General features: G+C 52.9%; 5 protein-coding genes and 2 long non-coding RNA genes across 12 annotated transcripts in view; 4 read left to right on the forward strand and 3 right to left on the reverse strand.

Annotated features, from left to right (window-relative positions):
* LOC109559800 (eukaryotic translation initiation factor 3 subunit L) overlaps positions 1 to 6,240 on the forward strand; it is a 20,760-nt gene extending 14,520 nt beyond the window's left edge. The window contains exons 11-13 of the mRNA XM_070790384.1: positions 326 to 823; positions 5,101 to 5,181; positions 6,025 to 6,240. Coding sequence (XP_070646485.1) covers positions 326 to 823; positions 5,101 to 5,181; positions 6,025 to 6,063 — 618 coding nt within the window. The 3' untranslated portion in view covers positions 6,064 to 6,240. The remainder of the gene's footprint in view (positions 1 to 325; positions 824 to 5,100; positions 5,182 to 6,024) is intronic.
* Positions 6,241 to 31,670: 25,430 nt separating this feature from the next.
* On the forward strand, positions 31,671 to 59,473 carry MICALL1 (MICAL like 1). 2 transcript variants are annotated; one of them, XM_019961780.2, is made up of 16 exons: positions 31,671 to 32,111; positions 36,286 to 36,334; positions 36,805 to 36,946; positions 41,165 to 41,256; positions 42,318 to 42,460; positions 43,909 to 44,354; positions 46,476 to 46,533; positions 47,222 to 47,583; positions 48,977 to 49,392; positions 52,540 to 52,674; positions 53,226 to 53,352; positions 53,495 to 53,585; positions 53,739 to 53,812; positions 56,246 to 56,360; positions 56,532 to 56,578; positions 57,661 to 59,473. In XM_019961780.2, exons 1-16 carry the CDS (start codon positions 31,966 to 31,968, stop codon positions 57,780 to 57,782), a joined length of 2,565 nt encoding a protein of 854 aa, XP_019817339.2. In that variant the 5' UTR covers positions 31,671 to 31,965; the 3' UTR covers positions 57,783 to 59,473. The 2 variants fall into 2 exon arrangements, with proteins under 2 accessions (XP_019817339.2, XP_019817340.2); XM_019961781.2 differs by having other exon boundaries at positions 41,168 to 41,256.
* Positions 59,474 to 60,368: 895 nt separating this feature from the next.
* On the reverse strand, positions 60,369 to 68,221 carry C5H22orf23 (chromosome 5 C22orf23 homolog). 3 transcript variants are annotated; one of them, XR_002180844.2, is made up of 7 exons: positions 68,031 to 68,220; positions 67,627 to 67,738; positions 66,459 to 66,521; positions 62,832 to 63,014; positions 61,529 to 61,660; positions 61,203 to 61,364; positions 60,369 to 61,054 (listed from the first exon to the last, which is right to left on the reverse strand). XR_002180844.2 is itself a non-coding variant. In XM_019961783.2 (7 exons), the coding sequence occupies exons 2-7, from the start codon at positions 67,727 to 67,729 to the stop codon at positions 60,983 to 60,985; spliced, it is 654 nt and encodes a 217-aa protein (XP_019817342.1). In that variant the 5' UTR covers positions 67,730 to 67,738; positions 68,031 to 68,220; the 3' UTR covers positions 60,369 to 60,982. The 3 variants fall into 3 exon arrangements, 2 of the variants coding, with proteins under 2 accessions (XP_019817342.1, XP_019817343.2); XM_019961783.2 differs by having other exon boundaries at positions 61,203 to 61,303; XM_019961784.2 differs by having other exon boundaries at positions 60,369 to 61,364; positions 68,031 to 68,221.
* A 32-nt stretch (positions 68,222 to 68,253) lies between these two features.
* POLR2F (RNA polymerase II, I and III subunit F) lies at positions 68,254 to 76,556 on the forward strand. Its single transcript, XM_019961785.2, has 5 exons — positions 68,254 to 68,405; positions 68,877 to 68,946; positions 71,705 to 71,835; positions 75,805 to 75,876; positions 76,368 to 76,556. Exons 1-5 carry the CDS (start codon positions 68,386 to 68,388, stop codon positions 76,456 to 76,458), a joined length of 384 nt encoding a protein of 127 aa, XP_019817344.1. The 5' UTR covers positions 68,254 to 68,385; the 3' UTR covers positions 76,459 to 76,556.
* Positions 76,557 to 80,106: 3,550 nt separating this feature from the next.
* Positions 80,107 to 90,992, reverse strand: SOX10 (SRY-box transcription factor 10). Its single transcript, XM_019961782.2, has 4 exons — positions 90,767 to 90,992; positions 89,733 to 90,253; positions 84,596 to 84,864; positions 80,107 to 82,055 (listed from the first exon to the last, which is right to left on the reverse strand). The coding sequence occupies exons 2-4, from the start codon at positions 90,167 to 90,169 to the stop codon at positions 81,352 to 81,354; spliced, it is 1,410 nt and encodes a 469-aa protein (XP_019817341.2). The 5' UTR covers positions 90,170 to 90,253; positions 90,767 to 90,992; the 3' UTR covers positions 80,107 to 81,351.
* Positions 90,993 to 92,400: 1,408 nt separating this feature from the next.
* On the forward strand, positions 92,401 to 113,597 carry LOC139183245 (uncharacterized). Its single transcript, XR_011566836.1, has 3 exons — positions 92,401 to 92,653; positions 110,741 to 110,903; positions 111,667 to 113,597. It is a non-coding gene; the product is annotated as an uncharacterized lncRNA (long non-coding RNA).
* On the reverse strand, positions 94,400 to 105,852 carry LOC139183242 (uncharacterized). 3 transcript variants are annotated; one of them, XR_011566833.1, is made up of 3 exons: positions 105,269 to 105,831; positions 100,141 to 100,252; positions 94,400 to 99,351 (listed from the first exon to the last, which is right to left on the reverse strand). It is a non-coding gene; the product is annotated as an uncharacterized lncRNA (long non-coding RNA). The 3 variants fall into 3 exon arrangements; XR_011566832.1 differs by having other exon boundaries at positions 94,402 to 99,329; positions 105,269 to 105,813; XR_011566834.1 differs by having other exon boundaries at positions 94,408 to 95,362; positions 99,138 to 100,252; positions 105,269 to 105,852.
* Positions 113,598 to 118,774: the final 5,177 nt, after the last annotated feature.

Below are 118,774 nucleotides of genomic sequence, written 5' to 3' on the forward strand. Positions count from 1 at the left end.
AACAATTAAAATATTTTTCAAAAAAAAAAAAGATTTCTAGGTGACTTGATCATAATTGGTGTAGGAGGATTGACCTGCCACTGGTACATAGGGTGGACTGTGAGACAGAGACAGAGGTACCAATAAAGAATCCAGGAGACAGGGAGGACTTGGAACCGGACCGGAAGTTCGTTGGAGCTAGAGGGAGGATTGGGAGAGACATTGGGAAACTCAGCTGCTGGGTGTAAGACAAAGGGAGAAGTCAGGAGGTCTGAACAGAGAGCATTTGGGAGGGTACAGGGTCCTTTTCACGGGACCCTGCAGCAGTCTCTCCCCCCACCCCCAGATCAACAAGCAGAATGAGCAGATGCACGCGCTGCTGGCCATTGCCCTCACCATGTACCCCATGCGTATCGACGAGAGCATTCACCTCCAGCTGCGCGAGAAATACGGGGACAAGATGCTGCGCATGCAGAAAGGTGACCCGCAGGTCTACGAGGAACTTTTCAGCTACTCCTGCCCCAAATTCCTGTCGCCAGTAGTGCCCAACTATGACAACGTGCACCCCAATTACCACAAGGAGCCCTTCCTGCAGCAGCTGAAGGTGTTTTCTGACGAGGTGCAGCAGCAGGCCCAGCTCTCGACCATCCGCAGCTTCCTCAAGCTCTACACCACCATGCCCGTGGCCAAGCTGGCCGGCTTCCTGGACCTCACCGAGCAGGAGTTCCGAATCCAGCTTCTTGTCTTCAAACACAAAATGAAGAACCTGGTGTGGACCAGTGGCATCTCCGCCCTGGATGGAGAATTTCAGTCAGCCTCCGAGGTTGACTTCTACATTGATAAGGTATGGCCGGCCACCCCCCCAGGCTAGGTTCTCAGGATGCTCCCTGTTCTGTGCATCTGGGACATATCATTGAACCAGATCAACAAAGATTTCTGCCCTTGTGCTGGTATTCTAATGTTTAAAAAGTAGGTGGTAAACATCATCCATAAGCAAACCGTGTAATAGTTCAGATGTTGCCCCTTGATGTGGAGTAAGTCAGGTTGGTGGCAGTAGAAGCCGCAGGTTGCAGTATTAAATATGACCAGGATAGACGGTTGGGAAAGTGAACTTGGCAGCTGAGCCTTTGAAGGAGGTGCAGAAATTAGCAAGCAGATACCTGGAGGAAGAGCATTCCAGGCAGAGGGAGCAATTAGAGCAAAAGCCCTGAGGCCAGAGTGAGCCCAGACAGCTGCAGTGCGCTTGGAGTAGGCTGAGAGGAGGCTGTGGTGAGAGATGGGGTGGGAGAAGAAAGGAAGATGGTGCTTTGTAAACTGTTGGAAGTACCTCACTGGATAGGAAGCCATTGTCCTGACTTGTACCACCCTAGCTTGGTGCTAGCTGATTTTGAACTTCTTTTAGGGGAATTACGCGGAACGTGCTCTTTTCTGTCTAACTTCTTTGGCTCAACGTTATATTTGAGAGAAATCACCGTCCAGCAGTGTCATATGCAGCAGCATTTCAGTCATGCCTGTTCTGTGGTGGTCTAACGTCTACTGCAGTTATTGACTGCAGCGTTTCCATTCTTCTGCTGGCGGACATTTGGGTGGTTTTGGCAGTTGAACGGTACACATGTGATTTTATAGAGTGGCTGTCAATTGTCCGTTTAAGGTTTTTTTTTTTAATGATATATATGCTTGTATATGCAAAGAGTCATTTCTGGAAAGATGCACAAGCAATATAGTGCATAAAGAAAGGCAGTTTGAGGAATATTGTTAGTGTTTGTTTTTTAATAGTAATTTATTTGGCTACGGCAGGTCTTAGTTGCAGACTGTGGGACCTTCCTTGCCTCATGCAGGATCTTCTGTTGTGGCTCGAGGGCTGCTTTCTAGCTGTGGTGTGGGGCGCTCTGGAGCACACAGGCTCAGTAGTTGTGGTGTGTGGGCCCAGCTGCTCTGCGGGTCGCGGGATCTTGGTTCCCAGACCAGGAATCAAACCTGTGTGCCCGGCCCTGCAAGGCACATTCTTAACCACTGGACACCAGGGTAGTCCCTCCCTGTTAGAGTTTACCTTCAAGTTGAACATTTTAATGTACTTGTGAGGTTTTTTTTTTCCCCCTAAGTTGTTTTAAGTGAGTTTTTCAGACTTAAAATATTCCGGACTTCTCAAATTGTTCTTTGCATGAAATACCACCTTCCCCCTGTTTGTTTGCACCGTGTACATAATACTCAAAAATGAATGGAACGTTCTTTTTTCCCCTCCTCTTTTCTTTTTGGGCTCATGGTATCTCAGTTCTCCAACCAGGGATTGAACCTGGGTCATGACAGTGAAAACCCAGAATCCTAACCGGTAGGCCACCAGGGAACTCCCAAGGAAACGTTGTATTCAGACATGTTTGGGACCCTCATAAAGACTTAAAGAATCTGTTAAAAGTTAGTGGATCAGTATCTCTCATCTCTTCTGGAATATTCTTAGCCAGTAAGTCTTAGATATTGTTTCTGTTCTCTTCTTCTGGAATTCTTTAATCCATGTTAGACCTCTGTCCATGTTTCTTAAACCTTTCTTCCATCTTTTTGTCTCCTCTCTTCTGGATACGTTTGATTAAGAACATTCTGTACCTGTTCATCTATCTTTCCAGCTCTGTTTCTAGTTTTCTCTGAAAAAAAAAAAAAAATAATGGTGCAGTGTTTCCATATGTGCTTGGTTATTATTATTATTATTTTACTACATATGGTTCATTGCCCTTGAAAAAATATTTGTTGATATTCTTTGAAGCCAAGGATGAACATCTGTTCCTGTGAAGGGGATTTGTTTTTGCCTCCACGAGGTGCCTGGGAATATTCTTGGTCTGGGACCACCGTAGACTGAACTCACCAGACTGAGGTTCCTGGGACCAGCTGCGTGACGAGGCCAGGCGGTAGACTGTCAGAAGAATATGTCTCAGAGAGGAGTCTCTTTTATGCTTCTTCCCCCACCCTTGGCAGGCTTTGCTTGGTGTCAGGAGTGGGATGGCAGTTCACTTCTGGATCACCTGTAGCTGAGGATGCAGCTCTTTAGGATCTCAGCATTACAAGGATGGTCTTCTGTTAGACTGGCCTTCTGCCCAGGTTTTCTAGGATTAACAAATCCCCTCAGTGCAGAAGGGGCTTCTGTGTTTTGCTCGAAGAATGGTTTGTTTTCTCTTAAATGATTCTTCATTCTCTTGTCAGCTCTTTGCTGCTATGAGGCAATTTTTTAAAAAATATCCTACATTTTTGGTCGCTTTCAGAAAGTATAATGTATTTAAGTAGAGTTGATTTCCAGCGTTGTGATGTTGTGCTGATTCCGTTACGCATATGTATATATTGTTCTTCATGTTCTTTTCCATTATGGTTTATCGCGGAATGTTGACTATAGTTCCCTGTGCTGCCCAGTAGGACCTTGTTGTTTATCCATCCTGGATATAATAGTTTATATCTGCTAATTCTAAACTCCCCATCCATCCCTCCCACACCCCCCTCTCCCTTGGCAACCACGAGTCTGTTTTCTGTATCTGTGAATATAACAACTGCTTTTTAGAATTAACTCTTAGACCCGTGTTCCAACAAAAATACACAACACAAAACTTACTTTGAAACTGTCAGATTAAAAAAGTAATCATGTTCAGAAAACGAGTATGTCGTTTGACCCATTCACCTTTGTGGATATTGTGATACTCATCCTTATAAAAGGCAGAAAATCAGCTTGGCACAGCTGAGGCGGGGCTTGAGGGGTGAAAAGGGAAGAAAGTGTGGTGGTCTAAACATACTACTTTTTGCTGGCAGTTTTTAAAGCTAAAATTAATAACAAACTTTACTGGGTAAAATTCCATGATTAATTAGTATATTCCCACGTTGGGCAGCCATCTCATCCTGAAAAGGAATCCCTGTCCATTAGCAGCATCCCCAGTTCTCCTGCCCCCGCAGCCCCTGGCAGATCAGTAATTTGCTTTCTTTCTCTCTCTGGATTGGTCTGTTCTTAATATTGTCTGAAAACTAGAATCATGAAATGTGTGGATTTTTGTGTTTAACTTCTTTTATTGAGCATCTTTTCAAGTTTCATCCAGGTTGTAGCAGGTATCAGTGCTTTATTCCTTTTTATGGCTGAATAGTATCTCACGTTTTGCACACACCACACTGTTTATCCATTCATTAGTTCGTGGGCAGTTGAGCTGTTTTCACATTTTGGTCATTATGGGTAACACTGCTATGAATTTTTGTGAACCTGTTCTCTTGGGTTTATGTACCTAGTTCTAGAATTGCTTGGACAGTTTGGGTAGTTTGCTTTTGGAAACTTACCTTGCTAAACCAGATCCTCTCATTTTAGACTTCATGGCTTTTGGGAGGATTGGTGTTCAGCAGAACTTGGCTATCCCTGCCATGAACGGAATCACCAAAAGTAGAGATGTGTCAGTAGTGAAAGTTTTAAGTTGTGTGGGTTTTGTTTTTTGTTGGTGGTGGTGGTGGGAAATTTTGGGGGTTTTTTGTTTGTGCTTTTTGCCATGCAGCTTGATGGATCTTAGTTCCCAAGTCATGTTTTTAAAAATCAAAACCACCTACCTCCTGCAGTGTTGTATCAGCTACCTAAAATTCTGTTTGAATTTATTCCCAATGCCTGACACTCTTGGGCCATATCAGTCACCTGCTACATTCCTTTTAGTGAGCAGACGAACTAGTCCCAGCCATCTCTGGATTGTCTTCTTCCAAGAGTTAGCAAGTTCATTTTTTTTTCCATTCTTGACTTGAAAAAAATCAAGAGATTCAGGAAGTTCTTGGGTCCTAACCTAGATTATGTAGGAATTTACAAATAAACAGTGCTCAACAAAATATTTTGAGCTAAAAAATCATTTAAAATCTAAACTAATTTGGAACTTAAAAACAGTATATGAGAATAAAATGTTATGTTTTAAATGTTACTATTGCCAACAGATTCATGGTCATTAAAAAGACCAGAAAATAAATGAGTTAACATGAAGAAAGTAAAACTCAGCATCTATAAAGAGCGGCTCCTAGCTGTTAATGCTCCCCCATAGATAGGGGTTTATCTGGCACTTAGCACCACTGGTATCTGCAGAGTCCGTCAGTGACTCCTCCTCACTGCTCCTCTGGTTGCTGTTCCCACAGGACATGATCCACATCGCAGACACCAAGGTCGCCCGGCGCTATGGGGATTTCTTCATTCGGCAGATTCACAAATTTGAAGAGGTGAGAGGTGTGGAGAGTGGTGTGGGGGCTGGAGACAGGAGTTGGGGATGGAATGGGGAGTTTTTTTAAGTGTTTTATTTCTCATTTCTATTTTCAAGAAAGCCTGAAATTGGCCTTTGAAGTTTCTGAGCTAGACTGGCTGGCTCCTTGGGGTCGGGGGGGTGGGGCTGGGCCTGTAGGAGTTGCTGCGTCAGCCTTCTCTGGAGCATCTCTTCCCAAGATCTCTCTCTGCGGGTGGCCGGCTCTTGCCTCCCTCCCTGTTATTTCCTAATATGGGTGGATTCACTGCCTGCTCTTACCCGTCCCTCCCCATCTGGCAGTTAGTTACTCTTCAACTTAGACAGGTCTGGCCAGTCTTTGCAGGCAGATACCCTGAAGCTCTGTTTTGACAGACCTGGTGCATTCCACGTCCTGCCCTCAGAGAGGCCTTGTGGGTCACTCTTTGTGCCCATAGCTAGAGCCACAGCGTCCTGGTGCTTTGAGTCCTCCAGCAGAGGTCACTGCTGTGCTGTGGGCCATGCTGCTGGACTCCTGCAGGACAGTAACACAGTCCTGGCAAGTCTAGCCACCCTGAGGCCCTTGCTTATCTATAAAATGATTAGAGCAGTATAAGGTGTGTGTTCAGTGTGAAAGGCAGATAGAACAAGCTGCATGAACTGTGCAGCACTAAGAGTGTGGGGTGGAGGGCTCACCACTGTGATAATAGACACTGTTAGTAGTGATGCCGTGATAGTAGACACTGTGACGGGTCTACTTGGGAGTGTGGCCTGGTGATCATGCACACCGTAGGAAAAGGTTTGGTGAAAAAGCCAATATCTGACTTTGCTTTTCCTTCCCTTCCAGCTTAACCGAACCCTGAAAAAGATGGGCCAGAGACCCTGAGTATATTCACACTTGACACTACTCAGGAGCTTATTTTGATGTCATTGTAGGGGGTGTTCCTCCACCATGAAGCCTTTACCCAGCTCAGCCATTGGCCAGTCACCTGGGTTGAAGTTTTTTGAATCAAAGACTGAAATGTTTTAAGTAGTTCTTAATAAAGGATCTTCTTTGGAGTCAGATTTGTCTTCTTATTCTTGTTGGGGAGCGTCTGTGAACAAGAATACTATATGTAATTTCCCATGTGTCATGAGATACTACTTCCTGATGCCTTAGTTATTGATGTTTAAATTGAATTACTTAATTCCTGTATTCATAAAGCATAATACAATATACAGGACAGTGCCATATTTAGTATCTTACCTGCATCTCAAAGGAATCCTGTGAGCATTGATGACCTGCCGAAATTTGCATGCATATTTGTGCAAGTGCTGGGTTTTTGGAAGGAACTGCTGAGCACGTACTGCCAGGACTGTGCTGACAAGTCCAGGTACACTGCCTGTGCTGTACAGCTCGGGTTCAGTAGTAGGGGCCCCATTTTGTTGAAGAGGAAACAGACCTGGGGAGTTAAGTGACTTAATCAAGGTCATGCAGTTATATTGTGTTGAGCAAAAAGTTTGGGTTTTTCTATAAGATGGCTCCAAATTCTACTGTGTTATGCTGCTAAGGTCTTGTGATTCTTCACACTGAAAACTTATGTTAAAAAAACCCAACAAACTTGTGCAGTAGGCAGCTTCTCCCACCCTCAGTGAGTTTGGAACTACTGCTTGTCTGCCAGAACCATCACGGCCAGTCACTACGAAGCCGTGTCTGCTTTTCACATTCTTTCCCATCCCTCCTGTAAACGACCATATGGGATCTGCTATCTTGGAGACTTCTTTCAGATGGCATCTTCACCTCAAAACCTAGCAGCCTACACTATTATCAGAGCCGATTTCTAATCTTATCTTTTCCAAGAGTTAAAGCACAGATCATATAGATCTGTGATAGTTGAAAACGTCACTGAAGTTGTCTCAGGTAGCTCACCTAACCTACAACAAAGATCAAATGTTCCTGGACCTGTAGAAATCTTGTATTCAGGGGTAAGCCCTCAGAATGGTCTGTACACCATTTATGCATTATCTCACCCAAACATGTGGAATCCTGATGAGGCTCCTTTGTCCATGGGGATTCTCCAGGCAAGAATACTGGTGGGTTGCCATGCCCTCCAGGGAATCTTCCCAACTCAGGGATCAAACCCAGGTCTCCTGCACTACAGGCAGATTCTTTGCTGTCTGAGCCACCAGGGAAACTCAAGGAAGGAGGCTTAATTAAGTAGTTTGCCCAAGTCAAAGATGGTAGGTAGATGAAGACTGGTCTTTCATTTCCCAAACTTGTGTTTTTATCTTAGAAAGTCCTACCCTAAGACTGGTAGCAAGAAGAGCTTCACTGGTGGCTCAGTGGTAGTCTGCCTGCCAACGCAGGAGACACGGGTTTGATCCTTGGTCCAGGAAGATCCCACATGCCACAGAGCAACTAAGGCCGTGCCCCACAACTACTGAGCCTGTGCTCTAGAGCCCGGGAGCCACAACTGTGGAAGCCCGAGCAACCTAGAGCTTGTGCTCTGCAACAAGAGAGGCTGCTGCAATGAGAAGCCCTGGCATTGCAACTGGAGAACAGCCCCTACTCACCGCGGCTAGAGAAAAGCCTGTGCAGCAACGAAGACCCAGCACCACCAACAATAAATTAATTATAGAGCATCATATCCTTTTTAAAAAAAGACTGGTAGCAAGAGGTTAAATAGCAGTAGCTATACCATCAAGATCTGCAGGGTCTATATATCCCCTCCAAAGCAATTTCCTGGAACTTGGGAGGGGGTGGCTGGTGAGGCTCCCGGCTGCCACCCAGCGACAAGGTGCTGGTGAATTCTGAGGCTAGGCTCTGTGCTCACTGGGTACATGGCTGGTTTCTTCTGAGTTTTCTGGCTATAAGGAGGCTAGAGAACATGGAAGAGCCACTGTTTTGAAGGCATCACACCTGGATTCAAGTCTGAATTGTGTCACTACTGTGCAACCTCTTAGCTGGTAGACTTAGCGGAAAATTAAGCTCTGCCTGCCCTCTGTTGAGACAGCATCTGCCATCTCTCTGTTGAGAGATGAAATGAGGATGATTGGGCTGTGTTGCTCCCTGCTGTGCAGCCCACCTGAGGATCCCTCGAGTCTGCAGCTGGGCAGATCTGGGCCTGTTCCATGGCCTCGGTGTTGGGACAGCAGTAGCTGGAACTGGTCAACTGGCTTCCTTATCTGGGATGTCACCTGTCACCTTGGGGTGGAAGCTCCTGCTCGCAGGTCAGTTCATCACTGCACACCGTTCCTTGCTTGTAAATGAGGATGTTGTGTGTTAGTCGCTCAGTCGTGTCTGACTCTGCAACCCCATGGCCTAGGGTTGTGGCCCACCAGGCTCCTCTGTCCATGGATTCTCCAGGCACGAATACTGGAATGTGTTGCCATTTCCTTCTCCAGGGGATTTTCCTGACCCAGGGATTGAACCTGAGTCTCCTGCATTGCAGGCAGATACTTTACCATCTGAGTCACCAGTGAAGTAAATGAGGATAGACTCTGCTTTAGAGGGGAGTCAGGACTAAATGTGGAGAAGGAAATAGCAACCCACTCCAGTGTTCTTGCCTGGAGAATCCCAGGGACGGTGGAGCCTGGTGGGCTGCGGTCCATGGGGTCACACAGTCGGACACGACTGAAGCGACTTAACAGCAGCAGGACTAAATGAGATGCTGTTATTTCCCCCCACACACACTTAATTCATAAACTCTTCTGTGTCCTTGTTTCCTATTGATATGAATGCTGGTAGTTCATTCGGTAGTTACTGAATGCTGGTCCCCAAAAAGATATGCCCATGTCCTAACCCCTGGAACCTATCAGTGTGATGTTTGGAAAAAGGTCTTCACAGATGTGAGTTAAGTATCTCAAGATGACTTATCCTGGATTATCCAAGTGGCCCTTAATTCCAGTGACATGTGTCCTTAGACTCAGAGACAGGGAGGAAGGGGGCCACAGAAAGGTAGAAATTAGAGAAAGGCAGCCACAAGCTAAGGGACACCTGGAGCTAAAGAGGACCGAGGACAGAATTCAGGTCAGCCCAGTTCGAAAGCCTGTGCTGTCTCTGAGACGCAAAGAAAACCAAAGGCAGGCTCTTTGTTAATTGCAAGAGGGCGAGGAAGCGCTCTCCACTAAAGCTGGTACCTTGATTTTGGATTTTCAGCCTCCAAAACTGGGAGAATACGTTTCTGTTCTAACCACCAACTTTATGGTAATTTGTTACAGCAGCTCTAGGAGTCTAACACAATGCCTGCTGTGTATCAGGCCCGTTGTAGGATTTCATGCACAGAAGATTGGATCCTTTTTCCTACAAGTGAGCCAGCCAGGTGTTGCTAGGCATGAAGGAAAGGAAGTGGGTAAAAAAGCAAAACCCATAAAAGACAAATAATTACTTTGAATTAAAAAGAAAAAAATAAAGTCCCTGTCCTCATCTTAGATTCTAATGGGTGGAGGCAGGTTATAAACCATGCAGAGCATGTTGGATGGTAATGTATCTTACAGAGAAAAATCAAGGATAGAAGTTACTGTTTTGAACTGGATGGTCATCACCCTAATTGGGATCATTTGGGCAGAGACCCAGGGGGCAAGAAGGCAATGTTGGAGATAGAGAAAGTGTTAGGAAGAGAAAACTTGCAAGTCCAAAGGCTCTGAGGCCAGAGCATGTTTTGTATGTTGAGAGAACGTAGTGAGAAGGCCAGTTGGAGCAGAGCTAGCAAGCGGGAGGGAGGAAGAGGTTCTGGGTCATATATACGCCTTGTGGAGACTTATGGCTGTGACTGAGTCCGAGCTGGGAGGCCTTTCTCCACCAGGGAAGTTACATGACTTGTCCAAGTTCCAGGAGCTAGAGAGGACCGAGAACAGAATGCAGGTCAGCCCAGTCCGAAAGCCTGTGCTGTCTCTGAGACGCAAAGAAAACCAAAGGCAGGCTCTTTGTTAATATGTAATAAGTCCAAACATTCAGAGAGCTCTTGGTAGTTTTCCAAACACTTCATCTGTTAGCTTGCTGGCTTCTAACAAGTGGCAGAGTTGGGGTCCAGTGCCAGCCAGGCCTGCTTAGCAGCCCCTCCCCGGGGCCTGTCCATTCTCTGGTTCCCTGGCCTTCTTAAGGAGGGCTCATGCAGTGTCATCTCTCCTGTGCCCACCACCCGTCCTGACACTGGGCAATGGTGGCTCACAGGATACAGACCCACCTGGGCGGCCCTGGCGTTAACTTGTTTTGAATTCACCACCAGAGATGCACGGTTCATGTTGGAGTCTCCTGTCTCCACCACTGAAATTATGCCAGCTCAAGGTGTGCCGTGTCTGACCCAGCCCCTCAGCACTCTTCTTACCAGGAGACAGGCCATTTCAGGAGCCCAAGGTCACACAGAGCCACTGTGTAAGCGCCTGGCTTGGGCTGCTTCCCAGTGTCTTGGCCCACGTCCAGCCGGCAGGCCTAGTGAGGGGGCAGGCACAGCTGAACTCCGCCTGGTACCGCTTGAGGAATGCAGGGCACCAAGCAGCTGCAGTCAGCTAGCAAGACTTTTATTCCAGCTTGTCTGGAGTGGAAGAAGCAGCTTCATAATCCTCCCACGTGTAATGGGAGTGAGGATTTTTGAGTTTGTTTTTAGGTTTAATTGACTCCACCGGGTCTTACTTGTAGCACACACAATCTTTTTGCTGCTGTTGTGGACGTGTGGGATCTAGTTCCCCAACCCGGGATTGAACCCTGGCCCCCTGCATAGGGAGTGTGGAGTCTTAGCCACCAGACCACCAGGGAAGTCCTGATGGTCCAGTTTTATGGTTTTATTAGCTGGGAATGGGGAGCTCTGGGTGGTGCCACTTACCAAACCTTCCTGTGCTGGAAACAGAAAGCAGCCCAGCAAGGTGTGTGGGCTCGGGCTTGGTCAGACCTGGGTTTGAATCCCGACTCCACACACTAGCTGTGTAACCGTGGGCCAAGTTACTTAGCTTCTCAATGCTTTATTTGCTCATCTATAAAACGGGGGGGTAGTAGCATTTCCCTTAATTAAATTGTATGAAGTACTTAGCACAGCACCTGGCCATCATGTGCAATGAACGAATGAAGTCCATTGTTGTTAGCTGGCCATGACCCTGGAATTCAGAGTCATAGATTATATGGATAAGCAAGGCTGTTTCCTGGTGGAGCTCAGACTCAGGGCCTACTGACTCACCCAAGGGCTTTCTCTACTCCCTATTCCTGGATGGACTCAAGGCAAGTCTGTGTCGAGACAGTGTAGAGGCCAGTTCACAGAGAGGCTGAGGTGCTTGTCTAGAGTAGCCCAGCCATAGAAGAGCTCTTGCAGGGTGCTGGCAGGGGAAGGGAAGGAGACGCCCAGTCCTCTGGCTTTTGCAGCTGGGGAGACAGTGGAACCTCCCTTGAGATGCGGGCGGATGGGGCAGCTTGAAACAGGAAGCATGTGCAGGTGGGTAGAGAACTGGGTTCAGACATGTGCTCAAGGCCCTGTGAGACGTTCAGGTGGACATGCCCAGGGCATAAGAAGCTGGGCACTGGCCGTGAACAGCTGGGGCCGGAACCCTGATGGTCAGATCCCAAGGCTGCAGCTGGTTCCTCGCCACACAGACCAGCCTCTGGTGGCCTTGGCTCCCTGTCCACAGCGTGGACTGGACCACAAGCCTGAGATGGGGCTGCTCTTCACGGAATGGCCTTGACCTCGGGTGGATGCTGACCATTTCCTCATCTGCAAAGTCAGTGGGACCGGCTGTTGTCCAAAGGCTGCAGCCCTACAGTTTTAGAATTCTGGGTAAGACTGTGGCATCTAATGGGCCAAGACCTCCCCTGAATACCAGAGAAAAGGGGGCAGCAATGGGCTTTGCAGTAAAGAGAAATAGTTGGATGAATGAACTAATGATGAATACACAAGGATGCGAGTGAATGAGGCTTATCAAACGAAACAATATGAGTGTGTCAGTAAGTGGAGTGCTTTAAATCCTTTCTAGAAGGCAGAGGCATAGGATGAATAAATGCTGAATGTATTCACTCTCTTCAGCAAACGGAGAGTGTGGGTGGGCCTGCGCTGTCTCCTTCTCTGTGTGGCATTTCCGCCCCACCCCCACCTGCCCTGCGCACTGGAGAGGGGCTGGCATAGGCTGTTGCTTGGAGTCAGGAGCCAGGCTTTGGGAGGGCAGAAGGGCATCAGGAAGAAGCTGTGAGGGAGGCAGGGGGCGGCCAATTTGAAGATTCTGTCAACTACAAATTGACACTGGCCAAGATAATTTGCCAGTAACTGAACAAGAACAATAAGGGCATTTGCCGTCTGCCTAGAGGAGATTGAACCCTGTGTTGCTGCAGCTGATGGCTTTCAATACCGCCTGAGGGAGTTCAGGGTGGAGGGAGGCCCTCTGTGTTCCAGGGAATCTGGTGGGACAGGTCTTTAGATAGATATTTTCAGGAACTGATTTCATGATCCCAATCTTTGCATTTCTTCGTATCTATTGTTGTTGTTCAGTCACTAAGTCGTGTCCGACTCTTTGTGACCCCATGGATTGCAGCACGCCAGGCTTCCCTGTTCTTCACCAATTCTCGGAGTTTGCTCAAACTCATGCCCATTGAGTTGGTGATGCCATCCAACCATCTCATCCTCTGTCGTCCCCTTCTCCCCCTGCCTTCAATCTTTCCTAGCATTCGGGTCTTTTCTAATGAATCATCTCTGTGCATCAGGTGGTCAAAGTACTAGAACTTCAGCTTCAGTTTCAGCATCAGTCCTTCCAGTGAATTTTCAGGATTGATTTCCTTTAGGATTGACTGGTTTGATATCCTTGCTGTCCAAGGGACTCTCAAGAGTCTTCTCCAACACCATAGTTCAAAAGCATCAATTTTTCGGCACTCAGCTTTCTTCACAGTCCAACTCTCACATCCATACATGACTACTGGAAAAACCATAGCCTTGATTAGATGGACCTTTGTTGGCAAAGTAATGTCTCTGCTTTTTAATATGCTGTCTAGGTTGGTCATAACTTTCCTTCCAAGGAGTAAGCGTCTTTTAAATTCATGGCTGCAATCACCATCTGCAGTGATTTTGGAGCCCAAGAAAATAAAGTCAGCCACTGTTTCCACTGTTTCCCCATCTATTTGCTATGAAGTGATGGGATCAGATGCCATGATCTTCGTTTTTTGAATGTTGAGCTTTAAGCCAACTTTTTCACTCTCCTCTTTCACTTTCATCAAGAGGCTCTTCAGTTCCTCTTCACTTTCTGCCATAAAGGTGGTATCACCTGCATATCTGAGGTTATTGATATTTCTCCTGGCAATCTTGATTTCAGCTTGTCCTTCATCCAGCCCAGCATTTCTCATGATATACTCTGCATATAAGTTAAATAAGCAGAGTGACAATATACAGCCTTGATGTACTTCTGTCCCAATTTGGAACAAGTCCATTGTTCCATGTCCAGTTCTAACTGTTGCTTTTTGACCTGCATACAGGTTTCTCAGGAGGCAGGTAAGGTGGTCTGCTAGTTCCATTTCTTTAAGAATTTTCCACAGTTTGTTGTGATCCACACAGAAATCACATTTAGAATCAAACTTCTTACCTGCCAGAGACACTCGGAGTGCACAAAGCCTTGTGTGCACCAGGACCCAGGGACCCCACAAGACACTGAGCCAGACCTGTGTTTGAGTGTCTCCTATGGAGACATGGGTCGGCAGGGGCTCTGGCTGCAGCAGACCTGGGAGGCACAGTGTGTGGCATAAGCCCTCTTGGAGGAGGTCATCATCAGCCCCATCATAGAGCTGCTGAGCAGACGACCCACAAACTGCAGAACAATTATACCAAAGAAGCTCTCCCACCGTTGCAAAACTTCTAGGGTCCACAACAGATTCCCCAGCCTGAGGATCAAGCAAAGGGAATGAGAACCTCCAGGGAATTTGACTTTGAAGGCCAGTGGGATTTGATTACAGAATTTCCACAGGACGGGGGAAACAGATTCTTGGAGGGCACAAACAAAACCTTGTGTGCACCAGGACCCAGGAGAAAGGAGCAAGGTCCCCACAAGAGGCTGAGCCAGACTTGCCCGTGAGGGTCCCAGTGTCTCTGGCAGAGGCGTGGGTCAACAGTGGCCTGCCACAGGGTCAGGGGCACTGAATACAACAGTCCTGGGAGCCCCAGTGTGCTGGCTTAAGTCCTTTTGAAGGAGGTCACCATTACCCTGATCATAGTTTGGCCTTAGGGAGGGAACTTCAGGGAGGGAAGACAGCCCCACCCATCAACAGAAAATTGGATAAAGATTTACTGAGCACAGCCCTGCCCACCAGAGCAAGACTCAGTTTGCCCCACAGTCAGTACCTTCATATCTAGAAAAGCACTAAATCCCGGCATGATGATATCAGCTCCTGGTGACTAGCAGAAAACCTCTTGTAAAGTAAGTGCTTGACTGCACTGAACTCCTTTACCAAAACCTTTTATACTGACCTTCCCCTACTGCCTCTTTGGAGCAGTCTCTCAGAGCTATCTGAGGTGCTGTCTCCTGGGATGCAGTCCTCATTTTGCCCCAAATAAAATTTAATTCGCAACTCTCAAGCTGTGCATCTTTTTTGTCAGTTTAGACACTTACGGCGATTGACGAAGTGACCCAGTGGACTTCCCTCTTTCGCCTGAACTCCATGAGGAACCAGAGCTTTGATACCAGCAGTGGTGCGCCCATCCGCCTCCTTGGGGAGTGCAGATGAATTTGGGTAAGTCGGTCCTGGTTCTCGGATCTCCGGTATTGGTTGTGATTGTGGGTTTTATTTGGTGGTGGAGCAGGTTACTTGCCCATTCCCAGTTGAAAGATATGATACTGGGGTAGGGGGGCGATTGAAATAAGCTGGGGCATACCCCACGCACTAGACACTGAGTGGGGCTCAGCTAAAAGATAGCAGGGCAACAATACCCACCCAGTGGAAAGGTACTGGGTGGTCGGGGCTCGACTGAAAGAAATCCAGGAATACCCGGGGCTTGGCTGGAAGATACCGAGGTTGCTCTGTTGTAAGGGACTGAGTGGTCTTGGCTGAGTGGTTAGGTAAGAGCTGATCTGACACTTTCCCTCAATTCTTTGTAGACTTTGTCAGGATAAAAGCGAGGAGATTACATGAGAGCCTTGCTCCAAAGAAAAGGGATGATTCCTCCCAGCCAGTTATGGTTTTCTCAGGTGACTGAGAAATTTACAGGAGTGGTGGAGGCAAAGTCCTTACACAGTGCAGTGGTCCCATAGAGAATGCACGCATGCTAAGTTGCTTAAGTCTTGTCCTACTGTTTGTGACCCCACTAACTATAGCCTGCTAGGCTCCTCTGTCCATGGGATTTTCCAGGAAAGAATACTGGAGTTGGTTGCCATTTCCTTCTCCACCCATAGGGAAGTTAGTTAAATCACTCAGTCGTGTCCGACTCTTTGCGACCCCATGGACTGTAGCCTACCAGGATCCTCAGTTCATGGGATTTTCCAGGCAAGAGTACTGGAGTGGGTTGGCATTTCCTTCTCCAGGGGATCCTCCCAATCCAGGAATCAAACCCAGGTTTCCCTCATTGTAGGCAGACGCTTTACCGTCTGAGCCACCAGGGAAGTCTCACTCATTAATTAAAATACTTGCTTGTCTGGGGTCACAATAAGTATCGGCCATTCAGTGACCTGAGTAGCCATGGTGGTCTTAGATTGCTGGAGGCAGAATCTGAGACACATAAGAGGAGCTGAAATGACTCTGGGGTGACTCCTGGAGGAGTTAAGCTCACAAACAGCACACAGGCCCATCACACAATTTCACTAGTGATTTTTATCCCTGACAGATTCAGCTTAAAATGGGAAGCATCTCAAAAACAGAAACGAGGGGTGTCAGAAAGCCAACCTCTAACTAACACTCTAGCCAGATTCATGTACAGTATGTACGGAGTTCATATTTGCAAGTACTTAGTTAATTGGGGAAATTACACTAAAGAAGATCTTAACAAAAGTGTCCAAATTGGAGTTCTTTTGATATTCCAAAATTGATATTTTTGCATGCACCATTAGATAAAGCCAGGTATAAGATCAAGCAGACTGAATGGAATGCTTACTTTGGTACCTAGAAGTTTCTAAAAGAGGAAGCAATAGGGTAACTTCTTTGCAGGAAGCCAACAAGAAATTGCTTGAAGTGTATCAGAACCAAAAAAGGCTGCTAGCACCGACTCTGCCAGGTTATAGGTCTAGTGGGATTGGGAAGTCACGTTTGACATTTTTGCCATTTGGCTTTTGATTTCTGGACATCTCTCTGCCTTTTGTTTTATTTGGAATGTGACTTCTGGCTGGTGAGATTCTGGTTTGGTTTGAGTGCACAGACATCTGGTACAAACTGCTCAAGTTAAAATGGGAAGCGCTTCTTCTAAGGTTCCACACCACACCTGGGAATCCCTTGCAACAAATTTTTAAATGACTGGTCAACCTATAGCTATGAGCCAATGACAAAGGAAAATGGCCTAAAAATATTAGATCTCTATTGCCACAGGATGGAAAAATGAACTGAAGTTCCCTGATGTCCAGGACTTTTCTCCTATAATCAACAGCTTGGGGCTGATCAAACTAAGACCCCCATTTCCCCAGAGGGACAATACCTGCTGGGTCTAATCTACCCTGGTTATCAGGGCCAATTTGAGCACTCAGTTCAGTTCAGTTCAGTTGCTCAGTCATATCCAACTCTTTGCAACCCCATGAACTACAGCATGCCAGGCCTCCCTGTCCATCACCAACTCCCGGATTTCACCCAAACCCATGTCCATTGAGTTGGTGATGCCATCCAACCATCCATCCTCTGTCGCCTTCTTCTCCTTCTGCCCTCAATCTTTCCCAGCATCAGGGTCTTTTCAAATGAGTCAGCTCTTCACACCAGATGGCCAAAGTATTGGAGTTTCAGCTTCAACATCAGTCCTTCCAATGAATACCCAGGACTGATCTCCTTGCAGTCCAAGGGACTCTCAAGAGTCTTCTCTAACACCATAGTTCAAAAGCATCAATTCTTCGGTGCTCAGCTTTCTTTATAGTCCAACTCTCACATTCATACATGAACACTGGAAAAAACATAGCCTTGACTAGACAGACCTTTGTTGGCAAAGTAATGTCTCTGCTTTTTAATATGCTGTCTAGGTTGGTCATAACTTTCCTTCCAAGGAGTAAGCGTCTTTTAATTGCATGGCTGCAGTCACCATCTGCAGTGATTTTGGAGCCCAGAAAAATGAAGTCTGGCACTGTTTCCACTGTTTCCCCATCTATTTACCATGAAATGATGGGACCAGATGCCATGATCTTAGTTTTCTGAATGTTGAGCTTTAAGCCAACTTTTTCACTCTCCTCTTTCACTTTCATCAAGAGGCTCTTTAGTTCTTCTTCACTTTCTGCCATAATGGTGGTGTCATCTGCATATCTGAGGTTATTGATACTTCTCCTGGCAATCTTGATTCCAGCTTGTGCTTCTTCCAGTCCAGCATTTCTCATCATGTACTTTGCATGTAAGTTAAATAAGCAGGGTGACAATATACAGCCTTGACGTACTCCTTTTCCTATTTGGAACCAGTCTGTTGTTCCATGTACAGTTCTAACGGTTGCTTCCTGACCTGCATACAGGTTTCTCAAGAGGCAGGTCAGGTGGTCTGGTATTCCCATCTCTTTCAGAATTTTCCACCATTTATTGTGATCCACACAGTCAAAGGCTTTGGCATAGTCAATAAAGCAGAAATAGATGTTTTTCTGGAATTCTCTAGCTTTTTTGATGATCCGGTGGATGTTGGGAATTTGATCTCTGGTTCCTCTGCCTTTTCTAAAACCAGCTTGGGGGTACTCTTTCTACCCCCTTCTGATGCCTATGTCAGAAGCTTTCTCTATCTCCTTTTTACTTTAATAAAACTTTATTACACACACACACACACAAAAAAAAAAAATAAATAAAACCAGCTTGAACATCTGGAAGTTCACGTATTGCTGAAGCCTGGCTTGGAGAATTTTAAGCATTACTTTACTAGCGTGTAAGATAAGTGCAATTGTGTGGTAGTTTGAGCATTCTTTGGCATTGCCTTTCTTTGGGATTGGAATGAAAACTGACCTTTTCCAGTCCTGTGGCCACTGCTGAGTTTTCCAAATTTGCTGACATATTGAGTGCAGCACTTTCACAGCATCATCTTTTAGGATTTGAAATAGCTCAACTGGAATTCCATCACCTCCACTAGCTTTGTTCCTAGTGATCCTTCCTAAGGCCCACTTGACTTTGCATTCCAGGATGTCTTGCTCTAGGTGGGTGATCACACTATCGTGATTATCTAGGTCTTGAAGATCTTTTTCGTATAGTTCTTCTGTGTTTTCTTGCCACCTCTTCTTAATATCTTCGGCTTCTGTTAGGTCCATACCATTTCTGTCCTTTATTGAGCCCATCTTTCGTGAAATGTTCCCTTGGTATCTCTAATTTTCTTGAAGAGATCTCTAGTCTTTCCCATTCTATTGTTTTCCTCTATTTCTTTGCATTGATCCCTGAGGAAGGCTTTCTTATCTCTCCTTGCTATTCTGTGGAACTCTGCATTGAGCACTATCTGGTCTAAATTTTGAAAGAACTGATCTCTTTAGAATTCTTGCCCTGTGGGAATAGCTCCTCTTATGCCTTGGCCTTGAGACCAGAGCTCTCTGAATCACTTATTTAGACTATCTCTAATTCCTGAAACTGAAGAGGGGAAAAAAGGGAAAGAAGCCTTTTAAAAAATTTCTTATTCCAACTGTTATTTACAATTAGTGAACTTTATATTGTGAAATCTGATTCATAACTAAGTTAGGAAAGCAAAGCTGAGATCTCTTGTGTCTATTTGAATACATGTATGTCTCGGTATATGTCTTTGTCTTTGGATAATATTGCTGATTGCTGAGATTAGTTTGTAAATGAGCTCTGATCTAATTGGCCTAAAGAAAAGTTGCTGTTCAGTTGCCCAGTCCTGTCTGACTCTGCTTTCCTGCCAAGAAGCAGTTGTCTTCCACGTTCATGGCTGCAGTTGCCATCCGCAGAGATTATGGAGCCCAAGAAGAGGAACTCTGTCATTAGAAAGAAAAGTGCTTACAAATCAAACAATTCTAAATACAAGAGAAATCAACCTAAATGAATTTCAGGTTCACGAGAACTGGGAAATACTCAGTGTTAAACACCTGGTGTTAATCTTTGTGATATAATATAGACAAGTTTAAGAGTTATTAACATTAAGCATAATATTTTCATTGTGCCTAGGTTTAATGTAAGTTAAATATTATTATATCTGTTACAAGTTTGTCAGCAAGGAAAGTAAACTCAAGTGAAGAAATTTTTAAGGAAAGAAAATGTATATGAAGCCTTTAGAAAAACTCTATTAAAAATGGTTATACTTTAGGAATGTCTAAAATAGTCTCTCCAGATTTTGGTAACCTGAATCTCTAGCATTGTGCTAAATGAAGTGATGGAAGTTTATTGAATAGCTAGGTCATTTCCAAATGAAATAAGATTCTGAAACACTGATTACTGAAAACTAATTTCCCCTTAAAGAGAAATGAAAGAGATTTTTGACTATTAACGAATAAGGTTTGGTGCCATCCTGAGATGCTTTCTTTAAGAAAGCAAAGGTTTTTTAGAAATTATCCCTGGTATTTACACCCACCAATCTACAGAATGCTAATATAAAGGTCAGTTCTTCGCTGCTTAAGGAAAAGTAGGATGTGTGTTTTCAGTAAAGAAGGTATGAGGAATGGAATTGCATTTTATGAAGGGAAAAGGAAGTAGGTCTGACTTACAGATGGCTGTTTCAGGATGGGAAAACAAAGTAATGGGTACAGAAAGTAATAAGTTTTGTGGAAAGTGGACCCTGCAAAAAGAGTTTTGTGCATGGTCAGGACTGACTAAATTGAATATAAATTTACTTAAGCTTACTTTTAAATGAATTTAAAACTTGAATTTGGCTTTTCTCTTGTTAAGGGAACACACTTTCTTCAGATGCTGGACTTCTTTTGATAATAGATTTAAGTTTCTTTACCTCTTAAATGATCTATTCTATATTTGCCTTTGAAATCCTTTTTTGTTACTTTGGCTAAGTGAATAAGCTATTGTTTCACAGTGACCTATAATCCCACCTAGACAAGGTCAGTTTTCATTACAATCCCAAAGAAGGGCAATGCCAAAGAATGTTCAAACTGGTGCACAATTGCCCTCATTTCACATGCTAGCAAGGTCATACTCAAAATCTTCCAAGCTAGGCTTCAGCAGTACACGAACTGAGAACTTCCAGATGTTCAAGCTGGATTTAGAAAAGGCAGAGGAACCAGAGATCAAATTGCCAACATCTGTGGGATCATAGAAAAAGCAAGAGAATTCTAGAAAAACATCCACTTCTGCTTCACTGACTACGCTAAAGCTTTCAACTGTGTGAATCTTAAAGCCTTCAACTGTGTGAATCAACAAATTCTTAAAGAGACGGGAATACCAGACCACTTTACTTGCCTTTTGAGAAACCTGTATGTAGGTCAAAAAGCAACAGTTAGAACTGGACATGGAACAGCAGACTGGTTCAAAATTGGGAAAGGAGTATGTCAAGGCTGTAAATTGTCACCCTGCTCATTTAACTTATATGCAGAATGCATTATGCAAAATGCCAGGCTGGATGAAGCACAAGCTGGAATCAAGATTGCCAGGAGAAATATCAATAATCTCAGATACGCAGATAATACTACCCTTATGGCAGAAAGGGAAGAGAAACTAAAAAGCCTCTTGATGAAAGTGAAAGAGGAGAGTGAAAAAACTGACCTAAAACTCAACATTCAAAAAACGAAGATCATGGCATCTGGTCCCATCACTTCATGGCAAATAGATGGGGAAACAATAGAAACTGTGACAGACTTTATTTTCTTGGCCTCCAAAATCACTGCAGATGGTGACTGTACCTATGAAATTAAAAGACACTTGCTCCTTGGAAGGAAAGTTATGACCTAGACAGCATATTAAAAAGCAGAGACATTAGTTTGCCAACAAAAGTCTGTATAGTCAAAGTTTTTCCAGTGGTCATGTATGGATGTGAGAGTTGGACCATAAAGAAGGCTGCGCACCAAAGAATTGATACTTTTGAATCGTGGTGTTGGAGAAGACTCTTGAGAGTCCCTTGGACAGCAAGGAGATCAAACCAGTCAATCCTAGAGGAAATCAACCCTGAAAATTCATTGGAAGGACTGATGCTGAAGCTGAAGCTCCAATACCTTGGCCACTTTATGCGAAGAACCGAATCATTGGAAAAGATCCTAATGCTGGGAAAGATTGAAGGTGGGAGGAGAAGGGGCTGACAGAGGATGAGATGGTTTGACTCCATCACCGATTTGATGGACATGAGTTTGAGTAAGCTCCGGGAATTTGTGATGGACAGGGAAGCCTGGCATGCTGCAGTCCATGGGGTCGCAAAGAGTTGGACTCAACTGAGTGACTGAACTGAACTGAACTGATTTCTTCTGGGTACTAGAACTACCCAAGGCTTGGTGGAGTTATGCCCTCTAAGGCTCTGATTGGATGCCCCCTAGGAAATTTATTTTAGAAGAGAGTTAGGTCCTGTTCTGTGTACTCATGATATTATTAGATGGGATGCTGTCATCTGGCAAATTAACAACATCTGCTCTGACACTGGCCACAAATTTAAGTTTTCTCTTAGGATCACTCAGACTCAGTCAGAGCAATGAACTAAGTCTCAATCAATACTGTAACCTGTCATCTATTAAAAGGAAAAGTTCCACAATTATGGGATGGATCTATATCGTTAACACCAGGCTATGATCATTTAAGTTTAAAAGCTCCTGTATGTTGGGAACAATTAAATCATACTAAGGACGATCAACCTAGTTACATTAGGAAACGAAGCTAGGTGCCTTATGAACTATGCATATTATTACCCTTAGAGACAGTGATTGGTATGGAACTGACTAGGTCAGATGACCAGAGATTCACTGGATTGTATCTAATGGAACTCAGTACATTTGTGGCACTAATTTCTGGCCTTGGCTTCTACTGGGGTGGATAGGAAGGCATAGCCTGGGAATCCCATGAACTCAAGGTTGTATACGCAACAAATTAGAGGCAACTCCAGCCAATCTAACATTAATGTGAGCTTGATGAGTCAAGAGATCTGTATTCTATTGGTATGACCATTTAACAGCTATTTTTGTGCCTTCAATAGGATTAGAGGATATAATTGGCCATATTGAAGTCTTAAAAACTTTCACTCAACAAGCTTTACATGATAGTAACCAGGCTATTAGCTTATTGAACTCTGAGGTCTCTATGGTAAGGAAGGTGGTGCTACAGAAGCACAAGGCCCTTGACACCTTACAACATCTCAGGGAGGTACCTGTGCCATAATTCAAACTGAATGCGGTGTTTTCATACCTGATGAGTCCTCTGATATAACACATTTGATGAACCATATGAAAAATCAGATTTCTGCCTTAAGTGACCCATTCCCTAGTCTTGAAGATCTTTAAAAACAAACAAAAAAACAAAAAAACTGGCTTGGTATGGGAGGCTCATAGCTGAAATATTTACTTATAAGGCCACTAATGTTATTAGCTAAACTGTTTGTATTTTGCCTGATTTACAAGATTATTGTTTCCTGTTTTATCAAGTGTATAACTGAGCCTCCGATGAAAATAATGATAACTAGACAAATGCATAGCTTGATATGTGATCAATGGTAATAGTGTAACTCTGGATATGGGAAGATGCATTGAGAGGGAATACTTTCCTGAACCGTAACTAGAAGACAGGTGGCCAGAGATCTTTGACTATTATGACCTAGTCCAGTAATAACACATTGAGTAGTCCATCAGCAAAATCTTCTCCAGAACTAGGAATGGGCCTTCCCAGCAACGTGGGACAAAATAGTCATGAAATGCCTCCTAAAGTATAGTTGGATTTATGACCATGAGGGGGCCCTATCAACTACAAATTGGCACTGGCCAAGAGAATTTTCCAGCAACTGAACCACAACAAGAGCATTTGCCATCTGCCTCTGCAGAGACTGAACCTTTTGCTGCTGCAAGCTGCTGACCTTCAAGATCCCCTGAGGGAGTTCAGGGTGGAGTGAGACATTTTCAGGTGGACAGATATTTTCAGGAACTGATTTCATGATCCCAATCCTTACATCTCTTCATACCTAGAAAAGCATTAAATCCCTTCATGACGACATCAGCAGAATGGTGACTGGCGGAAAACCCCTTGTGAAACAAGCACTTGATTGCACTGAACTCCACCCTCACCAAAATCTTATATATTGACCTTGCCCCGCTACCTCTTTGGAGCAGACTCTCAGAGCTATCTGAGGTGCTGTCTCCTGGGATGCAGTGCTCATTTTGCCCCAAATAAAACTTAACTCACAACTCTGAAGTTGTATGTTCTTTTTAGTCAAGAATCCAAAGTCTGACCAGCAACTTTCCCGACTTTTCCAGAAGGCGGTGGATTAGGAAAGCAGCAAGTCCGCCCGGTTCCTACGGCTTCACATTCCTGTCAAATCTGCAGCTGAAAAACCCAGCTTTCTGTATTTCCGGCCTCGCCCTTGATTAGGATACCTCCCTGCTGTTCCCACCCCCACTCCTATATCTCTCCCTGGGGCTAGTGGACCTAGAGGGTGGACTTCTCCACTGTCTGGTCAGGCAGGGGGCCCAGCTGAACTTGTCCTGACACTGCCCTCTTAGAAGCCGGGAGATTTCAGGCAGGTTGCTTAACTTCTCTGGGCCTCTGCTTCCTCATCCGTCAATGGAGAGAATAGTTCCCCCCACCTGCCTCCCCGGGAGGCTAAGTCTCAGCACATGGAGCTGGAGCCAACACCCGTGTTGGCTGTTTCTCTCGTCCGTCCCACCTCTGCTGTGTTGCGTCATCTGGAGATGAGGTGTGCTCTCGCTCACATCTGTTCTACTTACAGGAAAAACAAGTTGCTCAGAGCTTCTGCAGAAAAGTCTCACTTTCTGTTTCAGACGGGAAGAGCTGCCTTTCTCACAGTTTGGTGTAGACAGTCAGGTAAGCAGGAGACAAACCGTCCTTTTCTAGTGTCTGACAGCCTTGGCAGGGGATCTGACCTTCTGGCTGACTGAAATCTCTCCAGCCTGATAGCCCCTTCCTTGTCACTCGGTCCTCAGAGGGGAGATGACCTTCCAAGGTCAGGAAGTCTCAGAAACCATTTCCCACCCTGCCTGCTTTTCACTAGCAAAGCTGGCCGGGTTGATTCTGAGGGATAGTTGAGAGGGTTCCAGCACCCATGACCTCTACTGTAACCCCCAGTCACCCCTAAAGAGTCCAAACCTAAACGGGGACTGGCTTTGCAGACCCAACTATAAGTCAGGCCCTCTGATCTCCCACCCCCTCCTTCCTGCCAAATTTCTGTCCCCAAGCCCCACTGCAGAGCCACAGGAGCCCAACTTTTAGGGCCTAGAACATTCCATTTGCATCCAAGCACCAAACTTATTAGCCTTCAGGAAGAACCCCAGTACCAGTCCCGTTTATTGCTGTCAGAAGTGAGTTGGAACAGCTGCTGGGGGCTGTGGACCTGGGGTCCCTGGGAGGGTTCTTGCTCAAAAAGCTCACTGGTACATAGCAGTGAACGAACTTTCAGTGAAAAGAACGTGTGCAGAGGCGAACCTGACACAAGGCAGGCCTCAGTCCACCAGCAGCACATCCTTGTGGTGAAAGTTTTTTTTGAAGTCAGAGCCAGAGTCCTGACCACCTTTTGACAGCTGTGTGGCTTCGAGCAGAATTTACTTCTCAGAGTCTTACCCTCATTGTAAATGGGGATCACGTGACGCTCACAGAGTTGTGAGAAATCAAAGAGGGGATGTACATCAATAAGAAAACATCCCCCCCAACAACACACACACACACACACACACACACACAATGTCTAGCATAAGGTTCGTGCTCAATAAAGATTAGCTATCAATATTCTCAAGGATCTCACAGTCCAATGGGGAGAGACACACATACACAAATAAATGCCACATAACGGGAGCCACTGTTCAAATGCCACGTTCTCCATGCAGCCTTCAAGGATGTACCCTCAACCCCCGGACAGGAGAGGAGAGGCTCCTTGTGGAAGTACTGTGGCGCTTTGTCCATTTCTATATCACCTCCCTTGTCTTGTCGTTCTGTGACTGTTTATTGTGATTATTTACATTCTGTCTCCCACACTGGCCTGCCAGTGTCTCCAGGGTAGGCCTGTGGGAAGTCCTTTCTGATACTGGCAAGGATATCCCCTTTCAGTGCAGTTCAGTCACTCAGTTGTGTCCGACTCTTTGCAACCCTGTGAATCGCAGCACGCCAATTCAAGGGTGGGATTCTGTAAGAAGACCTGGAGTTGTGGCTTCTATCTGGGTCTATCAGGGAAGCCTTCAGGGAGGAGGTGACATCTAGGTTGGACCTTGATGGCTGTGTAGGATTTGGAAAAGCAGCAACAGGCATTTCAGGGGAAGCCAAAAGGGGCGAGGGACAGTGTGGCAGGCTGAGACCTCACAGGCAGTCTGTAACTTGGAGAGCAACGGTCAGGGGGATGGGGTTCAGCCCCAGCCTCTCCTCAATGGCCTCTACCACCTTAGATGAACACCTTCCCTCCTTGGCTCCAGTCTCCTATACTTGGAAGGGCTTTGCTAGATACTCCCTAGGGGTCCTTTCCAGCCTGGATATTTCAGTGGCTGCTTTGACCTGTCTCCCTTCCTGGGACAGACTCAGAAGGCAAAGTATTTCCCGGCTCAGAGAGAACCCTCCCAGTGATGGGCAGTTCTGGTTCTCTCTACTCTGGAAGGTTCAGCTGCAGAGTTGCTTCATTTTGGAGTAAGGATGCAAACTCACTTGCGCAATCCCAGACAGATTTTCCAGAATGTGTCTATGTGGGGAGCAGTAGGGCCTGTGGAGAATGGCTTGGAATAACTGCCTATCCTAGACATTGCTGGGAATCTATGGGACTCGACTCATCCCAGGTTGGCTGGGGCGGGGATGCAGGGTGCTGTCCTGACATGATCAGGGCATGCCTCTGGCCCACTGAGGATGAGGAGAGCTATGAAGCGGCTGCCACTCCTGTCTCCAGAGCTTCCCACATGCCTCTCGCTGCCCCCAGGCCCCGGCTTCCAAGGTCCCACAATGCTCCTATTGTCCGCAGCTCTGCCAGGCTGCCCCCTGGAGAGCAGCTCAGAGCCAAGGGCCTGGGCAGGGAGGGCCCTGATGCCTGGGGTACAGTCTGGACTGGGGTACAGTGTGGTCAGACCCACATGGATCTTGGAGTCAGAGAAGCTTAGAAAAATGAAATCCTGGAATTGGAAGCTCACAGGTGCCGGGGCTCTGGGCTGCCTAGACTGGAGGGATGGCCCAGTTCCTAAAGTCCTGCTCTGTCATCAGTTCACTTTTTCATGATGAAGTTATGCTTGTTCTACCTGACTTACCTGGATTTCTCGTCTTCCAGTGATCTTCTGCGGCCCTGGTGCTGTGTGAACAAATTTCCTCTTGCTCATTTGGGGCTGATTTTATTTTAAAATTCGAGCCCCATTTGTTTCTAGCACCATCAATTAAACTGCAAATAATGTTGTGTTGGTATGGGAAAGTTCTCTTGTTTTTTCAAGTGACTGGTTAAGATTATGACCAGAGCAAGAATCTAAACATTACTCAACAACAAATATTGAATGATTCCACTTATAGGACGTACCTAGAGGAGTTGAAGGCTTCCCTTGTGGCTCAGCTGCTAAAGAATGAGCCTGCAATGTGGGAGACCTGGGTTCGATCTCTGGGTTGGGAGGATCCCCTGGAGAAGGGAAAGGCTACCCACTCCAGTATTCTGGCCTGGAGAATTCCATGGACTGTATAGTCCATGGGGTCACAAAGAGCCGAACATGACTGAGCGACTTCACTTTCATTTTCAGAGGATTTGAGGGCTTCCCTGGTGGCTCAGTGGTAAAGAAGCTGCCTGTCAACGCAGGTGACTCGAGTTCAGTTCCTGGATTGGGAAGATTCCTTAGGAAAGGAAATGAAAACCTACTCCAGTATGCTTGCCTTGGAAATCCCATGGACAGAAGGAGCCTGGCAGACCTGGCGGTCCATGCCATGGGGTTGCAAAAAGAGTCAGACCCGACTTAGCGACTGAACAACAACAAGGAGGAGGTGAATACATAGAAAGTAAATATTGGTCGCCAGGGGCTGGGCAGGGTCTGGGGGAAGGGCAGTGGGAGTCAGTACTAAATGGGTACCAAGTTTTGGGGTGATGAAAATATTCTAAATAAAATAATGATAATGGTTGCACAACTCTGTGAATATACTTAAACTCGCTGAATTGTACAGTTCACAAGAGTGAATTTTATGGTATGCGAATTATATCTCTAAGCTGTCATTTTGAAGTTACGCCTGCTGTTGTTACAAATTCAAACCATAATGACTTGTAAAAAGTGAGTCTACCACACTCCTATCTCACTCCCAGAATGAACCACTGACAGCATTTGGTTAGATTTTTTCCCTTTCTTCTTGATGTTTTAAAATTCCATGTATCTGCATATATAAATATGCAGATACATATACATTTATATACATAAATATATATGATATATATATATATTATATGGGCTTCCCTGGTGGCTCAGTCGGTAAAGAATCCGCCTCCAATGCGGGAGACCTGGGTTCGATCCCTGGGTTGGGAAGATCCCCTGGAGGAGGGCAAGGCAACCCATTCCAGTATTCTTGCCTGGAGAATCCTGGTGGACAAGAGGAGGCTAGTGGGCTAAAGTCCATGGGGTCACAAAGTCTCGGACATGACTGAGTGACTAAGCACAGCACAAGAGGTTCCCCAGAGGCAATGATATTCTTTTCCCCTCAGCTGCTCCAGGTCCCCTCTATGGCCGTTCCTCTCCCCTTCATCTTTCTGAAATTTACCCTGAGATTTGCATGTGAAAATAAATGTAAGCTAGGGGACTTCCCTGGTGATCCTGGTGGCTAAGATTTCAACTTCCCAACGCAGGGGGGCTGAGTTTGATTCCTTGTCAGGGAATTAGATCCCACATGCCACAACCAAGAGTTCATCTGCCACAATTAAAGAGTCCGCACGCCGCTGGGAAGATCCTGAGTGCTGCAACTAAGACCCAGAGCAGCCAAATAAACAAATACATGAAATAAATATATATATATTTTAAATGTAAACTATAGGTCCTGGTCATGCATTCACACAGCCATTCCCATCCGTGCTCAGTCTACATTAGCTCCCTACCCCTTGGGCTTTTTTTCATCCTCCCTTTACACTTCCTCCTTCACAGCCCTCCTGCAAAGCAGGCTGGAAGGAAGAATGGGAAGTAAAAAGCATTGCACCCTATCCCAGACTAGTCAGGGTTCTCCTTAGACGCCTGTTCTTCCTTAGGGCTTCCTTTTCCCTTGAAAAGCATTGCACCCTTTCCCAGACTAGTCAGGGTTCTCCTTAGACGCCTGTTCTTCCTGAGGGCTTCCTTTTCCCTTGCCCCTTATGCTGGACAAAGAGTATTCACTAGTCTGTCTCACTCATCACACCAGTCAGCGCTTCCCTGCCTAGATCCTGCCCGGCACTGTTATTGGGAATTTTTAGAAGAAGTCAAACTACCTGCAGTGACATCTCTCACTGGCTTGCATTTGACTTGCTTTCTTAGGGGGATGGGTATCACTCAGCTCAAATGTCCCCACCACATGGAGGACTTCCCTGGCTGCCCTGACTGTTCCCATGGTTGCTTTATTTTCTTCTAAGCCCCTTTCACCATCTGAAATGATCTTCGCTGATTTACTTGTTCCCTGCCTGGCTGGCCCTCTAGAACGTTAGTTCCATGAGGACAGGGATCCTGATCTGTTAACACCCCACCTCCCCTTGAGCTCCCCAGCCAAGAAGCAGGTGCTTGGTCAAAATCTGTAGGATCCATGTTTGAATATAAAAGCATGCACAAGGTTTGGAAGGCTTGGCTTCAAACTGACAACCGTGACTGCATCATAGGAGGGGACTGGGGTTGAGGGAGTCAGTCAAATAGGAACTCTAGCTTTATTTTGTTTTAAAGTTTTTGATAAGGAGAATGTATTTACTTAATGGATAGTTAAAAAAATAAATACACCAGATGAAGGGCCCAAATCCCTCAGTCCTAATCCTGAAATTGTGGCATGATTTGGGCCCATGACCTGACTTGTGTAACTATCTGTGGCTTCTGACCTCACCTGTAAGCACAGTCCCATCTCTCACCCGAATCCTGGATTGACAGTCTGCATAGCATTTTTACATTCATTATCTCACCTGATTACCCACAACCCTGGGATGCAGGCACGGCAAAGATTATTATGTCAATTTTATAGGGTAAGAAATTGGGGTTCAGAGGGGTGAGTTGTCTGGGCTGTGGTCATGCAGGCCCTTACTTCCTATCATGGTGAGCTGACTCAGATAATGAGTTTATAAACCCTACAAAGGCTAATTAGGACCCAGAGTCTGGGCTGGGTGAGCTATTATCATGGCAATGGGATCAAGGTTAGATCTGAAGCTGTCTTCAGGGACTTGAAGGGAGCCCTTTAGGCCGGTGAGGACAGGATATAATCCCTCCTGGGTTTTAATGAAGAATACTGGTGGTCTTTGAAGGCCAAGGAGGGTGCTGGTATCAGAGTCCTGAGCCCAGGTCTCTGATTTAGTGAGAATACCTGAAACCCTCCTTTCTTAGAGTTGCTTTCCCACAGCGACAGGGCCGGAGGTGGCAGGGAAAGGCTGGTGAGGGGCCAAGAGGGCTGGCCAGGCAGCCTGGCGCACAGCGGCCCTTTCCTAGGTAACCTAAGAGTCTGTGTTCTGGGCAAAGATGGTGGCCTTCCAGTCTTGTTACAGATCTAGGGTGTGAGGTTCCCCCAGGTGGGCCACCTGGGGTGCCCCACCCTGAGTCATAATTGTATTCTGGGCTGGAACTCAGTGAACCTTTGAGGAAGAAAGTGAAAGAAAGTGAAGTTGCTCAGTCATGCCAAACTCTTTGCGACCCCATGGATAGTAGCCTGCACCAAGCTCCTCCGTCCATGGGATTTTCTGGACGGAGTACTGGAGAGGGTTGTCATTTCCTTCTCCAGGGAATCTTCCCAGACCAGGGATCGAACCCAGGTCTCTCACATTGTAGACAGACGCTTTACTGTCTGAGCCACCAGGGAAGTCCTGAGGAGGAAGGATTCCCCAAATCAGTGTCTTTCCTCCATAGTTTACTCAAAAAGTCCAGGAGACAAGCTGGGTAACAAAACGTTTACAATCCATTTTACTGCATTGTTATCAGGCACTGGGTATCAAGTTAGAATTTATGAGTGATGACTAATGGTGAGGCACCTCTTACTCCTCTCAGCCACTGTGTAAAGTAGGAATTACCCCATTTTTAAGATATGGAAGCTAAGGTTCATGGAGACACAAAATCACATGGCTGAGTGAGCAGGAAAAGCCAGGATTCAAGCCCGAGTGGATATGACTCCCAAGCCCATTCTCTCCATTCTTCCCAGGGCTGATGGCTGACAGAAATGATTAGGGCCCTGCTCCTTCCTTTGGGGAGTGGTGAGACAGACTCATCCTGGCTTCAAAGTGATGTCACCGCCACGGCAGCCTAGTGGAAGCTGATTCATCTCTCCTGGAGGTCATTAGAGGCTTCTGGGGAGGGTGGACCCAGGTCTTGATGGGGGAGCAGGAGAATGAGGCTTCAGAGGTTCCAAGGCCAGACACCCAAGGCCCCACCAGACAAGGGCCTGCTTCCCATAGGTCCTTCCCATGGGACCCCAATCCTCCACCACTCCAATCAGGATGCCCCAGTGGGGAGGGGTGAGATCCTGGAGCCTACACAGGGGGCAAGGAAAACTCTGCAGGACCCATTGTGAGGCTCAGAACATCACTGAGTAGACAACGGGACTGACAGTGGTGATGGGGGGTGATGGGTGATGGGTTCGATGCCAGGGTTGGTGATGGGTGGGGTGGGGGGGATGGAGTCTACGCCTCAGGCTCTGGGGAAGAGGGGGAGGTGGTAGAACTACCTCGAAGTCAAGGGTGCTTTGGAGTGGTGAGAACAAAGCTAGTGGTCATCCGGGGGTGCTTTGGGGTCTGCAGAGGAACTGCCTGATTGACTTGAGGTGGGGGGAATGCCTCCTCTCAAACTTCAGGCCAGGGGAATGTGAAGGATTTGCAGATTCTTAGGCCAAAGAGTGGGAAGCACTCAGGATGGGAGAAAGAGTTCCCAGTGGGCAGCGTGGTGGAGGTGGAAGAAGTCATTGTGGGGAAGGGCTAGTTTGCGGTGGGTGATGGGTTCAGGGGCCATCTCAGCTCTTTAAGAGGGGGGACCTACGGTGGGGGGGTGGGTGACCGGGATCTCCAAGGAGAGGGGCGGCGGGGTGCTGGCCTGTGTGTGCGGGAGGGGGGGTCTGGCGGGGGGGTCCGCGTCTGGGGGGCGGAGCCGCCGCTGGGTGGGGCGCCAGGCCACCGCCCCCTCCCCGCTCCCGGGCGGCGGCAGGCGGGACCGAGATCAGGACGCCCGGGGCCGGCCCACAGCGAGGGGAGCGGGCGGCGGTGAGTAGGCGGCGGCGGCCGGCCGGGCCGGGCCACGCGGGCGGCGGCCGCTTGGGCAGGTCCGGGCGGGCAGCCGGCAGCCGAGCCAGGACCCTGCGCCGGGAGCCCGAGCGAGGACTCCCAGGCCGCGGCCCCGCCTCCTCCCCGCCTTAGAGCCCGCCGCCCGCGGGTCGCGCCCCGAGCTCCTAGCGGCGCCGGGGCAGAGCCCAGCTGCAGCCGCAGCCGGAAACCGGCCCGAGCCGAGTCTGCGGGTGAAGTCCCCGGGCCCGAGCCCCGCGCAGCTCATGGCGGGGCCGCGGGGCGCGCTTCTGGCCTGGTGCCGCCGCCAGTGCGAGGGCTACCGCGGCGTGGACATCCGCGACCTTAGCAGCTCCTTCCGGGACGGCCTGGCCTTCTGCGCCATTCTGCACCGGCACCGGCCCGACCTGCTGTGAGTGCCGGGAGGGCGGGCGGCCGGGGCGCAGGGCGGCGCGGGCTCGTTGCTGGGGACCCCCCGCCCCCCTCAGTGACGCGGAGCCGGGGCGGTGGCAGACGCCGCCCCCAGAGGCCGAGACGCCCACCCTTCGGCGGGCCCCCGGCGACTTGCGGGACGCCGAGACCCTCCGATCCAGGGCACCCCTCCCCCACTTGGCCCCTGACCCCGCCCACTGGAACACTGAACCCGCCCCGCGTGCTGGTCCCTCTACCGGAGGCCTGGCCCCGCCCACAGGGCACTGATTTCCGCCAAAGGGACACCGAAGCCCCCCAGGCATTGACTCTTTGAAAAGGCACCCGCGCCCTCCTCCGGGACCCTGGGCCTTTCTTACACTAAACAGGAGCTCTGAGCAGCCCCCTACCCGTTCGGCATTGAGGTTCCCGTTCTCTTTGTGGGGCCCCCTTGCTTTGATTCCCCTGGGCCATCTCTTCTCCAGGGCACTAGCACAGTGCCTGGCACAGAGGAGTCCCTACGTTAGCAGAGGTCAGATGAATGGATGGAAAACCCCTCCCCCCAGGACACAGCCCTGCCTCCCAGGCGTGTGCCTCGTGACCCAGCTGTCCTCCATGGGGCAGGGAGGCTGAATGAGCAACCCCTAAAGGGCTGCTCCAGGGTGTGAAATGGCCCCTTCTTGCCCTCAGTTGCCCAGTTCCCAGGCTCCATTGGAGAAGTTGACTTGGGGTTTCTGCTCCCTCTACCTGGGGCCCTGGAACCTCTTCCACTCATTCATTCATAAAACACTACATGCTTATCTGGCACTTGCTGTTCCTTGTACTTCTGGTCTCATCTGCAAACTGGGGACAAGAGTCATGGTCCTTGCCTGTCTTGCTTACAGCCCCTCGGATGGGGCTTCCCTGGCAGGGTCTGGAACCTTTTGTGTGTCTGTTCCACCTTCAGACCTGTGCTCCCCAAAGACAGCACCTGGGAGGCTTTGATGAAGGAGAGAAGGAAGGGAAGGATGACCTCAAGGTTCGATAGCGCAGGTGCCCTTAGTGTATTCTGTACCACGTGGTACCGTGTCTGCGGGTGGTGGATCAGGCCCTGGGGTGGGCCCTGGAGGAGAGGGTGTGGGTGTAGAAGTGAGATGGAGATGTAGGTGGGCCACTGTCTGCCGTGGGGTATGTGACATGGGGTAAGGGGGCTTAGGAGCCAGGGCTTGAAGATGGAGAAGAAGGGCACCCAGACTGGACCCACAAATTAGAGTGGAGGCCTGCAGGGGTCTTCTGTTTTGGCTGGAGGGCAGGTGGTGAGGCAGGGCCAGTGTGTGAAACGACTCAAGTGTCAAGCTAAGCTACATCATGGACTTGAGCCTGCCAGCCACAGAATGCAGGCTGCTTGGTTTGTGGTCAGCTCCTCCGTGTCCTAGGTGTGGCAAAACTAGTAGATCCCATCGGGCATCAGTTTCCTCACCTGTAAAGTGGGTTTGGCAATAAGACCTAACCTCCCAGGATTGTTGTGAGGATGAACGTTCAGTTAACATTAGTGATTGTAAGTAGTGTTATTAGGCAGGAAGGGATGATGCAAGTGTCTTATTCTTTCACTTATTCCCAGAAGTGTCTGCAGAGTTATACTCTGTGCTGGGCACTGAACCTGGTAATGGAAATAGTTTCCAATCAACCAAGAGACAAACCCTACACAGTCTCCTATGGCCTGTGGGGGTGATAGACATATAAGCAGTGCTGAGAAGTCCACGTGGGAAGTGCTGTGTCAGAGGGCCAGGCTGGGGTGGCCTGGTCACCTCACCTTCAAGGAGATCGCAGGAGCCGGGCCAGGGAAGGGCCTCCCAGGCAGAGAGGATATCCTGAGCAGAGATACAGGCAGCGCTGTTGGAGGCCGTAGCACAGGGCGGGGAAAACCAGGACATGTGGCTGGGCCAGAGTGCTTAGGGCCTCCTGCAGGCCAAGGAGGGTGGGTGGGGCCACAGGGAGGGACGTGGCATTAGTGTGGAGCAGAGGGGGGCTTCCCTCTTGAGAAGAGATCCGGAATCAGGTCCAATCATTCATTTGCAAGGCAGGCCAGCATCTGGGCTGCCAGCCCATTGCACAGGATAAAAACTTGAGGCCCAGGTCCTACGTGAGGCACAGAGAGGACCTCAGTGATGGGTAGGGGAAGATCTCTGTGAGAATAGGGCTGGGGTAGGGGTGCGGACAAGCACTATCTTCTTAAGTGGTTCAGGCTGCTGGAGTGGTGGGCCCAGGCCTCTGCTGGGGGTGGGGGGTGGCTGGCCCATCCGCCCTTTCCCAGTTGAGGCATCTTTAAGCTCCCTTGCGGGCAGGACCAGGTGGGTTTCATTTTTGTGCTCCTCATCTCCCCCATGGCCAAATAGAACTTCCCAGGCCTTTGAAAACTCTCAGGAAATAGGCTTCCCAACCCCAGGTGTTGATTAGGGGCCAAGGTGGGGGAGGGAGAAGAAGCAGAGGAAAAATTGTAGCATCCTGGGGACCTTTACAGTTTTCACGCTGTTGCCATCATGTACGCATTCAGTAGACATTCATGGAGCGCCTACTGAGTACCAGGCAGTGTGGAGAGTGTTGGGTGCATGGGGTGAACAAAAATGTGACCCCAGCCTTGAAGGAACACTGCTGGGGCGACTGCAGTCCAGGGCCCTGACAAGTTGCTTTTGTCTCATTTGGCCTCAGAACAGGCTTTTGTTGGGAGCTGGGGTGGTATCACAACCCTAACCCTCACCCCAAGGTTTAGAGAGGTTGTGTGTAGCTTGCTCAGGGTCACACTCTGAGGCAGTGGCGAAGCAGGGGGAGGAGTTAGGGACCCAGTTGAGGGGAGGAGGAAGCAGCCTGGCCAGAGGTGGAAAATGGAGCTGAAGTGCATACACAGCCCCCTCCGCCTCCCAGCCCACCCGACCCTGGGCCTTGGGACAGCTTGCAAGCGACCCCCTCCTATCTCGGCCCAGGGTTCACGGCACCTTGGACTCTGCCTGTAGGTGAGCAGGAGGACGAGGGCTCTCTTGCATCTGCAAGGCCTGCCTCCACCCATCCCGGTCCTCCCCACCAACCTGGGAGGTGGTACGAGGCTTCCCCCAGTTTGCAGATGGGAACACAAAGGCCGCAAGGACTGTTGACTCGCCCCAGGTCACGAGGCCTGGCCTGGAAGAGCAGGGCCTAGGACCCAGACTTGGGAGGCCGCGCTGGCCGGCTGCGGCCTCTGGGCCCACGTCTCTCAAGCAGTCAGGCTGCAGTTTTCAGCCATAGAAGGACAAGACCCAGGAGGCTGCTGAGCAAGCAGGCTGGGCCTCCTCCACCGGTTTCAGCCGCTCCAGCAGCTGGAGCGGGCAGGTGGGGAGTGGGGATACCCACAGCTAGGGTCCCCTGGCAGGCCCTGCCACTTCTCACCTGTCCCAGCTAAGAAACTGGGACACCCTTCGCTGTTCCCCCACGGAGGGTTCCCCCAGGAGCGGCCCAGCTGGGTCAGCCAGCCATTTAGTGCCGGCAGCTCTGGAGAATATACCATTTCCAGGCTGGTTCAGACTTGTTCTATTCCTGGCCCCATTAAAACAACATTCCTCTTTGGGCTGGGTTAGGGGTTCAGGAAGCTGGGGTGGCTTCTCCAGGTTTGTGGCATGCAGTGGAAGGACGAGAAATGCAGATTCCCACAGTGGCTACCTCTCCCCACAGTGGCTTCCTCTCTCTGGACCTCAGTGTCCCCATCTGTAAAGTGGGGTGAATACCTGCCAAGTAGAGCTGAAGACAAATTGAAGGCAGGCGCTCAGCCCAGTGCCCAGAGTGAGGTCAGCAATCCATGGCTGTCCCTCTCGTGACCAGCCTTGGACTTGGTCTTACTGTTTATGTTTGCCACCGAGTCAGGACATGGCTTCTTGGGGGATAAACTTGAAGCTGGGACTTTTTCAGCCCCACCCCTTCCGCGTGGATTTCCAGCCTCTACCTGGAGGCCTCCTGGGACAATGAGCTCTTCCTCTCTCCCACCTGGCCACCCCTACTCTTTTAGCCTGTGCTTGTTGCCTCAGTTTCCTCCTCGACAGCCCACGGATGCCTCCCCGAACCCTGCTGAAGCCCAGGCTAGTTGGGATAAGGTCACCTCCCCTGGTCACTCTACACCCATGGCCCTGCCCCCTGCTCAGTGCTCCTCCCCCCCGACCCCTTTTCTCTTGCAGAGATTTTGATTCACTTTCCAAGGACAATGTCTTCGAGAATAACCGTTTGGTGAGTCCCCCAGGCAGATAGAAGCCCACGATGAGGCTGTGTGTTGTGCGGGGCAGGGGCGGGGCGGGGGGTGTTTATTGGAGGGCAGGGGTCTTGCGGAACAGGAGCCGATCAAGGGGCTCCTGGAGCAGCTGTCCTGCCCTGGGGCCCTGGCTGCTCTTCTCCCCAGCCCCTGCTCCCTTCTGTCTGGCTTGTGCCTGGAACACCAGCCCTTCCCCACTCCAGGTCACAGTGTGGGGCCAGAGCTGCGGGGAGCCCAGTCACCCCTGCCCTGGCCCCCTCATCCCTTGGAATGAGGCTGGGCCTATGCAGGGTGGCACCCCCTGACCCTGCCTCCTCTTCCTCTTACTGCTGTGGCTGCTTCTGATTCCCACCCTGCCCAACTTCTCCCTCCCCTACACCTGCCCCCATCCCCACCCCTCTCCCCTACCCCAAACCTTCCCTGACCCTGACATCTGCCCCCACCCCAGGCCTTTGAAGTGGCCGAGAAGGAGCTGGGCATCCCTGCCCTCCTGGATCCCAATGACATGGTCTCCATGAGTGTCCCCGATTGCCTCAGCATCATGACCTACGTGTCCCAGTATTACAACCACTTCGCTGGCTCCGGCCCAGGTGAGAGGGTGCCCCAGGTGAGAGGGTACCCTCCTTAGGGGCGGGGCCCTGGGAGTGTATCATCTGTTTTCTGAGCTGAAGACAGGGTGCAGGCAGGCAGCCCATCATTCATTCACCATCATTCATCCACTCACTGAAATATTTATGAGTAAAATAACACTGGGCTGGGCCCCCAGGGATTACAGCTGTGAAGGAGATCACTGCCCTCAAGGAGCTCACAGTCTGGTGGGAGAGACAGACCACAAACAAGTGAGCTAGTCACTGAGCAAAATAATGGCAGAAGAGGGACTTCCCTTGGCGGGCGTGTGGCTAGGACCCCTAGTTTCCACTGCTGGGGGCTTGGGTTCCATCCTGGGTCAGGGAATTAGGATCCTGCAAGCCATGTGGTCTTGGCAAAAAAGTAAAAAGCAAAACAAAACAATAGTGTCAGAGGAGACAAAGCAGGGCAAGTTTATCCGCTGTCTGGGAGTTCACCTCGCTGGCTCCTACCCTCACTTCCTGTTTACAGACACTTCCCTGGGTTTTTTTCTCTCCAGCCAGGCAGTGATCCTGTGGGGCTATTTGGCTTCATCTTTCCCAGCAGTGACCTTCACGGGCTGAGAACTGAGAAGCTGGGGAATTGTGGGAGGTGGGGTAAAGGAATGGGGGTGGGGGATACAAGGGTATTTCTCTGCCCTGAGTCAGGTGGCTACTGAATCTTCTGCATGGAGCGTCCCCATGCAAGAATCTCTCTTAGACCCTAACCTTCCGTGGAGAGGACATGGGCTCAGAGAGGGGAAGCGAGGAGCTCAAGGTCACACAGCTGGAAAACCAAATCCGGGTGTCCTAACTCCTGCACTGTGTCACGGCTGTCATGGGTCCTGTGGGCCCTGCCATGTCATTCCTTCCTCCTGCCTCTGCTCTCCATGTGGACAGTCTTATCCCATCTCTTAAAAAAAAAAGTCAGGGTGTTTTTGGTTTGTTTGGAGTAACACATGCTTACTGTAGAAAATTTGGAACATAGAAAAAAGCGTAACAATTTGAAAATTAAAATACTCTGTTACTCCCCATCTTTCCCATAATGCTAGGGATTAATATTATAATTGAACAAATAACATTCTGTGTATTTGACTAGAAATCAAAATGAAAGTATTTCTCAACTGCTGAGTCTTTGATGAGAGGCAGCCTGGTGCCTTTTACTGTCTGGGTGACAGTGGGTCACGTGGTCACCTCTCAGCTTAGGGTTCCCTTTGCAGTGAGGACAGAATAGCGCCCAGGGGACTTCCCTGGTGATTCAGTGGCTACGCTCCCACAGCTAAGAGTTTGCATGTCACCAGCTAAAGATCCCGTGTACCACAGCTAAAATCCAGGTGCTCAGTCGCTTCAGTCGTGTCCAGTTCTTTGCGACCCCATGAACTGTAGCCTACCAGGCTCCTCTGTCCATGGAATCCTCCAGACACGAATATTGGAATGGGTTGCCATTTCCTCCTCCAGGGAATCTTCCCGATCCAGGGATCAAACTTGCATCTCCTGCGTTGCAGGTAGATTCTTTACCCACTGAGCCACCTGGGACCTGGCACAGACAGATAAGTAAATAATAAATTTAAAAAAGAGGAAAGAACAGCGCCCACCTCACAGGGTTGATGAGAGTAAGTGAGGAAGCGTGAACCTGTGCCTGGCCCTTCTTTAGGACCCAGGGTTACTATTATTATTATTATTTTTATCCACTGGTTAGAGTTTAGCTTGCTCACCTAGAATCACAGTTCAGTCTTTTCTTCTGGAGTGTTCCTGGTGGCCGAACCCCAGTCTCCCTCTACTAAGCTCTTCTTTGGAGGGCCACCTCCTGGGACCCTGTGGGTGGGTGGGTGGGTGGCGAGGACCCTTGGTAATAGTATGCCTCACCAGGCATCCTGGGGGTGAGGTCACTGAGGTGACCCAGTTCCCCCAGCTGTGCCTGGGTGAGAGCACCCTGTGGGCCTGCGGAGATTTCTTGTCACTAAAGGCACAGCTTGTGCTTTCCATGCAAATTGGTCCCTAAATGCAGAACATTTTTATCCCACCTGCTGCTCAACCAGAGGAGGTGCAGGGAGGTGTTCCAGCCCTGGAGGCGAAGCTGGCATTTAGCCTGCACCAGATGGTCGTGTTCTGTACTCTCTGGGCCAGGGAAGGGACTTCAAGGGTAAATTTGCCCAGGCTTGACTGTCTCTGCACTGGGTACCTTGGGAAGCTGGCCGTAGCTGAGATACCACCGTGCCGTGCTGCCTGTTCATCTCATGCCAGAGCTCTGTGGTTGCTGGTGATCTTGGGCACATCAGCTGACCCCTGACCTCCAGGAGCCGCCGTGGAATCTAGAACCAGTGTGTGAGGGAAGGAAGCCCAGTGGCTGAGGGAATCAGAGGAGGGGTACCCCCCACCTGCCCCACCCTAGGGTGACAAGGGCGGTATTATCAGGATGAAGCCCAGTTTCTTAGCCAGGCTCCTGAGGGCCTCTCCCCACTTAGCTTAAGCCACTCATTGCCCCGGGTTGTAGTCACACTGAATTTCCTGTGCTGCTCTGAATATATCACATTCCTTTACTGCTCAAGTCTTTCATCATGGTGATCCTCTGGTCCCTGTCCCCTGCCTCCTGTGCCCTGGCACATTCTTTCCTACTCATCCTCTCATCTCCACATTTTGCCTCCTCCAAGCAGCCTGTCCTGAGGTACTCCAGGTGCTCTTGTAGCTCCATACCGCATGGTGAACGCATAAGACTCTGGTCACAGTATCTCGATTACTCTTCTTTCCCCTGTAGACCATCTCTGTTGAGTCCACAGCTGCCTGACTCCAGCACCTGGCACTTACTCATTCATTTAACAAATATTTCTTTCACTTCTACTGTGTGCCCGGCACCGTGTGAGGTGCTAGGGAGAGAGCTGAGAATGACACAGACTCAGAGCTTGCGGTCTAAAGGATGGGCGAGGGAGAGAGAACAAAGGAGTGAATGTAGTTTCAGATGAGCCGGATAAGGAAACAAAATAAGGTAATGGTATAGAAAGCAATGAGAGGAGGAAGTGGCTATTTTTGGTGAGTAGTCAGGGAGGGCCTCTCTGAGGAGGTGACAGTTGAGCTCAACTTTGAATAAGGAGGAGAAGGAAGTCGTGTGAAGATCTGGAGAGGAATATTCCAGGCAAGGGGGAAGCAAGGGGCCTGTGTGCTCCAGGGGAGTGAGGGGGAAGGAGGAGGTGAGGACGGTAGGGGGTACGGTGGGAGATAGAGTGGGCCGCAAATTTTTGACCATGACTCATGGTGAGCAATGTGTTTCCCATTAGAATCCATGTTGATGTACACATTCTCCCCTTACAATACGAGATACCTGCGGATATTTTCTTCTAATTCATCTTTACAATATGCTGGTTACAGTCCACTCAGTTGATTTCAGGGTCTGTTAATGGATTATGACCCCAGTAAGGAAGTTGGATTTTTTTTTTTTTTGGTTGACAGCTTGCGGGATCTTAGCTCCCCAACCGGGGGTGGATCTTGTGCCCTGTGCAGTGGAAGCACAGAGTCCTAAAGCGCACTGGACCACCAGAAAACTCCCTGGATTTTATTTTTAAGAATTATCATATAGCAGCATTGACTTTGTTTTCTTTTTGTATACAGTTCTCTGAATTTGTGGGCATTATTTTAATCCCTGGGTACAGAGTAGGTGCTCAGTGGAGATTTGCCGAAGTAATGACGGGGCAGTCTTGGAGGAGGCGGGTGGGGTAAGGGCTAGGTTTCTTCCAGCTGGAGGGCATGCAGGCAGGGTTCAGGGCTGCAACTGGCCACCTGGGCAGGGGCAGGGCAGCTCCTCAGGAGCTCCCAGGGAGCCAACCCATCTTCCTGAAGCTTCAGGCTGGCACTGTGTGGTTCCTCCCCTCTCCTTTCCTTCACCCGCTAAGCCTGGTGGGAAGGAAGCCACCTGTCCTTTCACATACTGGGCACCGTTGGTCCTGTGCTGTCCTCATGGCTTACTGTTCACACTGCTCTGGCTGGTGGGATGCACGTCCCACTCTGTGGAGGCTCGGCGAGGTTGGGTACCTTGCCCTCCGCACTTAGCTTGGCAGCAGAGGCGTCCCATGTGTCTGTGTGAAATGGGAGCCTGGTCCCACTGCCTCGGGTGGTTCACCCTCAAGTGGTGGCCGGGGAGCCCAAAGCTCAGGCCAGGTTGGGCCTCCAGAGTCTCCAGCTGCCTCAAGGCCCCCCTCTCTGGTCTCTCAGCAGCCGGTGTCTCATCACCCAGAAAGGGCCTGGTGCTGTCCTCCCCGCCATCCGAGGCATCTACTCCCGCGGACCCAGGAGACAGGGCTCAGGTAGGCAGTTTCTGGGGGCTGGGGAAGTGAGGGTGGGGGCGGGGACAGCTGCCACTGCCGGGTTCAGTGGGTGTTCTCAGGCCCTTTCCCGCTGGCTTTGGAAGTAGAGGTTCATAGGTCAGGGCAGAGGGCAGGGGCAGGAGACGGCAGACCCGGGAGGGGCACAGAGCATCCAGGGCACTGACCCTCCATCATGGGACTGGCAAGACTGACACATACCATACAGCAGAGTCTTCCCTTGATTCTCAGGAGACTGAACTGTCAACCTCCTAACCTGATTCCGCTTACTCCTCCCAACAACCCTGGGAGGCGGGTATTGTGTCTGATGTACCGAGAAGGACACTGAAGCCCCAAGAGGTTTGGCCTCTTGTCCAAGATCTCTCAGCTGGGAAGTGCGGGTCACGCTGTCAGTTCCGACATCTCATGGGGTGATCCCAGACTTTCACATCTGGACAGCACTTCCCAGCATGCAAAGGGCTTTCCCCACCTGCTCCCATCTAGTGCTTGCTGGAGGAGCTCCTAAGGGGCAGGGAGCCTGGCCCAGGGTAGGTGCCCAGTGAGCATGTGCGGGGCTGAGACAGGCGGGGTTATAGAATTCCACTGGGCAGGTGCGGACCCAAGGCCCAGAGATGGAAGCAGCTTGCTCAAGGTCACGGTGCTTAGAAGCTGAGAAACAGATTTAAATCTACTTGGCTCTGGTTGGGGAGACAGAGGCAGTCAAGGTGGGCCTCGGAGGACAGTCATCTGTCAGGGAAGGTTCACCTGCAGGGACAGGAGAAAGGCTCATACAGCCAGAAGCTGCCTTCCTGCAGAGAGAGCCCCAGAAACTGGAAGCCAAGCTTTTTTTGTTTCCATCCTGACTCAGTGAGCTTGAGCAAGTCTTTCCCTTTCTGGGCTTCCTCAGGGGTGAAACATTGACAGTCTCCCACCCTCTGCCCCTCCGGGGCTCTAGTGGAGCGGATAGCACCGTGCACACTCGGGGGACGGCCACCATTAGAGCGGGGAAACAGGGTGTGTTCTTGAAAGGGCTGGCGACCCTAACCGCACCCCATTCCCTGCAGGGTGAGGAGTGCTCCTCGGGCAGCCTGTCGAAGCAGGGCTCCCACCGGACCCCCAGCAGCACGTGCGCTGCCTGCCAGCAGCACGTGCACCTGGTGCAGCGTTACCTGGCCGACGGCAAGCTGTACCACCGGCACTGCTTCCGGTGAGCGGGCGGGGCGGGGGCGCCCCGAGAGTCAGCACCGCGGGCTGCCAGGCCCCTCGCCACGCTCTTCGTGCTGGAGCATCTTTCTTATCGCCATTTTACTGATGAACAAACAAACTGGTGAAGGGAGAACATTATTGGCTCAGTCCCAGAAGTAGAGACAGAAACGGGGCCAGAGCTCTTCGAGACTAAGTACCTGATGCTGATCAAGGTACAGAATAGGCTTTAAAAGCCTGGAGAAAAGAAAGCACTTTTAAAATTTTCATTTTACTTGTAGTTTTCTCTTCTGTTTTATTTTGCTTTTGTGTTTTCTAAAAAGAAAGCAGTTAAAAAAATCATAGTAACAACTTGCTTTGAATGTGTGGTTCCCGGGGGAAGTGACAGTTTAAAGAAACTTGAGTAAGAGGCAGGGAATATATAAATAGCTTGGAGAATGTATGGAAACCGTGTTACAGCTGAATAGTCAATGAAAACCAGTGAACGGGAGTTATAGCATGTATTCAATGAAAACCAGTGAACGGGAGTTATAGCATGTATTCAGTGAAAACCAGTGAACGGGAGTTATAGCATGTATTCAGTGAAAACCAGTGAACGGGAGTTATAGCATGTATTCAGTGAAAACCAGTGAACGGGAGTTATAGCATGTATTCAGTGAAAAACAGTGAACGGGAGTTATAGCATGTATTCAGTGAAAACCAGTGAACGGGAGTTATAGCATGTATTCAATGAAAACCAGTGAACGGGAGTTATAGCATGTATTCAGCTATGGGTGTGTGTGTGTGTGTGTGTGCGTGCCCGTACGTTCAGGTGTAGTGGCTGGACCTGAAACCCAGGCACCTGATTGCAGAACTGAGGTGTCATGAGGGCCAAAATCTTGAGAGAAGGAACCACTGCATTGACGCTGTCATGTCTGGCTGTCAGGACAGTGTTTTAAAATCTTTCTATGGTAACCATCAGTAAGGCACGTTTGACACCGTGACCAGTCGTAGGTACATCCGTGAAATCAAATTTGCGTAAATAGATACACAACCGGAATTAGGTTCATAAAACAAGTGTGATGCACTCTGTTACATGGTACTTTATTCTGTTTCATAGAAAAACAAAACAAATGGTTGGTTGCAAACCACTAAAGTGATTTTTTGAGGCACTAATGAGCGGTGGCTTGCATACTGGATGGAACCTCGAGGGGGGAACCTTTGCTTCCTCTTGCAGCAGAAACTGAAGGCATGTTTCACAACTATGGTGTTGCTTTCACGTGGTTTTATTGTTCTGCTCTGATTCTGACAGTTACCTTTTTCCTTTTCCGCGGGCAAGTTATGAGTACTGAGACAGGATCCGGCTGGCAGCCGGGAGGAGGAGAAGGTACAGCTTTGGCTGCTGGAGAAGGGGTAGCCAGCACCCTGGGCTGGTTATGTTGACCCCCCCGCCACCCCTCTTCTCGCTGGCAGGTGTCGGCGGTGTTCCAGCACCCTGCTCCCCGGAGCTTACAGGAATGGGCCAGAGGAGGGCACCTTCGTGTGTGCAGAGCACTGTGCCAGACTGGGCCCCAGTGGGCGGTCAGGGGCCAGGCCTGGAACCCCGCCACAGCCAAAGCAGCAGCAACTTACAGAAGAAGCCAAGGAGGTGGAGGGCGGCAGCCCCAGCCCTAAGGCGACTGCAGGAGCCGAGGCGGATGTGCCCAAGGCCAGCCCCGAGGGCCGACCCCAGGTCCCCACCAAGCCCCGGGTTCCCGGCAGACCACAGGAGCTGGCCAGCCCCCCGGCCAGCCGCCCCACACCCGCCCCCAGGAAGGCCTCCGAGAGCACAGCCCCGACGCCCCCCACCCCCCGGCCCCGGTCCAGTCTGCAGCAGGAGAACTTGGTGGAGCAGGGAGGCGGCAGCGGCCTGGTGAACGGTGAGCGGGGATCCCGTTGGGGCTGGGTGCTCCCTGCGGTGTGGCTGCTGTTTAAATGTCCCTGTGCCGGGGAGTATCCGTGGGGCCACACTGTCTGTGCCTGTGTGTGATGGATATGCCGGGGGCGGCTGTGGCACTGAGGTTACTAATTCATGCAGCAAGTTGTCACCGAGGCCCCTCTGCACGCTCTGTTCTCCGTGCTGGGGGATGGGACGTAGAACCCCGCCTCCGGCCTGGACCGCCCCCTTCTGTGTGCCCCAGGCGTGTGTTCTTTTGTGTCTGTCTTGTGAGCTTCAGTTTCGGGGCGTGTAGCGAGTGCACACCACAGTGCCTGTGTCCCCAGTGTGTCTGGGACTCTGTGTGTCCACACTCAGGTGACCTCCCCCCATGCCCAGCCTGTGTGTTTGTCTACATCTGGGTGTCTGGCAGGGGCTGCTCAGGGGCTGGGGGGCGGGGGAAGCTGTGTCCCCTGGTCAGGTGTACCCTGGGGTGCTCCCCAGCCTGACCTCCTGCCCTGCAGTAGAGATCTCTGCCTCACCACCCCGCCCCATAGAATCTTCCCACGTGACCTCCCTGGGCTTCATGAGCTCATAGGAACAAGGTTCTTTGCAACCCGAGACATGCTGGGCAACTCTTATCTGTAGAGGCCTGGGGGAGGGAGGCTCCCTGGTTTCCTCCCTCTGGGGCTTGTTCTGTTCCACGCTCATGGAGACTGGTTCCTGAGCTGGGCGTTCAGACCTATTTGTGCCTCGGAGGCGCTGCCGGTCTCAAGGGAAAGACAGACAGACAGACAGACAGACACACACACACACACACACACAAGGATTTCGGTAGAATGTAAGAAGTCTTTTTAGATGGAGGAGCATGGAGAAGGAAATGGCAACCCACTCCAGTACTCTCGCCTGGGAAATCCCATGGGCAGAGGAGCCTGGCAGGCTACAGTCCATGGTGTCGCAAAGAGTCGGACACGACTTAGTGACTAAGCAACAGCAATAATGAGGGGTAGTGGGTGGTGGTATGATCTGATGAAAGGAGATTCAGAGCTGAAACTTGAGGGGAGAAAAGGGGGTGCACAGAAAGAAGCAGTGGGGGGCAAGGAGGACCCTGCCCCATCCCCACACTCAGTGGCACTAGGGCCATGGGAGAAGACACAGCCTGACTTGAGCGGTTGCAGGGAAAACTGTGTCTTCAGGGGACAGTCAGGTTGCTAGCACCAGACTGTGAAGGGAGCATTCAGGATACCAGTGATTTATTTCACTGATGAAGGGTCCAGGGACTAGGAAGGAGTAGGAGACAGGAGTAAGGAATGTCTGGGGCCTGGACGACAGTGCCCAGTGTCAGTGGTTCTGCTCCTTGTTGTACTGGAGGCCCTAGTCAGCTGCAAAACACCAGAATAAAGAATGAGAAAGAAAGAAAACGTTATTTTCAGGTAATAAAATTGTCTAATGAGAAAATATTAAAAGAATCACACAAGTATAAGATGAATGTACTCAATGTCACAGAATTGTGTACTTTATTTAAAAAGTTACATGCGCTGTGGAATCCTGTTCTACTTCATGTTATATTTATTTTACCCTTTTGTTTAACTGTGAGGTTTTTGGTAGACGTTTTTTTTTTTGAGGAAATTGAAGTTGATTCTAAATTGTATTACATGAAGGAATAGAGAGTCAAACATTCCTAAGGGGGGAAAAAAACAGAGGAGCAGAGGCTACTGTGGAATTCACGGAGGACACTGGGGAGTCAGGGGAGGCTTTCGGGAGGAGGTGACCTCGCGCTGAGTTGAGACAGTATTTCCTGTCCACTTTGGAGAAGTGTCAGAGGGGCACTTGGGTTCCCCTTCCTTAACTGAAATACACTCTCCAGGTGTCCTGGCCTTGTGGCTCTGACCTTCTCTACCTGTTACCTCTGGTGTTTTATCTAATCTCCCCGAGCGCTGGGCTGGGGAGGCGCAAGGGTGCAGGGGAAGTTGCCATGGCCACCTGGAGTCCACTACCTGCCGGGTGGGATGGAAGGGCACTCCTAGCTGAGGCAGGCACTGAGGTTGGCTCCCTGACTGTTCCACTCTACCACTTGGCTCACAGCCGCCCATGAAGGCCTGTCTCACTCTCCTCTCCCACCTAGGGAAGCTGCAAGAACCCCCCATCCCCAAGCCCAGAGGGACCCCCAAGCTGTCAGAGAGGTACGCTGGCTCCGAGGGCTTTCAGGGCCCTGGTGGGGTAGGGGGGGTGGGAATACCCCTTGGGGGTCTGGGTCGGCAATAAGGCCATGTGACCCACCAGCGCCCCCTCCCGCAAAGGGGGGGGTGCTCCTCTCTGGTGGGCAGGAGCCTGTGGCCACACCCCCTTCCTGTGTGGCTCCCCCGGGACCCCTCTCCCCGTGGGCGGCAAGGCCTGGTAGCAGGCTGCCTCGGGGGTCCCTTAATCTCCCCAAGCCTGCACTGCGTCTGGAGTGTGGGAGGCCTAGGCCTCCTAGAGTAGTTTTAAGAGTCAGTAGCAGAGTATAGAAAGACCCAGCAAAGCTCCATTGTATGCCAGACTCAGAGCCTCCACCCCCTGGAACCCCATGTCACAGGCGAGGAACCTCGATTTCCAGTTCTTCTTTGGGAGCTGTGCTTTCCCTGAATGGTCCCTGGACAAGAGGGCAGGGGGTGGAGAGAGACAAAGAGAGGCAGAGGGAGGGGAAGAGAGAGGGACCCCCACTCTTTCCATTTGGGCTTTGGGCCCAGACAGGCCCCACCAGGCTGGGGTGGGAGAGGGGAAGGGTGCCGTGTCTGACCCACCCGCTGTGGGATGCACTGTCCGGGGAGAGAAGGACGCTGCCCCTCCTTGCCTGCTCATCGGTTCTACCTCTTCTTGGCCTCCGTCCAGGACGCCAGCCCCCAGGAAAGACCCGCCGTGGATCACACTGGTGCAGGCAGAGCCAAAGAAGAAGCCAGCCCCCCTGCCCCCGAGCAGCAGCCCCGGGCCGCCGCCGGGCCAGGAAGGCAGGCAGGTGGAGAACGGGGGTGTGGACAAAGCAGCCCCACGGGGCCCGGAGCCCAAGCCCTACAACCCCTTTGAGGAAGAGGAGGAAGAGCCCCCTGCTGCACCCAGCCCGGCCCCCGGCCCTGCCCCGACCCCCCCGGAGTCCACACCCAAGTCGCTGCACCCCTGGTATGGCATCACCCCCACGAGCAGCCCCAAGACGAAGAAGCGCCCTGCCCCGCGAGCACCCAGCACGTCCCCCCTCAGTGAGTGCCATTCCTGGGAGCTCCCCGGAGAGCTGGGACCCTGGGGTTGGGCACCTGGGTGAGTGCAGGGCCCGGGAAGGGCAGGGGTGTGGTGGGACACCCCGTCCAGGTCAGGCGCCGTGTGTGCCCTCAGTTAATCAGAGCAAACCCGTGGGGTAGGTAGCGTACTCTGTTTTGCAGGTGAGGAAACTGAGGCACAGAGAGGGTGAGTGACTTGCTCAAAGCCGCACAGCACTTAAGCAGTGGAGGCAGAATTTGAACCCAGGCTCTCAACTCTACTCTCAACCCTTCATAACCCACCTTGTAGGATGGTTGTGAGAATTAAATGTGTTAGCCATTGATGTGCTTATTAACACAGAGTCAGGCTTGGGGAAGGTGCGCGACAGGGTTAGCTCCAGTCCTGCCCGTCCAGTCTCTGCCCTCCAGTTCCAGGCGCCTGAGGCTCTGACCTGGCTGTGGGACTCGGGCGCTAGTGACTCTGAGCGGTTCGTCCCCTGTGTGTGTCCTCAGCCTCCCCGGAAGATGGAGGTGGTGGGCCAGGTCCCGGGCGCTGTGCCTCCCTCCGCCTGGCCCTCCCTCTCACCATCCTGCAGTCTTCTCGGGCCCAGTGCCGGTCCCCTTCCATCACGGCGGGGCTCCAGCTGCCTTGGAGACCTCAGTGGGAGTCCCTCAGACAGTGAGGCCGAGAGCACTCTAGAGATGACAGGAGGCCGGTGCTCAAGTGGTCCAGGCCCCCCCCAACCCCTGCTAGGGCCCTGGGACCCTCCAGCTGAGCCTGGTGGGTTGGCTGATTGGAGGTGGTGGGCAGATGGTGGAGGCAGCCAATGGGATGAGCTCTGAGTCAGACACAGCTGGGTCCAATCCCAGCCTTTCTCTCCAAGTCTGTCCTCTCACCTGGAAAGCACAGATGATACTTTGAAGTGTGGCATCCGTCATCCTTGAGGCTGAAAGTGGCGCAGGGCAGTGCCTGGCCGGGAGCCGCCTGCTCCTCCTCCCCTGTTGCTTTCCCTCCACCTCTGCTCAGTGCGAGGCCTTTTTGCCTTTTCAATTCGGCTTTCTTTGGGTCAGATCAGACGTGGGAGGGGAAGCGGAGGCTGCAGCCACGCTAGAGGAGGAAGCAAGAGCCATAAGGAAACCAGGGCTACAGCTGCACCACGAGGCACAGGCCAGAGCCCAGAGTGTGCGGGATGAATTTGGGTGATCTGCCTGCCAGTGACCTTGGTCCTGTCCCACCTCTGCTATCCTTGAGGCTCCGGCCTGCCTGCCTGGATGTGGAGGACTTGGGTTTCCTGGGCCACCTCTCACTTCACGTCGAGAGCGAAGTGTCAGGTGAGGCCAGAGGGCCTGTCTCTGGCCCCTCGCTCGGCACCCACTTGCGGTTTGGTTTGTGCAGCTCTCCACGCCTCCCGCCTGTCCCGCTCGGAGCCGCCCTCGGCTACCCCGTCGCCAGCCCTCAGCGTAGAGAGCCTGTCGTCCGAGAGCTCCAGCCAGGCCCCCAGTGAGGAGCTCCTGGAACCGCCCGTCGTGCCCAAGAGCTCCTCAGAGCCTGCTGTCCATGCCCCTGGCACCCCTGGGACCTCTGCCAGCCTCTCTGCCAACTCCTCCCTGTCCTCTTCTGGGGAGCTGGTGCAGCCCAGCATGGACCGGACGCCTCAAGCCAGCCCTGGGCTTGCCCCCAATAGCAGGGGCAGCCCGGGTCCCCCGCCAGCCAAGCCCTGCAGTGGCACTGCCCCCACCCCCCTCGTGCTGGTTGGAGACAAGAGCCCTGCACCTTCCCCTGGAACCTCATCCCCGCAGCTGCAGGTGAAGGTGAGTGTCTGCTGTCCTGTCTGGTGGATGTGGGCCTGGTCTCGGGGCAGGAATGTCCAGGGCTGGCCATCGTCGCTGGCCCTGACGTGTGGGGTGACCTTGGCTCTGCCATCTGGCCATTCATCACTCCATGCATTGAGGCACAGCTCCCTCTCAACATCCTTTCATCTGCTGGCCAGACCTCCTGTTCATCTGTTCAGCTGTCCACTGGCCCGACCTTCCGTGTCTTGAGGCATCCAGCTCTAATTTACCTGCCGAGCCCATGCACGTGCCCGTTGGAGACACGCACACCAGCCTCCACTCACCCACACATCCTCTGTCTGCTTTCCATTCACTGAAGCCCTATTTGTGCCAGAACCTGGCACAGCATCATTGAGACCCTGTCCTTGCCCTCCAGGGGCTCACCCTCTGCTCAGGGAGACAGGCCTAGACGATTGTCCATCCACCTGGGGTAGAGAGCACAGAGGGGAGGGGATGATGCTCTTCTTGGGGTGGTGTTCCTTCTCCAGAGACCTCAGTCTCCCCTCCTATAGAACGGGGCTGATGGTGTTCATTGAGTGGCTCCTGTGTGCATGGGCTGGCCTGGGCTCCCGGGGTGATGGCTGTGGTGGTCCTTGTCTGCAGGTGCTCACAGCCAAGTTGGGGGTGGGGTACCGAGACGACTGTGCCTTGTATGGAGTTTGTAGTGGGATGGACTTGTAGAGGAGGGGTCAGCTCTCAACAGGCAGAGGGCCCAGGAAATGGCTTTACTGGGAGCTTCTGCGGTGGCTACTGCGGGGGTACAGACGACCCCTGCTGCCGCTCCCTTCCCAGGCCCCCTCCCAGGCTGGCCCCACACTCTGTCCCCTCTGGGGGCTGCAGTGGGCACCCACCCCAGGCAGCTCGTTTTCCAGATGACCTTTGTGACTGGTGGAGCACCTGTTTCTCAGGGCCCTGCCAAGAACCAGGGGTCACCGGGGGCAGGACATTCCTCTGGGCACCTAGTTTACCAAGAGGTCTCTCTTTGCGCCATCAGGGTCTTTTCTCTCTTTTTTTTTTTTTAATATTTATTAAAGGACCAGAGTCCCTTTGTGCCACCAGGGTCTTTTTTTTTTTTTTTTTTTAATATTTATTTATTTGGCTGTGCCAGGTCTTAGCTGCGACACGTGGGGTCTTTAGTTGCGCCATGCAAACTCTTCGTTGCTTCATGTGGGATCGAGTTCTCTGACCAGAGATTGCGCCTGGGCCCCCCTGCAGAGTCTTAGCCACTGAACCAATAGGGAAGTCCCGGAGCCACCAGGTTCTTTTTTAAAAAACTATTAATTATTTTTGGTTGTATTGGGTCTTTTTTGCCGCGCCCGGGCTTTCTCCAGTTGCAGGCGCGGGGGCTACTCTGTTGCGATGTGCCGGCTTCTCAGTGCGGTGGCTTCTCTTGTGGCCGAGCATAGGCTCTAGGCGCATGGGCTTCAGGTGTTGCAGAACGCGGGCCCGAGAGTGTGGGCTTCGGTAGTTGTGGTGCACAGGCTCGGCTGCTCCGAGGCATGTGGAATCTTCCTGGACCAGGGATCGAACCCGAGTCCCCTGCATTGGTAAACGGATTCTTAACCACTGGACCACCGGGGAAGTCCACCAGCAGGTTCTGATCCTGCACTTTCTCCCGCACTCTGCAGTCCTCTGAGGGCCCGGGGCTCACCCGCCCTGGATGGAGGGTGGCTCCAGGCCGGCTGTAGTCCTGATCTGACCAGCCTGACGGGATAAGTCTGCAGAGGAGCCTGAGCTGTTGGTTTGTGCACCTTTCAAATGTCATTTACCCTTCTTTGGTCTGGGTGACCACCCCCAGCCCAACTGTCACCACCTGCTGTGTGACTTGGACAAGGTCCCGCCTTTTCTCTGGGCCTCCATATGCTCTTAGGGGTCCCAGGGTTCTTTGGTCAGGGGGTGGAGGAGAGAGCTGATTTTGAATCCCCCCATCCCCCCTACAGGCAGCTGCCCATTTCCTGCCCTGGGGTGTGTGAAGGGGTTGGTTTGAAGTTCTGTGGCCGAGAACCTTTGAGGGACTTGGGGCCTTCGGGCTGTCTGACCTTGCTGAGCTGCTCCAGGTTCGATTGTGGAGGGTGAGGGCAGAGCCCCAGGGGGGCTTCCTTCTGGGGTGCCCCATCCCTTACCCTCACCGTAGGACTCGGAGGGAATCTGAGACAGTGAGGGCAGGAGACAAGGCCCTTGGGTGGGTGCTACCCTGTGGGGACCAGACTGTCTCCTCCCAGCCGCACCTGGACTCCTGCGTCAGCTCCCAGAGCAACTTCCAGCCTCAAAGAACTCCCCGTCCCCCACCTGAGCGGCTGGCATAGGTGAGGTGAGCAGCTCTCCCCTCCCCCCTCCTCCCCCAGCTCTTGGAAGGCCAGGTCCGCACTCCTGGGAGCACTCCGTGGCCTCAGGGACGCCTGTTTCTGATGAGCTGGGGGAAGTGGTGGGAAGATGCTGGCACTGCCCTCATGGCAGGCAGGGCCTGTTTCTGTGCTGGGCCTGCCCGCTCTGCTGGCCTCAGAAAGGGACAGAGATCTCCCTGGGGAGGAGCAGTGTAGGATGGGGGCCTTTCCTGGGTAGGGCAGAGGCTGCCTCCCTCTACTGAAAGCGGGATCCCACTTTTGTACTTCCTGGCTGGGCGACCCTGGGCAAGGCGCTGAGCCCCGTAATCCCTGCTGGGAAAGGGGTGTTTGTGAGGCCTGGGTGAGCTACTGTTGCTTCGTCCTGCCCTAAATTGCACGTCCTGACCACTGCCCTCAGCGCCGGAGGGCTGCCTGGCCTGAAACAGACCAAGTCACACTCCAGCTTGGGCCCTTGGGAAGAACATGACCATGGGCCAATTACTTAACCCCTCCAAACTTGAGTTTCCTCACCTGTAAGATGGGCAGACACGACCCACTTTGTGGAGTGGTTGTGGGAATTAGACAGGCATGGAGAAAAGTACCCAGTGTGGCAGCTGCACGTGAGAGGTGCTGGGAAGTGGAAGTCTTTGTTGAATGACGGGGAGCCTCAGAGTGGATGCTGGGAGATTCTGCCTGATTCCCACCCGCCCTGCTTTCCGTGGTCCCACGTGATCAAGCCCCCAGGGTCCTACTGCTCCTTCCTGACTTATTAATATCTTCTGTCATGTTTCCCTGCCTTTAGTCTTCTTGCAAGGAGAATCCTTTTAACCGGAAACCGTCACCTACAGCATCCCCAAGTGTAAAGAAGGCCACCAAGGGCTCAAAGCCAGCGAGACCACCTGCCCCAGGACATGGCTTCCCACTCATCAAACGCAAGGTATCTGCTGGGAGCCCCAGATACCTGTCTGCCTGGGCTCTGGCCCCGTGCCTTGGCGGCCTCAGGCTTCCTGTGGGACCCTGTGACAGGGTGGTCCGTCTGGGCAGCTTCCCTGAGAGGTGGGAGGGGGCGTGCCTGGGAGGCCCAGGTGGGAGATCTGACTTGCAGCCAGGGAGAATTTTGAGCACATCAGCTGCTCTGACCAAAAGCACTGGGTGATCCATTTAAATGGTTACTAATAATAGTGCAAGGATCAAAGCGTTCACATGACATACTTCTACTTAAACAGCTTAAGAGTGTTCTTGGTTTCTCTCTCCTTTGGGTCACTTTCTCATATTATGATGTCCTTTCTGGAGTGGCAGAGGAGGGGAGGAAATTGCCAAGAGAGGCAGAAAGTTGTGTCACCCTCTGGGCATGCCTGATGGCACTGGGATCCAGGGCATGGGGTGTGGGACAGAGCCTGGGAGGCCAGCACTGGCCAGAGGGAGGCTCCTGGTGGCAGACAGGTGGGAGGGCGGGCTGATCGCAGGTGACTGGGCACTGTTGGGCAGGTCCAGTCCGACCAGTACATCCCCGAGGAGGATATCCATGGAGAGATAGACACCATCGAGCGCCAGCTGGATGCCCTGGAACACCGTGGGGTCCTGCTGGAGGAGAAGCTGCGTGGTGGAGTGAACGGTGTGGGGGCTGTGGGGGGCTTGGCAGGGGGTGGGGGGCACTCAGGTGGGGGAAGCCTCTTCCCCAGGGTGGGAGCCTCCATGGCTCCTTCGAGGATGGGGACGATTGCCAGCCCTGGCCTCAGTGAGCACCTGGCTTGCAGAGGGCCGTGAAGATGACATGCTGGTGGACTGGTTCAAGCTCATCCACGAGAAGCACCTGCTGGTTCGGCGGGAGTCCGAGCTCATCTACGTGTGAGTCCTGCCTCCCCTCCGTCCCCGCCTGGCTCTCCTGACCCTGAATCCACAGAGCTCAGGACTGAGAATCTTCGCTTTCTTGCCGCATCAGCTCAGGGCAGGGCAGGCAGCCAGGGCAGAACTAACAGTCACCTTCTTCCCACCTTCCAGCTTCAAGCAGCAGAACCTGGAGCAGCGGCAGGCCGACGTGGAGTACGAGCTCCGGTGCCTTCTCAACAAGCCAGGTGATGGCGGCCACTCCCCGACCCCGGTCACCTGCCCTGGGGCCTGGTGACACGGAGGCGTGGGCTGGGAAGGATGGACAGAGCCCTGATGGGGAGGCCTGGGCAGACTGTGGGAGAGGGCCAGAGGACATGGCGGAAGGTGCTGTCTGGGTCCTAATAGGGGGTTAATAGACTCAAGCCAAGACGGGAGAGGGGACCCGCATGGGGCTGTGACATCTGTGTGTCGGATGACAGGCCTGCAGGGAGCTCTCCAAGGCCAGGAGCAGACTGACCTTTTTTGGCCCCCTCCCCCCCCGAAGGTGTGGGTGGGTAGGTCCTGGGGGTGTAGGGTTGGGGGCGGTCAGCCTCCAGGGCCCTGGGCTGCCTCAATGGGTGAGGGAGAGCGTGTGTCTGTCCTGGGGCAGCTCTGGGCTCATGGCCGTCAGGTCAGAGCGTGGCAGGACTCTGCTGGTGCAGGGAGGGCCAGTGGGAGGGCCCCCTGCACAGCGTGGCTCAGAGCGACTCTGGGAGGGAGGGTGGGGGCGGGGCCGGGCGTGGAGCCCACCGTCCTGTGCGCTGCGGGGACAGGGAGGGTGGGGGAGGGGCCGGGCGTGGAGCCCACCGCCCTGTGCGCTGCGGGGACTTGCCGGTGCCCGTACGATGTGTGTTGGCTGCACATCCCAGGCTTGGCACGCAGTCTCAGTGGCTCCACGTGTGACACAGGAGCAGAGGTGCCCACCTGGGAGGGTGTTCTCAGGACCAGAAGATGGGATGTAGAAATGCACTGCGCCCTCAGAGGGGCTGATGCTTACTACGTGACCAAGTTGGGGTCTGGCCACGACATGGTGTGAAGCACAGATGTGGGCTGAGAGAGACCGCAGGACTCTGGCACGTTCAGAGGCAGGAGCCAGGGCTTTTGACCACTTCCTCTGGCCCAGGTGGTTAGGAATCATTGTTTCCCATTGAACAGATGAGGAAATGGAGAGCCAGAGAGTTTGAGTCTATCCCCTTGGTGGGGGAGCCGGGCTTCTTTCCGAGTCTGACTTGGCCGTGTGCCTGCACACACGCAGTCCCTCCTCCTGGCTGGGATGGTAGCCCTGCTTTCCCATTGACTGGGCAGCTCTGGAGGCTGGATGAGACCCAGAGTCAGGAATGCCCCTGGGGAAGTCACAGAATGTCCCAGCCCTCCACTGCCCTCTGTGAGTCATTCCCAAATCTCCGGAGGCTGGGGCGTGGCCACCATGCCGAGGGAGCCGCAGCGACACCTTGTGGCCAGAGAGGGGCCCGCACCTCTGTTCTCCAGGCCAGCCTGGCCCTGGGCTTTTTGTGTGTGTGTTACTACTGCAGTCCTGTGTGAGACGGCAGTGCATCCTGGGCTTGTCTTCCTGTCCTGGTTGTCGCCTTTGGAGGGTGATACTGGTTTAAAGGCCCCAGGTGGGCTGGAGATCCGTAAGACACTGTAAGGGCTGTAGCTTGGGGATATGGGGCTGCCCGGAAATAGGCACTGGCTCCACCCTTGCAGTGTGACACTGGTCAAGGACTTAGCTTCCCTGAGCCTCAGTTTTCCCCCATGTAGGTTGCAGACATAACTTACCCAGATTTGAGAAACAGCAGAGTAGGTTTTGAACTGGAGTGATGACTCTGAAACCCACATTGTCCCCAGAACTATGCTGCGCCATTGGTCTGTTTTGGCAAGAGGAGGCGGTGTGGGTTTGGGGCATGGCTGAGGGGTGAGGAGGCCTGTAGTGGCAGATGTTGTAGAAGGAAGGTCATATGTGGGGGCATCCGTCCCCCAGAAGTCTGCAGGCTGGGTCAGAGGAATACCAAGGAGCAGGTGGGTCTCTGAGGCTCTTGTTCTATGGGATGGCCTGGGTTCTTGAAATCAGGAGACTGGCGGGGAGGGCAGCAGGTGTCTGAGATATCAGAGACACTTCCTGGCAGGTCTCCCAACCCCCAGGGTCCGTTCTAGTCCACCCTCCTTCCTGGCATTAGATGGATGTCCGAGGATGCCTCTTGGGTCACACTGCTTCTCCTATGTGTTCTCCCTGGGGTTCCCTGATATCTCCCCACTCCAGCCAGCCCGCCATCGGAAACTCTCAGCAGGCCCAGCCTGAATCCTGCCTCCCCCAAGAAACGACTTGGTGAACACTGGTTGCATGAACGCATGAACATAAATGGGAAACTCTTGGGCCTGTGCTGGTCTCTGTTCTCAGAGCCTGTATTGTACTGGTCCTCTTGGAGCCCCCCTGGGAGAGTTTCTTTGGTAGGCAGACTGGTATTCTTTGTCTCTTCTGCAACAACCTCTATTTCTCCAAAAACTGTAATCTCCACTCATCTGGGCTCCTCCTTGTCCTCATGATGTCCAGTGTGGGGCTGGTCTGCAGCCACCTTAGCACTTAGGCGTAGGTTCCTCGCTCCCTGGGCCTCATGTCCCCGGCTTTTCTCCTTGAGCAGAAAAGGACTGGACAGAGGAGGACCGGGGCCGAGAGAAGGTGCTGATGCAAGAGCTCGTGACCCTCATCGAGCAGCGCAACGCCATCGTCAACTGCCTGGATGAGGACCGGCAGAGGTGACTTGGCTGGGGGCGGGGTTCCCGGGGCTTCTTTGGGGATGAAACCTTCACTGCCAACCATCCCAGCTCCCCCTTGCTCAACCTGTGTGGACTCAGAGTCTGGAGGGGCCTGAGAGATTATCTGGCCCTTCCTCCTGTGGGACACTCAGCTTCCCTGTCTCATTTCAGGGAGGAAGAGGAAGATAAGATGTTGGAAGCCATGATCAAGAAGAAAGGTGAGGCCCCTCCTGGGGCTCTGGCCTGTTTGAACTCTTGCAGGGTAGGGGGGAGCCGGTTGAACACAGAGTTGGAAGGGGCACCCATAGGGACAGTGTGTGCAAGCCTTTCTTTTGCCAAGAAGGCCATCTTTGGCCAGGAAGATGGGTGTGGGATGCCACGGTACCAACAAGGAGGGTGGTGGCTTATAGGGCCATTTCCCAGGGCATGTCTGCCTTGAGCTGTGCATTCCTCCTTGAGATCCATAGCTGGTTCAGGAGGGGTCTGTGGGTTCAAAGAGCAGTCACCCCCCCTGCCCCCCCAGCCCTTGGAGAAGATAGTGCCCAGAATTGTTGAGAGAGCACTGGACTGGGAGTCAGGAGGCCTGGGCCTTATCTTGGTTCCCCCAGTGACTCATTTTGCGGCCTTGTGGTTCCGTCTGGGCTCCAGTTAGACTGGATTCTGGTCCCAGCTCTGACACGTCCCAGCTTGGTGGCTTTGTGCCAGCGCTTCACCCCTCCAGGCCTCACTATCCTTGTCTGCAGGATGGGGGTGACAGAGGCACCCACCTCCTGGGTGGGTGCTGAGGATGACTGAGATAACCTGTATAAACCACTTAGCCATGGCCTGGCACCCACAAAGAGCTTGGTTGGTGGTAATCTGTTTCAAACTCACATTTTCCTTGTCCATAATAAGTGAGGGACTGGGCCAGATGATTTCTGCGGTTTCTTCTAGCTCTGACAGTCAGTGTTTGTGTTGTGAGCCACAGAGCTGTAGGGGAATAGAGGCTTTTAGAGATAAAACATCAGCCGTGCTCTAGGGCTCCCCAAATGCCTTCATGAGTGCTCATCTCCCGATCCCTGCCGAAATTCTGGGAAGGGGTGGGGTCCCGTCCTAGAGGTGAAGAACTGGAGACGCAAAAGGATGAAGGGACATGTCCACGGTTTCAGGCGACGTGGTGGTGGTGGTGGTGGGCTGAGACTGTTGGCTGCCACTCCCTGGCCATCACTACCACTCCCTGGCCCGCTCCAGTCGACTGCCCTTTCCCACCCCAATCGACTGCCCTTTCCCGCCCCAATTGACTGCGCTTTCCCTTCTGCAGAGTTCCAGAAGGAGACTGAGCCCGAGGGCAAGAAGAAGGGCAAGTTCAAGACCATGAAGGTGCTGAAGCTGCTAGGAAACAAGCGTGATACCAAGAGCAAGTGCCCCGGAGACAGGAGCTAACGTCGCGGGCTGCCAGCCGGGGATACCACCCTCCACTGGCTGCGCTCTGCGGGGCGGGGGTGGGGCTCCTGTGTCCCTTCAGGATCAGTCGAGAGGAAAGATGACTTAGGGGAGGGAGCCTCTGGGTGATGGCCTCTCCTTCCTCAGGGTCCTCTGGCTGGTCTGGGCCAAAGAGTTTTTCTTCCCTCTCCTCTGAGCCCCCTGCCTGGCTCCCCTGACTCCAGATGCTGTGACTGACCCCAGGAGCGAGCAGAGTCTCATCCCACGAGCCCCTGCCCTTGGTCCTGCTTGGCTCCTGTACCACGTGCAGAGGGGAGCGGAGGGTCTGTCTGCCCATGGGGGTCTGCCCGTGGTGGACCCTCTGGCCTGGGTCTCCTGCCCTCTGGGCAGGTCAGCAAGCCAGGCTCGGCCACACTGGCCCCTTCCCGCTCCCCCCCGTCCTGGGTCTGAGTCCCTGTCGTCCTGTCAGGGCAGGCGGCCTTGCCTCTCTTTCTCCGCGCTCAGGAGCTCTATTTATGAAGTCGCTTAATTAAAGTTGGAGGTAGTTACTGTGTCCTCAAGACCCGAAGGGGCCTGATGGACAGACCCCTCCCTTTGTTCCTTGAAGTCTTAGGAGGTGCATCCCTCACCTCCCCTCATTCCGCAGGAAGTGTCCCTGCCCGAGACAGGGTGCTGGGTGGGTGGGGTGCCTGAGAGCTGAGCCCCCCAAGGGAGGGCCTCGGGGGAGGCGGGCGGGCCCCAGACCAGCAGCAGGCGGGCATGCTGCCTGTAGGTGCTAACCCTGGCCCTTCACCCCACACCGTGGCCCCCGGCCCCTCCTGTAGGCTCTCCCCGCCACCCCAGGGCTGGGGTGCGGCGGACCCGCCCCTGGGTGGTCAGCGCCAGCCTGTCTCCTCACATGCGCCTGTTGTCTGCTCCCTCCCGACTTTGTCGCCTCCAGAAGGACTAATGGCCGCTTACCCCGAGACGGCTGTGGGAGAGGAGGAGCCGATGGGGACCAGCACCTTCGCCCCAGGGGACGTGCCCAGCAGCTCTTGGGGCAAAGCACTGTTGCCATAAGCTATTTCCGGGGTGCCTTTAGGGCCCTTCCCTCGGCACGCCTCTGGGGAAAGATCACACTGTATTAACTTGAGAGGGTTTTCCTCACTGACAATAAACAGAGACCACCTCAGCTGCCAGTGCCTTGCAGCCCTGGGCCACCCTCCCCTTGCCAGGCCTACCTTCTTCCCTGCCTCCGCTGTGCCTCTTGGCTGGCATCTCCGCTGACCCAGGAGGGCGTGGAGGGGCTGTCCACTGCCGGGGGCCCTGGCCCCTCTCTCCCTGCCCCCGGGCAGGACGCCTTCTTCTGCAGGGACCAGTCTCTCCCTCCTTCCCAGAGGGACCAGACGGACGCCTCTGACCGTCTCCTTCCTGATGGGCCTGTTGACCTGCCGCTGGAGTCACCAGCTCCAGCGCCTTTCGGGGGCCAGGCAGGTGACACAGGCAAATCCAGGCTGGATGCGTCCTGCGGGGCGGCCCCGTCAGGCTGCCTTGGTGTCAGGACACCTGGGTGGTGGGGACTGGGGTGAACTGGGGTGGATACACTGCAACCAGAGGGGGAGGTTGTCCCTCACCCAAGTCAACTGTAGCCTGTGGGATGTGGGCCCAGTGGGGCCAGATCTTTGCATTTTTCAAAAGAAACTGGAAATCCAGTGGAGCGTGTGTGTACTTTGTAAAACTGACTTGAACTGAAATCAAGGGTACGTGCTACCATGTCCTTCAAGATAGAGGACGTCTGTCCTCCTCAGGTTGCACCCTGAGCCCTTGGCTTCTTGAGGGAGTGTGGACGCAGGCTTCCCGTGGAATGTTCCGGAGCCCCAGCCCTTGAGCTGGTCCTCTCTGTTTTATTTGTTTGTGGCTGCAGGACCATGTTTATTCTGCAAACCCCAACTGGGGTCATGTGGCCTGAGAGGATTATATGAATCCCTCCAAGTGGGAGGCTTGGTTGAAATTTCTGAAATACTTTGATTTACGGGGATGGGAAAATGACAGGATACTGGAGAGCGTGAGGCCTGTGGTTGTCAGAGTTGTGGGGACTGCTGCGTGCTGTGTGCCAGGCCCGGAACGCAACTCCTGTGGGTGGACATCTCAGCCACCCAGGCCTCACAGGCAAGCTGCTGGAGATGAGGTGGGCGGGCTCAGACGCACGGGCTGGGGGTGGATCTCTGAAGCAGGGCTCCTTCGGTCTGGATCCCTCCCACCCCTTTGGGTTTCTTTCTGTGGGTTGTGGGTTTGGTGGTGGAAAGACTGAAAGCTAACTCTGAATCCCGGGGAGGCCACTTGCTGGTTAAATGCCTCTGGTCGGAGTCTCTGGGTGAGCCCTGGTTTTCACCAGGGATGATGAACCATCGTGGGTGTTTACTGAGGGAGTCAGCCAGGAGTGACACGGCTGCCTAGCACAGCACCCGCCCATGGGCTGCTCCGGGAGCCTTGGTTCCATTTTTACTGGAAAAAAAACAGCTAAAAACCAACTGGGCTTGAAAAATTCTAACTCCTTGAACAAATAAGCCTTATCCCTCTGAAAACAAAATGGTGTGTGTAATGACCTACGGTAAATGTGTTTTATTAGCCAGTTAATCATAGTGGTTAAATATTTGTCCAAGGCTGTAAGAAGTCAAATAAGTAGGTCCTAAGACGGGTAGGAAGAAAGGAATCATATTCATTAATAAGTTCAGAAAACCTAATGTGTGGGACACAGGGACACACAGTGGGCGAGGTGTTGGGAAGAGGCCCTGGTGGACACCCTTAGACACACACCCAAGATGGTTAAGACCTGGACTTGGTTTCACTGTGTGTGCATGTCTCTGTGTGTGTGTGTCTGGACTTGCTTTCACCGTGTGTGTGTGTGTGTGTGTGTGTGTGTGTGACTTTCCCCGAGAAAAGACTGGGAAAGTGTGTGTGTGGGTGTCTGGATCTGTGACTGGTCTCAGAGGCTCAGCTGACCCCAGATCCCTGGGCAGAGCCTGGAGGAGAATCAGCTCATTTTCTGAGATGTGGTCCATTTTCTAGGGTGCTGTGTCCAGGGTACCGTAGGTGGGGGCAATGCTATACAACCATTTCCATGGCTGAAGGGCAGGGTGGGTGGGCTGACCTGGGGGTGGCCCTGCTCGGCAAGGGGGTGGGCTCCCCCACCCTCTGGGGGGTGGGGGGCGGGTGGTAGATTAAGTGGTGGCAAGAGCCTTCCTAAGTTCCTCACTCCTCTTGTGGTCAATGTCTTCCATTTCCTGCAGTTTCTGCAAATGGCATTGGGGAAAGCTGGGTGTCAGCGCGGATGTGAGGCTAGAGTGGGACCCCCGCAACGGCCCCAGTGAACCCTCACTTCAGCTCGCGTCTTGTCCCCCGCACTCACGTCCCGTCCGCCTTCCCTGGAGCTTCTCCTACCTGGGAGATTTCAGTAAGGATGATCCCGCGGTACTGTCGGCCCTGCCCGAGGGCCTCCATGTCAGCCAGGAATTCTTTCCTCTCCTGAATTTCCTTCACCACTGGACAGGGAGAGGGCCATCCGTGTACAGGACAGCAGGGGCCCCCGCGCTCCTGGGAGGGCTGGTGGGGCAGCAGGTTGCCTCTCTTGGGAACGGGAAGCAGTTCTGCGGTCCGTTTCTCACTCGATGGCCCTCAGGGATTCCCCCCTTCCCCTGCTCCCCGGGGCCCTTCCACACACACTCTGCCTTCCCCTCCCCAGCATAACTGGCCCCTCAGGGGCTCACATTCTTCAAAGCGGTCCAGCTTAGGGGCTGGGTCCTCCTGTCGCAGGGGATGGGGCTTTCTTTTCCGTTCCTCCGGCTCCTTCCCGGTGGCAAAGATATTCTGGAGTCTTCGCTTCTCCATCTCCAGATCCCCTGTCGGGCCCAGACGTGGCCTAGTTAAGGTGGGCAGGGCACCCTCAATTCCTGGAGCATGCTTGCTGCAGGGGGCCTGGGAACATGGTAGGGCTTCTGCAAACCTAGCACCTCCTACCCTGGGCCGCTTCTGCACTGGTCAAGTCACAGTAGGCCGGAAGGTGTTGAAAGAACCCAGAAGAGAGCGTCATCAAAATCCACACACTGGGCTTCCCCAGTGCTCAGTGGTAAATGTGGTGGTTTAGTCACTAAGTCCTGTCCGACTCGCGACCCCATGGACTGTAGCCCGCCAGGCTCCTCTGTCCATGGGATTTTCCAGGCAATAGTACTGGAGTGGATTGCCATTTCCTTCTCCAGGGGATCTTCCCAACCCAGGAATCGAACCCAGGTCTCCTGCATTGCAGGCAGATTCTTAAATGCAGGAGCCATGGGGTTCGATTCCTGATCTGGGAAGCTCCCACATGCCACGGAGCAATTAAGCCCATGCACCACAACAACTGAGCCTGTGCTTCAGAGCCTGGGAGCTGCAACTCCTGAAGCCCAGGTGCTCCTCAAGAAAAGCCACCACAATGAGAAGCCTGCCTGCTGCTACTGGAGATTAGCCGCTGCTTGCTCAACTAGAGAAAAGCCAGCACAAAGACCCAGTACAGCCAAAAATAAATAAAATTATCAAAAAAAAAAAAAAAATGCACAGACTGCCTGGGTGCAGAGTAAGGCTAAGGAAACTCAATGACTGTGCAGTATAGCCTGGATGGGGAGGCTGTGTGGAGGGGCCAAGAGTCACGTCAGGTGCCAAGTGGAAAGCAGGGGATGTAATGGCTCTCTGAAACAGGCTGGGGCACAGAGGAACCCGGGGTTCCAGGCACCATATGAGTTAGAGCAACAGCTGTGATACCTGACCTCCAAACATTCATCAGAGGTGGGGGGGGAAACCAGTTAACTGTTAAAGAGAATTCTGGGAAAATGTATAAAAAGGAACCAGCTAACTGTTTTCCCACGCACCCTGAATGCCTCCAAGCTAACACGTGCCGAAGTTCGAGAGCACTGGTATAAATGGCCTGGGAATTTGATTAGCCGCCTACTCAGCACCCTGTGGGCTGTTTGTCTCCCTGCCCCCCTTAACCCCCCTCAGAGAGTAAAAGAGGAGCTGCGGTTGAGGCTCCTTACTCACGGGTGGCTTGAGGCTTGAACTGCTCCCGGCTGTAGGCCCCGTTGGCTTGGCATCTCCAGGCAGGCCGGAGGTGGGACCGGGCTGCCAGGATGGGAGGCAGGTAGATGGCTGAGCTTGGCTGCTTGGAAGGCAAGACTCTCTGGCTGGAAGTTGGGTTGCACTGCAGGGGGAGAGTGTCTCCTCCTGGGGAGGGAAGGGTCAGGGTCAGGGGGCCCACCTAAGTGGTCCCTACCTGTTAAAACAAGTCAAACGGTACGGAAGAGTCTTCCCTTCTCCCCTCCACACCCTCCCCTCTACAGTGAGCCATGGTAGCAATTTGGTGGTCTCAGCCCCTTCTTTTCGATGCTTACCTAAACATGTTCAAAGATATATGGGCATGTGTAAGATTCCTTTTTCAAAGCCTGGATCACACTGCATTCTATTCAGTAATAGACTAACAATCTTCCATGGGGTCGCAGAGTCAGACACAACTGAGCGACTGAACTGAACTGAACTAACAATCTACCATGAACGTCTTTCCAGATCACTCCATTTATCTATAACGTCTTTATTTTTTTGGCCGTGCCATGTGGATCTTAGCTCCCTGACCAGGGATTGAAACTGCGCCCTCGGCAGTGAAAGCTCAGAGTCCTAACCACTGGACTGCCAGGGAATGCCCCCCAACCACTGTTTTGAGTTGGCTCCTGTCTACCTCCCGTACCTTTCCAGCCGTCTCTGTCATCACCCAGCAGGTAGTATTGAGCATGTACCCTATGGCCAGGCCCGGGACTCGGGGGGTAAAGTGGTCAACAAAGCCCTGCCCTCACGGTACTTACATCTGGGGTTTAGATGATGATAACAGCGCTGATGTTGACAGTACAGAAAGGGCCACAGGGTGTGTCAGAGCAGGATTTACGGTTACAAATAGGGTAGCCAGCGAAGGCCTCACGGACACGGTGACATTTGAGAAAAGACCCATAAGTGGTAAGAGGCTAGCCAAGGTGATATTTTAGGGAAGAGCATTCTAGACAGAGGATGGCTCAAGTGAAGGTCCTGAGGTGGGAATGTGCCCAGAGCATCTGAGAACAGACAGCAGACTAGGGTGCCAGGAATGGACTGAGCCAGGGGTGGGGTGGAGTGGGAGTAGAGGTCAGAGGTCAGGGAGGGCAAGAGACAGACTTGGCCTCATAGGCCTCTGGAAAGACTGGCTTTTACTGTGTGTGAGGTGGGAAGCCATCGAGGCTTCTGAGCAGAGGAGTCACCCCTTTAGCTGCCATTGAAAATACAGTGCTGGGAATTTCCTGGTGGTCCCTGCTTCCACTGCAGGGACCACAGGTTCGATCCCTGGACTGGGAACTAAGATCCCTCAAGATGTGCAAGCAAAAAAAAAAAAGATAGAAAATATAGAGTTGGGGGTCAAGGGCTTCCCAGGCGGCGCTACTGGTAAAGAACCTGCCTGCCAGTTCAGGAGACATAAATGATGCGGGTTCGATCCCAGGGAGGAGAGCACAGCTACCCACTCCAGTATTCTTGCCTGGAGAATCCCATGGACAGAGGAGCCTGGCAGGCTACAGTCCATGGTGTCACAAAAAGTCAGACACGATTGAAGCGACTGAGCACGCACGCACGGGGGTCAAGGGCAGAGGTAGTCACAGTCAGGAAATGGTTTGAAGGTCAAGCAGACAGGACTGCTGGTGGGTTGGATGTGAGGTCTAGGAGAAAGGGAAAGGGGACAGGATGACTCTGATGTGTCTGCCCAGAAGAACCAGAAGGATGGAGCTGCCATTGTTTCCCGCTGCCTTTCCTTTCTCGTGCCCTCTATGTAGGGCCAGCCATGGTTTTTCTCTCTCTTCTCTCAAGAGATGCTATGCTTCCTAGAATGTTCCTCTTACTCTGCCTGCTATTTCTACTTGTCCAATGCCAAATGCCACCTTTTCTTTTGGCTCAGTCTCAGCAAATAGTTAGAGCCCAAGCAATCCTGGGAGTTCAGGTGAAGGAGAGGAATTTGTGGCTTGCAAAAGAATTTAAGCCTCAAAGAAGTAGGACTTGGTTAAGAAGAGAGTAGAGAGGGGAATCTGGGAGAAGAAAGTAGACTCAACACCAATGCTTGGAGGCAATATTTTAAAGAGAAAACATCTAAGGAGAAAAAAACTGGCAAACTGGTGACTTGTGTTGACCTAACCACTAATCAAATTAGTTTTTCAATAAATATTGAGCACCTCGGAGTCAAGGACTTCCCTGCTGGCTCAGATGATAAAACGTCTGCCTACAAGGCGGGAGACCCGGGTTCAATACCTGGGTCGGGAAGATCTCCTGAAGAAGGAAATAGCAAGGCAAGATTTTCTTGCCGGGAAAATCCCATGGATGGAGGAGCCTGATAGGCTACAGTCCATGGGGTCGCAAAGAGTCAGACATGACTGAGCAACTGCACTTTCACTAGGAGTCAAGGTACAATGGTGAACAAGGCAGGCTCAATCCTTGGTCTCCTGGTGTTTACTTTTAATGGAATTTCTAGCACATTCTCTTTATGGTCATGTTGGAAGGAAGGAAGGAAGGGTTGGTTGCTCTGTCATGTCTGACTCTATGCGACCCATGGACTATAGCCTGCCAGGATCCTCTGTTCATGGGATTCTCCAGGCAAGAATACTGGAGTGGGTTGCCATTCCCTTCTCCAGAGGATCTGTAAGGGACATCAAATGATTAGTAGATGACTTGAGTTTGGAGATTGAGTTATGTGACTCAGCTGTGTTGTGGTGTTAGGCTCTGGCAGCCTGAATTGTCCTTGTCCACAAAAAGGAAGGAGATCTGATTTCTGAACTGACCTGATGGAGCCTCACTCCCCCAGCCAGTGCTGGGCAGTCAGTATTTGTCTCTCTGACTCTTCCATCCCAGTTTCTGTGGTTGACCAGATGCCTCCTGATAGGCACCTTCTTTCTCGAAAGAAGGCAATAGCTATTGTTAGATTTGAGTGAAACCTGGCAGGCTTGAACCTTCTGGTATCCTCTTAAAGGTAACTTTACAGATCTCTGTTCTGATCCCCTAAAAGCTGATTCAGTTAAATCTCAGAAAGCAAGGCTGTTTTCAAGATCTTAGAGGGCACCTTGTTACCGTGCCCATGAACATTCAGTTTTTTTTCTTTTTTTCATTAAAAATAAATAATACAGTGTGTGGTCAGAGGTAAAATGTGGAAAGGTTTTGCATAGTTTTCCTAAGTTGGAAGCCTTCCAGTAATCATGTTTCTGCCAGCTAAGCTATGAATGAATAAAACTATGCATAAGACACACACAGGCCTCTAGTCTGGAGAGCTCATATGTTATGTGTGTAAGAGGGTGGGAGAGATTTCAGACTTGACAGCGTTCAGACTGTCTGACTGGCAGGAAGTCTCAAATGGGCTGGTTCCCTGTTGAGAAGGCTGGCTAGAGCTGGACTGCAGAAGAGGCTCATGGGCTGGGACCCATGTCTTGTGAAGAAGCAAAGATCAAGACCCTGCAAGGTCAATTCCCCAAGAGCAAGGGTCAGAAATACTATTCAACTTTTGTTTGTGTATGTGTGTTTAAAATGAGGTCCCCTACTCCTCAACATGGAGAAAGCATTAAGATGTGACCCAGAACTCGTCTCCCCCGGAAGCCTCGGTGGGCAGCCTCTTACGTTTCATGGTGTCCGTGATGTGGCGCTGTTGGAAGTTCGTCAGTTTGGATTCCTTCATCATCACTGCAAGACAAAGCACTTCAGTGAAGCTTCCTGGGCTGCAAGCAGATGCCTCATCTCAACCCACTGAAATTTAATACTGTATCGCCTCCTGCTCCCATTCTGGGCACCTGAGTACTTGGCTTGCGGGATTTGAGTTCCTTGAACAGGGATTGAATCTGGGCCTCCCTGCAGTGAAAATAGAGTCCTAACCACTGGACCACAAGGGAATTCCCTTCCTTTTCTACATTTTTTTTTCCCCTACACCACTCATCACCATCTAAGCTCTACATACTTACTTATTATTGTTACTTTCCTACTAGAATATTAGCTCCAAGGGAACAATCATTTTTGCTTATTTCTTTTCTTTACCGCTGTTTTTTCAGCACCTGGGATAATGTCTAAAGCACACAGTGGGCTTTAAAACTTCTTTGTTGAGTGAATGAATGAGTGAATGAACAAGTATTCATTAAGCATGTGCCAGGGGCTGGAGCTACAAATGTGAGCCAAAACAGGCATCATGCCCTGATGGAGTTCATGAACTGAATGTTAATTCAACATTAATTCAGTGGAACACGCGAGGTATCTGATTACAGGTTGCACTAAGCACAGTGAAGGAAAAGATATTTGGTAGTGTCCCTAAGAGTCGGACACGACTGAGCGACTTCACTTTCACTCTTCACTTTCATGCATTGGAGAAGGAAATGGCAACCCGCTCCAGTGTTCTTGCCTGGAGAATCCCAGGGACGGGGGAGCCTGGTGGGCTGCCATCTATGGGGTCGCACAGAGTCGGACACGACTGAAGCGACTTAGCAGCAGAGCAGCAGCAGCAGACACGTAATAGTTGGTTCCACTGTGGTGATGATGGGTGGAGAGGAAATAAGTCTTCCCTGGGGAAACTGAAAGTGTGATCTAAGGGGTTCATGGGAGTTAACCACTCTGAAATTCTTAGTTCTTTGACTTTGGGTCACTTCCAAGTTGTAGGACCCAGACCCCTGAACCTTTCTGAACTCCAGGCTTCTTATCTGTAAACTGAAAATACGATTACTAAGCCATAAGTCATGTAGGGGAGAACTGAGAAACAGAGGGTAACTGACCACCGCTCTTCTTCTGCCCTTAATGCACTGACCTCTGAGCAGCTCGCAGGTCCCTGGGGTGTAAGTGGTCGGCTTGGGACAGCGCCAGAACCCTGTTCCTTTGGTCACCGTCTCCACCCTCTCCTGGGAAGCCATGGGAGGGCTCTGAAGAGGAAAAAACCCAACGAAACATTCCCAGATCCAATCTCTTCTCACACCCTCAACACCACCCAAAGTTTGGGAGCGGGTGTCGGGTCGCAAGAGAATCGTGATGCCGCCTGTCAACATCGCGACAGTGCCCGATCCTCCCACCTCGAACAGATCCACTGGCAGATAAACACATGCGAACAGAGACCTCATCCTGACCTGTGCCTGTGGCAGGGAAGCCCCCTCGGGAGGAAAGGGGCGTGAGGGCAGCCGTGCCCGTTGTGTGATACGCCCAAACGGGAAACCTCACCCTAAAGTAAGATCCCGGCTGGGTGGCCTCTCTCTCCACAGACAGCGGCGGCTGGGCTCCGGAGATCGTAACCAAGGCTCTGAAGCAGCAGCCGCGCCTGGTCCCTCGCAGAAATACTTTTTGAGATCTCAGCCACTAGAGCCTGCAGCTAGCGGCTCCAGCTACCATGGTAACGCAGACAAACTGCTCCGCGCATGTGCGTATTTATCGCTCCGCCTGCCTCCCGGAAGTGATTACCGCTAGGTCACGGCGCAGGCGCAGAGTACGCTTGGCATCGCGCAAGGCGGAGGTACGCTGTTAGCCGGTCTCCGCGCGGGTCTGGGTCGCGGAACCCGGTGGCTGCTGTGCGGGCGTCATGTCAGACAACGAGGACAAGTGAGTGAGGGAGCGAAGTGACTTTTCCGAAGACTCAGAAAGGGCGGATGAAGCGGGAGCCAGGATCGAAGGAAGTTGAGCCAGGGGTTTAGAGGACTGGGAGTGCTGAGGGGGTCCGCAGAGCCGGAGAAGGAAAAGGCTGGGAACTGGGAGCATAGACCCGGCCAGAGGCTGGGCGCGGAAAAGGCTCCGGCTCGAGGGTCCAGAGAGGATCAGTGAAAAAGTATCTTTCAGCAAACTTCCACTGAGTCGGGCTCTGTGTCAGTACCAAATGTTGATTCAGCTGGGGTCTCTTTCTAGAAGAGGCCCGTAGTTAAGATGAGGACGTCAGATGACTGATTTATTGAATGATTCACTGGCTAGGTGGATATTTATTGAGAGCCTCCTACGTATCACATGAGACTCAGATTTTTGCCCACTTTGATTCTAGTAAGTGATGCTCTAACTAACGGGCTTCTTACACTTGTGCAGTTTTGATGGAGACGACTTTGATGACGTGGAGGAGGATGAAGGGCTCGATGACTTGGAGAATGCCGAGGAGGTCAGTACTGAGCCTTGGGCTCCCCTCTCTGCAGCCCAAGCTGCCAGATAGCCCGGCCAGTGATGGTCGACTGCATGCCTCTGCCTCCCGTTTGTGGTCAGGGTACTGCCGGTTACAATGAGGGGAGACCTAGCCCTGGGTAGTGGAGGAGTCCTACAGGGTTGGCCCAAAGGCTTTTGTCCTCTTGGACCAGAGCATGGCTTCTGGGGCAGTTAGTTTACTCAGAGTTGAAATAGCCCCTTCATTCATTGTGCAGACATGTGCTGAATGTTTATTATGTACCAGGAGCTCAGCAGGGTGGGGCTAAATAAAGAGCAAGGGGGAGAGTGACCTGGGATAAGGCTGGAGAGGTGAGGGCCAAGATCAGGCAAGATTTTGTAGCCTAGGGGTAGTGGGAAGCTGCTGATAAGTTTTGGGGAGCTGGGGAGTGGCATGATCCAGTGAGGAATGAGTTGGGTGGACCAAGAGTCAAAGAGAGCCCAATTAGGGTGCAATCCAGGTGACATCTGTAGCTTGCACTTGGGTGCTGGTAGTGTTTGTGATGAGAAAACAGATGAGAGATTTTGGTGGATTGGATGTGGGGCTGAGAAAGTGGGAGATAACAGGAATGACTCCCATGTCTCTGGCTTGAGCAGCTTGGTGGATGAGTTACTGGCGTCATAGATAAAATAGGGTTTTCTGTGCTGTGTGACTGGTGGAGGAAGAAGTGCTTTATGTCTTCTGGAGAGAGGGATCCCTTGATTTTTTTTAGGTTGGTAAGGTGAAGGCCCTCTTTTGTGTGGGTTGTCCTGTCTGCCTGACACTCTGAGGTTATCTGTTCACTGAGTCAGAAGCCTTCTTCTCTGTTCTTCTGATGCCTTTCCATCTCTCTCCTCTTGATTCTGCCTCCATGTAGTTCAGTCCTGTTCCCGTTTTTCTATTCCTAGTGCCTCAACCTGGTTTAGATCTTTATTGGTTTTCATCCGCATTACTGCAGAAACTTGTTACGGGTTTTCCTGCCTTGAGTGTGCTGTTTGCCTTTCTGCTGCCAGAGTCAACTTTTTCTCCTACCCACATGATTGGTTACTATTGGTCTTGCTCAGTGTTCTCTCTGCTTCGGCCCTTACCCTCTACAGAATATTCTCAGCAGGGTATCCAGAGTGATCCTTTTAAATCTTCAGTCACTCTCTCTCTCCTCTGCTCAGAACCTGCGTCTGGTTACTTTTCATCTCATTCCGAATAAAAGCCAAGAACATGCACAAGGTCCCCCATGATCTGACCAACTGCTCCCTCTGTGACCTTATCTCTTCTTGGTATCCCTGTCATGCCAGGGAATTCCAGCTCAGGACCTTTGACTGTGCTGTTCCGTCTTCCTTTTCCCTTAGATATGCACACAACCTGCTCCTCAGCCTCCTTCAGGTCTGTGTCACATGTCACTTCAATGAGGCCTTCCCTGACCATTCTGTTTCAAATCACTGCATTTGCTCCTTCCTCCAACATCACCACTCGGACACTCCCTGTCTTTTCTCTCTGTTTTTATACTGCACGTTTTACTACTAATTTAATTTATTGTTCATCTCACTGTATTCCTGGGTTGGGAAGATCCCCTGGAGAAGGGATAGGCTACCCACTCCAGTATTCTTGGGCTTCCCTGGTGGCTCAGCTGGTAAAGAATCCACCTGCAATGCAGGAGACCTGCCTGGGTTCGATCCCTGGGTTGGGAAGATCCCCTGGAGAATGGAATGGCTGCCCACTCCAGTATTCTGGTCTGGAGAATTCCACGGACTGTATAGTCCATGGGGTCACAAGGAGTCGTACAGGACTGAGTGACTTTCACTTTCACTGTATTATAATGTAAAGCTCTATGGGAGAAAGAACTTTTATCTGTCTTACTGCTCTGTGTCAAGCTCTTAGAATGTTATCTGACATAGAGTAAGCACTCAGTAAATATTTGTTGACTTAATTTCATATTACAGAATTTATTCTCCTATCTGTAACCCCGTTTGCAGTTTGCACCTTTTGTGCTTATCATACCCCACAGTTAGGCTTCCAGGCTGAGTACGCTGTCTTCCCTCCTGTGTCTTTGCACACATGCAGTTCAGCCTGCCTGGAATGCCCTTTCTTCCTTTCCTTGTTAGCTTGGCAGCTCTCACTCATCCTTGTAGACTAGCCCAAGTCTCATCTCTGGACTGTATTCCTAACCCTCAGGATGAGGTAGATGCCCCTCACTTTCTTGTGTAGTTTGTGGCACACTGGCACACTTTCATAGCACTTGATGTTTTGTTTACTCTTGTCTTTTCCCTGGACTGTGAATTCTTTGAGAGCAGAGACTCTTTCCGTCTCAGCACCTTTAACATGTCTGGCACGTGACAGATGCTTAATAAGTGATTATTAAATATATGCATATGTAAAGATGGGGTGCTTCTTCCTCTTCCTGCTTCGGGTGAGGTTGTCTGTGCTCAAGGTCTTCTTTGTATGGGGCCAGCTCTCCTGGATGAGGCGGCTGGCTTTGGACCCCTGATCACAAGTCCTCTTTCACTAGCTCTGAGACTTTGGCCAAGTTAGCTAACTGTCCAACCCTTTAAAATGAGCATTGCAGTCCCCGCTTCATAAGGTTTTTTTGAGGATTAAGTGAGGTGTTAATGAGGCAGTTGCGTGGTCACGGGCACGTAACAAGCAGTAGTGTGGAGGCGCTTACAATCACTGTTGTCGTCGTCCTGCCCCTCACCCCCAATAACGCAGCCTGAGATTTTTCCCTCTTTTCTGCCTTTGTGTCCAGGAGGGCCAGGAGAACGTTGAGATTCTCCCTTCTGGAGAGCGACCGCAGGCCAACCAGAAACGAATCACCACACCATATATGACCAAGTATGAGCGAGCCCGCGTGCTGGGCACCCGAGCTCTTCAGATTGCGTGAGTATGAGCCCCCTCACCATCGTGTCCTTTGATCAGGCCACAAGGAGCCTCCGAGCTGTTGATCATGGCCCGCCCTGGCAGCAGACCCTTCCCTTTCTCACAGGCTAAACACAGGCAGCGCCGTCCCCATGTGCCAGGCGCTGTGCTAGACCCCTGTCCTCGGGGAGACTGTTGGGGGAAAAGGACACAAACAGTAGAGAGTAACAGTGAGAGTACAGAGCGTGAGGACCGCCTGTCAGGTGGGGAAGCGAAAATAAATGCAATAAGACCAGACCTAGACCCTTGTGGGCTGGGTTGTTGGGGGTGCCGCAGCAGCTCCCGCTGGGCTTAAGGTGGTTCTTGAGTAGACTGGGGCCAGCCCAGGGGAGTGAGAGAGCCTTCCACGTTGAGGCCGCGCTAGGAATGTGGAAGCACAGAGCAGTGGTTGGGGGTGTGGGGTTTGAAATTAGCAACCCTTCCTTTCTCTCCCAAGTTGGGAACTTGTTGAAGAACAACATAATTCAGGAGCCAGCCAGTAGCCAACTCAGGTCAGGTCAAAATATGCGATGCTCACATGTCTACCCGTTAGCCACAGGCATTGCAGGCGTCAGAGGCCGTGTCTGCAGGGGCCAAAAGCAGCCCCCCTGAGGGCAGGTGGCTTTGAGGAAGCAGGGGCCCTTGAAGAGGCTGGGCCACAGGTGCTGGCTTTCCCTGCCAGGCTCCCCTGTCAGATGAGCTCCTCCTCTGTTCTGGCCAGAGTTAACTGGGAGGACACAGGGCAGACGTGTTACTGTTGCTCTCATGGCAGGTCCTCCCCAGGGAGACAGGAGGCTGCGGAAAGGAGCCCTATCTCAGACTTCTTACCAGCTGCCCGGGAAATGGTGGACACCTGGAGGAGGGGTGCTGCAGAAGAGAGGAGTGGGAAACAGGCTCGAAAGAAAAGCTGGGGCCAGAGTTGTGGGTGGTAAATATGCTAGGGGAGCGATGATGCTCAGTCTGTGTTGGACTTTATCTGTGGAGTGACAGCGACCACTCGGTGGAGGGTCTTATTGGGGCGGAAAACTGTTCTTCACTCTCTTGGCAGCAGGAGGCCCCCTGCCAGCCTGGTTGCACCCCTTGCTGGTCTGGGTGAGTTGAGAGCCGCACCCCGTATGATGATTTCAGGGTTGCTGGGGTCAGGATCCTCTAGGCCTGCACCACAGGTCACTGCTGCCTACGTTTGGCCATTTAAACTAAGTAAAACTAGATAGGAGTTCAGTGTTTCTATCTCCTTAGTCACATTTCACGTGCCCAGTAGCCTCTGTGGCCGCCGTGATAGGTAGCACAGATAGAGGACATTTCCATCCTTGTAGAGTGCTAGATGGGTGGTATTCACATCTGCCGAACACGACCCAGCAGGAAGAAGAATTCGTAAACTGTTTTTTAAACAAATAAACTGTATGCAAGTTCAAGTCTTTCAGCATCAAATAAGATATTGTGCTTGTGCCTTTTGGAGGTGTAAAGAGGATTAAAGACACAGTTCGCTAGTCATCTAGATGTTTACTGTCTAGTAGAGAAAGGGAACCTGTTCTAAATACTCAGAACCCAAGGCAGACGAGATTGATGCTTTATAAGAGAAGGGAATAAAGGGACGTGGTTTTGAAGGTCTCCTAGGTGCCAGAAATAGCACTAGGAAAGTGAAGGCAGACGTGGGTGGATTGTGGTGGGGGAATGGCAAGCAGCCTGGGGCACAAGACTGGAAAAGGTGTCACTGGTCCCTTGAGTGACCAGTTTAGAAGATGGGCATGCATTTGGTGGACAGTCTGGAGCAGGCATTCCAAACAAGGCCAAGGGTCCTGCTTTCCTTTGGAGGTAAGACTCTTGTCCAACCTTTTTTGGCTGTAGCACTCCTTCAGATTAAGAGCTCAGAGGCTGTCTGGTGGTTTTCCAGCTGCTGTAAGCCCTTGGACAGTCAGGGCTGGAGCTTGTCTTGAGTTATGGGCCTGTGATCTGCACTTGGTAGTAGAAGCTGAACAGTGTTTTCTTGGGTATTTGTGGATGAAGTCTCACTCCAGCTCATTAGCCCCATCTGGTGGCTGAATGGTTGCAGCTGTGCTGTGCTTTGCTCAGCCTCTGAGTCGTGGCTGACTGCGACCCCATGGCTGCTTCCCAAGGAAGGTTGCCCCTTGGAACCCCTGGTGGAGACATTGAGGGCACACTCTCACATTTCCTGTGCATGTAGCAGGGCTGGATGAATGACTGCTCTTGAATTACTCATGTCTTGAAAGAAATAAGGCATATGCATATCAGGGAAAGCAGTTTGCCACATTCTTTAAAACATTAAATATTAGGGGGAGCTTAAATAATTATTGAGAGAAGATGTAGAGAAAGTTAAATACTTGGTTTCTGCCCCTGGGGAATTTTCACGCTTTGGGGAGTAACAGACATCAGAATATTTAGCAATAAAATTAGTAGATCATTTAGTGTAAACTGGTGTTTCTCAGACTGGCTGGTTATCCGAACCAGCAGGGGAGCTTTGCTAATGTAGGTTCTCAGGCTCCTTCACTAGAGAATCTGTTCAGCGGGCCTGGGGAAGGACCTGGGAACCCGTATTTTTAGCATGCTCTCCTGGATCATCATCAGGTTTGGGGTCCATTAGTGTGAACTTGAGTTGGAATCAATAAGGGTGACTTCCTAGAAGAGATGGGCCTGGAACTGGTCTGTCTGTTTTTAGACCCTCTGCTGTGGGCCAGGTGTTGCACTAGAATAGAACTTGGGGTCCTGGACCACCAGGTCTTGTTTGGAAAACTTCAAACGGGAAGTCACAGTTGAGTGACGGTGGTGTTGAGAGAAGTGTGTGTGAAATGAGTCAGGGCCCTGAGGCTTCAGCACGTGCTTTCCAGGGTGGAGATTTCTGAGCCTCTCACAGGCCTGTAAGAAGAGGAAGAGCTCGTGTGAGGATGCAGAAGGGAAACAACAGGGCCCGCATAGGAAGCTGCAGGGGTTTGGTGTGGCTGGGATGTGGGGTGAATAGAGGCAGGTAGCATGAGAAAGTACTGCAGAGGTAAGTGGGGCCAGAGGAGGTTCTGCCTGCCTGATGGCCATGGGGTATCGAGGAAGAGAGGTAAGCAGGGGAGAGCCTGACCACAGGCCTTGTGTAGGGGCTAGAGGAGCAGGACCCCTGCAGGGGGTGTTGCCAAGACAGAGGAGGAAAACGAGGCGAGCTAGGCCCTGAGGCAGGGCTTGGGGTTGAGTAGAGTGGTCAGAGGGTGAGCTCTTGCACTTGTGGGTCCTTTGTGTGGGAATATTCTGCTGTGGCCGTGGGCTCAGGAGTCTGTGACGGGCCCTGGGAAGGTCCTTGGCCGGGGGAGTGGATGTGATGAATGTCACACGACCCAGTAATGAAAGCTCACGCTTGTCCCTTTCACAGTACCTGGTTTCAGTTTGTGGATCACCAGCTTTCTAATGGGAGGTGTTACAGCATAGTAGAGGAGTCTTCAGGGTTCAAATCTTGGTTCTACTACTCACTGGCTATGTGACCTTGGGGAAATTCCTGACTTCCCCTTGCCTCAGTTTCCTCCGCAGTGAAACGGAAGTAGCAGTAGTACTTCCTACAAATGAAACAAGCTACGTGGGGTGGAGAGCGGCTGTGGCACCTCGTGAGCCTTTGCCTGTAGCAGTAGTGCTTTAGCCTTATTGCTGTGTAGGCGTGGCAGGGCTTTTTGTCTTCATTTTCCAGTGAGGATGCTGAGATCTGGGGAGAATTGAGGGTCCTCCAGGCCCAGTTTAAGCCTAGTCTACTGGCTGCCACTCGAGCACCCTCACTGTCAGCGCCCCGGGACCGCTACTCTGCACCTGCCACTTTGGGGAGGTGTCCTTTCTCGGGGCCCTTTCTAGGTGAGCTCTGGGGTGCTGATCTCATCCTGTTTGTGAAACTCTGCCGAGCTTCATGCTGGGCCCTCTCCCTGTGTGTGTCATCTCTCCCCACACCTGTCCTTACACCTGCAGGATGTGTGCCCCCGTGATGGTGGAGCTGGAGGGGGAGACAGATCCCTTACTGATCGCCATGAAGGAGCTCAAGTAAGTCATCCAGGTCCTGGTTTGCGGCTCCAGAGCCCTGGGGGCATCCCTTGGGTGCTCTGCTGCGAGCCTTCCCGCACTTCCCTGCTGGGGACGGGTGGTCTTGTTCCTGTAGATCCTTAGTTTGGGAGTCAGTCCTTCACGGGGGAGGAGGGGACAGGCAAAGGGGGAGGGGAGGACACTGACGAGACATGGACGGTCCCAGTCCCAACGTCCCTTTTTCCTGCTGCAGTTGGCCTTACCAACATCCCTCTGCTTTCCGCCTTGCCCTTCGCCGTGGGATGGCAGGCCATTTGTAGATTTTGGTTCCACACTCAGAGAAGCAGGGACTTTTTTTTTTTTTTTTGGCTGAAATTCCTTACCTACAAAGTACATCCGTGGTCTTAGGATGCTCCTAAGGCTTCTCCTCCCTTGCCTTCTGCACCTGCTATCCCTCTGCTGCAGAGCCAGGGTCACCACCCTCATGTACCTCGATCTCTCCCCGGTCACAGGGCCCGGAAGATCCCCATCATCATTCGCCGCTACCTGCCCGATGGGAGCTACGAAGACTGGGGCGTCGACGAGCTCATCATCACCGACTGAGCCGGAGTCAGCCTGTGGACTGGGCCTCCGCCCTGGCTCGTCTCCTAGTCTTTTTATAGTCTTGATACGTGTAAATAGTAAATCCTTCAACCTTTCAACTCCCTCTGCCTCCTGCTGCTTGTGAGGCCCACCTGTGTCTTCACTGTTACCGTCCTGCTGCCTGGAGGCTGTGCGCATCCCAGTGGCCCTGGGACCGTCAGCTCTTTAAGAAGCACCAGGGCCCTGACCCCCTGGGCTCCCCCGCGTGCCCCCCCCCACCCATCTCACAGTCCACCAGAGCAGAGGCTGCTGTAGGAGACACCTCGGCTGCCTTCCCAGCAGACAGACCAGCCTTTGTGCCCAGGGAGCTGGTTGCCACGGAAACCCCCAATTTCCTTTCCAGTGGGGACTGGCTGCAGGGGCTTCTCCCTTCTCAGGAGTATCACAGAGCAGGTCTCATCAAGCCATCCATTGTTTTCCTAAGGACCTGCCTCGAGCCTCTTATCGTGGGCTGGGATCCCCTTTCAGGAGCAAGTGCCCCCAGCAGGAAGCTTGGGGACGCAGTGATCTCCTGCCCTCCCCGAGAGAGCCCTGCTGGGCAAGTCTGCAGCTGGAGCAAGGGCCGAACACCTGCCCATCCCAGCCGCACAACCCCTCCCATTCCCCACCTGTCAGACCACTCCCCATACGCCAGTCTGTTCTCCACGACCCACCCGTCTGGTCTGCCACACCCATACCCTCTCCTTCCCCAGGCTCTGGACGGTGTCCTTTCCCTTCTGTGTGGAGCCCCTGATCCCTCTAAGGCCACTAGGATGGGTGCTGGGGTGATGGTGAGCAGGGCAGCAGGGCTTCTGGGTTCAAGGCGTGAAATTAAATCCAGTCAATCACACTGGTTCTTCCCTCCCTTGGGGTGCAGGGTCAGACGACAAGGAGAGGGTGTATGCTGGCACCAATAGGGATGGGAAGGAAACCCATCTCCCTGAATATTTCAGCCTTGACCTTCAGTCTGCTGCCAGCCCTTGCTCCCAGGAAGAGGAAGAGCCAGGCCTGCCTGACCTCTACAAGAAGCGAGGCCCCCGGGGTGGGTGCACCCTGGACAGGGTGGAAGTGACGAGCATCCCCAGGAGTGGGAGGGGTGTTCGCTGCTCTGGAGAAGGGTTAATTCAGGGAGCAGTGGACTTCGCACCCCCTTCCACCCTCCTCCAAGCCTGTGGAATCCTTTAATCAAGTTGGGTGCTGAAATTTCAGCTCTGAAATGCCGCCTTTGTGCTGGCATCCAGGCGGCCGCCCCAGAGTGCGGGGGTCACTTTCTCGGCCCCGTTTCTCTAAATGGTCTCTTTGTTCCTGCTGGGCCGCTCAGTATCAGATGTGATTAAAGGGAGATGGGGCTGGGGTGGCAGAGGAGAGAGGGACTGGGGGAGGGAGAGGGTTAACCCTTAGGGGATAGGGTGCAGAGGAGATGCAGAAAGGGGTGTTTACCCTCCCACCTGCCCCCTCCATTCTGCTCCGCTTTCACGGAGTCAGGCCCTCGCTACTCAGCTGGCCCGGCCAGGGCACCATCTCCTTGACCCTCTCCAGATACACCTGTCCCTTCTCTGTTTACTGTGGAGCCACTACTTGACTGAGGCCCGAGCTCCTCGGGAATCTCAGGTTTAAGGCATGAGCACAAGCCCGGTCTTCTGACTTCTGTGGACCATTCCCTCTCCTCCTGTATCCCCAGTGACTCTCCAGTCTCGTTGAGGTCATGCAGGTGGTGATTTCATCTTGATGTAGCCCCTCCCACCTGCCCTGCCCGCTCCACGACCACAATCCCAGTGACCACGGAGCACATAGGAAACACTGGACAGGCTAGAAATGGACTGATGTCCTGCTTCTCAATAGAGGAAAAGGGAGGTTGTAAGAAGTAGGAGTGCAGAACTGATTGACCCCCTGACGAAATTCTAGAATAGGCTATTGCATATTTGAGAGCACTTGGATAATAAGACTCTGAAGCTTGCATAGGGTTTCTAAGAATATCACCAAGTGAACCGAATTTTCTTTTTTCCAATGGTTACCGGCCTGGTAGGTTGGAGGAATGCCACAGATACAGGGAACCTTGATTTGAACAAGGCATTAGGCAGTCTGTGTGGCTGTGATGGAGAAGCAGGTACTGCAGGGTGACAATTAGATTCAGAATTGACAGCTTTACGAGTATAGACGATAGAATGGATGGAGAGGTTTTTGGTGGTGGACACAGGGTCTGTCTCTCTCATTCCAATCTTTTTTCATTAGTAACCTGAATGAGGATATTCAAGTTTCAAACATGAAGCTCAGGAGAGCTATAGATTGGATTCAGAATTCCAAAGGATCTAATATAGGTGGGGAAGTGGTCAAGTGCAAAAAGATGAAATCTGTTCAAGACCAGTAAAAAAATCCTGCATTTATCTACAACACAACGACATCAGCCAAGCAGCAGAAAACCGCTTGTATGTAGTTCAGGGTGGCCCAACTTGGCTGCAGGTTTTAATCTCCAAGAGGAAGGATTTGTAGTTACCGCTACGCTTCATGGGAGCCAGCAGTTTTGGCGAAGTGGCCGGAGGAGCTTGCATGACACAGCTTCCGGGTGGCAGTCTGGCCACCCTGGAGGACTGGGCTAGTTCTTGGTGCCCCCTTCCCTACCCGAGGTCCTGACTAGGAGGTGAGGGGCTGGGGCCCACAGATAGAAGAAATGGATACTGGATCTAGGGATGCCAGTCTGGAGCCATGACGGAAGCAAAGCCTCAGATTACAATTGGAAATCGGGCAGGTGGAAGAGACGATGGTTAAGGGTGCAAGGTTTGGAGTCAGCTGGTTTCAGATTCTGTACCAGCACTTCTTAGCACCCACCTCTCAAAGCGTCAAGTCTCCATCTGGGAAATGGGGATAACAATTGGACTCACTCCCTCATTGGCCAGAAGGATGTAAAGCACTCACCCAGGGAGCACTCAGTACATGGGAGCTATTAATGTCACTATGAACTGGGTGGAAGGGGAGACTTCAGCCATCAGAGCTGTCCATCGATGGAGCGTGGAGAAGAAGTTTCCCCTGTCCCTGAGGTGGAGGAGCCCCAGGTCCCAGAGTGCAGGTTGGAATTCTGCTGAGCAAAGAGCTTTTGGGGAGGAAGCCCCAAAGGATTAGATGGTTATGTCTGCCATCCTAGTTTATACTTAGACATGGGCAGCTGCTAGATCCTGGTGTGGACCTGTGTTGTGTGTGTGTTGCTGGGGGAGGTGGCAAGAGAGAAGGCCCACCCACCCGTCCTAAAGGACCAGGCCTACTGACTGCAGACAGCAAGACAGACCTGATCTACCTTTCACATACTTGCTCCTTGAAGTCTTTGCAAGGCCCCTTCTCTGCTGGGCGAGAATGGGCTGCTTGGAAGGCACTCAGGCGGAGTCCCACCTGAGTCAGCAAGTGGCCCACCTGCAGTGTGGACACAGCTGGGCTGGGGGCACAGCTCCGGCCTGAGGCCTCAGTTCTGAGCACCCGCTGACCCCACTGTGATGCCGGCTGTCCTGAGCTACTGCACTGGGTGAGATAGGGGACCGTGGATTATCTGTCCTTTGCATTCTACCCTCTAGCTACTTCCAGAAAGCATTTGAGGAAGCAGAGGTGCAGGGATAAGAGACCAGGTCAGGCCCACCAAGCAGGTAACCGGAACCTTTAATTTTATTATGTGGAATGCTTAATGCAGAGTTAATAGGGGCTGGAGTACCTAGCAGAGGGGAGGGGGGCAGAGGGAGCTACTGAGATAAATAAGAGGGGGGCAGTAATGAGTTACATGTGGACTTGGGGGCGGAGGGCTGCAGAATAGGAAAATGGGGGCAGAAGAGAGCTACATACTTTATTCAAATACCACTGGGAGGCAAAGGGCGAAAGGCCAGGGCAGCATGTACATGTCAGGAGTTTAGTGTCTTCAGCCTGCTGCCAGCAACCAGGGTGCTGGGCCCTGGGTCCCCCCTGGAGCCGAGGGTTTGGGCCTGAGCAGCTCTAACTCCCTGGGAAGCCCAAGGAGCTGGGGCTGAGAGCGCAAGGACCACAGAGCCTGGGGAGGTTGGGGGGCAGGGGCTGGTGGGAGCCGGGAGGAAGGCTCTGTGAATTGTCTCCGAATCCTTTCCTGGGGTCCCGGCCTCCTCACGTCCTGGGTGTGCCTCAAAGTAGGGAGGTTGTCCTGGAGTGGGACCTGGGCCCTTTTGCTCCATTAGACAAAGAACGAGGTTATTGGCACCGAAATGGATCTGAGGACCTCTGTGCCAATTCCTTCCTGTGTTCAGGAGGGCAGGGGGCACTGAAGGGTTGAGGAGACCTCCCTCTGAGCTCCCATCCCACCCTCACTCCCTTGAGGAGGTTCAAAGCTGTCCTCAGCGCCCCGCACCCAGGGGCAGATGGAGCCCCAGTAGTCCCTGACGCAGGTTTCTGGTTGCCGCGCTCTTAAGACACGTGGCCTGGGTGCACAGGTTAGGTCAGACCCCCTATTCCTCGCGGAAGAGGAAACACAGGCACAGGGGTGGCCAGGCCTCCGATTCCCATCCCACCGACCCTGGGTGCTTCACCCTCCCAGAGGAGGGTAGGCGGGGCCTGCTCAGATCCTGGGATCGAGGGTCATTCCTGGGGGGGAAGGTACAGCCCCTCATTTTTCGGTTTAGGGGCAACAAGCTACCTCCTTCTCCTCTGCCCAGCCGAGTAGCCCAGGCCTGTGCCTGGGCCGGAGCCTGGGTAGGACGGGGTGGGGTCATCAAAGGCAGTGAGCCAGACAGAAGGCCTTCCCCTCAGCTGTCAGCCTCTGCAGCCTCCTCCTCTGCCGCCACCGGGCCTGAGATGGGCGAGGAACAGGGCGCGAGGGCTGGGGGAAGGGGCAGGGCAAGATGGGTGCTGACGGGGGTGGGGGGCCCCCCTCTATGGCCGGGACAGCGTCGTATATACCGGCTGCTCCCAGTGTGTGGGGCTATGGGACTGGGGCCCTGAGGGGCTGGGGTCAGAGATGGCCGTGTAGAGGGGCCGCTGCGAGGGCCCCATGTAGGAGAAGGCCGAGTAGAGGCCGGAGGTCTGGCCCGAGTGGCCGTAATAGGGTCCTGAGGGCTGATGGTCAGAGTAGTCAAACTGGGGGCGGGAGATGGAGGGGAAGGCGGAGCCGTAGTGGGGCAGACTGAGGGAGGTGTAGGCGATCTGCGAGGTGGACGGCTGGTCGGTGTAGTGCGGGGGCCCCTGGGGCCCCGCCGTCTCCGTCTTCACCTGGGCTTTGGCGTCCACGCCAGGCGGCGAGACCGTGGGCAGAGCCACGCCTGGAGGCTTGGAGATCCAGGCAGAGTGTCCGCTGGCCACAGCCAGGGCGCTGCCCAGCCCGTAGCCGGCTGCCGAGTAGCCGCCCACGTGGCCCGGGTGCCCGTTGGGCGGCAGGTACTGGTCCAACTCGGCCACGTCGAAGGTCTCCATGTTGGACATTACCTCATGGCTGATCTCGCCGATGTCCACGTTGCCGAAGTCGATGTGAGGCTTCCCGCCCTCCCCCAGGGAGTGCCCATCCCGTTTGGGGTCTGCCTTGCCCGACTGCAGCTCTGTCTTTGGGGTGGTCGGAGGGGTGGGTGGGCCATGGCTCTGGCCTAGAGGGCGAAGGGAGACACAGAGAGAGAGAGAGAGGAAGCAGGAACCGAGGTCAGCGGCTGATGGTTCACTTTTCAGATGCAATGCCTCTGGGAGGCTGAGGATCCATCACGGCATGGCCTTGTATGTTTTAATGTGTTCGGGGTGGCCTGCGGTGGTGTTTGGCTATGTAATGATCTTGGGTTGATGTCCAGTCATTTACAAAATTCCTCAGTCCTAGGAATGAGTCTTTTCTCCTACCAGGATAGGACTCCCCTCTCTCACCCCCGCCCCCTCCCACAGTTTCCATTGTCCCCATTGGAAGGTTCTTCCTCATACCAGCTGAAGTCGGCTGCCCTTCCTGCGCTCCTCAGCTGTGCAGCCCGATGGGGTCTGGCCCATAGGCCCCGGCTTGCCCGCTCTCTCTTAAGCACACTCGGCCTCTGCTGGTTGCCCGCCTTGCTCACCTCTCAAGCCCTTATCACTTTGGCTGGCTCATCTGAACACCTCCGCCACCCCGGGCCCCGAATGGCGATGTGTCACCTCCCACCCCATCCCTCCGCCCAAGGCCACCTCAAGTGCCCTTTATTCAAGGAAACCTTCCCTCCCACCCGGCGCCCCCGACCACGCTCTCAGCTCCCATCACGCACGGCGCGGCCCACTCTCCTCCAGTTGCCTTCTCCCTGCCCTTCCAGGAAAGTACAGACACGAGTGACCTGTGCTACCCCGTTCCTTCGTCTGCCCGTTTGCCCTTTCCCAGGTCCATTCAGCAAACACTTAGGGGGCACCGCTAAGTGCCAGACACGGTTGCCAAGCATAGGGGAATACAAACAAGTCACATGGTTCCTGTCTGCACAAGCTCCTGGTCTTGGGGTGGGGGGTCCAGGGATCCACCCAGGGCTGGGGGCAGTATCACAGGTGCTGTGGTGAGGGATGGGTGAAGGGCTCAGGAGACCAGCGGAGGAAGCGCTCGCCCTGCCCTGGGGACGTGGGGAAGGGCTTGGGGAGGAGGAGCAGCGGGGCTGTTTATGGGGAAGAGAAAGCCAGGCCCACAGTAATAGAGTGAGCTGGTTCTGTGCACTGTCCAGGGTCTTGTGTGTGTATACCCCCGAGTCTCCGAAGCAGTGTTAGGGAGGGATGGCTGGACGGGGGATCCCGTCGGACAAAGAACGTGTTCATGGTCTAGCAAGCCAGGTGCTCCTTGAGGGCAGGCCTGTGCCGCCTCCATCAGACCAGAGGCAGTGCTGAGTCCTGTGCTGGCCAAGGCGTCTGGACTTTGAGTAATTCTCGCTCTGTCACTGTGTGACCCTGGGCAGACCCCCTATCTTCCCTTATCAGTTTCCTTATCAGTAAAATAGAGATGATACCAAGCAGTTGAGGACATGGCCTCCTTCTGGAAGCTTTCCTTGACCAGAGTCTGGTGGGCAGCTGGATATTTTTGGAGACTGACTGGGGGGACAGGGGGGTGACTCCTCCCCAGAGGTCATGCCCTTGATTCTTCCTGTACTTAATTCACATGTTTTCATCACTGCTCATCCCTCTATAGAATGTGGGCTCCTGAGGGACCAGGGACCATGGGAGGCGACAGGAGGCTCCAGGGACCGTGGCGTCTCGTTTGGACGCCTGGTGTCTGCTTCCAGGTCTGGCACTAAGGACTTGGAGTGTGTCTTCTGAAGGCAGAGCTCTGCTCACTGACACGGGCCATATGCCTGGCCCCAGGCACGGTGTCCTGTATGCTAAAGCACAAGGGATGTAGCTATGGCGCCAGCGGAGGCCCTGGAGCCCTCAGCTACGTGGCAAGTTACCCTCAGTTTTCTGTAGAGTCTGCTCTGTAGCATGAGGGTGATCTGCCACACAGCTGAGGTCTGAGTGCAGGCAGTGCGGCTGCTGCATCACAGTTGAGACAGATTGAATGCACTAACGCACACCAAGCAAGTAGCCCAGAGCCCGGCACACGGTAAGTGCTCAATTAACGGTAGCTGCGCTCATCACCCGGAGAAGGCAATGGCACCCCACTCCAGTACTCTTGCCTGGAAAATCCCATGGATGGAGGAGCCTGGTGGGCTGACGTCTATGGGGTCACACAGAGTCGGACACGACTGAAGTGACTTAGCAGCAGCAGCAGCGCTCATCACCAATAAGAACGAAACAGGATGCCCCGCGTCTGGCTCCTCCAGGCCATGTGCTCAATGTCACATGCCGTGTCTCCCCCGTCAGACTGGGGGAAAGGCAAGGCGCTGTCCTCCGTCTGCCCTCCTGTTTCTCAGAATCGTCCTGTCCCACCTTTCTCTGGTGTAACTGACCCACTGGCCTCCTTCACGGGTCTCTTCACCCCGAACCAGTGCCCCTCTAAGCAGTCCTGGCCACAGCCCTCTTGCCCAGCCGCCTCCCCTGACCCCTGAACCCCCTCTGAACTGCCACTGGGCCCCTGCAGCCCAGCTGGGCCACGACTCAGCCCGGCCAGCCCTTCCCTTAGCCTCGGGTCTCAGGTCCTCCCACCCTTTGCCTCTCCCCGCTGCCCACAGCCTCCTCCCACCCGAGCTCCCAGCCCCAGGCTCACCTGAGGGGTGCTCAGGGTTTCCGTCTGACATCGGGGAGCCCTCGCCCGGGTGCCGGTGGTCCAGGTGGGCGCTCTTGTAGTGGGCCTGAATGGCGGCCGCGCCGCCCTGCTCAGCCTCCCCGCCTGGGCACTCCGACTCTCCCTGGGCCGCCTTCCCGTTCTTCCGTCTCCGCGGCTGGTACTTGTAATCTGGGTGGTCCTTCTTGTGCTGCATCCGCAGCCGCTCGGCCTCCTCAATGAAGGGGCGCTTGTCGCTCTCGTTCAGCAGCCTGGGGTGGGGTGGTTGGGGTGAGGGAGACAGCAGAGGGGCCACTGTGAGCGCCTGCCCTGGAAGAAACGAGGCCTCGGGGCTGGGGGAGCCTGGCGGGCAGGGTCCCGGGTGGGAGTTGTGCTGCCTGGTCTAGGGACTGGAGGATGTGAGCTTAAGGCACCACAGCCTCCGAGGGCAGCCATCTCTGCCCCCAAACCTCTCAGGGGCTGGGGTGTGAGAGAAGAACCAGCCTGCCGCTCCGGGCAGTCCCTGAGGATGGGGTTAGAATAGAGCTTACAATAGAGCTTCCTTCAGTTTGAAAAGTGAAAGTGAAGTCGCTCAGTCGTGTCCGACTCTTTGCAACCCCATGGGCTGTAGCCTACCAGGTTCCTCCGTCCACGGGATTTTCCAGGCAAGAGTACTGGAGTGGGTTGCCATTGCCTTCTCCAGGAGATCTTCCCGACCCAGGGATTGAACCAGGGATTGAACCTGGGTCTCCCGCATTGTAGGCAGACACTTTACCGTCTGAGCCACCAAAAACTCTTTCTTCAAAGCTGTCTGCAAGTGGAGCTGGATGCCTCGTTAGCGGGTGAGCTCCCTGGGACTGAAGATGGGCAAACAGAAGCGGCAAGGTGAGGTGGAAGAGCCCAGTGTCTGTTACTTCCTAGCTGTGTGACCGTGGGCAAGTCACTTCTCTGAGCTTTAGTTTCTTCACCTATAGAACGAGGATAATACCTACTTCCAGGTGTGGGAGTGGCCAGGATAATGGCTGTGAAGCCCTGTGCATGGGACCTGGGGATTGGGGGAGGTGGGGGGCAGCACCTCGAGAAACAGGTACAATTCTAATGCTGCCTGTGAGGTGGTGGGCAAGAGGACCTGCAGTGGAACCCCTCAACTCTGGAGTCATTTTTGTGAATTCCAGCATGGTGGGGCTGAGGGGGGGCAGGATGCGTGTGCCCCTCACTACGTACGGACCCCCACCTCAAGGGGAGATCGTATCTCCTTGTTGAGGGAGTGAAAGAAGGTAAAGGAAGCTCCTGTCTTCCGAGACCCTAGATGGGGGCATTCAGACCCTCTTCCAGTCTGAGCCCAGCCAGTGGAACGCAGCCCCTGCAGACCATACGCCCACCCACCCGACTCCAGCCAGGGCTGGGGCCGCAGGGAAGTTCAGAGCTGGGCTGCCCCTGGTGAGGAAGGCAGGAAGGATGCCTCGAAGAGGGCCTCAGGGGGAAGAAACAGATTCCCAGATCCCCAGACATAAGGGCCTCTCCAGAAGCAGCTCTGTCCTTTAGCCCAAAGGGCTTCTCTCTCCAGCTGCCCCCTACACCCCCCTCTCCCGTGGGCGCCCTCTTCACCCAGTCAGGAGAAGGCAGGGCCCTCCCTGCCCAGGATGGGAGGGGGTGGTCATACCAGGCACCTCCTAGCGGGCAGCGGCATTCCTCTCCAGCTTAGCCTGCTCGGCTGCCCTCCCCCCCGGGCCACGGCCCAGCCCAGCCCAGCCCAGCTCTCTCCAAGGGCCCCTCTAGCTGAGTGATGGGATGGGGACCCCAGACCACCAGGGGCTGGGAGTGGGATGCAGCCCTTCTTACCCAAGCTGCGCCCTCTCTCCCGCCCCTAGCCAGCCCAGCATAGGTGGGGCAGGCCCATAGGTGGGTGCCTGGTGAGGAGGGGAGGTGGCACGTGGGGGTGCCTCAACCAGCCATGGCCCTGGCACAGAGGCTCCTAGGATGGCAGGGGACCCTGCACTCCCTCTCCCACCCCAAACCTTCCCTGTGCCCTCTGCCCACTGGCAAGCGGATGTGAATCCGAAAGAAAATGGCAGGGGGCACGGAGCGCGAGCCGGGGCACAGGCTAGACGAGAGGGAAGACTCCAACTTGCACCCGTCGGCACCTCCCAGCGCTAGTTCCCAGCAGCACCCTAACTTGGAGAGAAACCTACCTGGGGGGTGGGGGTGGGGTCTGCCAGCCCCAACCCCAGTCCTAACTTAAGCCCAACGCCAACCTCACCCCCAAACCCAACCCTAGCCGCACCCAGACCTTCAGCTTCAGCTCTGTTCAGGCTCTTTCCTGACCCCAAACCCGTCCTCCCCCACCACAGAAACCCAATCCCAAATTTCAGCTTGACTCCAGCGCTAGCCCTCGGTCACCACAGCTCTAACTATAAACCTTGTTTGGTCTTCACCTCTGGGTCTCCAAGGTCTGGAACAGGGAGGAGTAAGGGGTGGGCTGGCTCCCCACCCAAACTGGAATCCCCAGTTGGTGGGGGGGGGGGCTTCCACAGTAGGGCACACTGGCTCCACTCCACCTGCTCCCGTGGGGGCTCACCTAAAGGTCTGGGGAGGTTCCAGCCTGTGACCCCACCTTTCCTGTCTCTTGGCTCTAATTATTCTCCCCAGGCGGGTCAATCAATACACCACCCCCCCAGCACCATGAGATCAACATCTAACAGGCCTTTCCTGGCCAGGCACTGAAGGTCAGCAGTTGAAGGTTAGCAGTTGGCACACTCCCCTAGCCACTTGCGAGCCAGGGTCTGGATGCTGGTGCGTCTGACTGACCCCCTTCCAGTGTCCCACACAATCTGCATGTCTTTCTCTTTTCAGGTATAGGGCCTCTGATTGCCAGTTCTGCCCAGCTAGCCATCCCCCTTCTTGATAGCCTGAGATTCATGAGACAGTGGAGGGGCGGGGCGCACAGATTTCAGGAGAAGCCCCTGGAGAGGCAGGCTAGCTTAACCCAGTCCAGAGGTCTCCAGGGTCCCCACCCAGGATCCATGTAGCCCACTCCCTGTTGGCACAGCCTTTGATCCTTGTCACTGTCTGGTCACCCTCCCACTGCTGGGTTGGGTCCTGAGTAAGCAGTGCCTGCTTTCCTGGTTGTGCCCCCCCCCCTCAGGTTGGCCCCTGGGGATCACCTCGGGCCCCTGTGCACACAGCCTGAGGTGAGGGGTGGTCAGGAACAAGTCCCTTTGAGGGAGCCCAACGTGGGGTTCTGGGCTGGGGGAACAGGGACAGACAGGGACAACAGAGGCTCTAACCTTAAATCCTTGGCAACAGCGTGGGGGAAAGGTCGGGGGGGGGGTCCATCCTCGCTTTGATGCTCTTACTGGGCTTACACTGTGGTCTGCTCATGGTCCCTAAGGCCTGTTCCGTCTGCCTGTCTGCCTCCCTCCTGGTTCTCTGTCTCTCACTTGCTCGTCTCTGTCCCATGGCACCAAGGGTCCTGGCTTGGGCTAAACCCTGCCACGATGTGGATGGACCTTGGGCAGAGGAGCTGGCTTCAACCTCTGATCCTGGGCAAGGCTAGCCCCTCTGAGTCCATGCAGCAGTTTGACCACTGAGCCCAGGGCCTGCTGGGGTGAGCTGAGTGCTGAGGGGGGAGGGGAAGAAGCACCAGGCCTTTAGCAGGCCCAGGGGACTGGGTGCGAATTCCTCTCGGTCTCTTGGGGGCTTTCCTGCCCCTTCCACCACCTTAAGCCTTTGGCCTTCTAGGCCAAGCTCCACTGTGTTGGGGCTGGCAAGGGGAGGGGTGGCAGGCTCCCCTGACACTTTCTGCAGCTTGGATGCTCCTCGTTCCTGCTCTCCTCTGCCCTCATCCCACAACCTCCTGATCGTGTCTTAGAGGGGAGGGGTGACCCACCTCTGTCACCAAGGATAGTGTGTGGGAAGACTACTGGCCGAAGCGTCAGGAGACCTGGTTCTGGCCCTGGCTCCGCCACCAGCTGTTACATGGCCTGGGCGGTCCCTCTGCCTTCCTGGGCCTATCTCATGGACAGTCTAGTGGGGAATCAGGTAACCTCTGCAGACTCTCACCTTCTGGAGCCCCTGTTCTCTTTCTGAGCTGCCCAGGACTTCTTGGGGGGTGGGGGGTGCCGTTGCCCTGGTCAACAACATATTCAAAAGGGAGCAGCCTAAACCCCAGACCAGAGGTGAGGCCGACTTCCTTCTCAGGGGTATGTTTTTCCCCCAAAGTTTGAGCTGCTTCCAGAGAACATGGGACTCTGAGGGACCCTGGATAGGAAAGGGGCCAGCCTTTCCTCCTGGCCAGGGCTCTCAGCTCCAGGGCTGGAGGGGTAGGAGGTTACTCAATCCTGGGTGGGGCCCTGGAAAGGAAGATGGCGCCTGGACTGGGAGAGGGAGGGAGGGGAAGAGACCAGCCTGGCAGCTCTGGGACCTGGTGGGAGGGGGAGTCTCCTCTCCACGCGTCCCCTTCCCTGGGGGGGATGAAGAAGCCCTGGGTCTGAAGGAGGGGTGCTCAGAAGGGTGCAGAGGAGGAGGCTGGGGTAGGACAGGGACCTGCAGCGGTCGGCTTGGCCTCCATCCCTCACCCTTTCAAAGACCCGGACCTGAATTCCTTGTCTGCCCCCATCTCAGCCTTGCAGTTCTCCACCTGGCTGCCTCAGTTTCCCTGCCTCTCCAGCCAGGCCTTCAGTTCTTTCACAGACGTTTCCCTCGCATCCCCCTTGACCCTGGGGCAGCGGCACCCTTGAGTGGCACCTGCGGAAATGGGGTTAGTGGACGACTATGGTGTGGATACCTCCACCAGCCTTCCCTCCCTTCCACCTTCACTCTCGCCCACCCCGCCCAGAAGCCCAGGCCCCAGCTCCTGTCACCGGCAGAATTCCAACCGCGAGGGGGCGCCTTCCAGCCCACTGCCCGGGCTGGGGAGCGGGGCCTAGGCCGCTGGAGACCCGCGCGAGCGCAACCCCAAAGGGGTACGGGGGAAGGGTGGGCCCGATGCCCTCAGCTGGCCGTCCAGTCCCATCGAGGAGGCGGCTGCCCCAGGAGAAGGGCCCAGGCCGTGAGCGCCTCGCCCCATTCCACCCGCAGGTAGAGGGCCCGGGTAGAGGGCCCTGCGGGAGCTCTCCGAAGGCGGGTCGGGGGCGCTCACCTCCAGAGCTTGCCCAGCGTCTTGCTGAGCTCGGCGTTGTGCAGGTGCGGGTACTGGTCGGCCAGCTTCCTGCGCGCCGCCTGCGCCCACACCATGAAGGCGTTCATGGGCCGCTTGACGTGCGGCTTGCTCTTGCTGGCGCCGTTGACGCGCACCGGCATGGGCACCAGAGTCCAGTCGTAGCCGCTGAGCACCTGGCTGACGGCCTCGCGGATGCACACGGGGAACTTATCATCGTCTGCCTCGCCGTCCTGCTGTTCCTTCTTGACCTTGCCCAGCTCGCCGGGCCCCGGGCTAGCTCGCAGGCCCGAGCCGCCGCCGCCGCCGCCGCCGCCGTCGGGCCCCAGCGAGGGCGCGCTCCCCGGGGACAGGCAGCGCGGCTCCTCGGAGCCCACGGGGCTCAGCTCCACCTCGGACAGGTCCTGCTCCTCTGCCATGTCGCCCCCGGCCGCCGCCGCCGCCGCCTCGGCCGCCTCCCCGGGGCCCGCCGCCGGGTTCCTGGCGAAGAGTCCAACGCTCACCTGGACGACGGGAAGGAGGGCGCGATGGGCGGCCTGCGCGCAGCCCCGACGGCGGCCCGGCACGCGACTCAGGCACAGTCCCAAGGTGGGGCCGGCAGGCTGCCCCTAAACCCACCGCAGCCCTGGGGCCCGCGCACATGCCAGACCCGGGCTCGGCCTCTTAGCTCCCGCCTCCATGTCTCCCCCCACCTGGTTCCAACCGCCTCTTGCTGTGGGTGGGTTCGGGTTTTTTTTTTTTTTTTTAAACCTCCTCTTGGGTGGAGGTTTGTTGATGGAAAGGAAGAAAAACGGACTCTTTCTTCTGCTCTAATCCTGGCTCCTGGAATTTCCCACCTTTTCGCTCACCTTTCCTTCTTCCCTTCCGCCTGCCCCCCGACGGGGGACTAGAAGAGGAACTGGGCTGGGGGCAGACGCGGGTGTCAGCTTCTCTCAGCCCCACGCCCCCCCACGCCCCACCGCAGGGTCCCAGGCCTGGGCCCCGGGAAGGGAGGAGCGGGCTGCGCACTCACTCACCTCCTCGGACCTCTCCTCCAGTCTAGGGCTCGTCCTGAGGAAGTGGAAAACCGTGTCCCAAGGTGTGCGGTCCAGCTCGGGAGCTGGGGGTGGGGGACGCTGGTGGGCTGGTTGGGAGGGGCTGGGGGCCCCCGAACCTCAGGCCACGGGCCTTGTCAGGACGGAGCCTGAATCCTCACCACCAACCACCCTGGCCGGACAGCCTGAGACTGACTGAGCGCTGAGCTGCTGCCGAGGGCTGGGGAAGGAAGGAGGGGGGAGAGGGGGAGGGGGAGGGGAGGGAGGGAAGGGCAGAAGGTGGAGCCTCCAGCGCTTTCCTTCATCCCCAACACTCTGGGCTCCTCTGCCAGGCCCCCCCACCCCAGCTCCCTGCGCTGCTGGCTGCCCCCAGGCCCATCCTGGGAAGGTGTAGGAGTGGGGGTGGTCAGGCCGGGAAAGCCAGTGGAGGTAGGTGGGGAGGGTCACAACGTGTCCCTTGGGCGAAAACTGGGCCCACCTGGGACCCCCAACCTCTGTCTCAGGTGTCGGAATGGGCAGCTGGCAGAGGAGAAGGCAGGTGACGGTTCTGTCAGTGGGGGGGTGACACTGGCCGGTGTTGCTTCACTTAAGACCTCTTATTGCGTGCCAGCCTGTCTCACCCCGCCTCCTACCCCCCACCCAGCTGTCCTCTTTCTCAGACAGCAGGAGAGGAAGATTACAGGTCCATACCTGGTGAAGCGGGGTGCAGCTGGATACCCCCTGCCCAGTGCAGATGCCCCGGCTTCACCCCCAGTCTCCTCTCACCGGACACCCAGCACCGCAAGGCCTGGGCTGGCTAGAGAGAAAGGCTAAAGTGTGCGGGAGGCTGGGCCCGCACTGGGCTGGGGTCCTCTTCAAGTAGGTCTGAAAAGCTTCTGGGGCCCTATTTCCTGGGACCCAACTCCCTCCACCCTGGTAGGGGGAGTCCCAGTCCTGGTTGTCAAGCCACCCCCCACTCCCCCACCCGGAGAAAGGGTGAGGAGTCTTCTTCCTCTCTGCCCACTTCTCTACTCAACCCCACTCCCCTCAGCGGGGTGACTCCTTCATTTTTTTGCCCTGCCCATCATCTAAGGCTTTCACAGGCCTCTAAGACCACAGCCCCTCTCTCTTCTCAAAAGGTGGGTGCTGAGGCAGAGGTGCGGGTGTGTGAGGAGGACAGATGGAGCTGGGGCCGCGATGATGACCATGGACGGTTCTGAGCTCCTCAGCGGCTGGGCGAGGCCCCGGGCCCAGCCCAAGGGAGTCGCGTCTGGAGCGGGGCTGGAAAGGGGGTCCAGGCAAGGCCTCGTGCTTGGGAAAGGCCAAGGGGGTTGGAGGGGGTGGGTAATGGGACACAATGAGGTAGTCACACGAGGCGAAGGCATGTTGGGGGTGGGGGGAGCGGACACTGGAACACACACACACACACATGCTCGCACACACAACCAGCCAGACAATCGGGCCAGTGTGTCTGGGGCCTCGGAGCCCAGTGAATTAGGAGTTTGATAAGGGTTTTCTCTTTCTCTCGCTCGCCGGCCTTGGACAATCTCCCCCCAGTTTTCCTCGACGCCACCCCCGGCGCTGCCAACCCTCCTCCCCCCGCCTCCCTTCTCTTCCCTGTGCCCAGACTCTTGTTCGGGGCCTTGAAACAGTGAGCTGTCTTTGTTCGAAATACAGGTGAACGGCAATCATGTGATTAACACACACACACATAAAAAGCTTTTTAACAGCGCCCGCCCGGCCTCAGAGCCGCCCAGAGAGGAGCCACCCTGGATGGACAGAGGGACGGAGGGACGAGCATCCAGTCGGTTGTGTCCGGCTGCCCGCAGCAGTCTCCGACACCTGCTGCGGCCCGCCCGCTGCCCGTCTGCCTGGCATCCCTCGATCCCGGTGGGTCCCTGCTCATCCTTCCAGCCCTTGGTTCCTCCTCTTGAGGAGGTGTGGTGTCTGTGGCATCCGTGACTTGGCCTGAGACCCCCTTGGGGTGGGGAGGGGTGGTTACAGAGGGTAAGAAGCCAGGTGTGGGGTCCCACGACTCCCCTTTCGACTGCCTGCCTCCTCCCTTACCCCCACCCCCTTGGCCCAGCTGTGCCAGGATGGGGGTGGGGGTGGCGGTGGGCGCTCTGGGTCTGCAGAGAAGCCAGGCTGGACAGAAGAGTCTTCTCTCTTCCCCTCCCTCTGTTTCTGTCTCTGTCTCTCTCCCTCTGTTCCTGTTTCCAAGAGCTGTACTGGGCTCTCTGCTGAGAGGTGCTGGGTGAGGAAGGTGGGCCTGCAGGGGTGCGGGGCGGGGGGGAGTGCTGTCAGATGCTCAGGGCTGTGGCTGGGGGCGTACACTGTGCTGTGAACACACTGCCCACCATGCTGGCAACTCTTGATCCCCTCCATCTGTTGCAGGCCCCTGGGGCCCAGCTTTCCCCAGCAGGGGAAGGTGCAGGCCCCGTATTCATCCCTGGAGAGCAGGGGGTTTGGAGAGGGGGAGGGTTCCTGGAGGAGGACGATGAGGACACGGGGCCTCTGTCCTTGGCAGAACCAGCCTGGTGGCCAGCGCCCCCTTCTGCTCTTTTCCCCGCTGGGGATGGGAGGGGTCCTTGCCCTCTCATTCCTGACCCTCCCCCAGGAATGCTGGTGACCCCTCACCACACCTCGCCCCCCAGTCCCACGTATACCCATCCTGGGAGAGGTGTGGTGCTGGGGAACTCTGGAGCCTGTTCTCTCTCCCCAGAAGGGAGGGTATAATGGTAAGGTTCAGGCTGGCTTCCCTGGGCGGAGGCCTTTCGGGACTGGCAGGGTTTTTCTGGGATCCAACCTGGGTTCTGTGGAGCTGGTGCCAGATTTACTCCTGAGATGGGCCCCTGAGAGGAACAGAGCAAATGAAATTCTGTCCATCAGATGTAAAGCCCACTGATGACTCTGCCTGTTGGAGCTGCTTTGGGTCGGCCGTGACCCTTAACCCCTTAGCTCCCGAGCCCTCTCCTGGGGGGCACTGGTCCAACTTTGTGGAAGGTCCCAGTCCCTCATCTGTCCTCTGGGGCATTGGTTACGTCCCCCCACCCGCCTCCCAGATCCCCAGGTGAGATGTGATGGGAAATCTGCTGTTCAGCTGAGCTGGGGCCAAGCAGGAAGGCCCTTTAGCACCTCCAGGCACCATGAGGATGAGACCCGCATGGTTCAGCTTGTCCGTTCACTCCTTCTTCAGGCCTGAGCCCTGCTCCCACTTTCTGACCAGCTCCCAGCAATCGCCTCGAGCATTGCTTCTAAATCTTGCTGCACTTTAGGGTCACTGTGGCATCTTAAAGAAACACTGAAGCCTGGGTCCCCTACAGACTGGCTAATTTTGAATTTCTGGGCATGGGGGTCCAGAAGTGTTTGCTTTTTGCAGTGCCCTGGGAGGACTTGCTCTCCCTGACTGGGGTCTCTGGAACCCTGAGGCTGTGGTTACCCCCTGCAGAACCCAAAATCTCCCCGGAGAAGGGAGGGGGCTGGGCTCTGGACCCCTGAGCTGGAGGCCAGAGTGCAGTGACCCTGAGGTGTTCGGGGAGTTGTGGGGTGTGTCGGGGGAGGGACTGTGCATTGGGAAGGGGGAGGGCTGAGGGGCACAGGTCAGGGTCAAGGGTACAATACTCAGACAGAAGCTTAGCCTGGGAGAGTGTATGGTGGGGAGGGAGGCGGGCGGTGGGAGGTCCCCTACCTCTGGTCAGACATGTTCTTCGCGGTTCAGGTACAGTGGAAAGAACACTGGTCTTGGAGTCACGAAACCCTGCCACTCCTATCCATATGGCCTTGGGCAGATTATGCTGTTAACCTCTCACACTTGGTTTTTGCTTGTATAAGATGTTGAGCATTTTATATATCACTATATCCCAAGTGGATGGGAGAATTAAATAAGAATACACAGGCACAGAGCTTTTTGAATAGGTTAAATGTTCATTTTTTTTTTAAGTTTTTCTTCCAGTTTCACTGAAATCTAATTGACATACAGTACTGTGTAAGTTTAAGGTTGATAGCATAATGATTTGACTTACATACATCAAGAAATGATTATTACAGTTAAGCTTTGTGAATATTCATCATCTTTTATAGATACAAAATTAAATAAATAGAAAAAGTGTTATAAAAAAAAAAGAGTATGCAAGGAATTCCCTGGCGGGCCAGTGGTTAGAACGTGGCTATTTCACTGTTGAAGTCTTGGGTTCGAACCCTGTTTGAGGAACTAAGATCCCGCAAGACATGCTGCGCGGCCAAAATAAAAAACAAAAAGAATACACACACTCTGAATGTTTGGTGCAGAGTTGTTGTTGAGTTGCTGAGTCGTGTCCGACTCTTTGCGACCCCATGAATGCCTGGCTTCCCTGTCCATCACCATCTCCTGGAGCTTGCTCAAACTCATGTCCATCAAGTCGGTGAGGCCATCCAAGTATCTCATCTTCTGTCGTCCCCTTCTCCTCCTGCTTTCAATCTTTCCCACCATCAGGGTCTTTTCCAAGGAGTCAGCTCTTCGCATCAGGTGGCCAAAGTATTGGCGCATCAGCTTCAGCATCAGTCCTCCCGATGACTATTCAGGGTTGATTTCCTTTAGGATGGACTGGTTTGATCTCCTTGCTGTCCAAGGTGCAGAGTAAGTGCTCAGTAAATGATAATTAGAAAAAATAGTTTAGAGACTGGGAGGTGGGGGTGCTGTTGACATCAATTCAGGTGCACAGGTGTTTACAGAGCAGTGACTGTGGATTAGAGTCAGGAGTTTGTAATCTGCCTGTTGAATCCCAGAGTCAGACCAGGGCAGTGTGACAAGTGCTTCATGGGTGGGCCTCCCCTGCTGGTGGCCCCTCGACAGTGAAGACCACACTTCCAGAGCCCTCTGGACCGGCCCCACCGTGGACACCCCTGTCCTGGGAGCCTCAACAGTTCTCCCTACTCAGGTGCCATCCTTATTCTCCTTCTGGGAAGGAAACTGAGGCTCAAAAACGTTCAGTGATCAGCCCAAGCTCACGCAGCTAATGATGGGAAGGCCCGGCCTGGTACCCACAGTTTCCCCTCCAGCCCAGCCTCTGACCACTCTGCTCTGCCGCCGCCAGACCCCAGGCATAGCTTCCTGCCTCCTGCACCCCCCACCCCTCCCCGAGGCCTTTGCACTGGCTCTGTGCTTTCCCTCCCCCTCGTCGCTGTTGGCAGCCCAGCTCAGAGGCCCTCTCTTCGGGACACGCCTCGCTTGGAATTCTTTTCCTGTATTCCTTTCCCGCGGAGGAGAGGGTGATGGCTCCATGGCTGCCTCACCCCCTCACTGCACAGCCTGGCATCCAGGCTGATCTCCACCTCCTCCTGGGAGGCCCCCCTGAGGGCAGGGACATGCCTTCCTCTTGGTCTCGGCCCCTCCAGGCCCCAGCATAACTTCAGGGAATCTTCCCTGAGTGGACATGTCACCCAAGTTGGGAGCAAAAGATGGGGAAAGCTGGGGTGGACCGGAGCGGCTACCTGGAGGTGGAAGCCTGAGCGCGGGTGGGGGTGGCGGAGGGAAGGACGGCATTCCAGGCCTGTCCTGACAAGGGTTCTCGCCGGCCCTTGTTTTTGGTCCAAGCTGAGGGTCGCGGACCTGGGCCAGGAAGGCAGCTCCTGGGGCCTGTGTCCTCCTTGCCCTCCCAAGCCCGCCCACTCCGGGAACAAGGAAGCTGGGGCCAGTGCCCAGGGCTGCCTCGGGGCAGCTGGCCTCTGCCCTCTTCTTAGAAGCCCTCAGAGCTGCTCGTTCCTGCCATCCAAGCCCAGCTGCCGGAAAGCCCTTCCTGGTGTCTCCCCGAACCGCTCACGCTGTGGTGAACTTTTGTGAACATACCCTCTGTGTGGGGCGTTGGGCCAGGAGCTGGGGTAGGGAGGTGGTGGTGGAGGCCAGACCTGGCTTTGAGGAGCTCAGAGTTTGATGAGAGACCTGCATAGAAACCCGGAACCCTGGCATGGCCACGGTCCTCCGCGGCCAAGCAGGGTTGGGGCAGTCAAATCCCAGCAGAGCTGTGGGCCATGGGGTTGCCTCGGCCACTTTCTACCCTCTCTAGGCCTCAGTTTCCCCACCTATAGAATGTGGGGGCAGCTAGCTTATCTCCAAGGCCATTTCCAGATTCAGTAGCCCGTGAATTATATTTCAAAATTAGAGGCCAGTGCCTGACCCAGCGTTTCCAAGGTGGTGCCTCAGGGCGCTCTGTGTTCCCCAGGCATTGATCAGCTTCTCTTGAAAAGACAAGTTTTGTGGGCAACTGAGTTTGGGAAACACTGCTTTCCACTTTTTCTTTGTAGAGAGGCAGGGCCTTTGAGGGTGTGAAAAGCTCTAACTGCTATAATGAAGAGATGGAACTTTGTTTAAAATGCATACCCCAACTCCTCTTCCTCCTCACCCTTCTCCTTGCGGATGAGATGGAGATTGAATCGTTCATTCATTTTCCTAAGTCCTTTCCTCTGACTCTGGGCCTTTTCTCTCTTCCTTCCTTTCTCTTAAGAGTCAAGAAGAAGGTGCAGGTGCCCCCATGAGGAGCCTGGGCGCACCTTAGGGCACAGTCCTCAATCCCACAGAGCTCCACCACCCGCTGTCTCCCTGCCCCTGCACTTGACCTAAGCTGCAGCTGTATCTACTCTCCGCCCCCTCGCCATCCCCTTGTGTGACCCGAACCCAGCAGGCCAAGTCCTGCCCACAGAGCACCTTGCCTGTTGGCCAAGGCCTGGAGCCTCCCCTGTGTCCTGCCTTGGTCACCTTGCCAGCAGGACATCATCCCTGTGGGGTGCAGACCTGCGGGCTGAGGCTTTCTCACCTTCCTCCAGGACGCCTGGTGCACAGAGGTGCAGAGTGAGGCAAGTGATGACTTGATGAACAGACACGGGAGCACTGGTGTGGTGCTCTTGAGTCAGGCAGCTGTGAGTTCAAATCCTGCCCCTCCCTGCACCCACTTACTAGCAGTGTGTCCTTGGCAAATGACCTAATGTCTCTGAATCTGTTTCCTTCCAGGTCAGGGTGAGGATAAAACCAGTTAATGTATGTAAACACTTAGGACAGTGCCTGGCACATGACGGGGCTCAGTAAATGGCCGCTATTGTTATTAGCATCTCAGGCTCTGCCTCAGAGGGTGGCTGTCGGTTGACCTTGGGTTTGACAGGAGTCACTGCTTCTTGTCCTGCCCAAGTGCAGTTGTCCGATGTCCTCCCATCGGCAGGATCGTCATCCCATTGGACAAAAGCAGAAAGGGAAGTGGTTGGCCTAGATCACAGAACTATTTGGTCTTGGAGCTCGACCGCTTGGTCAGGACTTTTGGCCCCAGGTTTCCTGAAGACCCACCCTCTGCTGTCGGTAGGGTGATAAAGTGGGGCGAGTGCTCAGCTCGTGTTCAGGGAGCTTGTGAACAAGCTGGGAGTTTTTCCCTCGTGCAGACTTGCTCACACACCTTTTAGAAGAGAGAGGTGATGGGCTGAAGACAGTGGTGATGATGGAGGAAAGAAAGGATGGGTGGGGGGTACGGAGGGTGGCCTTATCACGTGGGCCCCTTGGTGTTGTCCCTGGAGGGGGTTGATGCTCTGGACAGCTTGAGGGGAGGGGCTTATCCAGGTTTCCCAGTTTAGGAGGTGACTGGAATAACTAGGTCTTCCCATTCCGGAGTCCCTGTCATTTCACTCTGTCATCTAGGAAATGGCCCAGGCTGTGGCTGCCAAAGAGCAGGAGACTGGACTGGGTGTGAATGGAGCCAGATGCCCATTGGAGGTTTGTGCTGTGAGTGTATCTCTCATCTGGCGAGTTTATCTCTGGCCCCTGAAAGTGAAAATGGATGAGCCAGTGGGATTTTAGTGTTCGTGTGTGCACTCTACGGGGCCTCCCCATGATAAGATTGCCTTCTTATCATGCCTTCTTTGTTGATGTCACTTTATAATGAGAAATGGAGCTGAGTGATGATGAGCGTGAGTGTGCGTGTGGGCTTAGTCGCTCAGTTGCGTCCAACTCTTTGAGACTACATGGACTGTAGCCCTCCAGGCTCCTCTGTCCATGGGATTTCCCAGGCAAGAATACTGGAATGGGTTGCCATTTCCTAACCAGGGGATCTTCTTGACCCAGGGATCAAACCCGTGTCTCCTGTGTCTCCTGAATTGCAGGTGGATTCTTTACTGCTGAGCCACCAGGAAAGCCCAATAAGATTGAGACTCAGAACCAAAGAGACCAGAGTTCAAATCCACTGCTAACCAGCAGTGGGATCAGGCCAGTCACATTATCTTCCTGTGCCTCAATCTGTACTTCTGTAAACCAGGGGATCTTCCCAACTCTGGGATCGAACCCAGGTCTCCTGCATTTCAGGCAGATTCTTTACCCTCTGAGCCACCAGGGAAGCCCCCAAATGAGCGTAGCACTGCCTACCTCATGGGAATGCAAAAATGAGAGAGACGAGGACTGGCAGGTGTTTCGCATGGTGCTTGAGAATGAAGGCTGGCGTGGGCATGGCCTTCTCTAGTCCTATCTCCAGTGTCAGTTGATGTCCAGAAGTTTCACAGTCATGTTGGGTGGAATAATGCCTTGGATATAATGCACCGAGGAAAATCTCTTCCCTTCCTAGGGTCAAGAGTTGCATTTACTGCAATAAGAGCAAAGGACTTGGCACAGCCCTGGGGTGCATTGATTCAAGCAGGAAGTATAATATATCCTTAAGGCTGCCAGGCATGGGGATTTTTGTATCCAGGTGGCAGGTTGAGAAGTCAGACTTTGAAAGTCTCCTGTTCTGGGCTAGAACCCTGAGCAGAAGTCTTAGTAGCTCAGCACCTTTAGCACGGGCTGTGGGAGAAGCTGCTCCCAATTCCGCCCCGGTCTCGACTCTTGCTGTGTGACCTGGGGCAGGTCAGTCGCCCTCTCTGGGCTCTCTCATTACTTCATCTGTCCAATGAGAGAGCTGGCCTCTAAGATCTCTGGGGGGACTTTCAGATTTGGGGATATGGAGGTTGTATAGGAAAATGCCCACATCTGTTTTTTTTTTTTTTTTCTCCCTGAGGCATCTGCTAAGGGCTGGGCATGTAAGCACACAGCGGGTGCTCAGAGTGTGCTAGTTGAATCTCATTGACCAGGGAGAGAATCCATTGAGAGCCCTGCCCTGCTTCTCCTTTCCCCAGAGAACCGGTCCACTGGTCCAGTCACAGCATCTCGTTAGCCCTTAGGGGGCAGGACCCATGGTTCACTCTCCGCAGTCAGCAGTTCATTCATTTGTTCTTCTTAATTTTTTTTTTTTTTTAATTTTTGAGGAATCCCAATTTACTTATTTTTATTTTATGACTAATGGTTTAAAAAATATTTATTTTAATGTATTTATTAGGCTGTGCTGGGTCTTAGTTTCGGCCCTTGGGATCTTCAGTGGTAGCATTCGAATCCTTACCTGCAGCATGTGGGATCTAGTTCCTGAATCAAGGATCGAACCTGGGCCCCCTGATTTGGGAGTGTGGAGTCTTAGCCACCAGACCACTGGGGAAGTTCCTCATTCATTGGTTCTAAAACACACAAATGCCACAGACACACATGCACGCAGGGAAATAAAATCTTAGATTACAGACAGATCAAATGAGTATTTTCTTCTTACGCCTCTGAGAAAATCCCAAATCTTTAGCCTGGTCTGGCATGACCTGCCCCACTTTCACCCCGAGACTCCAGCCAGAGTGTCCATCCTCTGCTTTCCTCAACTCAGGCCTCCAAGTCCCCACAAATGCTCTTCCTTCCCTGAACTCACTTCCACTGTCACCTTGCTGGCTTCTTCTTTGGGCTCAACCTAAAGTCTGCAGAGTCCCTGCCCCAATCCTCCAGGGTCCACTACTCTTTCTAACAACCCCTCAGCCTTTTCCTTTATACTATTCACGACAACTTACGATTATACATTTATTGTGGGATTAGTCATTCTTTTTTTTTTGTCTGCCCTGTGTGGCTTGTGGGATTTTTAGTTCCCTGACCAGGGGTCGAACCTGGACCCTCTGCAGTGAAAGCAAGGAGCCCTAACCACCAGATCTCCAGGAAATCCCTGGTATTGTTTCTCCTCCCACAAGGATGTCAGCTTCACGAACCTCTGGGGATCAGCTGAGCGCCAGGCACGCCAGAGGGGCCTGATGAATGAATGAATGAATGAACACACACAGCCTCATGGAGAAGACGGGAATGGGGGAGGATTAGAGGAGAGCAGGGAGGCCGAGGATCAGAGCGGGAGACCTGCCCAGGGTCTCTCGAGTGATGCAAGCGTGTGTCTTGATTCCAGTCCAGTGCTCTCCCTCCTTTCGGAATGCAGGGCACCTGGAGGGATAGGCTGGATAGTCTAGACACCTATCTATCAGGGCTAGATCTATCAGGGATATCAGGGATAGTCGGACACCAAGCCCCTGAGGACCTAGGGAAGGGGAGGAGGGAACAGGGCATCTGAGCCAGCTCCCCCGCCAGCTCCACCCCTTCCCCCAGCAGGCAGGAAGGACAGGGCAGCTCTGTCAGCTTCAGACACCACCGCCCCAGGGGACCCAGCCCTGAGCCCAAGGAGGCTGAGGGAAAAAACCAGGGGTGTGTGTGTGTGCGGGGGGACAGGAAGCCCCGGGTCTTCCCCTCCTCTCTCCTGCCCCACCCTCCACCCCCATCTCTGGCTGGAGCTGGCAGCCCCAGGCCTTGGCACTAGGGGGCTGGGGGTGGGGAAATGGGGGAGAGAAACCCCATTCTGGCCCAAAGCCTTCCTTCCCCCTCCCCATTTGATTTCTGGCTCTTTGACTGCCCTGGCTGCCCCTGGAGAGCTGGATCCGGGGCCCTGAGGGTAGTGGGACAGAGGGAAAGGGAGACGGCCCTGCCCGCTTTAAGCCCTTCCTGTGTGCCTGGCACTGTGTGGACCACCCTCCGGCCCCTGGGCTGGGACCTGAGAGGCCTCACTGTGAGGCCTGGCTCTGCAGGGAACTGCGGTGTGACCTTGGGTGGGGCACAGCCCAGCTCTGACCACCAGCCTCACCCACATCTGTCAGTGTGGCCCAAAGCTCATCGGCAAGCTTGTTCTAAATACTGATTCCCAGGTCCTAATTTGAGCCGTAGATTTGGGTGGGATTTCTTTTTCAAAGCTCCACTGTGATTATGCTGTAGCTGGTGGGGGAACTATTAGAATAGAGGGTCTCGGAGGCCCCCATCCTCAGCCTCAAAGCTCCTGCCTCTTGGTCAGGCTGGGCCCCTGGACTTCCATGGTGCCCTCCTCCCTGCTGTGTCCTGAGCAGGCATGGCTTGGGCCCTTGGAAGCCAAGGGCCGAGTCCTCCTGTGTGGCGCTGGAGCACTGGAGGTGTGCAGGCTACGGCGGCCCAAGGGGGCTTCGTGGGCCTGCGGGAAACGCAGAGGAGCCTGGGAGGGGCCTGAGCAGTGCAGCCAGGGCAGCCCATGTCCCCACCCCCTCAGCCTCTCTGTTTCCTCCTGACCTTCGCTTTTCCCCCTTTTCTCTTCTACTGCCTCATCCATGGCCCTGTTTTTCTGTCTGCCTGGATTTCCTTCTCTCCCTCCATTCATTTCAGTTCAGTTCAGTCGCTCAGTTGTGTCCAACTCCTTGCGACCCGATGGACTGCAGCACACTAGGCCTCCCTGTCCATCACCAACTCCTGGAGTTTACTCAAACTCATGTCCATTGAGTAGGTGATGCCATCCAATCATCTCATCCTCTGTCATCCCCTTCCCCTCCTGCCTTCAATCTTTCCCAGCATCGGGGCCTTTTCCAAGGAGTCAGTTCTTCACATCAGGTGGCCAAAGTATTGGAGCTTCAGCTTCAGCATCAGTCCTTCCAATGAATATTCAGGACTGATTTCCTTTAGGATGGACTGGTTGGATCTCCTAGCTGTCCAAGGGACTCTCCAGAGTCTTCTCCAACACCACAGTCTGCCTGGATTACCTTCTCTTCCTCCATTACTTCCGGTTTTTCCTCTTTCCATCTGCAGACCCCTCTCTGGGAGGCTCCGTCATTTTGACCCCAAAGGTGTGGTTGTGTCTCAGTGTCCTTGCCTTTCTGGCTCTCTCTGCCCCGCTGGCATCTTGTCTGTCCTCAGCTGGGCGGCTCTCTCTCTCTAGCACCTGGCCCTGCTCTCAGACGCTCATCTTTCTCTCTGTCTATTTCTCATCTTTCCCCACCATCCCTCACCTGCTCTGTCCCTGTACCAGGAGGTGTGTGTGGGGGTAGGGTGGGGAGGGTGTTGTTGCCAGGGGTCAGAGGGTCCTGGGAAAATGAGAAAGATGGGGACAAGCAACTTAGAGAGGCTGAGATTTGTACAGAGCAGCTCTTGAGGCTGAGGGTGCAGGGCCTCCTGTCCCGACCTTCAGGGTCCTCCGCACCTGGCTCCACACCACCTCGCCGGGTCCACCGCCGTGCCCTGGGCCCCCTGCTGCTCCCTCAGGCCTGTGCTAGGACTGTCTCCCTCTTGTTTCCAGAGTCACCACCACTGCCTCTAGGGCCCTTCACCACTGCACCGAGTCTGGGAGGTGGACTGGTGGGAGATGGGGCTGGAGGATGAGTTGATGAGTTCGGGCCTTCCTGGTGCCATCCTCATTGAGTTAGACCCAGGGATTTGTACCTGATCCTGGGGCAGGAGGCAAAGGTTGCAGATACTGGTGGCAGAGCTGGTGTTTGGATCCATTTGTGTGTTAGTTTTCCAGCGCCCAGAGAGTCAAGCTGATTTGCTTAAGGTCACGCAGCAGGCCCATGGAATTGGGACAGCGGTAGTGGGATGGTGGAAGGTGGAAATGGAGGGGAATGGGGAAGGGAACAGTGTCTTGGTCCAGAAGCCAGAGACTTGGGGACAAGGCTGTGCCACGGACTTCCAGAGGGATGGGACCATGGTCTCCTCCCTCTGGGCCTTAGTTTCCCCATCTGGGCAGTGAGGGCTGGCCTCGATGGCTGGCGCAGTGTTTCCCACTCATTGTCTAAACTGGTAAGGGTGGGGGTAGGGTAGGAACAGGAAAGGAAGAGATGGTGAGTTTTGACTCAACAGACCAGTTCCTCCCTGTCCTCCAGGCTTGGAGGATCAAAAGAGGCCACGGGCACCTCTTGTCTCTCCTCAGTGACCTGCCAGGACAGGTGGTGTCTGGCCTCTAGTCCTGTTAACCCCCTCGAGGCCAGGGCGGGGCCAAGGGCGCATGCCTTCCAGCTGCCCCTTGAAGGAGCCTCTCTGGGGACCGAGACATGAGGCTGGCCCCAGAGTGGAGGCCATAGACCCTGGACCTCCCACACTTCGGTGGAAAGGCCTTCTGCCCACCAGGGTCTGGCAAGAGCCCTCAGGGGAGGGGCTGGGGTCAAGCTCCCCCGGGAAGGTTGAGGTGGCCCTGCTCTCCCATCATGAGGATGTCTTTCCAGGAGCTGTGGGCTGTAGGAGCCCTTGTTTCTCCTCGACACCCTTTCTGCACCCCACCCCCTCCCGGCCCCCTGGCCCTGGGCGTGGGGACATGCAGAGGAGCAGCCAGGAGAAGGGTTAAGTCAGAGACTCTTGGGATGGCTTTGGCCACGGCTATTCCTCCGGGAGAGGAGAACAAGGGGCCCATTCTGTGTGTGGGAATTAATAGCAAAGAGTCATCTGGGGTGTCATTCAAGCCCTGATCGGCTCCCAGAGGAATGCAAGGGAGAGAGAGAGAGTAAAGGAGTTGGGGTGGGTGGGGGGGGGGTGGAGATGAGGCCTGAGGCAGAGATGTCAGAGGAAGGGCAGCAAGGTCCGGCTGGGAACCAGAGCCGGCCCTGGCGGGAGGGTCCACCGCCCTAAGATGAAGTCCTGCTTTTCGTCACAGATGTGCCCCTCAGCCTGGAGACCTCCCCCACACACGCTGCTCCACCTTCCCTCGCCAAGCGTCTGCTCCTTCTGTCTTCCCTCTCCCAGAATGGCTGTACCCTGTACCCCCACGTGACTGTCTCCCTCGAGCCCTGGAGCTCAGCCCGGGCCGTGGGCCTGTCGGGGCGGGCCTTCGGGCCTGCTCTCCGGGCGGCCCCGGTCACGCCCGCATCTGCCTGAGGGTCCCTGGTGCGGCCTTCCATCTGGGAACAGCCCCGTGGCCGGTGCCGTGGAGTGCCAGCCTGGGCTCCCGAGTGGTCCCCTCTGTCCCGGGGTCCTGTGGCCTGGCTCCGGGTCCCGTTCGGACACATTCCTGCCTGGTGACAGCAGGCACCTTTGGCCGCGTGCTTGTGGAGGGCACCGGGGCACTTAAGTCACCACAAGGCTGCAGCCTCCCCGCTCTCTGCCAGCCTCAGCCCGTGGCCCATGGGCCTGCAGGCCTCCGAGGCGTCCTGAGTGTCATGGCCCGAGGAAGGGCCTTGGGGAAGGTCCAGGTCAGACCCCTGCCTGCCCCCTGGGTCACGTATCTCTCAGTCCAGTGCCCTGACCCCACTCCGCCTCCCAGGCCACTAGGCAGCAGTTGTGAGGTTCGGGGCATCAGAGCAGGGGACCTGCTTCCTCCTTGTGTGACGGGGGCGGAGCTCCTTAGTCTCTTGAGCCTGGGGGGGTCTCGTCTGTAAATGGGGTCCTGTAACACTCACCTGACAGCTCTGTTGTGAAGTGAGAGAAGGTAACAGGTGTACAGCGCCTGACACAATAGAGGCTGCTGAGTGCTGTTGTTGTTTGTATTGTGATTATCATTATTTTTGGCGGTCTGGTGACATCCACTGCCCTTGGCTGAAATCCACTCCAGGCAGGCTGCGTGCATCTTCTTGGGTGAGTCTTAGGAATCCCATGGTCGCCGCTCCTGGGCTGTGGTTTCAGTGGGGGTGAGGTTCCCAGCCCCCGAGCCTCCTGGTGCCAGCATCATTTCCACACCTGGTGACTCACCCTGTGGGTCCTGCTGGAACTTGGTGCCTCTCCGCCTGATAGCCAGGTGCGGGGACAGAGTGTGCGGCCGCTGTGGGAACTCTGGAACGCTCTGGGCCTCTGTCTCTCCTCTGTAACAGGGCCAGCCTCCTCACCGTGGTAGCCTCTGGGCATGTTGAAGCTGAAGGGATCTTAGTTGTCCAGTCAGATCCTCTTAGGGTAGAGGTGGGAAATGGAGGTTCAGGAAAGAGGTCTTTCTGAGGGACTGAGAGCTGAACAGAGCTCCCAGGCCCCTCTGCGTTGGGCTGGAGTCTGGACTTCTGGGTCCTGGCCCCAACTCTGCCTTGAGGAGCCAAGGGGGCCTGGAAAATTCCTTACCCCTAGCTGGGATGGAGAGAGGGTCAACTGAAGGAAAGGAGGGGGTGCCTTTTGCAAACTGTGAAGTGCTCCATATTTGGGAGGTTCTCAGGAGGGCCTCTTGGGGCCCCGCTGGCCTAGAGGTCCAGGGAGGAGGGCAGCAAGTGGCCAGGCCTGTCCCTGTGCTCTTCTGAAAACCCTGTGTAGTGGTCTAGGGTCCAGAGGCTGCTGCACTGAGGCCCCTTCCAGAGGGACAGACTCGACTGGTAGGGCAGGTGGGGCAACCCAGGAGTTCCCTGCCCAGCCTGGGAGGTGGGCCCGGTGTTTGAAGGTGACATTCTCCAACATCCTCAAAGGGAAGGGCAGGCAGATGACGTCCCACTGTCTCTGCTCTGGGCTCAGTCCCTGTGAGGAGCTCACAGCTCCTTGACCATCATTCATTCAATCCCATAGACCTTTCCTGAGTATTAGGCATGGTGCTGAGTACTAATGGCATTCATTATTTTAGTTCTAGTTCTCAGCCTGGTGCTCAGCTCATGTACTCAGGAAAGGTCTATGGGATTGAAGTGGGTGATGGTTGAGACAACCTCTCCAGTGGCGGGATGAAGTGTATAGCTGGAGGCAAGGTCTGCAGCTTGCCTGGAGGCACAGTGGTGGACGTGGAGTGAGTAAGGAGCGATGGTGGGCCCTGTGGCCAGCAAGCGAGGGGTGGGGAGGGATGTTGAGGACAGTGAGTCAGACAGTCCTGAGTTCATGGCCTCACTCTGCAAGCTCCTACTTGCAAACCAGCTCCCTGCTCTGAGCCTCAGTGTCTTTATCTGTCAAATGGGGATAATAGGATCTATGTCACAGAGTCGTCCTGAGGATCCAGAGAGGTAACATGTGCAGGCTCTCAAGGGCATGCATGCTGGACACTCACACGGTGTGATGTGAACAGAGGTCTTTGGAGAGAATGGATATAAATTACAGAAATATGTTATAAAATTATAGTTGACAGGTACAGAAGTAAATGCAAGTTGCGTTGTCTTAGATTCATAGAGACGAAAGATAGATTTTTAGGGGAGTTCATAAATTTACCCATTCTGTGGACAGTGCCTGAGTGCCTGCTCTGTACTTCTGGCTGCTGGCCTTATAGAGAGAAATTAGGCACTGTGTTGACACTGAGCTTCATGGTCCTGAGAAGGACATAGGTAGATGAACACCTAATTCACTGCACCCGATACATGGGTAGCACTGGGCGGGGAATCATCTTAACTATTGGGAGGAAAGGCTTTTTTTCTTTCTAGTTTTTTTTTTTGCTGCACTCTGCAGCATTGGCATCCTAGTTCCCTGACCAGGGCTCAAACCCACGCCCCCTGCATTGGCAGTGTGGAGTCTTAACCACTGGATGGCCAGGGAAGGACCCGGAAGGCTTTTTATCAACCCATAAAATGTTTGAGAGCTAAAGAAAAAAACCACCAGCTTCAAATTATGTAAAGAACCAAAAAAAAAATGGGGAAATTAATCAAAATTTCAAATGAAGAATTACAAACATCCTTTAAAAACTTGTTTAAAGCCAAATGATTATATTTAGTATGTAACATGAATACATTTTAATGTGTTTGATTATGCTGTGGGATCAGTCTGGTACCGACGAGGGTGTGATGAAATGATTCTACACACCAGGAATTGAGAGTGAACTTTAAAAAACACTCTGGGGACTTCTCTGATGGTCCAGTGATTAAGAATCTGCCTGCCAATGTAGGGGACATGGGTTTGATCCCTGGTCCAGGAACTGAGATCCTATATGCTGCAGGGCAACTAAGCCCATGGGCCACGACTATTTAGCCCAAGCACTGCCACTACTGAGCCTGCATATGCCAACTACTGAAGCCCATGTGCCCTTGAGGGTGCTCAGCAAAGGGAGCTGTCTGACTGTCTGGGGCAATCAAGGAGGACTTCTCAGTGGGAGTATTGATATTTGGGGCAAACCTGAAAGAGAGAAGAGGGGTTGAACAGAGGGAAAAGCAGCCTAATGGTAACTGAAGGAGCTGCATGAGCAAAGGTGCAAAGGAAAGCATGTGAAGAATTTGGGAGAAGACCGAGATGTTTTGGTTTTAGGGTACGGTGGACAAGCGGAGGTCCAGAGTGGCACTAGGAAGGTTGGCAGGACACTTTATCTGGAGGACAATGGGAGCCAAGGAGAGTGTTTAGGAAGGAGGAGGGGTGGTGACGTGGTCAGACTTCTTTTTTTTGGCTGTGTTGGGTCTTTGTTGCTGTGCACAGGCCTTCTCTAGTTATGGTGCGTGGGCTGCTGACTGCGGTGCCTTCTCCTGTTACAGAGCACGGGCTCCAGGGCACATGGGCTTCAGTAGTTGGCAGACGCAGGCTCAGTAGTGGCAGTGCTTGGGCTAAATAGTTGTGGCCCATGGGCTTAGTTGCCCTGCAGCATATGGGATCTCAGTTCCTGGACCAGGGATCAAACCCATGTCCCCTACATTGGCAGGCAGATTCCTAATCACTGGACCATCAGAGAAGTCCCTAGAGTGTTTTTTAAAGTTCACTCTCAAAGCATCATGAAAGATGCATGCTGTGTGGAGGAGATGGAGGTGCTAGAAGAGAATAGAGGCAGGAAGGCCAGTTGGAAGGCTGAGGTGTTAATCCTGGTGAAAGATGAGGACTTTGCTGGGCAGGGTCAAGATGGGGAGAGAAGAGGAGGAGAGATGTATGAAGTAATCAGGCAGTGATTGGAATGAAAGATGCTAGAAACAGGTGTTATACCAGCACCTGCTAGTCTCCCAGACTTCTGTGGGTCTGACATTTTCATGGTGTATCTCCTGGCTGAATCCCCATGAGAGGAGGCGGGCTTCTCTTAACGGAAATCTGCATTGTGTGATCCTTCAACTAACCATAGTCCTATGTGCCCTGAATTTTAAAAAATGTCAAAAAGGAAAAAAAAAAGCCCACATGTAAATGATATACAGACAAACTAGAAAATATAGAGAAGCAAAAATAAGAAAGTAAAACTCACTCTTAATTCCATCCTTCAGAGAGTGGTAACAGTTTGGTATAAATGTGTGCGACTAAGTGTACATCTGAATGTTCCTGTGTGTCTGTCTGCCTGAGCAGTTCAGTGCACAGTAGATGGGCTCGTCTCTAGGTGGAGGACAAGGTTGATGTTTGGGGTTAAGCTCTGTACCACGAGGCTCTGAGTGTTTGGGTTTCCATCAACTTCACGGACAGCAAGCTGTTCTAGAAAAACAACTTTTTGCTCACTGCATCTGTCAGAGACTGAGAGAAGCTGGATCAAGTTCCCTATACTTTGTTGTTTTTTTTTTTTTTAATATACATTTACCCGTTCACTTTATTTTTAAATTTAATTTATAAATTATTTTTTGGCTGCATGGCACTTGGGATTTTAATTCCCCTGCTGCTGCTGCTGCTAAGTCGCTTCAGTCGTGTCCAACTCTGTGCGACCCCATAGACAGCAGCCCACTAGGCTCCTCTGTCCCTGGGATTCTCCAGGCAAGAATACTGGAGTGGGTTGCCATTTCCTTCTCCAATGCATGAAAGTGAAAAGTGAAAGTGAAGTCGCTCAGTCGTGCCCGACTCTTAGTGACCTCCTGGACAGCAGCCTACCAGGCTGCTTCGTCCTACCAGGGGTCAAACCTCTGCCCATTGTGATGGAAGTGTGGAGTCTTAATTGGACCTGCCAGGGAAGTCCCCCTTATTCTTAGCATACTTCAATTTCTCTTTGCATCTTCTATAGTTTCCATTTTACAGATGTTGACACTATGTTATTTGGTACATAAATATTTATATTTTTATATCTTTATTGTGTTTAGTGTTAGCTTTGTAAAGTCTACTTTCTCATCATTTTTAATGGTCTTTGACCTAAATTTAACTTTGTCAGATCATAAGGTTGCAAACCTTGGTCATCTGTGTTTTCTTGGTATGCCTTCACCATCAGCAAACAAATATACACTATAGATATTTAAACGTTTGAACTCCAGAGGCCAATAGAACTGAGTTGGAATCCTGATTCTGACACTTGTTGGATGTGTGACCACTGAGTCCCTTAAAATTTCAAGTCTTCATTTAAAATTAAAAAAAACATTTACTTATTTGACTGCATTGACTCATAGTGCATCACTCAAGATCTTTCACTGTAGAGCACGGGCTCAGTAGCTGCAGAGCGTGGGCTTCTCTCTAGTTGTGGTGGGCAGGTTTAGCTGCACCTCGGCATGTAGGATCTTAGCTCCCTGCCCAGGGATCGAACCTGTGTCTCCTGCATTGGAAGGCAGATACTTAACCACTGGACTATCAGGGAAGTTCCTAAATCTTCATTAAAAAATTTTTTTAAAGTAATTTACTTACCTGGCTGAGCTGGGTCTTAGTTGCAGCATGCAGGATCTAGATCCCAGACCAGGGATCGAACCCGGCCACCTGCACTGAGAATGCACAGCCTTAGCCACTGGACCACGAGGGATGTCCCCAAATCTTCATTTTTTATGAAAGAGACTCATAACAACTACACAGGGTTGTTGTGACTGAAGGAGAAAAGTCTGGCATTAAAAATAAAAGATTGTTGTGAGTGGGCACCCACAGGCTCAGGGCCTTGTGCTGAGGGCAGTCCGGGAATTCCTAAGCAGCCACTTCCAGGGCCCATGGGGCATGAGCATATTCACATGCAGAACTGATCACAGTGCCAGGTGGGGCACCCGGTTTCTACAGGAGTGGCCAGGGGAAGGGCTGCTGGAGCACAGAGGATGGAGACAGGCAGCCTAAAAGTCTTCGGGGAAGACCGAGGGCTCGAAAAATCTGGAAGGAACTTGGATTTTACCAGTCACAAGTGCTCCATTTTTCAGTGAATTAAACAGAGCGGTTCGGAGAGGGCCAAGGATACGTCTGAGGTCACCAGTGGGAAGCAGCAGCTTGGGTCCTTGAACCTGAATCCTGACTTGAGGTCCAGCACCCAGCACCAGGCACCCCGGGACCTGGAGCAATATCACAGCAGGGACTGTGTCTTCGGTAGGTGCCCCCCCCCGACCCCTTCCTCACAGGGTCCCCTGACAGCACCTGTGCTGGACTGCACCTGGGTGGGGGCACCTCCTGAGGGGGTGGCAGGTGGAGGGGAGCAGGCGCGGGACAGGTCAGGCCCTGAAGAGCGGGCAGGGTGGCTGCCGGGCAGGAGGGGCACCCAGCTGCAGGGACTGGAGTACTGACTCGTGAAGATGAGCGGAAAAGAGGAAGGCCCAGGGCTCAGACGAGGTGGGAGAGGTGCAGGAGCCAGGGTAGCAGAGAAGGAGGAAGCCGGAGAACCCGGTGGTCAGAGTGGGGGGGCGGGGTCAGACCCAGCTCAAACTGTGGGGCAGCCCCAGTGCCTCCCAACCCTGCTTCCACAACCGCAAGAGGAGGGTGGGGGCGATGCCTCCCGGGGGTCCTGGTTGGGGGCAAAGGGCAGAGCTGCTGCCATGGGTCCTCTGGTTCCCAAGAAGGTGGGCCCAAGGCCCTCTGCGCCTTCCAGAGACCGTGCACACAGGGCCTGTAAATACTTGCTGAATAGTGAACTCACAACTGCCTGAATGAGGGGCAGAGGGAGACTAGTTCTAGCCGAGGCCAATTTCTGTCCTGAGGACTTTGAGAATTACAGCCCTGTCGGCTCCCCGTGACCTGTGGGCAGGATTGAGCCCCACTCAGAGGGTGGTCTGTGTGCACTCCACTTACCTGCAGGGCCCTGCCCCCTTTCTAATGAAGACATTTGTTTTGTTTTGTTTTTTTTAATCTTATGAAGAGCTTGCAGTTATTTATTTGCTCATTTATTTGCCATACCACGAGGCATACAGGATCTTCGTTCCCCGACCAGGGATCGAACTCCCGCCCACTGCAGTAGAAGCACAGTCTTACCTCCTAGACCACCAGGGAAGTCCCAAGCCATTTATTTTTCTGGACCCTTCTACTCTCCCTCACGTTCCTCTTGGACCAAGGCAGAGAGAACACCAAGAGGAAACCAGGAAGGGTTCTGATTGTTGTTGTTGTTGTTGTAAGATCTGGTTCAACCTCTGGAATTGGGGTGGGGGCGGGGCCGCTGGCGTGGTTGGGAGGAATCAGGTTGTAGCTGTCAGGTGTGACCAGAAGCTGTGACCTGGTGAGCCGGCCACTGGGGAGGAGATGACAGAGCACTGGCTTAATAGCAAAGCTCTGGAGTAACTCTGGGCATGCTTCACCTCCCTGTGCCTCAGTTTTCCCATCTGTAAAGTGGGGAGAATTATAGCACCACTTCTGGAGGTCACTATGATCTATGAAAAGCACTTAGAACTCCTGGAATGTAATAAACATTCCTTTAACAAACATCTATGGAACACCTACTTGGGATCCTCAGATTAAATCAGGGAACTATACCAAAAGCACAAACTCCAATTGAGGGAAACAAACAAAGCCCCAAATAAGTGACTTCTATATAGTTTGATAAGGCGAAAGGGGTGTCACAAGTAGGGGGAAGGGTGGCCCATAGCTTTAAGCAGGGCCATTAAGGCGGGCCTCACTGAGTGAAGGCCTGAGGTTTCCGGGGTAGTTGAACATAGGGGTCTCCGGAAAGAACATTCCAGACAGAAGGAGCAGTCAGGGCACAGGTAAATCAGAGGACAGGCAGATTCCTGGCTGTGTTTGTTTTCCCTTTTTAAAAATCACTGTGTTTTAACATCTTTATTGAGGTGTAGCTAACATACAATGGGCTTCCCAGGCTCAGAGGGTAAAGAATCCACCTGTAATGTGAAAGACCTGGGTTTGATCCCTGGGTTGGGAAGATCCCCTGGAGGAGGGCATGGCAACCCACTCTGGTATTCTTGCCTGGAGAATCTCATGGTCAGAGGAGCCTGGTGGGCTGCAGTCTATGGGATTGCAAAGAGTCGGACACGACTGAGCGACTAACACTAACATACAATAAACTGCACGTGTTTAAAATGTGCACGTTGGTGAGTTTTGACACATCCGTATACACGTGTGAAACCATCACCACGGTCAAGAAAATAGCATACCTGGGGACTCGCCTTCCAACACAGCGGGCCTAGGTCCTGTCCCTGGTCAGCCTCACTGGGTCCACCTCCTGTCCTCTGGCTTCCCTCAGCGGCTTCCTCACCGGTCCCCTGCTTCTGCCTGGCCCCTCAGGCCGGTCTCAGACCTCCTCACTTGCTGCTCCTGTCCCTCCAGTGCTCAGGCGCTCTCCCCACCTTAGGGCCTGTGCCCTCCTCCTTCTGCCCGGTAACTAAGCCAAGTGCTGCAGGGATGAGCCCTCGTGCCGTGAAGACCTGATGCAGCAAAATAAAATTGTGTCCTGGTCCTTTAAAGAAAGAAAATAATATATTCATCACCCACAAAACTTTCTTTCTGTCCCTTGGTCATCCTTTCCTCCATTTCCACCCTATCTCCAGGCAACCATGATCTGCTTCTGTCCCTGTAGATTAATTTGTGTTTTTAGAGTTGTATGTAAATGGAGTCATATACTCTTTTTTTTTTTTTTTGGCTTGGCTTCATTCACTCAACTTAATTGTTTTGAGTTTATCCATGTCACTGTGTGTATCGACAGCTTATCCTTTTTATTACTGAAGAATATTCCATTGTATGTATAGACCACAGTTTGTTTATCCGTTCACCTGTTGATGGACGTTTGAGCTGTTTCCAGATTTTGTCTATTACAAATAAAGCTACTGTGAACATTCATGTAAAGTCCTTGTGTACATGTGTTTCCATTTCTAGTAGGTAAATACTAGGAGTGGAATGTCTGGGTTGTGTGCAAGGTGTATATTTAACTTTTTAAGAAACCATCAAACCATTTTCCAAGGTGGTTGTACCGTTTTACATTCTCCCTGGCAGAGTATGAGAGTTTGACTTCCTCCGCAGACTTGGTATGGTCAGTCTTTTTTTTTTTAATTAAAAAAATTTTTAAAGTTGGCTGCTCTGGGTCTTCATTGCAATGCACGTGGGGTTTCTCTAGTTGCAGACCACAGGCTCTAGCGTGCCTGGGCTCCATAGCAGTGGCATGAAGCTTAGTTGCCCTGAGGCACGTGGGATCTTAGTTTCCTGACTTGCGTCCTCTGCATTAGATCAAACCTGTGTCCCCTGCCTTGGAAGGCAGATTCTTAACCACTGGACCACCAGGGAAGTCCCTGGTCAGTTTTTTGAAAAAATTATTTATTGGCCACGCCAGGTCTTAGTTGAGGCATTTCAGATCTAGTTCCTTGACCAAGAATTGAACCTGGGCTCCCTGCACTGGGAGCATGGGAGTCTTAGCTACTAGACCACCAAGGAGGGAAGTCCCCCTGGTCAGTTTTTCAAATGATAATTTTAGCCATCTAATAAATGTGTAGTGACTTTAATTTGCATTTCCCTAGTGATGAATCATGAACTTCTTTTCATGTACTTATTTGCCATCTGTATATCTTCTTTGGTGAAGTGTCTCTTCAAATCTTTTGCCCATTTAAAAAATGGGGTTTATTTTCTTTTTATTGAGTTTGGAGTGCTCTTCATTTATTCTAATTACAGTTCTTTGTTAGTTATACAACTTGCAAATATTTTTCTCCAAGTTTTTGGCCTGTAAAGGTATCTTTAGAAGGGCAACATTTTTAAATTTTGAAGAAATCCAATTTACCATTTTTTTCTTATGGGTTGTATATTTAACGCTGTATCTAGGAAATCTTTGCCTGACTAGGGTCCTCAAGATTTTCTCCTATATTTTCTTCTAGAAGTTTTACAGTGATCTGTTCGGAGGTATTGAGGCTTTTGTTTTTCTTCTGCAAACGGCTATTCAATTGTTTGAGTACCATTTGTGGAAAAGACTCTCCCTTCCCTGATGACTCGTCTTTTGCACTTTGTTGAAAACCAGTTGACCATATGTTTGGGTCTGTTCTTGAGCTTTCTATTTTTCCCGTTCATGTTTTTCTTTATGCTAATACCACACTGTCTTGACTACTGTAGCCTTATAATAAGTCTTGAGATTAGGCTGTAAAATTCTTCTGACTTTGTTCTTTTTGAATTTCCATATAAATTTTAGAATCATCTTGTTAATTTCTCCAAAATAGCTTGTTGGGATTTTTGTTAGGATTTAAATAAATCTATAGAGCAATTTTGGGGGGGAACTGATGTTATAATAATATTGAGACTTTTAATCCATTAATGTGTTATATTTCTCCATTTATGTCTTCTCTAATGTCTCTCAACAATGTTTTATAGATTTCACATTTTGTCCAATTTATCCCTAAGCATTTTGTATTTTATGCTATATTAAATGATATGATTAAAAAACTTTTTAGTTTGAAATAATTTTAAACTTACAGAACAGTTGTAAAGACAGTACAAAGAGCCCCTGTATATCCTTCATCCAGTTTCCTCTAATGCCTGTTTTTTTTTCCAAGATCCAAGTCAGGATCCCACATTGCATTTAATTGTCGTGTCTCCTTAGTCTTGTCCCATCTGTGACAGTTTCTCAGGAATCTTTCATGACCTCAACATTTTTGAAGAATACTGGTCAGACATTCTGTAGAATGTCCCTCAATTTGGCTATTTCTGATATTTTCTCGTTATTAATCTGAAAGTATGAATTTTGGAGAAAAACACTACATGGGGAGGTCCCCTTCTCATCACATCATATTAGGCGTATGTGCATGCTAAGTCATTTCTGTTGTGTGTGACTCTTTGCGACCCTACGGACTGTAGCCCCCCAGACTCCTCTGTCCATGGAATTCTCCAGGCAAGAACACTGGAGTGGGTTTCCATGTCCTTCTCCAGAAGATCTTCCTGAGCCAGTGATCAAAGCCTTGTCTCATATCTCTTGCACTGGCAGGTAGTTTCTTTCCCACTAGCGCCATCTGGAAAGCCCCTTGCATTAGGAATAACATGATATTGATATGGCTTGTTAATGGTAATGTCAACTTTGACTCCTTGGTTAAGGTTGTGTTTGCCAGGCTCTTCCATTATAGGGATACTGTTTTCCATTTCCTTACTCTATCTGTTAGAAGTGAGTCACCAAGTCTGGCTGACAGCTGAGGAGATGGAAATTAAGCTCTACTTCCAGCACAACCTGGACAGGAGACCTGGGGTCGATCCCTGGGTTGGAGATCCCTTCTTCCTCTGGAGAAGGGAAAGGCTACCCACTCCAGTATTCTGGCCTGGAGAATTCCAGGGACTGTATAGTCTATGGGGTTGCAAAGAATCGGACACGACTGAGCGACTTTCACTTTCACTTTCGAGCACAACAGGGCTTATTCTAGGCTTTTCCTATTACTTATTTGTAATTTGTTTCTCTAACACACAGAAATAGAGCTCTTATTATCTATAGCATATTTACCTATTTGTTCAAACAGTGAACATATAAAACAGTCTTAGAATTGCTAACCCATGCCTTGTAAAAAATAAATTCACCAACTAATATATAGTATTTGTAAACAGTTGCTTTTGTCTCTTGCTTTACAGTGTCTAGTAAAAACACCATTGTATGAAGTTCCCTAGGTCAGGTCTTCTCTACTTCTTAAGCGTTATTATATCATGAATTTATATATGAATTTATCCCTATTTCACATTTTATACTTTTATTTTAAATGACATGGAAAATCTTAAAACTTCTACTGTTTTACGAGTATATAAAAATATAGTTGGTTTGTTTTGTATATTGATGTATTTTGCAACCTTGCTAAACTCACTAACTTTTTATAGTAGGCTTTTTCTGTAGATTATTTAGGATTTTCTATAGAGATGATTCTGTTGCCTATGAATAAAGATAGTGTTGCTTCTTCCAACCTATATGCTTTTTATTTCATTTTCTTGCTCTATTGCACTGGCTAGCTCTTCCAGTACAATGTAGAATAGAAGTGAGACTGGGCATTCTGAATATGTTTTGAAGGTAGAGCTAATCTTATTTCCTAAAGGATTGGTGTTTAGTGATTATTATTAACATGGCTTTCTTCTGCTGGAGGAATAGTCAATGCCCACATAAGGAGCCTGGGGCCCCAGCGGGGATGGTGGGGATGGTTTGTGGGGGGCAGGAATGATCAGAGTGTTATCAAGAGACCCCTGCTTAGCAGAGGTGAGAGGTGGTTGAATAGGAGACTTTCTTATGCATTTTCCTTCTTCCAGTTTGGGCTTAAATGTGAAGGGACTAAGAGGATTCCATGCGATTTTTTTTTTTTTTTATTGAGGGAAGACAGGCTGAAGTTCATTTTGAGATTAACTCCCAAAAAGGTCATTAAGCACTTTTTTGTCCCATAACCCCAGATTCCTAATTTGAGTGTCCATCCCAAACCAGTTGAGTAAGCAGGATTCCTGGGTTTGGAGTATGGAAACTTGGGTTGGAATCCTGGGTCTGTAAGCACTAGCTATGATCCAAGGGGAGTTCCAGCCTCATCTGCCCATCTATACGACCATGTTATGAAGCTCAGGGTGGCTGTGAGCACCATACCATCACCACCATCAACTGTAATAATAATGGTCACACCTATTGAAATTTAACTACATGCCAGGCTCTTTTCTAAGCATCTTATTTTTAGCAGTTCATCTTTCCAAGTATCCTTTGAGGTGGATATTTTTCTTGTCTCCAAGTTGCTGATGAAGACGTTGTGGTCAAGTGGTGGAGCAGGATATGTAATTCCTGACAACTTTTGGGGACTGTCTTGCTGGTGCTGCCTCCTCAGCTCAAACATTACCTCCTGCCAGAACTCTCCCCAGATTTTCCTTCCCTGGGCTCCCCCACTTCCCTGGGCTCCCCCACACCCATCAACCTGTGCTTTCCCAAATTAGGAACTATGTCTGGCTTATTCTCACACCCCAACATCTAGGGAGGGACTCAGCACCCACTAGGACGTTGGAGAACAAATCTTTTGCCCTGAAAGCACGGCTCAGAAAGCAGCCTGCGTCGCCATCAGATCCAGTTGTGGCTCTGGTCACACCTCTGGGGGTCACTAAGAAGAAGGCCTCCATCAGTGAGGCTGTGACTCCAGATGAAGCCCGTGGCCTGAAGGCATCTTGGAGCCTGCTCCTCCTCCCCCTGCACCATGGCCAGGCAGCTCCAGGAAGTGTTGTGCATGACACACGCCCCCCACTCACCACCTCCCAGAGAAGGGATCATTGTGTCCGAAGGGTTAATGAGGGATGCGAGGAAGGGGCCCTTTAGCCATGATGCCCTCTGACCTTTCATAAATCAGAGGGGATGGGGGACAAGGGGGCTGCTTGGCAGGACTTGGTGGGGTGGGGGCTTAGAAGCAGCTGCGCGCGACGTTGACATTGTTCCCACCATTCTAAGTGCAACAAATCCCTCTATTGTGTTCCTGGTTTATCTGGTTCCTCTTGTTTATTAGCAGGGCTCCTTTGGCAGTGGTTCCAGCCCTGGGCGGGTGGAAAGAGTGCTGGCACGCACCGTGGGGGGAGGGGGCTGCGAGGGGGCCTTCGTCAATGCCCGCATTGTCCCGACACTTTTTGTTTCTACTGTAATGACATGTTGGAAGAGAGAGAGGAGGGGAAAAAAAAAAAAAGACGTGAGTTGGGGAGGGAAGAGGAGGGCAGCAAAGAAAGAGGGAGCGAGGGCCCTGGTGTGGATTGATGTCTGGGCTTGGGCGGATGTGCGGGCAGCTGGGCGGCCGGTGGATGGAGCCAGGCCGGGATGCCTGGGGGGGTGGCGGCACAAGGGGCCGTCCAGCCCCCCATCCCAGCCTCTGCCGCCTGGCACCAGGTCCCCCCACCATCCTCCAACCCCACTGGGGCAGCTGTGGGGCCGTGTGAGTGGGGCAGGTGCCAGGGTCTGGGGTCCACATCCTGACGTGCCCCTGCCTGGCTGTGCCACCCTAGGCAGGCCGCTCAGCCTCTCTGGTCTTTGTGTCCCGAGTCAACAAAACAAGGATGAGGGGAGGGCGAGGCCG

Source organism: Bos indicus, chromosome 5, assembly GCF_029378745.1.
Source record: "Bos indicus isolate NIAB-ARS_2022 breed Sahiwal x Tharparkar chromosome 5, NIAB-ARS_B.indTharparkar_mat_pri_1.0, whole genome shotgun sequence".
Classification (NCBI taxonomy): Eukaryota; Metazoa; Chordata; class Mammalia; order Artiodactyla; family Bovidae; genus Bos; species Bos indicus.

Excerpts from the sequence above, each read along its gene's own strand:
- MICALL1 (XM_019961780.2), top strand. The coding sequence starts at position 31,966 with ATGGCGGGGCCGCGGGGCGCGCTTCTGGCCTGGTGCCGCCGCCAGTGC. Across the intron at positions 46,534-47,221 it reads ACCCCCAAGCTGTCAGAGAG|GACGCCAGCCCCCAGGAAAG; the intron begins GTACGCTGGCTC and ends GCCTCCGTCCAG. Across the intron at positions 49,393-52,539 it reads CCCCGCAGCTGCAGGTGAAG|TCTTCTTGCAAGGAGAATCC; the intron begins GTGAGTGTCTGC and ends CCCTGCCTTTAG.
- C5H22orf23 (XM_019961783.2), bottom strand. The coding sequence starts at position 67,729 with ATGGCTTCCCAGGAGAGGGTGGAGACGGTGACCAAAGGAACAGGGTTC. Across the intron at positions 66,522-67,626 it reads GACCTGCGAGCTGCTCAGAG|TGATGATGAAGGAATCCAAA; the intron begins GTCAGTGCATTA and ends TTTGTCTTGCAG. Across the intron at positions 61,055-61,202 it reads TCCTTACTGAAATCTCCCAG|AAACTGCAGGAAATGGAAGA; the intron begins GTAGGAGAAGCT and ends TGCCATTTGCAG.
- POLR2F (XM_019961785.2), top strand. The coding sequence starts at position 68,386 with ATGTCAGACAACGAGGACAA. Across the intron at positions 68,406-68,876 it reads ATGTCAGACAACGAGGACAA|TTTTGATGGAGACGACTTTG; the intron begins GTGAGTGAGGGA and ends ACACTTGTGCAG. Across the intron at positions 75,877-76,367 it reads ATCGCCATGAAGGAGCTCAA|GGCCCGGAAGATCCCCATCA; the intron begins GTAAGTCATCCA and ends CCCCGGTCACAG.
- SOX10 (XM_019961782.2), bottom strand. The coding sequence starts at position 90,169 with ATGGCAGAGGAGCAGGACCTGTCCGAGGTGGAGCTGAGCCCCGTGGGC. Across the intron at positions 84,865-89,732 it reads ACGCTGGGCAAGCTCTGGAG|GCTGCTGAACGAGAGCGACA; the intron begins GTGAGCGCCCCC and ends ACCCCACCCCAG. Across the intron at positions 82,056-84,595 it reads AAACCCTGAGCACCCCTCAG|GCCAGAGCCATGGCCCACCC; the intron begins GTGAGCCTGGGG and ends TTCGCCCTCTAG.